At 41.7% G+C, this 130145-nt stretch overlaps 11 protein-coding genes across 11 annotated transcripts; 7 read left to right on the plus strand and 4 right to left on the minus strand.

The window, feature by feature from the left end:
- The first annotated feature begins 1226 nt into the window (after positions 1-1226).
- On the plus strand, positions 1227-5773 carry coq10a (coenzyme Q10A). Its single transcript, XM_069660893.1, has 5 exons — positions 1227-1815; positions 3264-3416; positions 3508-3700; positions 3841-3942; positions 4459-5773. The coding sequence occupies exons 1-5, from the start codon at positions 1679-1681 to the stop codon at positions 4624-4626; spliced, it is 753 nt and encodes a 250-aa protein (XP_069516994.1). The 5' UTR covers positions 1227-1678; the 3' UTR covers positions 4627-5773.
- A 2481-nt stretch (positions 5774-8254) lies between these two features.
- cs (citrate synthase) lies at positions 8255-19618 on the minus strand. The gene is made up of 11 exons (XM_069660084.1): positions 19466-19618; positions 15736-15786; positions 15346-15453; positions 14620-14685; positions 14154-14285; positions 13123-13311; positions 12765-12964; positions 12271-12400; positions 11250-11351; positions 10735-10944; positions 8255-10309 (listed from the first exon to the last, which is right to left on the minus strand). Exons 1-11 carry the CDS (start codon positions 19514-19516, stop codon positions 10139-10141), a joined length of 1410 nt encoding a protein of 469 aa, XP_069516185.1. The 5' UTR covers positions 19517-19618; the 3' UTR covers positions 8255-10138.
- Positions 19619-20376: 758 nt separating this feature from the next.
- On the minus strand, positions 20377-46495 carry LOC138589480 (inactive dipeptidyl peptidase 10). The gene is made up of 25 exons (XM_069659781.1): positions 46425-46495; positions 40875-40989; positions 39461-39556; positions 39202-39296; positions 36996-37067; positions 31902-31954; positions 31226-31307; positions 30613-30733; positions 30329-30483; positions 28515-28612; positions 28210-28333; positions 27794-27835; positions 27601-27705; positions 26819-26910; positions 25972-26019; positions 24260-24378; positions 24110-24157; positions 23725-23823; positions 23279-23345; positions 22956-23150; positions 22797-22851; positions 22609-22708; positions 22455-22513; positions 21837-21909; positions 20377-21748 (listed from the first exon to the last, which is right to left on the minus strand). The coding sequence occupies exons 1-25, from the start codon at positions 46461-46463 to the stop codon at positions 21531-21533; spliced, it is 2370 nt and encodes a 789-aa protein (XP_069515882.1). The 5' UTR covers positions 46464-46495; the 3' UTR covers positions 20377-21530.
- A 1378-nt stretch (positions 46496-47873) lies between these two features.
- On the plus strand, positions 47874-57042 carry racgap1 (Rac GTPase activating protein 1). The gene is made up of 17 exons (XM_069660396.1): positions 47874-47964; positions 48348-48453; positions 48570-48772; positions 48894-49036; positions 49507-49576; positions 49687-49740; positions 49840-49917; positions 50079-50196; positions 50688-50830; positions 51122-51286; positions 51376-51471; positions 52669-52867; positions 53227-53332; positions 54371-54503; positions 55414-55540; positions 55647-55746; positions 56011-57042. The coding sequence occupies exons 2-17, from the start codon at positions 48369-48371 to the stop codon at positions 56084-56086; spliced, it is 1896 nt and encodes a 631-aa protein (XP_069516497.1). The 5' UTR covers positions 47874-47964; positions 48348-48368; the 3' UTR covers positions 56087-57042.
- A 696-nt stretch (positions 57043-57738) lies between these two features.
- Positions 57739-61091, minus strand: LOC138590314 (uncharacterized). The gene is made up of 5 exons (XM_069660927.1): positions 60874-61091; positions 59465-59570; positions 59136-59242; positions 58771-58943; positions 57739-58056 (listed from the first exon to the last, which is right to left on the minus strand). The coding sequence occupies exons 1-5, from the start codon at positions 61028-61030 to the stop codon at positions 57778-57780; spliced, it is 822 nt and encodes a 273-aa protein (XP_069517028.1). The 5' UTR covers positions 61031-61091; the 3' UTR covers positions 57739-57777.
- A 1341-nt stretch (positions 61092-62432) lies between these two features.
- Positions 62433-66249, plus strand: bin2a (bridging integrator 2a). The gene is made up of 11 exons (XM_069661029.1): positions 62433-62510; positions 62597-62677; positions 62868-62922; positions 63007-63101; positions 63254-63349; positions 63500-63607; positions 63706-63791; positions 63870-63945; positions 64031-64113; positions 65515-66112; positions 66196-66249. The coding sequence occupies exons 1-11, from the start codon at positions 62433-62435 to the stop codon at positions 66247-66249; spliced, it is 1410 nt and encodes a 469-aa protein (XP_069517130.1).
- A 2018-nt stretch (positions 66250-68267) lies between these two features.
- Positions 68268-72086, plus strand: LOC138590047 (small cell adhesion glycoprotein-like). The gene is made up of 6 exons (XM_069660577.1): positions 68268-68473; positions 68836-68870; positions 70675-70716; positions 70828-70887; positions 71054-71101; positions 71203-72086. Exons 2-6 carry the CDS (start codon positions 68864-68866, stop codon positions 71373-71375), a joined length of 330 nt encoding a protein of 109 aa, XP_069516678.1. The 5' UTR covers positions 68268-68473; positions 68836-68863; the 3' UTR covers positions 71376-72086.
- Positions 72087-76399: 4313 nt separating this feature from the next.
- Positions 76400-79036, minus strand: dazap2 (DAZ associated protein 2). Its single transcript, XM_069660411.1, has 4 exons — positions 78906-79036; positions 77504-77622; positions 77164-77412; positions 76400-76623 (listed from the first exon to the last, which is right to left on the minus strand). The coding sequence occupies exons 1-4, from the start codon at positions 78916-78918 to the stop codon at positions 76495-76497; spliced, it is 510 nt and encodes a 169-aa protein (XP_069516512.1). The 5' UTR covers positions 78919-79036; the 3' UTR covers positions 76400-76494.
- Positions 79037-81017: 1981 nt separating this feature from the next.
- pou6f1 (POU class 6 homeobox 1) lies at positions 81018-92742 on the plus strand. Its single transcript, XM_069660526.1, has 12 exons — positions 81018-81067; positions 82812-82904; positions 83381-83425; positions 84815-84986; positions 85128-85264; positions 86196-86421; positions 86805-87064; positions 87153-87281; positions 88793-89098; positions 89210-89342; positions 89426-89594; positions 90660-92742. The coding sequence occupies exons 2-12, from the start codon at positions 82851-82853 to the stop codon at positions 91003-91005; spliced, it is 1977 nt and encodes a 658-aa protein (XP_069516627.1). The 5' UTR covers positions 81018-81067; positions 82812-82850; the 3' UTR covers positions 91006-92742.
- A 383-nt stretch (positions 92743-93125) lies between these two features.
- tfcp2 (transcription factor CP2) lies at positions 93126-103166 on the plus strand. Its single transcript, XM_069659824.1, has 16 exons — positions 93126-93288; positions 93593-93785; positions 95449-95600; positions 95995-96071; positions 96176-96281; positions 96475-96581; positions 96797-96949; positions 97026-97136; positions 97488-97576; positions 97764-97812; positions 99478-99571; positions 100078-100168; positions 100264-100370; positions 102168-102310; positions 102392-102443; positions 102559-103166. The coding sequence occupies exons 2-16, from the start codon at positions 93664-93666 to the stop codon at positions 102594-102596; spliced, it is 1491 nt and encodes a 496-aa protein (XP_069515925.1). The 5' UTR covers positions 93126-93288; positions 93593-93663; the 3' UTR covers positions 102597-103166.
- Positions 103167-105306: 2140 nt separating this feature from the next.
- csrnp2 (cysteine-serine-rich nuclear protein 2) lies at positions 105307-113628 on the plus strand. Its single transcript, XM_069661072.1, has 5 exons — positions 105307-105708; positions 107247-107419; positions 107536-107798; positions 109117-109413; positions 109755-113628. Exons 2-5 carry the CDS (start codon positions 107260-107262, stop codon positions 110697-110699), a joined length of 1665 nt encoding a protein of 554 aa, XP_069517173.1. The 5' UTR covers positions 105307-105708; positions 107247-107259; the 3' UTR covers positions 110700-113628.
- The last annotated feature ends 16517 nt before the right edge of the window (positions 113629-130145 follow it).

Genomic DNA, 130145 nt, shown 5'->3' on the forward strand with positions numbered 1-130145 from the left:
TGGCTGAAACTGCGGGCAGGGGGTAGGTGTCAGAAGAAGTAATTAACTGCACGCTGCCTTTGTTTACATTTTCCAGGGGAAAAATTTAAAGTGAGTGATACATATGACTGTTAAAGAAAGCAGGATGAGATTTTTTGTTAATAAAAACACCACTTAAGCATTTACGGAGTCAGGACAAAATCAGAGATGAGAGGTACGGCTTTGTCCACAGGGGTCACCAAAACAATACAAACCAAAAGTTCCTCACAGTAGCTTTAAGTATTGGTTTTTAACAAAAATCTCATCCTGCTTTCTTTAACAGTCAAATGTTTCACTCACACTCACTTTAAATATTTGCCCTGGGAAAAGGCAACGCGCAGTTAATTGCTTTGTCTGACACCTACCACCCACCAGAAGTTTCAGGCATTAAAAATAACTAAATAATCAATCTTGTTGCTGAAGGTCTGGTTTGCTTTTTTAGGTCATATAGGATTAATTTCAGTCTCTTTCATAACCATAATCCCATAATATTAAGTGAAACCTTAAAAAAAAAGATTGATGAATGGTATGTAAATTAACTTTAGCAGTTATTAAGCAGAGCTTTTAACGTTTACATTAAAGACCAATTGAGCAACTATCAATTGACATTCTATTTTATAATGTATGCTTCTGGTTGAGTCTCTGTATGATACCTAACATCTTTTCTATCATAGTATTATGGTAGATGTTATTTTTGTAATTTTTTAGTTGGAGAATACCATCTTGATTTAATAAGATCTACTTATTAGCTGTCTTTGGCAGGACTTCAAACTGCATCCCATGGCTTTGTTGTCATGGAGATGGGACTGCATTAATGACGTGTATCTATGTGAAATTGTGTAGCACACAATTCAATTAAACAGTGCCAGTTTTGTAATTAATTAACTTTTTTTTTATTAATAATGCATGAAATACTGTATATATACGGTGAGTTTAACAACCATGTCCTTTGTTATTTAGGTCTTAGTAAAATTCTACTTAAATGAAAAAATAAAATGATGCATGTGATAGTTAATATGATTAAAATACAAAATGCTAAAATAGCAAATAAATACATGGAAATTTGACCACCGTTTCCCTCCAACCCAGTAGAGGGCAGCATTTCACCACAGAGCCGTTTGGTCGAACCGAAGACCAGTGGAGAGAAGAAAGGAACAGTTTGTCCCACCGGCGTTTTATTTAGCAGCAGAAGGTCGTCCGCAGCCTGGTTCTCGTTGACAACACCTGTAAGCCATAACTAGCCAAAATAATTTTATTTTGTTCAAGATTGGCGCAAGAAACACGAAGTGATGTGAGTATTGCTTGAAAAATTGAGGAACGCGGCCGTACGTCGCGTCTTGGTCGTGCTCGTTATGAAACCTTTCTAGCTAACGTAAGCTAACGTTAGCAGTGGACTGTCGTATCAAACGTTAGTTACGTTGACAGCACTAAACGCGTAGGGAGACGCTAAGCTAGTAAAGCGTAGGTAGACAATTAGCCAGCAAATGCTATTTATTCTGGGAAGTCAGAACTGGTTAACGCTACGTGTGAATTAACATCACCGCACTGAAGTAGGGTGTTTGGACAGGACATTGAATCCAACAGCCCGGTCTTTGAGCAGACCCTGGGCTCAGCCTCTCAGACCCAGGACCTCCTCTCTTTGAATTGAGTGGCTGGTTTGATGGCAGCCACGGCCGGTGCCCGAAGGTTACCCATGGGTGTGCGGACATTCAGTGACTTTCTCCAGATTGCCACTGTGGGCTCCCCTCGCTCGTGTCGTACAGCGGTTCCTAGAGGATGCCTGCGACAAAACATCAGGTGAGCCTGTCACGGACGCACTGGCAGCTATTATTAAAACGACACACAGCTAGTCCTTCAATACTGACCGACTGACACTATGCCTCCTTTGGATCGAACGGTATGGAGTGATAAGGTTACAAGCTAACTTTATCAGTGTGGTCATATTTCTGTGACGATTGTCTGTGAGGGTGTTTGTGACGTTCATAGCCGGTTGGCTAGGGAGAGTATGGGTTTGATATTTTCATAACATAGCACCTACCCCTCAGTTAAAGGAAGAAATCTTTTGTTGTACCAATGTCAATTACCAATACCCAGTAATGTCTCACTATTATTAACCTATTTTGATAATGCATTTTAGAGTAATACAGATTATTTTAAGAAAAGGCTGATACAAAGAAGAATACAATGCACAACAGTTTTAAATGCTTCATCTGTTCATAATCGGCTAGTAATAATAATAATTAAACGGGATAACTACTTAGATGACTAATGTTAGACCAATACTGTCTTGTTCATAGGTTTCAGCTAATATAGACAGTATATTGATATATTGGTTTCATTTTCGATTTTTATTTGATGACATTGAACACTAAAAGTCACTACACTAAATAGCAACAACGATTTAGTGCTCCTAACTATGGGGATATTCTGTATTGCTACGCTGCCACATCAACACTTGAGCTGTTATTATCATAGTGCTTTATCAGAATCGCCAAATATCACACTCAACATTACACTCTGAATCATACAGTTAGACTTCATTACTCCCAGGAAGAAATATCTGTATTATGTTACTCACTTACAGCCTTACTGTTGAAGCTTGCAAAATTTCCAATCTCTCTTGGAAAGGAACAATGTATTAAACAAAATTAGCCTCCCTGATTTTAATATAGATAAACTAGAAGGTTATTAAATTGAGAACTGGAAGTCTCCAAAAAAAGTGACAAGAGTTTTTGTTAAGCAAAGTAAGGTGACCATGGTAACATGTAAGCATTGTAAGAAGGTCATGATATTGAAAGGGGGCAGCAAAAGAACATTAACAATATTGTTTATCACACCCTCCTAAAAATGTATATCGCAACACTACTTGGCAATATTGTTAATATTATTCAAAGGCAAAATCTGCCATCACTGTTCCAACAAGTAATGATGCAGTGTTCTAGTCACATGTTGCATTTGTCCTGATCCTACAGGTTACCTACCAGAAAACACATTGCTAAGTGTTGCACCAAGCCTGAGTGGGTGTCATTACATTGCTTTTTTTCTGGTCCAGCTCAGAAAATACCAGCACACTGAAAACACAGAGACCTTCCATTAGCTCCTGATCCACTGTTCTCTGTGTGCTCATTGAGTTTCCTAGCTGTAAACTGGAATGTAGTGGGCCTTTTTTTGTTGAGGATTGTGCCTGTGGCAGTCGGTGCTCTTTCCAGAATGTGGCTTACATGACATTTTCTCTTAACTTTCAGACACTTGTCATCATGTGGCATTTTGATGACAAGAACTCCCAGAGTGCTTTGCCTTCAAGACTGGGACACAATGACAATGGCTGTTCCTCAAAGCAGAAACTTCATTAGTCTCACCAACAAAAGGAAGGAGTACTCCGAGCGTAGGATACTTGGGTAATATTCCAATATGAAATACTAACAATGTTACCGAATAAGTGTTTTATTATTGTTTTGTTCCCTAACCTTGCAATGTTTGCTGTCAAAGCTTTTCCATGCAGGAAATGTACGATGTAGTTGCCAATGTTGACGACTACAAGAGCTTTGTTCCGTGGTGTAAGAAGTCCCAGACCATCATGAAAAGAGCAGGCCACTCCAAGGCCCAACTTGAAGTAGGATTCCCTCCAGTGGTGGAGAGATACACATCTATGATCACGAATGTCCGGCCTCATCTTGTCAAAGTAAGTGCCAGAAGACAAAATATGTGATATTTTAATATCATATATTTTGTCTCATCCTGCCAATCATCTATGTCAATAAGAAACAACAGCTAAAAGTTCTCATTTCTAATCACAGAGTTTGTCTTCTTGGTCATTTTTAGGCCGTGTGTACTGATGGAAAGCTGTTCAACCACCTTGAGACGATATGGCGCTTTAGTCCTGGCATTCCTGGTTATCCTCGCACCTGCACAGTAGATTTTTCAGTAAGTATCCTGCAGCTTGGTTCCTTTGATTTAATGAGTGTCTATCAGACCCTCTGCTTCTTTTGATACAGTTTCTTTTTTTGCTACTCAATTTTGAACAGTAGAAATAAAGCTACACCTAGCAGAAAGTTAGCATGGCAGCTATCCTGGCTGTCTCGAAAGGTTAAAGAGTCAGTCAAAATTGACACGTTATATCTTCTTTATTTATCTATACAAAAACTAGTCACATTGTGGTTTAATGGGTGGTTATCTGTGGGACTATTTCTTTGTCAGAAGCAGTGACTTCCTGGACTCTTCTCTGTGACACTCCAGGAAGACTCGGAGATAATCTTTGTTAATTTGCAGAACAAAGCCAGACTAACTGTGTCCAACGTTTTTATGCTATTAAGCTAACTGTCAGCTAGCTTTACCTTTTATGTTTAGCGAATAGACATGACAGGTGATATGAATCTTCTATTAGCAACTTTTGCCATTGATCATGTACTGAAGCGATCATTATTTCTGTATCTTTAACAGATTTCCTTTGAGTTCCGCTCTTTGCTGCACTCCCAGTTAGCCACCATGTTCTTCGATGAGGTTGTAAAGCAGAATGTCGCTGCGTTTGAGCGGCGAGCCTGTAAGCTCTACGGCCCAGAGACTCGTATCCCCCGAGAGCTGATGTTTCACGAGGTGCATCAAACGTGATCTCAGCAGCTGTGTTCGATCATCTGGCCTTAAATCATACCAACCTTTTTTCTTTTTCCTTCATCCACTCGACCCTGCATGACGCTGCGTAGTCGGCCTAAACTTCAAGTCTCCACAGCTACATAGAAATCCAGCTCTTGTAAGCATTATGTTGGAGCTCAAGACTCAACATATTCTTACGTCTCTCCACCTCCGTGTGTTCAGTCTGTCCACTTTCTGTCTACCTCCATTTAAGGGGTCCTTGCTCAGCAGAAGGAACCCTCCATTGCTCTTGCTTCATGGCAGTCACAAGCTGTATTTATGTGAACACAACAGTAAATAATTCCAACAACATGTAACCAGTGGTAGAGAGTCGACTATTATTTTAAAGAAACAGCACATGGACTCGGAAAAATACACTTCTTTTTTTTAAATGTAAGGCACAGACATCTGCTCTTACAGCTCACTGAGATCTCAAGGTTTCCACGCTGACGAGTCAAAGCGTGTCTGTTTCAACTTCAACACTTGAATCAACTCATTATACTGTATTAGAAAAGCAAATTTGTTGCCTTTACTTTTACCATTTTTATTAAAAGTACAGATTTAATATATTGTACAAGTTATAGTGTGAACTTGGTGCAAAACAATACTTCACTTCATCCTTTTTAAAGCATCCATCAGTGGTTATATGCACATTTTAGCAGTTTTTTTGTTTCAAATTAAATGTGCCATGTTTGGGAGAGTATTGTACCTGTTAGTTGCGAGAGTGTAACTGAAGTGCAAATGGAAAATTTGCATTAGTAGGCTGTGCCCTTAATTGGCTGAGGTTTGGGAAATTAAGCTTTAACTTGCCTGTTGTGCTGTGAGAATTGTAATTTTGGACATTGAGACTTGGCCTGAAAATTTCAACAGTGACATTATTGTACAGCCCAGCACGAGTATGTAACACAACGATAACAGACGTGGGGGAAATCCGTAGTAACTTTGCACAAACTAAACACCTGAATGAATTCACCGACAGGCTGGAGAGTTCCTCGATACAATGTAAATAAGATTACAGCAAAAAAAGGAGAAAGAAAAGCGTAACAGTTTCCCCTCTGCTGTTTGTATTTTATAGTCGAAGTTGAAATCTACTGTTGGGCTGTCGAATAAATCATTAATCATTGAATGTGGGTTAAATGCTTCTTTTGATGTTTTAGCTTTTATTTATACACATTATGCTGCATGGAGGTAACAGTCAATGACGCAAATGTTTCAGTGTTGCATTGTTAGGGCATGACTACATACTTATATTTAATACATAAATAGCTCATGGCTTTATTCCAGGATTAAGGGCTCATCAAGTCCATCGATTGTATCTGGTATTTTTAAGAGGTGGCTGACATGTCGCTGAAGGTCGACGGAAAAAGTTATTGGTGTGACATTCTTCATAACAGGCAGTTCATTACGTCCACATGCCCCAAGTCTCATACTCCAAAAAAAACTGTGAATTTTAAAGCTGGATTTTTGGCTAAAAAAGCTGTTTGTCAGTTGGTAAGGGAAATGGAATTGAAGGGATAGTTAATCATTAATGCATGAAGAATGTTTGTGTATTTCATTAAATCACTGTTACATAAAAAAATAAAGAAATCACAGTTCTTAAGATTGTAAAAATGCAATTTTGGAGTGTTATATATATTTAATAAAATAGATTAAATCTATTTTATACCATATTCTATTGAGGCATGGTGTTCCCAATGTTAGTAATGTTGCATCATGTAAGAATGCACCGTTGCAAAATATTTTTTCTTCTGCTAGAGATGTTTTATTTTCAGTATGCTGTGTACAGGTTGAATTTCATGCCAACTTTTATTATTGTAGGTGCCAATACTCTGTAAATCAAAAATATGGCGATAGCATAAACTCCCACATTTTTAAGAAGTGTTATTAGATCACCTCAGCCCACCGTTCCCACAGTATTCTCCCTGTCCTACTCTGACCCTTGGCCTAGTAAATAGTGGTAGCTTAGTATGTATATAACAAGAGGTGCATTACAATCACTGACTGAAGAGTTGCTACAATAGAATATATTGCCAATATTTTGCAGTCGAATCACATTTTTTGTTGCAAGCTAAAATGTATCTTTGTAAATATTGTGGGTGTATCTCAGAGCTTTGTTATTTAAATAAAAAAGCAGGTGGAATTTATGTGTGTGTGCAGTTTTTAAATGATTTGCATACTGCTCAGAAGAAGCAGGTTCCTGTCTGTGCGTGTCTGCAGCAGAAACCTTTAATGTAACAGTTAAATACACTAGGATGAAGCTTTGTCGCTGTAAATGCACAGGCAGAGGGGACATGGGTACAGTGACAGAGGGGGGGGACAGGCAGCTGACCGGCAAGAAACCAGAGTGGGGTGTTGGTATGTGGGGCAGTTATTAATAACGGCACGTAGTCAGACCTTTGATCTTCTTTCTTGATGTCAATTGTTTTTAATTTGTAAATCTCAGTACTTACCAGACTTAAATTGTAAAAAAGGAAGATGAAGACCTGAATAATTTTTTTAAAAGGAGGCAATACAAGGCAAACCAGAGAAGTGCATGTCTAAGTAAATGGTAAATGGACTGTACTTGTATAGTGCTTTTCTAGTCTTTGCGACCACTCAAAGCTGCTTTTACACTACGTCACATGCTACATGCTACGTAAAGTGCCCAACTGTCAATCAGATATCACATTCATACCCTTTGGCTATGCCACCGGGAGCAATTTGGGGTTCAGCGTCTTGCCCAAGGACACTTCGACATGTAGCCAGAGGGAGCTGGGGATCAAACCTCCGACCTTCCAATTGAAAGACGACCGACTCTACCACTGAGCCACAGCCGCCCCTGAAGAAGATACCATACATCTCAACTAAAGAAACTCAACGTTCACAGAGTGAGAGCTGGCTGGGTTATTTAAGGTTGTAATGTCAACCTCGCTTTGCAGAGGTGACAGGTATTTTTGCGCCAGACAAAAGATTCCCAAAACTGAAAATCACTCATAATTTTCCCGATACTACGCACTTACAAGCCAGATTTTAAAGTAAAATGTGACATGGAATAAGTTTTAACGGTGTCCTTTGTACAGGCTTTACAATGTAGTTTTCTGTAACATTCAAAGACGCTGGGAAACAAAAATGTCACCTTGTTTTTTGTTCAGGTTCTTCTGGTTCTTTGTGTGTTCGATCATTTGTTTTTGATGCTGATGGATTTGTCGAACTTTTTACCCCCCAGTCAAACAACCTAATTAGCTTCGTCTTTGTCTCTAAAACAGATGTCTTTGTGCATGCACTTAAACGCACCAACACATTTGCACAGTTGTCTTGTTTTAGTTTCAACTGTGTCTGTAGTATTCAAATATCACCAGTGCATCAAATTAAAAATAATTCTATGCTAGCAGTCAGTCCCTTTTTTCTAAATGTTAAAGGTTTAACCACTGAAGGAAACAAAATTTAAATTATTGATGGCCAAATTTCCAAAATGGCCACTAAAAGCAACCTGGCTTCCTAATAGAGGAAGCAATCATCCATGTGACACTCGCTCCTCCCTTGTTGTGTACTCCGCTGCTGATTTCATCATTTGGAAAAAGTGACCTGCTGTGTTTGACAGTCGCACAGACAAAACGACACCAGAAAGTGTTAATAAAAACCTTTATTATTTTCCATTTTTTGTAAGGTTTTCCAATATTCGCTCTTCCAAGCTTTTCTTGTCCTTTTGACCCATCCAGCCCCATCCCCCATATGTTTCTCTGATGAATCCATCTGCACTGAATTCTCCCAGTTATAATATACAACCTTTATGCTCCTCTACGATCAAAATAACCACATCTCTCCAACAACCCGCCACATGGAAGAACACTACACACACACTTACACACGCCTGACACGGCCAGAAGGAAGGAAGATGGTAGCAGAGATTCAAACGTCTGAGTGAACTACGGACGAACACGGCAAGAGAAGTTTGAAAAGAAGATGCAAGAGCTTTAACTACACATAAATGGAGTGTTGACAAACCCAGAACTTAAGAGCAAGCTTGAAACATTAAAGTGAAAAAAAAAAACACTGGCTAGGCCCACAGAGCTAGGCTAGTAATCGTGTATATACAAGATAGCTGCAGTTTTTTCTTTTTGTTCTTTGTCTGAATTTCGCAGCGACCAGTGAGACCGGACACTACGGCAATGTTGGTAAACTGTGGTAATCATTGTGGTTATTACAAGCAAGTGATCGCACAGAGCTCATACATTCAAGCTATACATATATATACCTATGTACACAAAGTATAAATAAAACCACAAAATGAGAACCCAAAGATTATCGTTTTATACATATTCAACACCAAAAAAAAAAACTGTAAAAGGGGACACAATCAACCTGGGAGGGTTTCTACCGCTACAAATTAGGAAATCCAATCAAGCAAGTGCTCATTTTGGAGTAGTTGATGTTTAAAGCGCTCTCCTGTGGGGATAAACAAACAAACACTCAAATAAGACAGGACTTTAGCCCCTCTATCCACCTTTTCATTCAAGCTTGCTCTTAAGGACTCACTACAGGCTGCCAATTACAACACCCTTTGCTCAAATCTTCATTATTACTGTTACTGTACATTATTATAGATTCTCTACCATTCAGAAGACCCTTTTGAGAAGAAAGACCCATTAAAACTAGGAGAGCATGTTAAAGAAAAAAAAGAGCACAGAAAAATAATTATAAAGACAAGACAGTTATTTTGATCATAGAGGTGATTCAGGTCATTAACGAGAAAAACAAATCTACGAGTTTGAGAAAAAAAAAAAAGGGGGAGAACGAAGATTTAAAGGGGCAGTATCTTTTAACTGATATTGTTTTTCTGATGTGTGTTCTTAAATTTACTGGTGAGGACCATTTTGCTTAACTGGAGTGTTCATAAATGGGAGTGAGATGCACGGATAGACTGGTTGGGATCTGGGAACGTTGCATAGAAGAAACTAAGTAGAGAGTATTAATCTAGGGGGGGACAAAAGGTCTTTTGCTTTGGGATATCCTAAAACAAATCACTGCATTAGTCGAAAGCTGTGAAGGGTCTAGCTTTAGATCTTTAAACAAATACAGGGGAATTAAATTCACTCCCGCAATTCCCTTTCAATGCCACTGCCTACTTATAGTTCAGATCTAGTGCCCATTGACTAGCACGCAGGCACAGCACAGGGGAAATCTTAGCGATGCTAGCAGACTTTAAATGGTTCATACTTTGAGCCTACTGTGGGTTACATGTATGTGTGTCTGAAGTTTTCACCTCTCGAGGAGACTTGATGGGAAAACGTATCAGTGGTTAACTAAACACACTTTAAACACTAATGGTGTGACGATTTTAAAAGGCCCTTCTTTTGTGAAATGACATTAAAAGCGTACTGTCTCTTTGAATCCCATTGTAGCGCTGGGGTTGGAAATGACAGGGGGTCAACTTTTGTCTGCCTTTTTTTTTTGATAATTCCACCTTCTCCCACCCTTGACACTAACCCCCAAACTCCTTTCAGGTGCTTCTTCAACCTGACTTGACTCCCACCAGTGTCATCAGTCCGTCTGTGCTCATGGACTTGGGGCGCTCCAAGGGGAAGCCCAGGGCTCTACTCCACACCAGCTGAGCCAGCACGCCGAGGGCTCGGGACACACCGAACAGCACCGTGTAGTAGTTCATCTCAGTCATTCCGTAGTACTGCAAGAAGACAGGACAGAGAGACAGGCATGTTAGGATATTTATGATACAATAGCTTGACAAATTGGCTGATCAGATATATCATAATCAGCATAAACAACATAATGAAGAAGACAATGCTTAGGGGATTCAGAAAAGGTCTTGTCTAGTAGTTTGTCCAGTAGAGGGCACTTAGAATCCATAGTTTACAATCCTCTCAGCACAGTCTGCAGCACATGTAGCAGAGGATAACAGCTAAGCAGACAGTGGTCTTTACAGACTGGTTCACTATGTAAACAAGCTATTTGTTATATGAAAGCAGATCTCTAAATCATGTCAGTGCACAAGCCACAAAAAAAGATCTATTTTCATTCCAGCTCAAATCTGTATTGACCTCTAAACATTTTCAAATTGTTGGTGCTCTATATATCTATCACAAGTGTTACCTGCAGCAGCACTCCACTGTGGGCGTCCACGTTGGGCCAGGGGTTCTTGGCCTTGCCCTGCTCCAGGAGCACGTTGGGTACAATCTTGTAAAGCTGGGCGACCAGCTTGAACATGGGGTCGTTGGGCAGGTGCTTCAGGGCGAACTCGCGCTGGCAGGTGTAACGTGGGTCAGTCTTCCTCAGGACAGCGTGGCCGTACCCTGGAACAACCTAGGAAAACAGAAAAATCATACTTAACTTTTGAACCATGCCAATCATACCATTTTGAAATCTTTGAAAAGCATTTTTTAGAAAAGAGAGAAGATTCTAAAATGTGTTTTGGGTAAAAAATAGTGCACCCTCAGGCTGCCAAGAGCGCTTGTTACTGAGGCCCAATCGCCTCTGAAAAATTGTTAATTTAAGAGTAAGGCCATCCATATAAATCTCAGTCTTCCTACCAGGTTTATCTTGAAATTAATAAATAAAAATGAGTAGAAAGAGCAGAACTCGTGTGCATGAAAGTGGTGTGTCTTTACCCTTCCAGATTTAAGTGTGTTCCAGATGTAATCCCTCATCCTCTCATCAGACACCTCTCCACCCATCTCCTTCTGCAGGGCAGTCAGCCACACCAGCACCTCCTGTGAGATTCAGAAAAATACACATTTGTTAAAACTGCACATATTAAAACAGTAAAACAGTACACAAGTTTCCTCCATTCTAGATGAAATAAAATACACAATTATGATCATTTTCCTTGATATTCTCTGATCTGTTGCTGCTTCCCAGTAAACCTACTAAAGCAGGAGAAATTAGCAGAACTGGTTCACACATCTCCTGTGTGTTACGTAATTTCCAAATGTCTGTTTAGATATAAAAAAAGAAGCCGCAAGTCATATTGCCATCGCCAGTTCTGCCAAGTGGCTCGGTTTCTGTCTAAATGTAAAAGAAGGCAGCCAAACAAATTAGCTGATAATAAAATTAGCTTAATTTATAAAGCTGGAACTTTGACAACTAGTGAACTTTCCTTGAGCACTGACAGACAAGCTGTGGAGATGAACCGTCATTTAATTACAAAATATGTTTTTACAATTCAACACGGAGGCAGCCTGTCTGAGGACTGAAAACTCTTCTTTCTTTGTGTAACCATTGTTCACCTGACACGCTGATGTGCTAGCGCAGTGAGAAGAAAAAGAACCAGCCGAACTAATCTGTCATGATAAATGTGAAAAGAGCCAACAAGGACGAGTTCAAATAGGCTTTTATTCTCAGTTGAGATTGTGAATTGTCATAGTTATAAAGATTGCAACATTAAGAAGCCCAAGTGAGCCATGAGTGTGTACCAGCATGCACAATGCCAGGACCCTGAAGACGTGAAGTGGAATCTATTAAATGCATACTTCTGCTTTCAAACTGTAACATATTAAAAGGCCTTCCTGGAGGAAAGCAGTACCTGAAGCCCACTTGAGAGGAGCTTATAAGTACTGCCCGACACAAACCTTGGAACGCAGCAAAAGTTCTTCTACCGCATGTGAGAATAATGATTTACTCTGTTCATACCTGATTGGCCAATCCGTGCAGAGGACCAGCCAGACCATTCATGGCTGCGCTGAAGGACAGGTAGGGGTCAGACAGGGCACTACCCACCAAGTGGCTGGTGTGGGCACTGACATTGCCTCCTTCATGGTCACTGTAAAATTACAAAAACACCATTTAAAAATAAATATTGCAAATCAAAACATGCTAGCACATCAATTTTCACAACAACAAAAAAGCCTGAAATGAAACCGAGAGAATGCTGCCACTTGCAAAATTTCACCAGGTGACAAACAATATTTTTAGGCTGCTTTACAATGACGAGGGGAAGAGAGGCTGGAGGGTCTATTTAAGCAATACTCAGTATTATATATACAGTATTATATTTAGCAGAGAATGAGGATGCATTGTGAACCTTCATACATATTCATCACCAACACTGGACATTTCATTTGCATTAAGCTTGCATGTCTTTTGTGCAAGTGTGAATAGAAACAGAAATGTGAGAAAAAGTTCACCTGTGGATGGTGAGGTAGAGCCTCATGAGCTCAGTGAACTGGGCATCGCTGTAGCCCAGCATGTTGGAGAAGTTGTGGGACCAGTCCAGGTTGGAGTCGATGGCTCCGATGCTGCTGCCTTCACGGTACAGGTTGCGGTAGATCTTGGCGGCAATGCAGGGCAGCTTGGCGATCAAGTCCATGGAGTCTTCATACACAAACTGATCGGACCAAATTAAAAGAACAGACCAGAAGTTTAGAGCCATGCTTGTTGCCATGTGAGGCTGTAATGCTCTTTACATAGGAGAAACAACATTGCTGGAAGGATGGAAATTTTCAATCCACCTGGTGTAGATTTAAAATGCAGATATATTCTCACCTCCCAGTACTTGGTCTTGTGGACACCCTCAGAGTAGGCTCTCGCAAAGCTGCTCTCGCTGTTCAGAGCTGTGATGGCGGCGCTGAACTGAGACATAGGGTGCAGGTTTGTGGGGAAGTTATCCAGCATGGTGACAACGTGAGAAGGAAGTGCGGCTCTCTTCGCCCACTCTTTGGACACCCAGTTCACCTGTAGGAACAGTAACGCACAGTGTCAGTGGGTGATTTGAAATGACCTGAAATATTTGCTTTTCTGCTCTCTCTAGATCAGGTTCATAAAAGTGTGTGCTACTTACACACATACTCAGATCAAGTTGTGATTTTACTTTATCAAATACTGAGTATGGTACCAAGAAATGCCCTGAGCAAATAGAGGACATTTTGTTGTATGGGAAGAAAAAGATCCAACTGATCGCCCTAAGCTGGCTTATTTGGGTCAATAGCATTTACAGTCATTCATTCAAAGGACAAACAGTAAGCCTGTTGTCAAAGCTTTTCCTTCTGGTGAAAGTTGTAGTCAGCAAAAAGGAGAAGGCTTATCAGTCAGGTTGTCCTCATAAACCCTCTGGAGAGGCTGGAGATAGCTGCAGCATAAAAACGCCTTTTTAAATGGAGTGAAACTGAGTCTTGTTTTGCAATTATAGAACAGTCTAGAGTTCATATAAGACTGTGTTCTGGAGTCATAGAAAATGGACAATTAGATTTAAACCTTCAGCTGCAAAATATCTTCTGATCCACGTGCTCATGTTTATGACGAGCCAAAAGTTAACATTGTATCCTATACCTATTATCGAGCTCCTTTTCGCATTGTTCAGCAGATATGTCACCTTCATTAAAACCTATTATTCTGCAGGAATAATTCATTTGGAAAATGCTTAAACAGCGTGCGGACATTTTGTACAAATCTGACAAACCGTGTCAGAGACACCAGCTCTGACAGATGGATGAGAGAGCGAACAGCTGTGCAGCGCTCCCCTAATTATAACTATTGTACAATAATAATAGCAGCTACAGGGCTCTGCTCTCACTCACCTGCTCCTCGGTGGGCACCTGTCCCGTGACCAGCAGCCAGAAGAGACCCTCAGGCAGCGGCTCCTGGCCTCCTGGAGCTTTGGGCAGCAGCTCCTGACACTCTGGGATGCTGTAGCCGCGGAAACGGATGCCCTGTGAATGAATGAAGAGGAGGGGAAAAGAAGCAAACAAATCCATATTCAAGTTATCCTGAAATGCACCATCAAATCTGTTTTGGCAACCTGCCGACATGAGCTCTTCAGCTACTAATGAATTTGGATAATCCAATATGTCATGCCATGCTGTGGCCTGCATACACGATATATGGTGACATTGCCACTCTGCCCCTAAAAGCTCTCAGCTTCAGTAAAAAAGCGTGAAGAGAATTTTTGAAGAGGCGGTCGAATCTCTAAAAGGCTAACGGTGTGCACATTACAAGCTGCTGTTGGAATAATTACGCTAAGTGCTGCTTTTGAGATATACTGACCTCATCGGGATCCAACACGGAGGTCTCATACACCAGACCCTTCATGCCCCTCATACCTCCATAGACCTGTGGATGAAAGCACAAGCATAAAGACACATTACATGCCTTGTTTATAATAGATATTCAATTTTGTGGTTCGGTAACAACTATTAAATAACCAAGGACATTCAAATTGATAACTAGATGTTAAATAATTGACTGGTAACTTGTGTTTCTCTCGGACATGGTTTGAGGTATGTAACAAGCATGTTACTCGTCGTACTGAAAGTGAAACAGACCAAAGTCAGGACACAAAAAGATAAAATCCACATGGAAAACAACCAGAGGTCAAAGATGTACTGATTGATAAGAGGATGGCACAGTTATTCCACTGGTGTGTGTGTGTGTTGGGGAGCAGTTCAATGTTTGCGGTGTACAGTAGAGGGTTGAGTGACTCAGCTTAAATGTCTCTGTTGGTATAAAGCAGTGCATACTGTGAGGGTGACCCAACAGTGATACCTGACAGTAAAAAAAGGGCTGAGCAGGCCTAAAACAATCAGTGAGACTTACAAGCTACATCGAATATACATTGTGGTTGATAACCTACATGTGCCGTCTTATATTATTAAAGAAGATCAGAAGAATTTAGCTTTGTTTGTCATTGGTTTGTGTTTTTCACTGTGTTCTGACTCCTTGTTTAAACATGCAGCAATCCTGTGAATTTTGCCTTCATCACGAGTCACTCACCATGTCAACAGTAACCTGTCCTATGTTGGTTTTGCCATACTGTTGTTTAAAGTTCTTGATCCTGGTCTGTTCTTTGGGGATGAGGTCTGCCAGGACATCCTTCAGATTCTGTAAACACAACATTTAATCACTCTTAACCTTGGCTTGATCAAACCTCTACCCTTTGAATAAGCACATTACTCTGATGTGAACTCTGGTTTATCACACACGCTTTATTTAAGGAGAGAGAAAAAAAACAGCCTGTAGCTACACAAAAGGTCATCATGTTTTAATAACACTCAAGGGAGGACAGAAGAAAAAACAGTGCCTTTTCCAAAAGCTGCACACTGATTAATAATGTGGGAAATCTGAAGGGAGCAGACGACCTTGGAGTGAACGCAGTGTACTTACTGTTGTTGATGCGCTGGCATGTCTGGCAGCCACAAGGAAGGAAGTGGCACTCTGTAGAAGAGAAAGAAATAATCAGATTTTAAACTTAAGTGACACAACCAAGAACCCTTTAAATGAATTTCAAATGCCTTTGCAGTATTTCCAGGCTAATAAAGCTCTTAGCAAATGAACAGACAAACAGAGACAAACTCAGCAGCTCAGAATATTCTCGACAATACCAGACTTCTTTTTAGCTCGTTAGTGAATTGACAGGGACGCGTGGTTACAGACCACACCATACGCACAACTGCAGTGTGCACATTTTACTGTGACCACTTACCCTGCAATGAATGATTCATGTTAACAACAGTAATTAATGATAGGTTTGAATTATTAATCCTTCGTTCTTTATATTGACGAGCACTTGATTTCTTCTCTCTGCACAGCCTCAATCCCCCTGGGCATCCTCTTATAATGCATCAAATGTTCAACTTGTCTTGCCTCCAATTTTTATTCCTTTGGTTGGTTGGTTGGTGTTTATTTATATGTTGATTTATATGATTGGAGTTGCAACAAGGAACCACTAGTGATGACTATTCCTAGACATTCCTCAGCTGACACATGAAGAATCGCCACACCCAAGTTATCAAATCACAACCTGAAGGCTTGGAACTGATTGACAATGATGTAAAGATGTGACTCATGCAAATATTGCTCAACTTTTAACAAACAGACTGCTTTAAAAATCACACACACACACACACACTCTACACAATCACCAGTCTAAAATGCCATGTTGTTGGTGTTGAACAATCTGGAAGAGATTTCTTGAACCAGTGAATGTACTACTTTTTATACACTTTACTCAAAAGGTACCTCGGATGATTTTTGCTACAATGTCAAAAATTACCATTGCAAACACAGCTAGAAAAACACTAAACCTTTTTCTTTAAATCTTTAAGATTAGCACCATGCAGGAACCCAGTGTATGAATCCGGGGTGAGTCAGCCTTCCTGTCTAGTCACAACTTATTATGACATGCTAGGTGACTAAACAGGTGAGGTCCTGATGCTCTCGCAATAAGCTTACAAGCCTAGTATCCACATGCTGCAATATGAATCACAAGGAATGAGACTAAAGTAAAGTTGTGCTGAAATTTTCTGATACCATTTTTTTCTCCACATTATCAGAAATATGCATTATTATCATTATTATATTCGATTTGCTTTATACAACTAACACAGCATGGACGTGATTTGATTGCTATCAGAGTCGTATGGCCCGTCTCAAAGTAATCCTTTTATGAAACACAAACAAATAGAAAGAATGATTTCCGTACTATTTTGTCATTTAACATTCAGATTATTTTTCCGCTATGACTTGTGTCCGTCGAAGACCTTCGGTGAGACACCGGAATTTAATGTGCAACTACTTTAGTCAGTGTTTTTACTTATTTAAATTCATGACATTTTCCAGCTCTAAATAACTTAAAACTTTAGGTATTTTGTGTGTTATTGAGGAATTTCCGATACTGGTATGGGTAACTACAAAAGTGCATAGTTAATTTTAGAAAGTCTCAAAATACACAGGTCATTTTTAATGTTCCCTATTCAGCTTGGCAATTTGGAAAACTTGGCATGTATTTGCCTCTATCAGTTATGCCAGAGAAAAAGAAAAAAGGTCAGCCCAAGAAACTAAGACATTTCTTGTAGTTTGGGTTCTTAAGCTTAAAACTATTGCTGGAACTGGGACAAGACAAGAGGATGTAGGAGAGATTAAAAAAATACTGGCACTGATCTGCTTGGACGCTCAGTGCCAGTAGTTGGAAGTCAAGCCTGCTACTAGTTACTACTGAAGGAGGAATCATTTTGAAAGCTTATTAAAATGATCAATGGGAGAGGGAGGAGTCTGGGAAACAGAGGACAGCTGGCCATGCTTCCAATAGGATCCCCTCCCTGTAACCCAAACTGGTGGTGAGAGTGAAGAAAGGAGTGACAGGACTTGTTGAAACAAAAAGGTAGGATCTCGCGTCACCACACACACACACTGCACAGCTGACAGATTATGTAACAGCTCAGGCCAGGGTCTTAAATATAGAGCGCCAGTTTCACTCAGTCACTCCCAGCTTCCTGCTGAGGAGAAAGGTTATAGCAACAACACCGCACAGAGGGGTATAGGAGAGGCTGGGATAAAAGAAACACAAGAAAATAAATGTGACTAAACTTTATCTTAGGTCAAAAAACAAACAAACACACAGCCTCTCTTTTGCAAGAAACTTTGTGATAGCACACACGTACTGTGTCTACTGGGACACTGTAGATACTACATGTTAGAATATATAAATTTATTCTAAAATAAATTGCTAAAGCGTCAGAAAACATACTGAGTTACTTTTAAGAAGCTCAATTTCACCCCAGTAATAACAAGAAGTACATGAAAGCCAAGTTTCTCCTGAACAATGAAATTCTCTGAAGCAATAAAACTATCATGAGACTGCCACTTGTATTTTGTCCTTGATCCCAGCCCTGTGAATCACATGATTTTAGTCATATTTCAGAGACAAATGACTTTATAGTACAAGCATGATATGCAGAAACAAAAATATAGCTAACTAATGCTTGTCCTGAGCAAAGATTACAACTGATAAGAGAGAAAGGGTGAGTGTGGCACAGGTTATCTTTACATATTCCTAATTTACAAGCCTGATAACAGGGACATGATGTATCCCCCCTAATCTGTACAGAGTTCAAGTAAGGAAACGACTTACTGATTACTTGCTTTACAGGGGGAAAATCTAGTAGCCTATATGATTAGGAATTCTTCAGTAGTGGATGACAAAAGTTGATATGAGGGTCATTTAAGTGCAAGTTGTCTAGGCTGAAAGGTCAGTGGAGTAAGACACTAGGTTACAGTCACTGGAAGGTTACAGTAAGCATGAAAAGCAACTTGCTTCATAACTGGCACTGTTTCAACAGGCTGGCCTAAACAAGCCTTCAGGTGATAAATGTGACACGTTCAGTTAAATAATAAAGCAATACCTATTTATCCAATAACACGTTAAAATTGCTATATCTGGCGGTTCAGATCATATATTTTACACTATTAGCAGTTGTCTGGATTTACACTAAGACTCATCGTTTCTTTAGTGTTATGCAAGGATCAGATCTAGGAGAACAAATAGCATTTTTTGAGAACCTCATTAATAATAAATAGCTTCAATTTTAACTTGAAGGTCAACGGAGGTGGTACAGAAACACAAAGTTGAAGCTAAGTGTGAAAGCATTAACAGTGTGTGTATCCACTTAAAAATAAGTTTTCATTTAAATCTATAATACAGAAACGTGACAGGCGAAGTCGTGCAGTGACACCAAGTTAACACGGCGTAGTCCCTGGTTGTTAAAGAAACATGTCCTGGCGGTGACAATACCAGGCCAGCATAGATAGCTACGGTATGCTAACGTTAGCTAAGAAGACACAAGTTCACAAACAATTCTAATATAATATTTTAGCTTCTTGATATAAAACAGCAAGAACAAAAAGGCTGTTCTTAAAAAACTTCACATTGTCTAAGGAATTCAAGACAAACCCTTGCCCAACAGCATTTCACAATGTGGGTAGCAAGGCTAAGCTAGCGAACGTTAACTAGCTTGCCATTACGTCGTTAGCCGGGCTAACCGAACGTTAGCTTTCTAGGTAACGCTCACACCTTTGGCTGATTAAGTCACATCGAGGCCGTTGAAAGCCCTCTTACCTTTGAATTGAGGAGTTTGGGTGCTAGTCTGCTGACCGACAGAAAGGACATTGTGTCTGTGTTAAAGTGTTATTTCCTCTTAATCTTAACAACTAAGGAAGCCGCTGCCAGTGCACCGCGGAGTTGGTTGAAGGTGCCCCTACAGAAAGCAGAAGGTTGAAGAGGGATTCTGGCCCGCAAGTAGCAGCAACGTTGATTGGACGATGGGCTGGATCGGGACAACTGCGTAAAGGGATTTGATTGGCTAGAGGGATATTAAGTGTGCGCAGATTGGATAGAGGCACGCCGTCTGCCTGTGACGGCAGCTGAATATCAGGGTCTGTTCAAGAACAAGTTTTATAAAGTTACTGCCCTATTCAATTCAACTCACACTTTGATTACAGATGATAAATCGTTATTTATCATGGTCAAAGGGCATCTGCAATGTGTCCTAAATACATTGGACTGTGAGATTTGCCCCTGTAAATTTTAATGGCTCAACTATATCACAATGTGGCATCAAGATCAAATATAAGCAATAAAAAAAAGAAATGGTGACCTGTATACCTAAATAAATCTTCATCCCTGATAGAAAAATAATGTATTTTTTCTGCCAATTACCCTAGGCTTCACCTATATGTTATTTATATCTGTCGAGTGCTGTTTCTGGCCTTCAGTATTAGCATATGTTACTTTCAATCAATCAGCATTGGCTAATACTATAAATGGATCCCTTTCAGACCTGCCTTGTAAAACCATGATCTTTGCTGCCATTTAGAGCAGTATTAGAAGATAATGTTTGCTGTGAAGGCCCCAGTGGTACTTGATAGATCATGAAAGTTTGTTTTTCAACTATTATCCTTTAAACGGCTCTGATAAAAAACAACCATGAACATCAGTAAAGATACAAAACTAGATTTTTGCTGTAAAACAAGAGGTTCAAACTTTATTGTCAAGGACTGTTGAGGAAAAAAAAGGAGTCGCTGGTCGTTTAGAGTCAAGGGCATACGTTTTCAAACCACCTGCATGCAGTTAACCTTTTTAGTTTGGTTGATAGTTTAATGGTCAAGCCCATTGTCGACTACCTTCTTGGACTGGAATATAGTGGTTCCACAGTTTGTCCAAAGAGATAATTCAATTCTGCGATGAACAAGAAATTAATACGATGCCAAGATGTATCAAAATGGAAACATACTATCCCACACTTCTTACAGTTCAACGAGAAACCAACAAAGATGTTCTTGCAGTCATTCTTGAATGAGAGTTTATGGTGTATATAGTCTTGGTTGCATACCCATTCTAAGTCACATGATGCAAGTTATGCTAATAAAACCAGTGATCAAACTGCGCAAAATGTATTTGGCACATTTAGGATGATCCATATGCTTTATTTAACTTTATTGCAGCTGGAAACGCACTGAACTTAAGATCTTAAATAACACTATCCAAGACATCTTAGAGGCAGTGACCTTTGGGCCAGTTTGCAGGTTATCTAAGAGTTTATGAGTTGAATGTCTTTATCAGAGCTGTCCCCATTTATTCACTTGGATAACTGGAATCTGCATTATTTGGAATTTGATCCCGTAGTCTGAGCTGGATTTATTTAGAAAACCTTTGACATTAAATGAAGACTGAGTCTCTTTATAGCGTCAACAATGATCTTTTTTATTGTAGTGTGTTCCCAGCTGCTGGTAGATTCTGCACTTTAACCCTGATGGGTGATATTTGGACCTGCAAAACATATAAAATGCAATGTAAACTAATCCACGTCATGCAGCCATGATGACATGCATGTTTTAATTCTTTGTAAACTCTTGGCAGAATTAGTAGCCTTTAGTCCACATCATCTCAAGTGAATCTTGTAAACAAACAGAGCCTCAAACATACAGCATAACAGCAGAAATAAACATGTGCAACAAGGTATACAGTACATCAATCAATTTGTCCAGAAGTCAAAGGAGGTGATCTGATGTGCTTGGTCCCCACTCCTGTGCTCTTGTGTCCTGTAATCCGACCCAAGGTAATGCATAAGATGGCATAGAGTCCAAAGAGAGTCCTTCAAGAAGAAGGAAAGGTTGCTATGGGCTCAGTCATCCTCCTGCTCTTCATCCTCTACAGGATCTAGGAAGACGCTGTGCTTCAAGCAGGTCTGGAGGTAGTTCACCACAGTCCGCTGGAAGTGCTGGACGCTGCGCGGCTCCCTCAGGATGTGACCCTCATCTGGGTACAGCTGCAGCGAGTAGTTGGCTTCCACCTTCACCAGTCGGCTCAGGAGCTCAGCGCTGTGCTGGAAGTGGACCCTCGCTTTGGCGATACACAGACACACAAAGAAATATGAGGTTAAAAAAATACACAAAAGAGTCAAATCTGCATAAACGGAACAAAATCTCACCATCTGCTGTTCCATGTAGAATTAGGAAGTTCTCATCTTTCAGCTTGTTGACTTCCTCCAGCAAAGAGGCCGTCTGAAATGAAATACCACCACAATTTTAGTGCTTTTTTAATAGCTGGAATTAATGCAGTCTAACACTCCAGCACTGCAATAAATCCCACCAACATAAAAGTCTCAATGTTCAGCTTTTGTTGAAACTCTTTTGGAAGTTGTTTTTTTAAACTTTATGGTCATCTTGGAGGCTGCAGATGCTGTGGAGTTGACTTGTATTTCATTACAGTGACGTGTTTCTGTTACTCTGCCCTTATTGATTTAAATGGGGTTGAAAAAAATATAAGAAAAACACCTCCGAGTATAATGCAACACAATTCAACTGCAACACAAACTAAAAATGCCAACATGACCATAAAGTTGAATCAACACCTCTCTGAACCTGTCTGGACAAAAGCCTCACAGGGGCAGGATTTATTGGAGGACCCTTTGCATTAGAGTTGATTGGTTTTGTGGATATATACTTGCAGGTTTTTATTACCCAAGAGTGTATATCCACAGCCATTACCTGTGTTAACTTATTAAAACCATTTACACCTGAGCAGAGCTTCAGCTTCAAAGGCTCACCGAGTAAGCGTGCTCCTCTTTTGCTGGAAGGCCTAGATACCTCTCTGAGAATGCGGCACCTGAAAAAGAGAAGAATACACAAACTGTGTCTCAGTCTCATTAATATTCCAAAGACCTCAGTGTTTGAATAGTTAATGCCGTGATGTGAACTCACTATAAAGCCTGAAGTCAGTTATAGGTGCAACAGCGGCTGTGCATTGAAAGAGGTTATCTGTTGCAGCTAACATTTTGAGAGTTAAATATCCGCCAAATGCCTGTAAGGAGAAGCAGAAAAGAGCTATAAAAAACAAAGCATGACGAAGCTTGGATGGCTCAATAGGAGAACTGAAAAAATGCTGTAACCTTGCCATAAAGGGCCATCCGACGATCGTCAATGTAAGACAGTTGCATCAACAACCTGTGGAAATGTCATAAAATCCTGTTAGTTCAGCAATGTACAGGCTATATTCTCACATGTTAGTTATATAGCCTTGCAGTGTGTTGTTGCATAACTGTACTGACTCTACAACTCCTAGATAATCTTTGACTCTCAGCGAGCCAAGCTTGCGCGGATCCACGGCGGTGGTCTTCTGTCCACGGCCGACCCCGCTCCTGCCGTCCACCCAGGCCAAGGCCACATTGTGTGTGCTGGAGAGGACCTGAGGCCAGTCCAGGGCGAATTCCTCTGTCACCGACTGACTGCCAGGAACACCGTTCCTGAGGGACAAGAAGAACAGGATCAGCTAGAACGGTGACAGTTGTTAGGTGTGGAGGAAAAGAAGACAAGGCCAGGGATCAGAGGTTGCGAAACAGGTCACAGCTGTCTTTTAGGGGGGGGGGCTTACACAATGATGAGTAGAGGGTGCAGGTTGGCCTCGTAACCCTGAGGTAGAGATAGTTTCAGGTGGAGATCTGAGGAAGTCAAACAGGGGTTGGGGTCAACTGAGGTCAGGGCAACTGTCCACAGACATGTTAGGATTCTAGCTACATTCAAAGCTGCTGCCTGAAGTCAATCTGAAACTCTGCAGCACACAAAAACATGCACAAACACACTCTGAAAGAATATTTGCCGCTGGTCTTTGAGGCTTTGCAAGACTCTCACTGACTACCTAATCACTCAGTAGAAGAAATTACTGCTTTGGCTGCTACTTAACTATATTCATCCCCTCCAGGCTGAGATACATGCAGCCGTTGCTCCATTCACACTGCATAAAAATCACTGAATCTCATCTGTGGGTGCTTTGAGCAGCATATAACCTAAATGTCAAGCTATAAAACACTGGTTTCTTACCGTGGTTGTCTGCAGGGAGAGTCCTGAACAGGGTCTCAGGGAGCCTCTTGTCCTCCAGGGCTCTAGATAGAGGGCTGTTATCCTCCAAGACAACATATCCTACAAGAGATAAGACAACAGTGTGTTAGATTTTAATCCTATTCATAAAGACGGCACAGTAGTCCATCAGATTGCGGCTAAATCCTCATCATCTCCGAGGAAACTGCTGTAACTTAAAGGCTCAGACAGAGGGCAGTGTTCACAAGCATTGTACTAATGATTTTACATTCTGGTGTGCTTGAACACAACGCCCTCTGCAGGCTGCAGCTAGAAACTGCAGGCTGCCTATGTTTGTGTGTGTGAAAGTGATTATACCATTAGTCAGACAAGCAGATGTAACACTCACGGGAGGGGTCCTTTGTACTGTGAACTGTCACTTTAGGGATCCCTGGGCCTGGGGAGATTTTCAGAAGACAACATTATTAAACCGACTGTCTCTCAGCGTGAAGCCCTCATATTCCCTGTGAGTGTGTAAGAGTGAGTGTGTGCGTCTTACCTAAGCAGTAGAGGGTGAAGTAAGTCTGATTGGGGCTGAATTCAGCTCTAAAGAAGCGACATCCGTCTATGAGATCGCAGGAGATGCACCGGCGCTGAAACACTCCATCCAGGTCCACACTTTGAAATAAGAGAGAGGGGCTATTGACCGCACTTTAATAACAATAGGAGAGTCTGAATCGTTCCGTTATGCTCCAGGAGAGGGTCAATAGAATGCTAACATCTTAAGGAAAAGTGTCAGTGTCCTGAGACAAACTGTCCCGGCAGTTGACTGTTCTTAAACAAATGGGGTTCAATAAGAGTAGACATAAAAGTCATTATACAGATTGCTCTGTTAGGCGGTGTGGAGAGCCTCTCCACTCTGCTGCTTACAAATTTCATACAGGATTAATCACAGTTTAGTTCAAACAAGCCATCACCCTCCTCCATAATATTGTGCTATCTCTCTTTAGCCTACAGCGATGTAAGTTAATAAAAAGATATGAAACCAGGGAGGTTGATGAGGGAGCAGACAAGAGTGTTTATCACACGGAGGGACCATAAGTCTCAGCAACACAGAGGGCTCTCATCCACTGAGCGGGTTTCTTTCTAGGATAAATGTGTCATTTCAGGTCTTAGCCTCGAGCACCTTCAGCACACATTCTCATATCAACACGTTAATGTGCAGTTACTCTTCTGAATGCTTTTCTAGGCACGAGCAATGTGACTCCAGGAATGAGTATGTGTTACTCGGTCCAGAACTGTGGTCCTAACTTAAACATAGATCGGATTGATTGCAGTAAAATTCCCTACAGACATTCATGGTTACCCGAGGATGAATCCCGATGGCTTTGTTGACCTCCCTGACTTTTCCTGTAACAACACTGAGAAGTTCACATTTTTAGTTTTGAGTAAAATATCTCAACAACTTTTAATTGATTGCCACAAGGATGAATCTCCTCCATCTAGCGTAATTAATTTGTCTCATTCATTGAGTTACATCTGAAAATAAGCAGTATGTTGTTTTCTGCAAATAAGCAAATGTTGAATTGCTATTATGCAGATGTAAGATGATTAACCAGGTAAACTGCATACCAGCAAAACATCAGCATGTTAGCATGTGTTAACTTAAGAGGATATTGAGATTGCAAATAGAGGACTGTGGGAACATTGATATGCTACATGCTAGCATAGCTACATTCTAGAGATCCATCCATCCATCCATCCATTATCTATACCGCTTATTCGGTTCAGGGGGCTGCAGCAGTTATTGGACGAGAGACGGGGTACACCCTTGACTGATCGCCAGTCAATCACAGGGCTGACACGTAGAGATAGACAACCTTTCATGCTCACACCTACGGGCAATTTAGAGTCACTAATTAACCTAACAAGCATGTCTTTGGACTGTGGGAGGAAGCAGAGAGTACCCAAAGAGACCCCACACATGCACAGGGAGAACATGCAAACTCCACACAGAAAGGCCCACTCTGTCGGAACCAGGATTCGAACCAAGAACCTTCTGGCTGCGAGGCGACAGTGCTAACTCTGCCCATTTTATAGATGACACATTGGATTAAAGTTGGGTTAAATGAAAAAAGCAGCTCTCAAAAACTGACCAGTCCATAATATATTGTATATTAGGGATCATAACAGCATTATATGCTCTGTAGCTTTGTAGAGAACCTTTATTTGGTCAATATAAGGCTGTTTCTCACAGGGAGGTATGCTTACCTGTAAAGGTGTCTGCTCTGTCTGGATTCTTCTGTGCTCAGGAAATAGCTGATAATAAAAATAAAACCACAGACACAGAAAGTAACTCAACACTATTCAAGAACTCCAGATAACCTTTAGATAACTTAACGTGATCATAATTATTCTTACATCAATTATTTATGACAAGAACACACACATCTGCATACTTCAGCATGATAATTAAAAGTTTCTAAAATGTAATTCGTAAGGCACCGTCAGTGATGGTGCATTAAACATTCGAGCATTGGTTGGACGTCAAGGGATCACATTTGGACACTTCTATGTGATTTAAAGTAAACTATTGTGAGACAGAATGACTTGCTTGGAGGCAAGAAGCAGAATCAACCTGTGAGCTTTGGGACCACAAACGACTGACTGGATTTACAATTGACTTTCCTTAATTCTGTGTGATACTCACGCCTCACTGAATCAGTTCATCAGGGGTTTTTTGCTCCCCAGCAGGATAAAGACAGATTTAAGCAATAATCTGCTCTGGCCCAGTGTAAGTAATCCTTTTCCTTCTTTATGTCAACATGTTGCCACAACAAGCATTCAGGAGGTTAAAGCAATTTCCTTTTGCCTTTTAACGGACACACGTTAAAATAGACCTTCAGTTATTTCTTAATAGAAAGCCTTGGCTGGAACCAGAGTCAGAGCTAGTGAATGAATTCGCTCTCCGGTAGCTGACATGTCTATATCTCAGCTTACAGCGGGAGATGATCATTTTAATGAATGCCACTATTGTGCTCCACACTTGTACATTCACAGTCAGAAGATGCGAGCTGTTAAAGGCCCTGAAGGGTAATTTAACCCGTGTCTCACATACATTTTTCCAGCCTTTTCATCCAAGGCGCAAAGCAAGGTGACGTCCCAGCTCCCTGATGTCAAGAAGCGAGGAGGGACGGAGGGGGTGGCAGGCTGCGTTACACACAGAAAAACAGAGATAGAGAGGAATGTAGGAGCAGGCAGATGTACCGAGTAAAAATAGGTGCACCATAACTGCAAGTGTGTCTCAGAGGAAAAGGGTAAGAAATGAAGATAGGATCATTAAGTTAAATAGAATGAAGGCGCTAATGTCTACAGAGAGAGCTCAGGAAATGTGTTTTAATTAAGTTTATTTTGACATTGACAAGTGAGCCGAAAGGTATGGGACTTTTCAACCGAACAAATATGAAACAAAAGCTATTTTTGATGCCAAATTCGTTTAATTCTTTAATGAGAATTGAGGAAACACAATGTCATTCCCCTGTATAAATAAAATGTTTTGATGAGAAAACATGAAGCATTTGCTTAATTGCTCCGCTGAGGATGAATAAATTGTTACGGTATAATGTAATAAACTGAATTCCCTCAATGATGTTAAGGGCAAACCCCCGTTAAAGTATTAATGAGACGAATTACTGCTGCGATAAAAGTGGTGTTTTAGTAATCGGGATGAAAACAAATGCAAACAAATTGCTTCAGTAATGAGAGAGGAGGATTTTTGGGTTTGCACTGCTAATTTTGTAATCGTACCATTTTAATGCAACCCTCCGCGTTGAAATTTTAATAAGCAAGTTTAACAGAAATTATTCAAGGATGACAGGAGGGGAGTAAAAGTTAACCGACCTGGGCTGAGAGGCCGGCAATGTGGTGAAACTCCCCACGAGCGCCCTGTTTGGCTGGGAGGATTGTATAAAACACAGAGCTGTCTGCTGAAAACAACGGCACGTCCTGTTGGAGAAAAACCATAAAAAGTCAAACAAATGTCTGGAGTGAAAAAAGGCGTAAAAGTGCTTAATGAAACATGAGCCACACGTACCTGTCGTTGGTTTTGCATTATGTCCATGGCCATTTTGTGTTTCTAATGGAGACATGTATTAGTCACAGCATTTGCAATGTACTTACATCAACATCTAAAGCTGATTTGAGCAGCATTGAATAAATAAAGCTGAAGTTATTAATCATTAAACAGAAATAATTAAACACTGGAAAATGTACGTGAAACTAAGATTTTACCAGAAGGGAACAAGCTATAAAATACTGCAGCACATCACTAAAAATTCTACTCATGCGGCAAATGACCTTAAATATTAATCCAGCATGTAGACATCTGAGAGCTTAAGGAAATCAATCCGAACTCCCAACACAGTAAAAGAAGCAAAAATTCCATTAAAGCTGTATATTGCAGCGTGGGCCGTTTGAATTACTAATGTGGAACGAGTGATGACCACTCACCTCAGAGCATGCCCCTGTGGTGGCCTCGCACACGCAGAGCACTGATTGGTTCTGGGCGCGATTCAGCCAACGTACGGCGAGGCGGGTGCTGCTGATCCAAGTCGCCATGGAGATGTAGCTGTCTCTGAAGAGGCGATGCAGAAAATGATACATGAAGAAATGATTGGAAAGTGGTTCAAAGGGATGGGGAAAAAAAGAGCGGGTGAAGAGCAAGAGGAATTTTGACAGGTGTAATCATTTCTGACAAGTGGTGTCTCAAGTCTCTCAAGGTTTATTCTGATTTTACATTCACAAAGATGCACTACCTGGCCCTGAGGGAGTCAGGAGGAATCATTTCCAGAGTGTGAGCTGGACCATATAGATTCACCACAAACAGACTGACTGATGGGATACTTGAGCCGGCCTGTGGCACAAGAGGAAAGGATAAAAGAGAACATGTTAGGTGTAAGTTTGGGCAAATCTTTTTAGTCCAACTAGCAGCTGTGGAAAAATCTTTCTGTTGGTCCACCACTTTGGTCCAGAATATTCTTTCTCAACACTTTCAATCAGAAAACAACAGAATGGTGCAGAGAGAACGAATCCTAATGACTTCATAAATATGTATGAGCATCAGAAAGAGTCACCACAGTGATAGAAAAAACAAGAAGTGTGTCAAAAGTATCCACAATCCTCACAATGATATTTAAACGAGAAAGGGTGCGTTAGTAAAAGACCTTACAATTATATTAACACCAGAAGGTGTGTCTCGGTAAAAGTCCCCACAGTGTCGGTAAAGGTCCCCACAATAATATTACTAGAGAGTGTGTCTTTAAAAGTCCCCACAGTCCTCACAATGATATTAAACATAAAAGTGTGTGTCAGTAAAAGTCCCACCCGTGATGTTTGGACCAGAAAGCGTGTCAAAAAGTCCCCATGACCACGTTAGAAACAGAAAGTGTGTGACAATAGAAGTCCCTACTGTGACATTTAAACTAGAATGTGTGTGTCGATCAAAGTCCTCACAATTATATTTAAAGTCGAGGTGAAATGAAAAATGTTGTTTTAATCCTTTTAGATCACATCCCCGGTAATATTGTGCATCTATTCGACAATATAGGCCAAAAAAAATACAGAAAATCAATTTCTTCGTATTCTTACATCAAAATCCGATCATTTTGTCTTCCAGTAAAACTAAATTCCACGCGCGCTTACGTAAGTTAGCACCAAACAGCTAGCTACTGCGCTGTGGAGAACGTCTGCCACTTCTCAGCGATCAAATCAAAGCCCTCTAATGATATGTCCCGCCTGCACGTCATGTTTCACTCGGAAATACGTCACGATACGGAAGCTAGATACTCTCGAAATGCTGTTTCAGCTCGACTTTAAACCAGAAAAAGTGTGCGTCAGTAAAAGACCACACAAGTACATTAAAACCAGAAGTTGTCTCAGTAAGTCCCAGTCATGCCGTTAAACCAAGAAAGCGTGTCAGTAAACGCCTCCACAATTCAAAAAACAAAGTGCGTTACAATAAAAAGATCCCAAAGTGATAGGAAAACCAGAAAGCGAGTGCCAGTAAAGTCTAAAAGCCCTCAAAATGACACTTAAATCAGAAAGTGTGTCGGTAAAAGTCCCAACCATGACATTAAAACCAGAAAGCGTATTACATTAAAAGTCCTTACATTAATACTTAAACCAGAATGTGTGTGTCAGCAAAAGTCCCAACCATGACATTAAAACCAGAAAGCATATTATATTAACATTTTAAAAATGATGTTAAAACCAGAATGTGTGTGTCATTAACAGTTCCCAAAGTCCTCACAATGACATTTAAACCAGAAAGGGTGTGTCAGTAAAAAACACAATACATTTATATTAAAACCAGAAGTTGTGTCTCAGTTAAAGCACCATCCTGCAAAACTAACCACTTTTCCATCAGCCGAAGTTATTTTTGTCAAACAATATTTAAACAGTGTTACCATACTAACACGCTAAACTTATATAGTTAACGTGTTTAACATCAAACCTGTCAAAAAGCAGAACGTTTGCATTGTCACTGAGAAAATTTAAGCATTGAGAAGCTCTCAGTTGAAAGCACTACCTTAGCTAGCATGCCAATAAAGTTGTCCAAATCAATATCTACCTTTGGGTAGGGGAAGACAACATTTGAGGGGTAAAGACCGCCTAAGAAGTGGGGTATTTCCATCACAGGTGTGGCAGAATTGTTGATGGTAAGGTACGCCAGCCGAGCACCATCCATAGACCACCAGTGAGCAACATATGTCAAGAGCACCTCCTCTGTTTGAGAACATGATGGAAATTGTTACTCTTACATGTTAAGCATACACCTGTAAAGATTTAATGCTGTAAAATGTTGCAGATTGTAGCTTTGTGAAACATTTCAGATGAAGCTGCAATAGATCCTACCTTCATAGGTCCAGTCAGAAAGCCCGTTAACCACATTCTGCTCTGGGTCAGTAGTTGTGAGACGGAGGGGTTTGCTGGTCACGCTCGGCTGGTAGTAGATATCTCCGTCAAACACATAGGCCTGGAATGAGCAGCACACACAGACAATGCCAATTCATTATCAAACACTGTGCATTCGCAGGCGTCATCGCTGGCCGCCTGGATCGAGCGGCGGACGCCGTCCAAGAGCAAATTAATCATTGGCCAACATACACATACACACCAAGCGAGAGCCAATACATCTTTACTTTCCAGTTAATATGCTGCAGATGAGCACCGACATAGCAGCAGAAGCCAATTACATTACAGGGAAGGTAGATGAATTAAATCATGATTGTAAAACAACCCAATTATAGCAACACAGCCACTGCAATAACCTCTACGCTGGAGTTCATCTCGTAATGACAAGATGAAATACCGCTGATGTTATCGTTATGAGAGCGATGTGAAATGAAGGCTCCATTCATACAAGAACTGAGGTGGAGAAAATCCTCTTATCAGATTGAAGGTAATAGTTGATGGAGACGACGAAGACGACTCACTGATCAGATAAATTAGTTAAAGCCTGGCTTACCAGCTGGTTCCCTTGAGGCCCCCAGGAGGCGTATTGTAGCGCTGCCTTCTCCCTCTCCGGGGGGTTGAGCTCCAGCAGATCCCTGGAAGACACATAAACACTCAGACATAAGCCCCCCCATTAGGGATGAGAGTCCCATTTAAAGCCCTCTGAGGTCCATCCACGCCCCGGTCTTTAGTTTTGCTTGAGAGAGATACTGCACTCTGAGGACATGGAGCAAGATGCAGAGAGGGAAAACAAAACAGAGAACAAGTTTGGTTCATGCAAGAGTGCAACAGTTCTGATCCATATTTCTAGCCATGTTATTTTCTTCCTCAGGACAGGCAAACATTTCCCTCCAAGGCATACTCAGGCAATAATCAATACTGGAGGTCCTCTTGAATCCTTTTCATAACCATTCGTCTGAAGTTCCAGGACCTATCCACAGCTACCATAAGAGTCTCTCTACTGATATAATGCTGTATATGAATCTCAGGCAGTGAAAAAAGTACAGTACAAATCTGACGATTAGATATGGAACCTGGCGAGCACACTGACAGATGAATGCATGTCTGACAGAAACATGAGGCTCTGATTTGATGAGACACACTCTGGTTTTTCAATCCGCATGTCTGCTTGCATTGGTAACGCTCATGCCCACTGCAGCCCATGCATTAGCATTCACGATTCCACCTACCCATTAGCCACATCGTGGATAGCATAGGAGGCTGTGAAGGACTGAGAGAACACCTGAAAGAGGTAGAGGATATCATGCAACACAGGTGTGCCGCACTTAGATGACAACACACATATTTTAGTGCTTACACATGCTCATACACATGTATAAAGAAGGTTAAATGCAAATAAAACAAAAAAATATGAAGGACACTGCTCAGGTAGAGAGTATTATAAAGAAATAAGCAACAGGGAGTTGAATATTTTCTTAAAGTAGTGATGTTCTGAAAACATTTTCTCCTGTCAGATAGCGATTCCAATACCTAGACCCCAGTATTGGTAATATCAAGTACATGTCTGATACCAGTGCAACAAAGAAAATATACATGTCATTATTATATCCACTTATCACATCATATATTACCGACAACATTGACAATTATTGTGGGGCCTGGCTCAGTACACTGAAGGAATCCTGACTTAAAAACAAGCTGAGCACTTAGAAACAAGCTAAACTAACGTAAGCAACAGCTCAGCTAGCGACCTCTCCTGACGTCCTGTGTTCACTAAAGAGCGTCGGACACTTAGGGAAAAACACTGATTTGCTGACATTTTGCTAGCATTACACACTCTGCTAGCATAAAAAATTAACCTAAAATCTGTTCTCTAATGTGGCTCTGAACAGTAGTTGCTAGTGGCAGCCATAAAATATTTTTCCTGTATACGTGTTTGTTTCTGAGAAGAAGAGACAAGAAGATTTTTATCACATCATATATCACCTACGACATTGCCTGGATCAGTACACTGCAGGAATCCTAACTTAAAAACAAACTGACAAGCTAATGCAAGCAACAGCTCAGCTAGCGACCTCTCCTGGCGTCCTGTGTACACTATAGCATCAGACACTGATTTTTTATCATAATTTGCTTTATTTTGTGGTTTTACTATCTTTATAATGTTAACTTTAAATATAAAATAATACAGCCTTAAACTTATTGAGGGGAAAACACTGACTGCTGACATTTTGCTAGCATTACACACTCAGCTAGCATAACAAATTAACCTAAAATCTGTTCTCTAATGTGGCTCTGAACAGTAGTTGCTAGTGGTAGCCATAAAATATTATTCCTGTATACGCTATTATTTTTGAGAAGAACAGACAACTTGATTTTTATCCCATCATATATCACCTACAACAATGCCTGGATCAGTACACTGAAGGAACAGCTCAGCTAGCGACCTCTCCTGGCGTCCTGTGTTCACTAAAGAGTTTTGGACACAGAATTTTGTCATAATAATGCTTTATTTTGTGGTTTTACAATCTTTACAATGTTAACTTTAAATATAAAAAAATACAGCCTTACACTTATTGAGGGGAAAACACTGATTGCTGAGATTTTGCTAGCATTACACACTCTGCTAGCATAAAAATCAACCTAAAATCTGGTCTCTAATGTGGCTCTAAAACAGTACTTTCTAGTGGGTGGCTGCCTTAAAAGATATTGTTGCTGTCTACACTACTCTTTTCTTCTCAGAAAGAGTAGTGCATTAACTGGTGTACCAGCAACCACCAATTAGGCAGTATCAAAGGCATTTCCGATACTTCTATAATTATCATGATTATCATGTGTATCATGATTGTTCCTTATGTGGTTATATCAGTAGACAGTAATTTAATATTTCTTTAATTGCAGTGAGCACATCAGAGCTCATTATTACACTTTTAATTTGTTAAACCACTTGCAGCCATTTCATCCATATTACATCATTATTTTGATCATATCAGCAGAACAGAAATTATGATCCCTTAGGAGGCCTGGAGACTGAGAAAAAGAGACTAAATAAAAAACATGACATGTGAAAGTAAAGTGCAGAAACTATGACAGGCGTTCTTATTAAGTAGCATCATTAAAGTTAATAACCTTCCCAGTGGATCCTTTGTAGCTGGCAACTGTGTCGCAACCCCTGACACAAGCATCAGCAGCTCGATGATTAATTAAATTAACATGCTGAAGAAGACCAAGCGACTACAATCAATGAATGTGTGCATGTGTGTGCATGTGTGCATGAACTGTAATTGATCACAGCTTTACCTGATGAATTCCAGGTAATATATTGATTCCTTACATTCTTTTTTCACTCTCGAGAAAGGGTTGGAAGCAGGCTATTTTCCCACTGACCTCTGAAAGCCAGAGCCTCCTGGAAAACAAGTCCCTAAAGAAATTAAATGTCACATCCTCTATACAGCACACTTAGCAGTGAAATTGGATTTCTCCTCTGTGTTGTTTGTCTGTTGTCAGAAAACGCATGGATGGAGTGACGCAGGAGGTGAAGCTGCAGGGATAAAGGAGAGGAAATAAATCCTCAGGCCATCTAAATGAAATTGAAATCTGATTGCGGTGTAAAGTCTGAGTACGAGGGGCAATAGGGTGAATACAGGCAACGAGCTGTGTTACAACGGAAATAACTGCACGGAGAGAAAGAGGTAGGAATGCATTGGTCCAGTAAAGGGAGGGACTGACAGGAAGGGAGGAAAGCCTGCAGAAAGGGCAGAGGTTGACAGCCAGAGTTGACAGGTAGTCGACAAACAGCCGCTCTTGAATTAAAGGGAGTATCACTCTTCAAGACCAAAGGGGGCAGCACTGGGATGTGCGCCACTTTCAATCAGCTGTTTATGATTTGTTAAGGACCCCGTAGATTCTGCTCATGATTTAACATTATGAAGCTGGTGGCAGAGGCTGTACGTTATTGTGCGTCTGTATGATAAACAGACACAGCGAGTGAGGGCATCTGTCTTGGAGCGGCAGAGTGAATTCTAATGTGACTGCCAGTAACATATCATAAATCTTCCAGATCGCTCTGCTCCTCACCCCCCTCCTTTACTACCCGCCCCCTCCCCAATCCATGTCGCCAATAAAGGCGGGGGGGGCACATGCACGGATTAAACACTCAGAAGATGCACCAACAAAGGAAACGTAAAGAGATTACAACACCCTTATATGAGCACTGATATTGACGTCTAATGTGCAATGCAAGATAACACAAGAGAGAGATAATAGCATCCTTCCTTCTCCACATTCCTTAACAGCCCCACAATGCACTACCTTTAATACCAGCGCACAGCATCGGTATTTGCTGCAGAGTGCAGACACGACTCCCATGTCACTTTGTTTGTCCCTAAACTGCACTGTCTTGGCAGTTTTTAGTCCATTTGGCTCTGCTCATCAATCCCCAAAACCTCCATCTCCTCAAAAGTATCTCGCCATCACTCTTTTGAAAATATGTAGGTCTTCTTTTTCCACTTCTCCTCCTTTCACGCACAAACCTGTTTAATTCAAACAGGCTTTGAGGAAACACGTTCCCCCGTAGGAAATCTGCTTTCTCTTGTTCAGATGTGGCCAAATCCCTGACTCGATTCTGTGTATACCCTCTTATCAAAATCCATTTATTCTCACCCACCAGGCACAAAACCGTTCCCAAAGCCTGCAGAGCTAATACAAGATCCGGGGAAGCCTTTTAACTTTACTCACAGCCCTGCTCATCCCTTTCTTTCTACTGCAGCTTTCTCCCGCTAACATCTGTCATTCTTTGATCCCCATTCTGATTGATTTAAAACTGGGCATTGTATCTGAGGGCAAATGGTGCATAACCCATTTTTCTCTCCTTCCTTCCAATCACAAGTGGCTTTCCCCCCACTGCTCTCTCTGGTTTTCTCTCCAGTTCTCTCTGCCACTCTCAGCAGCGTGCCGCTCCTCTTCCAAACAGCAAAGCTGGTGCCTGGCGCAAACTGCTTCAGTCAGCACAATCCCCCCAGAGATAGACAGAAGAAAGTGAGTGAGAGTGAGGAAGATGAGGCGGGAGAGAGAAGGAGGGAGCTAGAAAGAAGGGGAGAACGGAGGAATGGCACCCATGCATGCAAAACCATAGCTCACACACATATCCATTACTAAACAAAGAAATGATTCCAGGTGGCATGCCCACTATCTCTGATTTCTTCGAGTGCGAGTACACACCGAGCATACAGATGAGATTAGACAATATCTGCTGACATCAAAGGAAGTATGCTAATGACATAGCAACAAGCAAACACAAAAACTGGGCAAAGATCTGAGCCACTTCTCTACGGAGATCTATGGAAACCGATTGGACGTATGTTAACTGCTCAATAATTCATTTACAAGGGATGCTCTGTTTGTGGCGAGCGCTGCAACACGGCAACAGGCTCATTCGTTCCCCTTTACACACACACACAGATTATGTGAGACGCAGTCATTACAGCAAAAGCAGATCTCTAAGGGAAAACCACAGAGATATAAGGGACTAAAATGTGTTTAATATTTTTAATAAAAATGTGGGGAGAATGCGCTGAGGGCTTTCATTTCCGCCTAATTCTGTTTTCTACCCTCGCAGATTACTTGCACATTACACAACTTGCCTGCCCTTTGAGGAACGACTCAACTATTTATTAACGGTGCGGGTATTTACAGAGTGCGACGGACGATGGAGGAGGGGGAGTTGGAGGCACTGAGCTATGTGGTGTTCAAGCAAAGGGAGCACAAGATCTGTGTTTTCAGTCTACCCCGCCGCTTATCTGAAAGCACCTGCGATTGTGATTCTCGTCAGCTTCTCATTAAAATTCCCGGCCGAACTAGCAGGGTGATTTCATTACTGCAGCTCCAACTTTACCCCTTCATCTCCTTGATATCTCCCCTTCCCCCCTGCCAGCCACTTCACACTGATCACTCACTCTAAGCTTTCCTCAACCCCCCGCACCTTCAGCCATCAGCCAGTTTAAATATTCAATTCCCCATATGTTAACCCGATCATTTGGCGGGAGGTGTTATGGAGCTAAAGCCTGCTGCAGTAGTGCAGAATCAGCACACCCCTTCTCCTCAACCTCCTCCGTGGTATTTCTACGAGGCTCTGATTAGGATGCATGTCACCTTTGTTTCGCAGCCACCAGTGGCCTGCCTGACATGTGGAGCTGTGTGAGCCGTAACAGCTTGTCTTTGATATTTGCTGATAATTTATGGCCCTGGGTGTTTCAGAAGGTAAAAGGCTTGACGGTGCTTTCTGGAATCAATTTCAGTCAACTTGGCATTAAGAGGAAACTTACCGGTCGAATGTTATACGCCAAGAGGACAAACCTCTTGTCTGCAGACACTTGGAATTTAGTAGTGGTCAGGTCCTGAAGAAAAAAGAAAGGAGAAGTTCGACAACATAAATTCATCAACTTCAATTTGTTCTATTGTTGAGAGGGTGGGCTGGGGAATAGCACTTGATGATTCTTCTTTGAGGAGTTCTTCAAGGGTCAACCTTGGGACCTGGCTTATTCCCCTTTATACTTTTATCTATAGCACATTGCCAATAAATTTGGCTGTGCCTCTTATGATTAATTTATGTTTTTTTGACCACTTAAGGTTGTTAGACCCATGACGTGAACAACATTGACAAGTCATCACCTTTAAAGAGCAGCTCCAGTCATGTTTTAAGACATATAAAATGCTCTGCTTGAAATAATAAATTGTGTCTGGCGTTTGTTTCTGCAAAATTCGTTTAATTACCTTGTAAGATTCCTCACAAGGCCTCTCCTCCTTCTCCCTCATTAAAAAATCCTGAATCTGCATAGTCCCCGCCCACTATGCAAATTTCCAACCGCCCCCTCTGTCGCGAAAACAAAACACGTCTCTGCCATTGTTTAGTGCCAACTTGTAGAAACTTAGCTAGCTTGAAATGTAGTAATTAGTAGTAGTAACGTTAACGTTAGTAGTCAGTAGTGAGTTTGCAAAAATTATGATCACGATTACAACTGGCTCGCGCTTCACGGAAGTGGTTGCCATTAGTTGCACATAATGCTATGCATAGCGTCACCCCGTCCATTAACGGGATTGGCTCCTTATGCCAATCTGAAAACGTGTTGTTCAGCCTGTCCTTGGTACACTGCAGTTTAAGATGACTGCTTATGTTGTCCCTGATATGTCTTGTAGCACATGAAAAACACCACATGGAGATGTTCACAAGGTTAAACACTTGATTTTCACTTTAACAAACAGTTGCCTCTTGCAAATCCAGTAAACACGGAGCAGCGTTTTTCGTATCGAGTTGTGTTTCTTGTCACCTTGGGAATGTAAATGAAGTATTCATCTCGTCCAACCCCTAAAGAAATATCTGCTGCCAGATGCTCCACAATGTCCACCAGCTAGTCAATAACTTCTACTGTCTGCTGTTTGATGCCGAACAGGTAGTGTAAAGTGCATTCTTAGGGATTTGCGGGGGTGGACAGCTTAACAATGTGCAGAAACTGTTAGGTAAGTTTTTATTTCTATAAAGAAAGTAACTGTGCCAGTTCTCTCCTCCAGCCGGAACAAATCGCCCATTCTACAATCTCATCATATCTTCACTATTGTATTGCATTATATTATCTCTTTAAGATGCTCTAGCACAATTACAATAGGTTAAAAATTACAATGCAGGTTACAAAATAAACCCCGCAGCAGTTCTTCTATCAACCCAACAATGGATTCATAAAACTTCCTCTAAAATGTGCATTGAATTCAATTCCCTGTTTACTTGTAAAACATTACAAGATTCAGCTCAGCCATAAATCAGTGAGGGGCCGATACCATAAAGATCCAACAGCCTCTCAGGTCATTACAACAAGGGCTCCCAAGCTAAAACATGTTATTTAAATCTGATCTTATAACGTACATTCTCAACTGTGTATATATATATATATAGATATATATATAACTGTAGTGCTACATAAAAATTGTTTTACTTCCTGTGAGTTTTGTTCTCAATGTTTGACACTATATTTAGCAAAACTTCTCTCAGCAAATCAATTATTCCGGAGAACCCCATGTGTGTCTTGGTATCCAAACAAGAAAATATAATTTTCTGGATTTAGGAACAGCAGCGGAGACAACAAACCATATCGTAACACCATGGAGAGGATCGTTTTCAACCTGACAACACAACCCTGCTTTAAGCTCGTCAGCGATGACCCATATAAGCCTGTCAGTGTCGTGCAGAGGCGGTGTTCAAATGATACCCTTGCTTGGGAAATTCTCTTTGAAGGCACATGCTGAGGGCTCACAGAGCAGCCAGATTGGGGCAAAATGAGCCAATACTGTCACTCTGCCAAATCTTTTTTTGTCTCAGCTGTGGGATGTGGAACCGTGAGACTCTACAGCGTCCCTCTCTCTCAATATGGAGGCATCCCTCTCTATTGGCCAGTCAATTTGTCCAGCTGTCTGTTGATATAAGCCAATCAATACTGAAATCTGTCCTCTGTCCCCACAAGCTGTGCTGCTGTAACTCACCAGGGAACTGTTGTCCAGAAGAGTCGCAGTGAGGTTGCTGTTGAGGCTGAACGACAGGATGTGTCCTTCTCTGGTGCGAAGAGCCACTTCATTTTCTGCAAAAGTTCAGACAGTTCGGGGAAGATGGTTTTGTGTTATAAGAGCGACTATTTAAAACCGGTTTGTTAGTCTGCAAACTAGGGGATCAATTCCCATTGAGATAATTAAATTGGTGTTTAACTGTCAGGAGTAATTTGTCTGTCGGAGGATAGATCCTTACCGTTAAGCCACGCCACAGAGGGGTCATGAACTTTGAACTCTTCACTCTCCAGATCCTCCATAGTGAGTTGAGAACGGAGCAACAAGTGAGTTTCATCTTCAGGAGGCAGAGAGACAGAATGAATTAGTTCATCAAGAAAAGTCAGTCTTGTTTAGTGATAGCAAAGCTTGAGTATGCTTGAACCTGGCCTATATTTCAGCTTTGGTCTTGCATTTTATGCTTTTTTTGTCACTGTAAATGTTAACATTTGAAATATTTGTTTCATGCTTTTCAACAGCAAACCTTCCTCGAAAGCAAAAGTCCAACATTTTGAGAAATAGGCTTAGACAAGATGGACACCACTCTTTATCTGTCCGTTATTAGAAGTCAAGAGGCGACGTCAAGGGCCAAAAATATGATGCCAACACAGAAATGCCACAAAAACCTGCAGATCCTGGAGAGGCCACTTGAGGCTGACTCCACAAGCAAGTCGATCCTCATTGACTTTCCTATTTAAATGCCCAACGTAACAGCATACATGAACGAATGAATGTTTCGAGCCTTGTACAAAAGTCATTTTTGGTTCAAGTCAATGAACTTGATATCTCCATCATGTTAGTGCCGTTTTTTTTCAAATATTGGACATATAAAATGGCTTGGTTGTGTGGTTAATTTTACTAACAGTACTTCCAGTTTTATTGGTATGTCGAATTATTTATTTTATATTTTCGTTAGCACAAATTAGCAGGTTAGCGTTTACAAACTGCCAACCTCAAGACTTCATAGCCAAAGTTCACAAACTAGTGGTTGATTTCACAAGGGCTACGTCCACTACTTTCCATAGGAAATACTAGGCTAGCCGCTTAGCTAAGTTTAGCAAACAGACTGTAAGGCGAGAACGCAGCTAGCCTCACTTTATCAAACAATGTCAACATCCACCAACCACACAAAAAAACAATGTGTAAGAACAACTATTTAACTTTTTACAAGAGGTTATAACCTCCCAGAACCTTCTAATGGGCGGGAGCAGTTACTTCCTGGAATCTCTCACGGTTGCCTGGCAACTGCTCAAAGCCTAGAAATTGTCAGTAAGAGATTACAACCCTGTATCAAATGGTTATGTGTACACTGCAGTTTGTACAGATAAAACAAATTAACTTGTTAATGAGAGCGCTTTAGAGGTTCTGGCAAAGGGATTTTGTTACTTTTGGACAGAGCCAGGCTTGCCGTTTTCCCCTGTTTACAGTCTTTATGCTAAGCTAAGCTAATTAGCTTCTGGCTGTAACTTCAGACAAACTCCACAGAGAGGAGAGTAGTCTTCCCACTAACTTACCAAAAAGGGAACATCTGTATCTCTCTTAAAGTTTAACTATTTATTTAAGTCTCTACATTGGAATATATTTCTTTTTTACTCCTCAAATCATCTTCTTCTTACCAGGCGTGAGGAGGACCACAGAGAGGATGACCAGGGACATAACAGCCAGGATCACCACCATGGCGATTCCTATGCCCTTCCAGTTCCGCGGGGGACCATCTGAACTTCCCAGGTCCTGACGTGACAAGAACACACAGACACAAACACGATGATGAATGTGAGCACAGGAGGAAGAGGAGGACATTAGTGCTGCATCATTTCCAGAGTTTTCTCCCCGACAGGCGTATTAGTACAGTGAGCCTCGGGGGGATTCGAGACCAGTCTTCAGCATCGCAGCCACCTCGCTGAATTACGCTAATCTTCCATATGAGAACTGCTTAAAATTGCTGCATATGAGGCTTCAATTGCAGCAGCGATTTTGGCCACAACATACATTTTCTTTAGCGCCGGCTCATTTCACCTGCTACACGTCTGATGGGCCATGTGGTTTACCAAAAGAGGGGGATGGAGGGGAAGTTACCACTAGATGTGTGGTGCCTGAAATTAGGCTTTTAAAGAGAAAGCTGTTACATCTGCTTTGGTGGATGAGGATGCATCAAACAAGCTTTGGAGTAAGTTGTTAACAAGGCAATAAAAATAAGGAGATGGGGCTGTAACACTGTACGATGAATCAAAACTTCAGTTATAAAAACAGAAAATGAAGGCTTAATTCTTTGTGTTTCCTCTCTATGCGAGAGGAGGAACTGATTGAATGAGCCCGGCGTCAGTATCAGTCACAATTAAACACTATCGCAGGCTCCCTCATAATGAGCGGCTGGCACTGCTGGAGCCACATGGCCGCTGGAGTGTGAGAGTTTAATCACAGAGCAGCTATAACACTGAGCCTTCATTATGGCCGTCCACCCGTCGGGCCAGAAACCTTACAAACCTCACCTGCCTGATCACATCCATCCAGGCCGCGGGGAACCGAGCAGCAGAAGTAGAGCATCTACGTGGCTCACAACAGATTGCAGCTCTTCCGTGCTCCCTATGTGACACCAGCTGCCCCCGAGTCTGTGCGATTGGCCTCGCTAGCTTTAATATTCTCGCCTAGCACCTTTTTCCACATTCATACACTTTTTTACCTCACTTGCCCCGGCATATGGTGTGTTATGGTACTGATAACGGACAATGTACTTATAAAACTGGAGTCAAAATGTCTTAAAAACCCATTTCCGAAAAGTAAATTCTGCAAGAAATGAAAAGCAAAAGGTCAATGCAGTTAAACACGAAGCAGCAGGGTTTCTCGATATGGTAAAAAAAAAATCCTTGATACACATTTTTCATCGCTTTAGAGAATTCGTTTCTCAACTCTTATTGCAAGGTTTCCTTTATACCCCAGATGAATGGAAAACACACAAAGTCTGCTCAATCTCGACCGGTTGCCAGCACACAACTCCTGCCAAGGTCTCATCTTTAATAGATCTCCTTGGCTGCAGCATCACAACACGCTCAAATTAAAACCCACTACCAGCAGTTTCACCTGCAGGGACGACTTCTAAGTGATGTTTGAACCCTCAGTGCAGACCAGAGCCAAGGGGATTGATGTCCAAGGTCTCGCTGGCCTTTCTTACTCTCTGTTTTATCTCATTCGGCTGCCCTTTTGGCACACGATATCTCTGTGAATCCCCATTATCCTTCCGTCAGATAAGAAAGCTAGAGCGGTCTATGAAGGCTTTGGTCAATACTGAATCATTCTGCATGTTCAGCACTTTGTTTGAATAGAAAACACTGAGCTATGAATCTCCTTTAAAAAACAAACTTAATATCCTTAAACAAATTATAACCTGATTTCAGGATCTCATAGCAGAAAGGGACACTTTAAATTAAAATCCTACACTTGACTGATTCCATCACACACTGTCTTCATTTCCAAGTCCTCTCGTTAACTACTGTGTGCGACATGAGAGCTGAAACCTCATCCTGATAGGACGCACCGCTCCTTTCATTCCCCCGAGCCCAGACATAAGACCACACTTCCAATTAAGGTCATTGTTAAGACAAACCGGGAGAATCCCACATGCGGGCGACTGAGGAGTTTTGTCATACTTGCAAATGAGGCACAGATGCACTGAGCTGAATCCCCAGAGTGATCATTGGCGAGGCTGAGAGTGCCAACTGGCTGCTGGTCACAATGCATGAGGGAATGTAATGCAGCACAAACTGCTGGCGCAGGTGAACAGATGACAAGCGGCGCTGTGTGATGCACCGGACTCATTTCAGTCCTGAATCTGATGGACAAGCAGATATATCTCAGCGGCGGTTTTCTGCTGAGCCAGATCAAAAATGAATCACACATAGAGCTGTGAAGTGGGCCATCCATTTTATTCAGCCCTGCTTAATCCCACCGGAGTTGGAGTGGAAGCCTCGATGAGGTGTCAGTCAAACACCAAAGGGTGCAAGAATGCAAATCAAAAGGTCTTTATGTTTATGGAAAACTCTTTCCGAAGGAATCCCTGTGAGAGGGTTTGTTTTGGCCAAGCAGAACTGCATTAGAGAAGAGAGGGCTCTTTTAGTTTGAGCAGAGGGTTTTCACTCAACCAAATGAGAGAATCGATAAGGTGTACAGTTGTACGAGGTCCAGAGGGAAACAATTAATAGAGGGAATACAGCCTTAAAAGCGACTTTAAGATAGGGTCTCTCTTTTCTTACAAAGTATGACACCTACATCCTGAACCTTTCTGCTACTCCACCTTAGAAGTCAAACTTATCAGGCGGAAGCGTTCATTTAACGGCACAGAAACAGTCCAACTGACTGGCTCCTTTTTCTCAACGCGCTACACACACACAAAATCAAACAGCTCCAACACTATTGATTGAGTTTGCGCGCTAAAAAAGCGAGCCACACCAAACACAATTACTCAATCTGCACAGCATGCAACACAACCAGGCTGCGCAGAATCCAGGCGGTGCTAAGAATTCATAAATTAGACTCTGGAGACCTCCTTAACTCCATCTTCTGTTTCTTTGAGGCATGGAGAATCTGACAATAAATTACATGCAGAGGAGCGAGGGAACCGGCGCAGGCAGTTTGGGGATCCTGCTGCTGGATTTGCATACCCCCGTAATACCCCCTCCTTTAACATCATGCAAAGATGTTTATTACAAAGATGACATTGGCAGAGGCATCAATGAAATAACCACCAGCATTAAAAGGAGGGATCTATTGGCAGACACATATTCAATTGAGCCTATATGCTGCTGATCTTAATGATTCACTGTAATTGCTCACAAGGGAAAGCCGTAGATTAGCAACTAACCCACGTATGTATTACCTTGTCAATATCTCTCACTGCCTCATTTCAGGTGAAGGTCGTCACCAGAGCAGATTGAAACTTAAGTGTGGTTGGGATAAATGGTAGCCCACATGCCGTAGTAATGAGATACTACTGCTCCATATTGATTCATATCTAGGCTCTCTTTCACCACATCCAAAGGAATTTCTTTGCTCGTACTCGCTGCGCCACCATTTCTGCCTTTGAGGTCCTTATCTTTAAAAAAGCAGTAGGTGGTATAGACACCATGTGGGACTCACTGGGCAGATTTCTTTTTGCCCTCGAGGCTTTTGTCAGACAATGCAGCAGCACGAGCCTTTGTGAAATGAAAGTCCTGCCGCTTTAGCCTCTACCGCTGCAAGGCTGCCCTACTGTCTTATTCCTTTCATGCTCCCCATCACGCATAAGGAAATCACTGTACAAAAAAAAAGGTCCTGTATGAGGGGAGCTTTTTGCTCAGCATGTCCAGCCACTCACAGTGACTGAGTTCCTGCCCGAGGAGACGAGCAGCATCAGTAAAACACGTGTGGGACGGCTGCGGGTGACATGATATATATACAGTAAAATATGAGACAGAGCATGCCATTTTTCACCAGCCGGAGACTCCACAGGAACACTCTCTCAGCAGCTTACAATGTGCTGAGGGCATACAAGAATTCACTGTGTCATATTGTCACATTATCAGTGTTGAGGATGCATGTTAAAACAATATTGCCTTTGAAGTAAACTAATTAAATCACTGCTATTTTCTTCCTCTATGCAAGGGATTAACTGAACCAGGACAAAAGCATTATGTTTTTCTGGCACGAAATTGCTTTCTTATGACAAAGAGCGGCTTCACAAGTCATTTATGTCGACTCTAATATTGTGACACGCAAACGTATAACACAATTAACCCCCTAAACTATTGCAACTTCTCTCCAACAGAGACACACATGACAATCTGAAAGCCAGCTCTGCCTCATTAAAGGCGTTACAGTGTAAAATGTATTGATTGGAGACTGTGGCATGAAATGTTGCGACATTTGCAAGTAATGGATGGTGTGTGAGCCCTGCAGCCTTGTGTGGCCCTCTCAAGGAGACAACGCTGCTGCAGGATAATCACACAAAATGCTTCAGTCAGGGTTAAATGAAATTCTATCACTTCAAAGTGGCAGTTAAAAGGCTAAAGGTTGGTGTGTCTGTTAATGTTAACATCACTGTGTACAAAATTAGACATCATCTATCTAATAATCAAACTGTTCCTGTAGTCTTTCAAACATTTTCTCCACCAGGGGACAGCTGTGTACTAATGATCTCATGATTGAAGCGCTTTCACAAGAACAGCGACAGCTTGATAAGACTGTTAATTAGTCGACTTGGCAAGGGATGAAATTGTTGCTCTGCACTGTAGAGAAACAGAAGCAGCAGAGTGAAATTTTCTGGACGACGACTGATGCAGCATGAGAAAGTTTTATTTAAAGCAGGGAGCCTGTGAGTGAAATTAATCCAATGAAATCAGAGGATTAAACAAGGATTGGGATTCATTTGATGCAAGCATGTATCACCATCATTATTATTGTTTTAAATAATCGATTACTACCAGAACTGTAGACACTCTAATCACTTATAAGCATTGGATAATCTTCCCATAAATCCACTTATGGTCATGTTATCTGCAAAGATAAATCACAAGTTGCTTCTGACACAAAAATGTAAATGAAGAAGAAAAAGTCACATTAGAGCTGATGTGCATGTTAGAATTAAATGGAAAGCTGTATTAACTTAAAGAGAAATACGGACATTTTACTAAATGCAGCACGTCATCATCAGTGTGTTAATAATGAGCAAAAAACACAGAGGATGTGGGTTCATAGTCTTTGTTCATTGACTACACACCTACACAACAGCAAGAGGGATAATCAATCATACAGTGCAAGCTGTAGGTCTGAGCCCCTGTGTCACATGAGGAAGAGGGGCAGGTTGCCTCTATCTTAAATATTAGCCTGCAGATATCATGCAATGGAAGTCTGCATGGGACAGAGAAACAATAAAAGTGTGAGAGAGCCACTGGACGTCGAGTTAGCACACCAGCTGCCCTGCACCGCAGTGCTCACACTCAAACCTGTGCAGGAGAGTAATATTGACCGAAAAAGTCTGAATGAGCGAAATGGCTGAAACGCAAATCGATAGTCATCGCATTGAGGGCATACATGAGGAATTCCCCCACTGCACATCAGAGGGCTCGCAGAATCTCCCCTCAGAGACTACACACACTCAACTAAAGTAGGGATAAAACAATAAAGAAGACACATACCAGCTCCGTGGTCATGTTTTGTTGAGTTGTGGCAATCATTGTAATCCTCGAGAAGCTGCTGCCTCCTCTGTAGCCTCAAACCCCGCCGAGCAGCTGCACTGTTGTTGTCTTCTTGCGGAGCTTTTTCTGCATGCTCTGCTTCTTGTAAGTTTGTCCTCCTCACCGTGCCGGTGGTCTCTCTCTCTCTCTCTCTCTCTCTCTCTCCTCTCTCTCTCTCTCACTCTCTCTCTCTCTTTCACGGGTGACTCTTGTTCGTTCACTCATCCGCCTATTTCCAATCTGTTATCGGATTATTGATTGGCTCAGAGATTAATCATGACAGGTGGTTGGTTGAATTTTTATACCAGGCTATTTCAGCTTTTTAAACATTCCCTGAAAGCCAAAATGGATTAATTATAAATAAACAACATATATAGATAAATTAACAACTAATTTCAGCCAAAATAATTATATTTTAGTGCTATAATTGAACATTGATTTGGCCTACAGTATATATATTCCATCAATACACAGCAACTAAACAATATAGAAGACCTAGTGTATTTAAGACAATTACTTTACTTCAGTATATAATGCTAGCACAAAGCTCACAGTGCCTTAGGCTATAGCCTACAGTGTTCTGAAGAACATCAAAGACAAACTGGAGATTTTAATACCATATATCTCCATGAACATGTAAAATTAATAGTGTTTTATACCCACAGATGGACACAGTGTTGTTCCAACTTGAATTTTTTCTTGTCAGCATGGAACCAATCCAGACTTGTTCAAAGTCGCATAGGTCTACACTACCATTCAATATTGTTGTCAATAGTATCAATTGTTTTTTTTTATAACTAACTTACTTATTTTCTGGAACTGTGCGTAAGTACATTAAGAGCATCTTAAAGCTGATGTGTTCAAACTCGTTGTATGAGTACAAATACTGTATTTGGTCAATGGAAAATACTATGATTCTGGGTTAATGTACTATTGATGCTCCTTTAGTGCTACAAATGGGTATTTTACCTCCCAGCAACATTACACAGACATTGGCAGTTAAACTGAAAATGTCCAGCTTTATGGAGTGTAAGATGACCTTAAAAATTCGTTATTTTTCCACTTACATATTTAGAAAAAAAAAACCTTTCAAGCTGGTAAGTGTTTTGTTTTGAAATTTTACCCGGAAGTCTACCGTTTCTCTTTTTTGCGATTGTAACTTTTAACTCTCTTTTTGTCTTTTCTTTTTATTGTTGAAAAATGTATAACATTCAATTTGAATATTATATTTAATACTTGCTTATTTTTCAAATTTCCGGCAGTTTGTGCCTTTGAGACAGCGCTGCAGTGGTTTTATTTTGAAAATATGGGCACGGAAGTCACCGGCTCAGTGCTCTTTGCTCATTGGCTAGCGGCGAAATTTGAAATACAACGCGGTCACTGTGGCTCTATCTGCGGAAGGATGTGGACAAAGATACAACAAGCTGGTCGCTAGAAAAGAAAAGGAAAAAGTAGCGTGATAAGAGGGGTTTGCTGTCTTCAATTCTTTATTAGCGAAACGGTAAGTAACTGCTGCTACTTTAAGCTAACACGAATAGATATAACACAAGTTCACGTGAGCCTCCGAAGTCAGACGTAACCGCCATGTTATTTTTCAATCACACATTTCAGCGCAGTGTTTTGCGAATTTCCCTGGAGATGTAACATAAACATAAAAGACAAAAGACACCTTTTTTAAAATATGAACCAAACGCGGTGGCAAATGAGAAATAACCAGATATTTAAGGTTACACTGGACTAAATTGGTATTTGTATGCATTGTTTTTGTTGCCAATACGTTAGAGGATGTGACGACTTCCTCTTAAGCTGTGCCCGATGACTAATTTTGCAAACAGCCATAGACCGGCCTAATCAATAAAAGACCTTTTTCTTCTTTTTTCTAAGGGTCTTCAAATACAGAACATCATGCAGACGGCTGTGCTGAGCCTCCAGGGCTTATATGATAAGCTGAGGACTCAAGTTGACCTTCTCAATGAGAACATTGAACCCAGTGAGTAATTAATGGTTCCTGGTTATATCTTTTACTATCCCTCAGTAGTGACAAATGCCTTAGCTTCCTGCACATATGCCTGCCACATTTTTATGAATATGCATCCTCTTTCTCAGACTTCATCCAGATGGCACAAAACTTTGAAGACTGCCGTCGCAGATGGCTGAGGGCAGAGCATGAGCTGGGGTCCTGCAAAGAGGTGCTCACCAAAGCAGAGACAGAGAGGGGATCCCTGGAGGTCAAACTGAAACATGCCCGCAATCAAGTGGATGTGGAGATCCGGCGCAGGCAAAAAGCTGAAGCTGACTGCGAGAAGTTGGTACGTAGGATCAAAATCAGACGCTTTTTCTTTTTTCATTTAAGGTATGTTAACTAACTTACTTTTTTACAAGGTTTAACTAGAATCTCATTTGTTCTCTGCTTGCATTTTTCTACCTCAGGACCGCCAGATTCAGTTGATCCGGGACCTCCTGACCAGTGAGGGATCCAGTAACAGCATCCAGCTGAGTGCAGAGCAGCGCTCTGCTCTGGCCTTCCTGAATACAAACTGCCAGCCAGCTGCCAACCTGAATACCAGCAGACGGTAATAAACTCTTGCGATGTATAGTGTTACATGTTTTATTGTTCCTGTCTATGGCAAAGCAGAGTCTTTATTTGAAACTTGCCTTATCAGTCCTGCATCTGCTACGTTAGCAGCATAAAAAAAAATGGTTCACAGTGTTCCCTGTGGTTTAGTGGCTTACCTGGTGGGGGTTCATTTGCATGTGGGAACATCTCACTCTGAGGCTCAGACGCATACAGAGTTGTTTTAACAAGCTAACATTAAACTCGGGAACTCAATTTGCACTTCCATTTGTTTCTCCATCTATTTCTCACATGAATGAACCATTCTAACACACATTTAAACCACTCTGAACTTTCAAGTGCATTCCCATTTAGATTTGAAAAGAAATAAATGTTAAATACAACAATCTGCAGAAATGTTTTGGTTGGAGGAAAATGTAAAATGACATAACATGTAAAATAACGAGAATATTCTATCTCTCATGATAGACTTAAAACAATAGATGAGTCCGCCTCCATCTTATCAGACATCAGCTATGACAAAACCGATGACTCTCTTGTAAGTACTACCATGTTCAGTATTATGTAGAGTTAAATTACCATACAGTTGAATAGTTGCTTTTATTTAATTGCTTTTATTTTGAAATCTCTTCTTGTGATGTGTGACAGGATTGGGACTCCTCCACTGTGAGGACAGTGAGACTCAAGAAGAGAGAAAAAAGGGTATGTTGAGTTCACCTTCCTGCACTGTTTCTATTGAAATATTTCCCTTGGAAGAGCAGCTTCATGTACATGGATGTCTTACGGCTGTTTCAATTTCAGCGCTCCTCAAGAAACCATGTCGACGGCCCTCCGATGGCCTCCAAACGTTCTCGATCAACAGGCAGAACTTCAGAGAGGGTAAGGCCTGCCCCAGTTTGGATATCTTAATTACATAGGAAGAAGATCTTGAACTCTCAATATTTTAAAATATGGCAGCTACAGTATGTTTCAAGCCTCTGGCCGTGATATGGTCCCGTTGTATGTTTGTTTTCTCACTGTTTTCCTTTTATGTGTAGCAGGGAAATGAGACCCTCGTGACAAAGACCACAGTGACTGTTCCTCCGAATGGAGGGCCTGTCGAGGCCGTTTCTACCATTGAGACGGTTCCTTACTGGACTCGCAGCAGGAGAAAGACGGGTAAGATTTTTTTATTATAATGCAATGTGTATCTACGATCAGAGCTGGCTTCGAGCTGGCATTATGGAAGGTAGTTCACTTCATCTTGTTAATTCTCATTCAGCTTCCTTGATTACAAAGTCTTAAGTTTAAAATTGAGCCAGAGCCACATAATGAATTTGTTTCAGCCTATTGTGGACAATTGTTCTGTCATTTCTATTGTTTGGGTAAAAAAAGCTTGCTTTTATTTTGAAGTACATAATACATTTAAGGCATTATAGAGGAACTGGCAAGTCTAGGCTTGTGTCAGATCAATCAACTGTGACTCTGTTGGCAATATTAGAACAGAGCCCTATTGAGACGCAGCTAAAATAAAATGAAAATATATATTTACAAATATATCCTCTTTATTTGAATGGATGTTTTGACTCAAATGCAGCAGTAGTGATTTGTCAGTATATTTTCCCCAAACTGCAGAGCGGTTATAGTACGAATTAATCTTTTATCTTCAGCTGCCATGGAGTGGGACTCTGAATCTGTCCAGTCTGAGGATGTGTTCAAGCAGCCTGTCAACCCTGACGGAGAGATAAAAGCACAGCCCAGCACTCCGCAGAGCCACGGGGGCGTCCGTCAGCACGAGTTTGTCTCAAAAACTGTAAGACTGTTGGATGTTTTTTCCTCCCTATATTTGCTTTTATGCCAATAACGTTGATCAAACTTGACACTGAGGTTTATTTATTTATCATGTATTCTGAGAATTAAATCAAGGCATGTTTTACTTTGACAGTTTTTAATACTGGTAATATGCTCCTGTACAGATACCAGAATAGATTGATGAAATTCATGCTCCTCATTTGTGCATTCGTAAATATGCAGCGCCTTTACTTTAGTTTGTTGGCTAAAACACTTTACCAGCCTCTTCAATCCTGCTGAATGTCTTTTACAGGTCATTAAGCCTGAGTCGTGCGTACCCTGCGGAAAGAGGATCAAGTTTGGGAAGCTTTCACTGAAGTGCAGAGACTGCCGGGTGGTCTCACACCTCGAGTGTCGGGATCGTTGCCCTCTGCCATGCATCCCAAACCTGGGCGCCACTCCGGTCAAAATCGGGGAGGTGAGTGAGAACTTTTTCGTTTGATATGCACAACATTTATGCCATGAAATGTTACCACAGGTTTGACCGTTTTCACCATTTGTTTCCAGGGTGTGTTGGCCGACTACGTCCCCGACACATCGCCCATGATTCCTCCGCTCGTGGTCCACTGCATCAGTGAGATCGAGCAAAGAGGCCTGCATGAGGTGAGTGCTCCCGTCTTCATAATATGCAGGATTGTGAGAGACAGCTTTGGGGGAAGACATTTAAGAAACCATCTGAGACAGAGAGCTGTAACTAAGATTCTACAATCTGTTCCCGGGAAGCTAAATTTGTAATTGGACTGCCAAAGGGCTCTTAATCTGTTGATTTTTTACGAGGCTATGCTTCTGTCTCTTCTGCTGTTTTTATGTTTTGCTCCTGTCTCACTTTCTCACTGGCCTTTTTTTAAAGATGGTATGAAATATTGACTTTTTTTCTTTTTTAAACCAATATGCCTTTTTGCCTTTGCTTTTGTAAATAGCGTCTACTGTTCCTGTGACCGTAAGCTGTTGACTGTAGCCTTTAACCGATTTTATTTTACACTTTTCTATTTTTCATTTTGAATAGTTTTTTTTACACTTTGTTTTATGAGATAGGATTGTCGTATGCAGTATTACTTTGATGTTGACTGTTACTATTTACTTACTATTGCATTTAGGTATTGTAATTGGGTGTAGACTTACAGCCACTCCATATTTAAGATGGCTCGCCATTGCCACAAGCCGTTTGTCTGAAGATCTACCATCAAAACATTACAAATGAATGCATGTTCGGGAGCCTTAATGCAGATTAAATATTAGATGTAGTATACGTTTTTTTGTTTTTGTTTTTGAAGTGGGAATGGTTGGATTTAAAGGATTTATTTGACATTAAAAGACACCAAAAAAAGCTGATTCAACTGTGTTTGTTAACCTTAATTCCCCTGGGATCAATAAAGTATCTATCTATCTATCCATCAATCTATCTATACCAGGGGTCTCCAACCCTGCTCCTGGAGAGCTACCTTCCTCCATGTTTTAGGTTTCTCCGTACTCTGACACACCTGATTTGAATAATGTGCTCGTTATCAACCAACTGAAGCTTCTCAGGGGATTGACAACGAGCAGATCAGGTGTGTCAGAGTACGGAGAAACCTAAAACATTCAGGAAGGTAGCTCTCCAGGAGCAGGGTTGGAGACCCCTGATCTATACGCTCCGGCTACGAAATGCATAGATGAGCTTTGCAAATTTGTACAAAAACAGACATTAATAAACCAAATTGTGGTTTTACAGGGAATTACATGAATAAGTGGCTGAGCACTTTTACGTCTTATGTTTACTAGAGAGATTTTTAAGAATTGGTTTTATTTCTCCCCTCTCAGGCTGGACTGTACCGTCTGTCCGGTGCTGATCGCACAGTCAAGGAGCTTAAGGAGAAGTTTCTCCGCAGCAAAAACGTTCCCGTGCTCAGCAAGGTGGACGATATCCACGCCATCACTGGCCTCCTCAAAGACTTCCTGAGGAACCTGAAGGAGCCTCTGCTCACCTTCCGCCTCAACCGACCTTTCATGGACGCAGCCGGTATGTTTGTGTGTCTGATTGTTAAAATAGTTTATATTACTGTTTGTAGCTTCGCACACTCAATGTTGAAACTTTCTGTAACTTCTTTATGGACATCACAAATGTACTCGGCAGAGCCATTCAATGCAAGTTTAATGAGTGCTTGTTCTACTTTGTTTCTGTGATTTGTTCTGAGCGGTGATCGAACCTCAGGTGGGAAGGAGAACAAAAAGAGACTAATCTTTTACTTTGTTTGCCTTTTCCAGTATTTATTTGTCACTGGAGTCGGATACATTTTCTTTCAAGTTGTTAATTAAATCCACGCAGCCTCCCGTTTCCTGGTCTCTGCTGATGAAATTGGTTTCTTTGTTTCCTCTCAGAGGTTTCAGACGACGACAACAGCATCGCTCTGATGTACCAAACTATCGGCGAACTGCCACTGGGCAACAGAGACACGCTGGCTTTCTTAGTGCTTCACCTTCAGAGGTAAGTACTCTCCTCTAAATATGATACTAATATAAAGCTATATGAGCTGTACGTATCCCAGTGCAGCTGATTTAAAAAGATCACTCTGCTTTGATTGTGTTGGGATTTGCTAAAATGCACAGAAGTCCTCCGTCTCTGTGACTGGCCTTTTTCTGTTTCCTCTAAATTCATTGGGTTATTTTCTTTAGGCAAAATGTGCTTTAATAAACACCTCAACCTCATCTCATTTCCTGGTTTTAGACGTGCAAGAAATACAATTTCTTTAACCTTAAAGTAATAATCTTAAAGATCTCGGTTTCGTTGTCTTTGGCGGCACCTTATGGCGATAAACGTTTATCGCGGGAGCACACTTCCCAGGTAACCAGACGTCTACGCTTGGCTCCCTTTGTTACGGTTGTAACTCTTGATTTTCCTCACTGACGGTCGCTTTCCTTTTTAGACTGTTTGCTTCATCTGAGCCTCGAATTTATTTTGTTTTCTTTCTTCTAACAGACATTTATTTACATGAAAATCTTTGAGATTATTACTTTAAACTGATATGCACTTTTAATTAGAGATAGACCGATATGGTTTTTTCAGGGCCGATACCGATACCGATTTATTAGTAGTCAAGGAGGCCGATAACCGATAATTGGAGCCGATATTCATTTGCAGTAAAAGTTAAAATATTGGCGTCAAAATTTGGAATAATACACACTTAACTAACACTTAACTTTGTTTAAATGCTTAAGCAAATGTTTATTAAACAAACAAACAAAAAGCGCAGGGAGTTCTCAGAGTCAGCAGCATCTCTTATAAAGTTAACTGAAAATTTAAATAAATAAATAAATAACTTCCTGAAGTTTCTAAAGTAAATAAAACAAAGTTGAATAAAATTTGCAAAGAAATGAACTCTTATCGGCCGTCGGACAAAAAAAAAAAAAAAAAAGGCTGATGCCGATATGCGTCAAAATGCCGAATATCAGCGCCAATCCCTACTTTTAATGCTGTATGTTTCAAAGTCACACAGACATGATTGAATGTAGTGAAATCTTACAGGGTTGCTGACAGTTTGGACACGAGGATGGACATCAGTAACTTGGCTCGAGTGTTCGGTCCAACTATTGTGGGTCATTCGGTTCCCAACCCTGATCCCATGACAATCCTGCAGGACACCAAAAGACAACCAAAGGTAAGCCTGGATAATATATTTGCTCCACTCATGATAACTGGTTCTAATAAGTTTGGTTCAGTACAACAGTTGTGAAGAGCTACTTTGTTAGAAAAGCAACAGAGAGGAGCACCAGTTTGGTTCAGCACTTAGGTCGCGTGTCCCATGTGTAGAGGCTACAGTCCTCGATGCGACCCCGGGTTCGACCCCTGCTGCGTGCCATCCCCAGTCTCTCTTGCCCTGTTTCCGACCCTCTCCAATCTCCTCTCTCTCATAAAAGCATAAACGGCCCAAAAAAAAAGAAGAAAGAGAGAGCAAACTTGTTAATCAGGTCACAGTGTAACCAAACAAACTGACTCTGTTTTGATGAAGAAGCCAGTGATGATCCTCCTCTGGCCTTTTCTATTATGACATGAGCAACTCTCATCTGATGTCACGCTGAGCACGCTGAAAGGAGTTAGTCACAGTTGCAGAGAAGTTTTAAGAGCTTGTCATGTGCAGCTCTCTGTGGCTGCTACGCGTTTTTCTGTTACAGTTTGCAGCATTGGAAACTGATCCAGGTTCATTAGGGGGAGAAAAGGACCATGTCTTGTTAGCTTGTAGACACATCGGTGATGGCTGACAGATGTAACCTCTGTGACAAATACATGTCGTTTCCCCTGGCTGCTTCACAACTGACAATTTGCTATTGATGATCATTGTCCTGCTTTTGAATTGTGCAGCCTGACCTACCACAACCTACAAAGTCACCAATAAGCTATTTACCACGCTTCAGATCATCATAATACTGTAGGTTTTTAATAATTCCCCTCTGTCTCGCCCCGGGCATCTACATAACCAGCTTGGCTCTGCTGGGAGAGGATGAGGCAACACGCTGAAACAGCCCTTATCTTTTGCATTTTTATTAATCCCATTTTTTTTTTATGTCCAGGTTGTGCAACGTCTGCTGGCTCTGCCGGCCGATTACTGGGGCCAGTTTGTGATGGCGGAAAGCGCGCAGCCGAACTTGGATCACCTGATCATCGAGAACGCAAACTGCTACGCCACCCCGGAGAGAAGTACGAGTTATAAACACTAAATAAACTCTTGTGTTTTGTTTTGCGGTGCTTTATGAGTCCAGGTGCAGGTGTTGGTTTCATTTTAATGTTTGTTCTGTTGTTGCAGTGAGCATGCTGGGACCTCTGACCACTCCAGAGCACCAGCTCAATAAAACCCCCTCGTCCAGCTCCTTGTCTCAGCGCATGAAGTCCACTCTGACACCCAGGTAAACACACGGGCACAATCATCTCCTGCCCTGCTTTAATACTGTTCTTACAATCAATGAAGTTATGATTAATCGCCTCTAAACTTCTGTACTGCTGATTCAAATGTTCCTTATGGTTTTTTTTACACAGTTAGAGAAATGCTGACTCCTTAAAACATCTTTCTCAGGAGTTAATCTACTGTACAATATCTCATTATCTCTCATTGACTCTTTTATTGACTCCTAATTCCATTGAATGTCATTATGTGCACTCTCTTGTTGCAGATTCGGGAGCAAGAGCAAATCGGCAGTCGGATTTGGTCGCCAAGGAAAATTCTTTGCGTCCCCACTCTTGAAGTAACCCAAAGCAGCTCCACTTAACCCTTATTCATACTGCAATAGCACCCTATATATGTATGCATAACACAATAACATGGTACTGCTTTGCTAATGGCTGCAAAACCCTCCATCTTAATCTGCTTACTTATAATCGTTTTAATATTTCAAAGTCGTACGGTCTGTATTTTACTGATTTTATGTGTTTGTAAAAGGATTTTTTAACCAAATCGTAGGTTTGCACACCTGTGTCTTCAGAGCTAATGCTTTTGCTAAATGTTTAACAAGACATTCTCATTTCACCCCTAACCACACGAGAATGTACCACATGGTCTTTTTGACGAATGTGTGCATAGGTGAAAATATGTACTTTATATGTACAGTTTAATTGTGACCTGCTTCTCAAATGTAATCATTTCTTTTGGCAGTTTTTCAGCTCATGTGTCACTCAGAAGTTGAAGAATTGATTCTAAGGCATTTCATTGTAGGTTGAATGTGTGACTGCGTGTAATCGTTTTAGTTTTGATGTTTGTATTTCTTTTCTATTGAGTTTAAGTCGTCTTTATCCCCCAGTGAATTGTGATGTAAATATTTAACATGGCTTCATACTACAACCAGAAGTTATACGACTTTAAAGCAGGCCTTTATCATCTTTAAGATGCTTGATGTTTTTAGTGATTGGCATTATTCAACTGAAAAAGGGGACGACATTTTGACCGCCCCACTGCCCTTGTGTTTCCAGTTTACCCTGCACTGCCCGTGATCATTACAAAGACAACTCACTGGTTTATTACAGTCTGTTATCTTTGGAGGAGCAAAAAAGTATGAGACGACGTTTATTGCTCTGTGTAATGTTTGTACTTTGGGAGGCTTCTTGTGAGCAATGCCGTCAACGGCAATTATATTGTTAGATTGGCCAGTTCAGTTACTGCGGCATTATTTGATAACAATTAGCATTTTTGTACACAAACACATGCTCTAAAATTCATGTAACTTATAAAATACATTTCCAACCTACAAGAGTGTCTGCTGTGCTTTCTGTTCAATGCTTAAAGGGCCAGTTCACCGATTTTCAACCTCAGTCCTGTCACGCTATCATGGGGAGCTAATGCCTTTGGAGGACGCTATCCGCTTCTCCGATGGGCCCTGGAAAACCTCCGCCAGACTACATAAAACGCGTCATCTGGTGGAGGCCAGGGAGCTTGCTAAACTACACTTCTTCGATCTAGGACGCCCGCCTCCGAGGTCATGTCTCGTTCAAAATCGTCAGGTTTGAAATGTAGACTGCAGACCTGAAGATTTTCAATCCACCTGTATATTCTTGGCACATTTCAGATTCTGTACCGCTCTGAGCCGTTGCCTGCAGTCGAACGGTATTTCACTCCAGCGTCTCTCGCTGGGCCGTTCCTTTCAGAGGGAGGAGTGCAATGCATGCTGGGTGTTGTAGGAATGTAGAATGGGCGAAACCACGAGCTGTTTGTACAACATTCTCCACAGCTATGGCGCCAATTTCAAATATTATTGCTTCTATCAATAACAGAGAACACCAGCTTTGACTGACGGAGGCTTTTTACAGGGTAGAATTGCTCCTTTAATGTTTCCTAGCTTCCTAACTCTTAATACTTATTCTTTAGGAACTGGAATTTACTTAACAGAATAAGAAATATTCTTTGTGTGAGGCATTTATTGGTACAAATGTTCAAAAACAAACAAACATCAAAATTTGGGCCATGGCCAGAGCAGGGGAGTGTTCTTGATGTAGTCCTGGAAGCCGGGGTCAGATCCCCACTTCTTCAGCGCCTGCTTCTCCAGGATGGGGATGCCGCTCACGTATCGTAGCAGGAACCAGACGAAGAGCGGCGACGCCACGCTCAGATACTGAGAACCCTGCATCACAGAGGAGGCCGAGAGCCAGAGACCCGACCACTGCAGGATCTCCCCAAAATAGTTTGGGTGTCTGCTGTAGGCCCACAGTCCGCTCTGGATGAACTTTCCCTGGAGGAGGAGGAGGAGTAAATTGGTTGTTACAGTCAGTGCATGAGGCATTAATGCAATTTAGAGGTTTTTTTTATTGTTATTATCTATGCAACTGCAAACTGCATCAATGTCCAAAGCACATAAAAACGTACTCCCTAACTGCATTCAGAGGTTGTTTGAAATTAGAGAGAGCCACTATGTAAGCAGGGGGGTATACTACGAAGCAGGATTTCACTTATCAAAGTAACTTCAGGGTTAACTCAGAGTTTTCAGCACTACGAAGGTAGTTCACTTCTTACCGGGGTAGATCACCATGGTAACTTATGCTGAACACCTCCGGAGCAGGTGATGTTTGAGATAAGACATCAACTTGCACAAAGCACCGCCTACTGACCAATCAGGTCTCTTGATTCAGGACCTCTGAGATTGTAAAGTGTGCCGATCAGCTGATCAGCCGTGTTTAGATTGGTCATTTGTTTCAAACATCTTCCCTTTTATGTGAACGCGCTCATAGACTTATCAAGCTCATAACTAGCGCCATGTAACTTAGCGCGATGTACTTTGTCAGGTTAAGTGAAGCCAGATCAGGAAAAAAGACCCTGGGTATGTTGAACTCACTTTGTTATCCCACAATGCATTGTATTTGTAATATCTATGTGGGTTATTTTTTGGGGGGCTGGGGGTGTCGTAATACCGACCAAAACAAACAACATCTACTACAATATGGCTTACAGCGTTATCTGGGTCACGTTTGAAAACCCATTTCTGCTGGTCGGCGATAGCCTCTGTAGCGAAGCCGAGTCCCCACATGGTCCAGCCAACGTAGTCCCTCGCCCCCAGAGGAACATCCCGCCTCTCACTGTTCAGCATGAGGGTGGGCAGGAGGGTCATAAATACCCACAATGCTGCGAGAAACAGGAAATGATAATTCATCATCTTCAATCATGTTTGCTTCAATACTGCTGCATTCACCAACATCTACCTGGAATAAATGCATAAATAAGGAGCAAATCTTGACAGTGATTTATACAAGGCTGCCCTGCTGAGTTGGTCAAGGACTGCAGCATAAAGGGAGGGTGTTTACATCCTCCAAGTACCTTGAATGGTCCAGTACACAAAGAAAGTCCCTGGGCTGTCTCTGACATTGTTGAACCTGCGATCATGACCGTCCTTCAAGATCCGCATGAAGAGGAATGTCCCCAGCCTGCAGAGAGAACATGGTTAACGTCTGTTCATATTAACCAAGGCATTATTCATTAACCTGTCGTTAAAGTTTCACATTTATTAGTTCCTCCTTTGACCTCGCCAAGGACCCTCCATAACTTACACCAAACTCCAAGCAAGAGGATATCATCTGCATTCCTCTAGAGTTTTATTGCATGGGTTTCACTTGGTGTTTATCAATAGGAGATCAATGTTGCTTTACCTGAGTCCCCATGCCGTCACACACCCAGTCTGCACCTTCTGTCGGACGTGCGTGGCTCCTCCCCAGATACGACTCAGGTGGGCGAGCAGTATAAATGTGCCAGATCCTGTTGAATAAAAGAGAGAGAGAGAGAGAGAGAGAGAGAGAGTGAGAGACAAGCTGCAGACTCAGGGAGGTTGGGACACGGGCATGTCGAATGGCCCTGTGGAGTAAGTAAGGCGTGTTCAATAAATCTTTACCCAGGATACTGCAGACAATTGGTTCCAAAGTTCAAGGGTAAAATCTCCAGGAGCACAGCGCACAGGGCAGAACCAGAAGAAGAGGACGAGTGCAGGAGAAGTGTCAAGGTGATTCATTGGAGGAATTATAAAGAAATCAGTCACTGGGGTCGACAGGTAAGCTGCACTGTTCCACACGCAACAAACTATTTTCTGATTTTAGGCCGAAAAGCACCTTGAAGGAATCTCTAACTCTGTAACTGGCTGTACGCCTAACTTTTAATGAAGAACTTTCCACAGGTGTAAACGACGTTAGGAAAGCACAAATATTAATGGTTGAAAACTGAGGAGCCAAGGGCTGTAATTAGTGGTTATACTAATGATTGTCTTCATTATTGGTTAACCTGCCAATCTGCTAAATGAATGGTGACACACGTTCATAAAAATGAATGCCTGAAGCCTAGGGTAACACCTCTGCATTAATAGTTTTGCTCGACCAATAGTCCAAAAGTCAAATAAATTCAGTTTCAGGACCACATTAGACAAAAAAGTTAAAAGTTGCACCTACGTAATGTTGTTAGAAAAATGACATAACAGATGCAAAATTATCAAATTATTTGGTTAATCACGTCAGCAAGCAATGTCTTAATAACCTTAAACTGCGGTTGTAAATGTTGTTCAGGCCGTTTAAACTCAAGTTAAATGATTTTTAGAAATGCAAAAGTGAGTCCAAGTTGCACAAATCGAAGAGGATTTTTTAATTCAAGTCTGGGGCCCACAAAAAGCCCCCTTTCTGGTTTATAAGGAGGATCCAGGGTTTCCTCTGTGCGCCCCTGCTGACACCGGATCATTAAGTTAAGCTGATTGGATCAATGAGCCGCTGCTTAAGATGAAGGAGGGGCTTTCTGGCTGTTTCACAACAAAGCTGTTTTAGATAACAGGTTTTATAACTTAAAAGGTGACAGTTCAACATCTGAATGCAGCTAAAACACGCATTTTTAAAATTAAGTTACGCAACAGATGATTTAAAGTTTAGTAGCATCTGTAAAATGTTTTCAATCGAGGCAACTTTACACGGATTAATTTAGCTGACTAACAACTCAGGCTGCAAACAACAGTCAACACATGGCTGCAAAACAACACTCACGACAGGAAATGTTAGCCTATGTCCGCCTGTTTAGTCCTCCTTACCTGCCAGGTCATAAAACTTCTCGGTTTTGAAGGCAGCAGCCAGAGCCCAGCCGGCCCACTGGATGCCCAGGTCAGTGGCGGCACATTTGACCAGCGTGCTCCCCATGATCATGTCCTGCAGGTCGGCGAGCAGAGCAGGGATGTGGTAGTTTGTCATGGGGCCACTCCTCCGACACCAACAGAAATATAAACACTCTGGTTAAAGTTCAGCGCCGCTGCCATTCTACTTCTGGGCGTGGCTTCACCGCGGGGAACTCTGGGTATTGTAGTTATCAGAGGATCAGAGCAGTTGCTTTCTCTCGATGAGGTGCAGGCAGCCTACACAAGGGTCAAGCACATGTAGTCAAGTGTTTATTCTTTACTTCTGCTACTTCATGTGATATTATTACATTTAAATTAAAATAAATAAATAAAACGTAAAATGTTTAACAGCACAAAGAAAGGCAGAGAGGTATCTGAATAAAATAAATAAGAATTAAATAAAAAATTAGGAAAAGTGGTTAAGAAAAAATGGAATTTAACAATGCTACAATATACAGCCGACATTCTAGACAAAATATTAATGTCTAAATATTTGTGCAGAAGAAATACAGAGTAATACAAAACATATAGGCCTAACATTTATCTGAATAGTGTTACACATGAGAGCACAAAGAATAGCATGATTTGGCATACATATTAAAGTAGGAAAACGTTAAAAGTAGTTGTATAGTGTTCTCATGTTGTGATATAAGTAATTATTCCCCATAATGATGTTAAACTCAAATATAATCATGGAAAAAGTGCCGGTGTGTTGTTTGACGTCCTTGGTTTAACGTGAAAAATAGTGTTGTGACGTTCACAAACAGTCCGATTGTATTGAACGGCTCTTTGGTGCGAACGATGGGAACCGAGTCGTAGGTGAGAGCCGTTCTTTTTATAGTTGTGCCCATATTTCACCGCCCACCCGAGATCCACTCCCCTTTATGCCAAATTACTACAGGCAGCTTTTTTCAACTGCAACTCCGCTATACAAGGTCATGTGCAGCGGAATCATGTCACCACAACATAGTGCCGATGGTGAGCAACATTATAACCCTCCGCCAAGTTTGTAGTTTTTTTGTTGACATCTCTGTAGTCATACAGAGTTGTTTCATAGATTATTGGCAAATCAATGACATTGATGAATTGTTCCTACATTACTCTGCTGTTTCGTGTGCGTTGACACGGGAGAATATAGCGCAGGCACGTTCACGAGTCTCATCACTCTCTACCTTGTGACAGTCGAGAACGGTGAGCCGTGCTTTTGAGCACTCTCGGAAAGGAACGGAGCCATAAGATCCGGTTCCCTTCAGAGAGCCATAATTCCCAACAGTAGTGCAAAGCATACAAAAGTCACTGCCAAAGGTTAAATAAGAACCTTGGTTTTATTAAAAACAATTTAATACCAAATATTGCAATTTCTGACATGGGAAATGTATTTGGTCTGTTAACACCTCTTGTTTCAAAGTGGTGTTATAATGATTTCTTTCTTCTCTGTTTCCCTTCATCCTCAGGAATAAACACAATCAAGACAAAATATGGCCGAGAACAAGAGTCAAAAAGGCGGTGAGTTTGGAAAAAAAGTCCAAAGGCGGCTGAGCAGAGGCAAAGAAAAGGTAACAGTCTGCAGAGTGTTTCCAAAATATCAGAGAGAAAACCTTATTGCCCTTTAGCTTTGAGAAATGTGTTTATTTTTCTTCAGGTGCTGCAAAGACTGGGAAAGTCAGTGGAGACCAGAGACGACCGATTTGAACACTCTTTGCAAGAGTTTAACGACCAGCAGGTAATCTCTCACCTGCTCGATGAGAAGGATGTACAGAGCTGCCTTTTCGTGTGTTATTTGGACAGTACAGTAGATCCCACTGTTCTCGCAACATGTAGGATGATTTATTGGCTGTATGCTCAGTGAATCAAACTGTAAAAAAGTCATAAATCTAGAGACTGACAAGCATGCAAACATCTTCTATCTGCAGACTGATGGGAACCGCATACACAAGGACCTGAGGCACTACATCAATGCAGTCAGAGGTGAAAAGTTTGCTTCTTGACGATGCAGAACTGCTTCTTTTTGTCCACCTCATGTCCCATATGAACAATTCTGTTTTTTTACAGACATGCGTGAAGCTTCAAGACGCCTTTCCCAGTCTCTGTTTGATGCTTATGAACACAACTGGGCTGCAGTGGAGGATTTAGGAGCCATTGTAGAGGTCTGTGCGATCATCAGTGATAACATAAAACCCAGAACGGCTATAGCTCTACAGTTGCACATATTTCCTCATCGCCAGGGGACCAAAACCCTTTCTTCCTTCTTCTCTTTATACATAATTAATGCAATATTTATGCTGCGTCTCTTAATCAGGGGGAGGACCTCCTGTGGAATGACTACGAGGTGAAGTTAATAGACCAGGCCATCCGCACCATGGAGTCCTATGTGAGCCAATTCCCTGATGTGAAGGTAAGACGAGAGGGAGCGAGTACGCAAGCAAACAGAAGAGAATACACACACAGACAAAAGGCCTGAGAGCAAACGCAGGAAAACCAACACAGACACACACAGCTTTCACATGCACACACACACATTATGTCTGTCTTTTTCAATCTGTAGGAGAAAGTAGCAAAGAGGGGGAGAAAACTGGTCGACTACGACTCTTCCCTGCACCACCTGGAGGCGCTGCAGACTGCAAAGAAGAGGGATGATGTCAAGATAAACAAGGTCGTGAAATATGACATGCATATTCATTTTTAATGAGTATTTCAACCTGTAAGTGTTCAAAAGAATACTTTGAGACTAATTCAGGTTTCACTCTGCAGGCGGAAGAGGAGATGAATGCAGCCAAAAGTGTCTATGAGGGCATCAACAATGAGCTCAAAGAAGAGCTGCCTCTGCTCTATGAAAGGTCTGATACAATATTTAATAATAATCATGTCACATGTGACGGCGTATGAATACTTTATAACACTATTTTCCCTTTCAGTCGTATCGGATGCTACGTTTCAGTCGTCTCAGCTGTATCAAACCTACGAGACATCTTCTATAAGGAAATGAGCACAGTATGTTCAGCTGTACTTTACCTTCAGTTTGCATACATTATGAATTATTAGGACGTTTGTATTGACCAGCCCTCTCCTCTCTTAGCTCAACCAGGATCTTCAGAGTGTGATAAAGGAGCTGCAGGCTCAGCACCCGGACAAAGTGTTCGCTGTGAGGGGGATTCAACAGTGAGTTCTTTGAGAAAAATCTTCAGAGAAAAAAAGTTAACTTCAAGTTTAACTTTATTTTAAAATGAATGAGGTTCCTAAGTCCGAAGCGCGGTCTCAGACAAGTGGGCCTTTCTGTGTGGAGTTTGCATGCGTGGGTTCCCTCCAGGTACTCCGGCTTCCTCCCACAGTCCAAAGACATGCCTGTTAGGTTCATCGGTGATTCTAAGTGGCCCGTAGGTGTGTCTGTTAGACTGAGAGACAGTGGTGGAGGCCAAGGTCGCCTGAACCTGACTGGCGGTGGCTTGTGCATTGGTCACCTGCGTGGGCTGAGTCGTCACCTGCTGCACAGCCGCCGTCACTGGCTGCATGGATGCTGCTTGATGTTGGAACATTGTCTGAGCATGTGTGTGCAGTTGGGGCTGCACCGAGTTCAGGATTGTTGCAGCTGAATAAAAGTTAAAGAGTATGCAACTTGTTACTGTGATTCATTAAGAGATGACGGCCTAAAGACATTTGAACAAGAGTCTAAAGCCATGCTAGCTGTTCTGCGAGGCTGTACTTTGGCACAGTGGTGTTTCAAGCTAATTGCTACCGTCAGCAGTGCTAACACACACTCATTGGCAATGTTAATACATTTATGTTGATGTTTAGATGGTATGTTTACAGTGTTCTTATTTCTGATGGGATTGTGATTAGTTTTTTAGGTATGAAGACATAAATAGTGTATAGCGCTGTCGCCTCACAGCTAGAAGGTTCCTAATTTGAACCCCGGTTTGGACAATGCGTGACATGCTGTGCATTCTTTGGTTCCCTCCGGGTAGCCCGGCTTCCTCCCACAGTCCAAAGACATGCTCGCTAGGCTCATTCGTGACTATAAATTACCCTAGGTGTGAGCGTGAAAGGTCGTCTGTCTCTATGTGTCAGCCCTGTGATTGATCCCGCCTCTCGCCCAATGACAGCTGGGCTCGGCTCCAGCCCCCCCGTGACCCTGAACAGGATAAGCAGCAGCATAGATAATGGATGGATGGATTGAAACAATCATGAAAAGATAATATCTCTATATTGGGATAAAAGCAAAATATTTACACTATTTCAGGGCTCAAAACAAAGTTTGAAAAGCTAGGAATCAGCTTTCGGACAACCCTAAAAAATGTACCCAACTCATTTGTGGCTTGAAATGTGTTAATCTTACCTTTTTTATATTTATAATGTAACAAATATTAAAATGTCTTTCATTTGAGATACAGTTTTTGCTGTTTTCTGCCTTCTCATATGTTCTCAAGTTGTTGCTACTGTACAAACCTAAGGCCAAGAACTGTTGCTCAATTTCTCAAAATGTTCGCCAGTGTTTACCTGGCAACGGTTACGGACAAGCCCTGCCTAACTGCATGTCTGATATAACTCTTAAAAACATTCTAGGTACGGCTCCCTGAAGAGACGGACTCTGATGTCCCCTAAAGCCTGGAAAGCCAGCTTCTCTGAGTTCCACAAGAACTACAGTCCTAAACCGGGCCAGAGGTTCAGCTTCAAGTCCCCGGACAAACCTCGCCATGGCACCCTGACCAGAGAGAGCAGCACCCTCACAGTCACCCCAGGGTCCTCTATTTCGGAGAGCTCCGATTCCCAGGACCTGGATGCAGAGTCGAGCCACAGTGAGACCCCCAGTTCTCCCACACAGGAGGACGCCGCAGAGGGGACCTCTGAGAAGGAGCTGAAGACGGGAGAGGACGGCAGTGAGGTGGAGGAGGAGAAGGATGTTAAAGAAGAGGAGTCTGAGCCTCCGGCTGAGTCTGATAATAAGGGAGACGGTGAGAAAGCTCCACCAAGTGACAGCAGCTCTGAACTGAACAACTCCTGCGATTCAGAGAGTCTGGATCTGCAGCTGTCTGCAGCAGAGGTCGGCCCGCTGCACATCGAGGAGAGAGAGGACAGCCCCGTGCACCTGGGAGCTCCTAAACCAAACGGACTGGAGAACGGGGGCGTTTCTGAGTTGGACTCCCTGAGCGGTCCTCACAAGGTTTGTCATTGAGCTGAGGAATGATACTTCAGTCCTCTATATGTATTGTCTTTTTCATGTCTCTCCTGCTTCCTGTTTTCTAGGATGCTCCTGCAGGAAAACAGGCCCCTCCGGATATAAAAAACACAGTAGTTTAAAGCATTCAGATTTTAGGTTTGTACGTTTTTCATGCACAAAATGTGTCACTTATTATAAATACTCTGGTTCCACTGCATCTTGTTTCTGAGCTTTTAATAACTCTGTTTCTGCCCTGTGTTTTAGCAGAGAAGCACAGAAGAGAGTGAAGTCAACAGCTGCACGAAGGAAAAAATGTGGAGACAGCCGCTCTGAAGGGTCCAACTGTGGCGTCAAGAAAGATGTACTGTTAGTTAGTTCTTATTTAAGTTTTATTGAAATCAGCTGTACATATAAAACACAGTCTGTGTGTCATCTTTCTGCAACATCGGATAGATTTTTCACCGAACCGAACTATTTCCATCAGGATATAGTTATTTTACATGTCTAATGTTATCAATCATCATTTCATTATAGGTTTTCTTTGTTTTAAAACATTCTAGGTGACTACAGTATGGTCACTGTGTGCAGATCACCACTGACCAAAAGACGCAAACTAAACACAAATTTCAGCTTCTTTTTTTTTATCCAGTTGTGTTGTTTTACAGGGATTAACTTTTTGAACTTCATTTTCCAATTTAGTTTAAATCTAATGTAAATATGTTTGATTTTCAAGAAGGAATCTTTTGATTAGATGTACACTGCGAAGATAAATCTATGTATAATTCTGAACAATAATCTTTGTGTCACATTTATACTAATTTGTTTACTTGTAATTGTTTGATGAATATGCACACCCTGAAGGGAAAAGCTAATGCACGGATGTATGTGTAGAATGAATGATAAAATAAATGCTTTTAATTTAAAATACTGTGTACACAGCTGTTCTTCTGTGCCAGTGGAGCAGAGAAAATGATAGGGAAACAAACAAGAGCTCTCACTCAGCACACATTTCCCAGCACACTTTATCATGAAACCAACATACCTTAGGATTCTGAGGGAAAGCTAAGCCCCTCTGCTTTAAGAATCACTCATTAAAACGTCTACACACTTTATTATGAAAGAATTGAAGAATGTAATATGAACTCAAATGTGGCACGGTGAGTGAGACAAAGGTAAAGATCAAAAGGAGCCGGAGAGAGTGACTGTGTTAAGAGAGATAAAGTTCTCATGTAACAGAGTGACTGGAAAATATTTTGTTGACATTTTTGCTTGAAAAAGAACTGAAATAACTGATTAAAACACTTGGCAGTTAGCTTTCAATCAAGGTAATTGTACTTTGTTATGATAATTTATAAGTTCATTGGCATGTTTAGATCAATAATACAAAACACAATTACAAAAAATAAATTTAGATTATACTGTAGAACTAAATTTTATTGATCCAATGGGGAAAAGCTACCCTGCAGATAATAACGGCAAAATTATTGCAACCAATCAACAATATATATTGTCTATTGGGCCTTTCTGCATAATACGTAGGCCTACTTCTACTTTTGGTACTTAAAGTACATTACAAAGCTTATCCTTTATACTTATTACTTACTTACACTTTTATTCTTCGAATGTGTAGCATAATAATGTTAGCTAATGTTAGCCTAATTGCTATTACATTCGATTCGGTTATATCGAATAAAAATGACATAATGTGACTAACTGTACCGTAAAGAAAACATTAGAACATTAACTCATCTTTGAACATAGTTTCTGCCTGAGTCAGGTCAGTTAAATTTCAATCAGCAATGGTAATGCTTTTGAAGGAAAACAACAACTCCCATGATCCCACTCTACTTCTTGACATCATCAAACACATCTTTATAACATATTGTAAATTTAACTACGAATGTACATAAAATCGTTATTGTAGAAAGGACAGTCAAAAAATTAAATGCAACAAAATGAATTACACGTTTAAAAAATTAAAAAATCACAGCCAAAGAGTGAGAAACTAGCACGTCCTCCATCTTCTCTGCCCTGCCTCAAATTTTAAACTCAGGAGTGATACATTCTGCCAAAGAGAAGATCTTTGACGTGGAGAGCGACAGAAAAGGGGGAGGAAAGGGAGGGGCGGAAATCGAGAGCGTGTGCGCTGCATGACTCACGAGTGCTGTGAGAAAAAGTATATCTACTTACTGTATTTCACAGACGCAGTTTTTCAGACGCTTTTAACAGCCTCCCAAACGGCTTATATTTCAAACTGAAGTGAGCAGCGTGCGTTAGTTTTCTCCACCTTGAGAGTTAGCTCGGGAGGAAAAGTTTATTAGCACCAACCGTTTCTGTGACTCCGCTCCGCTCTGCTGCGCCCAGGTAAGCTCCCAGGACCAGCTGTGATGAACAATGTATTGATTGAGAAGTGAATGAGAACCACGAGGACTCTTTTAAAAAGGAAAATTAGCTTACTTTAAAAGATTTTCCACGGGGTGACTTTGAGTCAAGCTAGCTCAGTGGTCATGGAGAAGTTTTCCTTAAAAGGTTAGGCTGTCCAGTTTACTGAGAGGACAAAGAAACTCCGCCGAGTAATGAAGTGACAATGGTGGAGAAGGTGTCGCCCGATTCATATGAGCCATTTAATCATGTCATACATGAAGGCCCGCCAGTTAGAAACTAGTTTGCGGAAATGTAAGTGAAAGAAGTGGTTGTTTATATTTGTGTGTGTGTGTTTCTAACAGGAAACGACGGCGTTAACCAGCGCTAACCATGAATCGTAAGTTCACCTTAAATCAGTTTTATGAATGCTTTTTTGAAAGACTTTATATGCAATTACATTTTTTTCCCACGTATTTTTGTCTTCACATTAGATCTTTTCTAGATCTCTGAGCTTGACCGATATTTGGGCTCACATCCTATCAAACATATCAGTATCATCATGTTTTCATCTAGGCTATTTGCTGATTATGAAATCGTCTTTTGGTTTCCTTAGTTTGTCTACGTGTACTCCGACTCTATTGTTTACAATACTGAGCATTGTCTGCAGAACATGTATAGAGCGTCAGAGCTGAGCAAATGGGTGTCATGCATTAGAATTGATATACAGTGTCTACATTTTATTTTTTATATATATATATATATATATGTTCTAAATATTTGTTTTGACAAAGTTATTTGTGTAACAAAGCAGCCATCTGTACATTTTTTCCTCTAAATGTGGAGTCTATCAGTCGGGCTCTAGTGTCTTTACTCTACTGGCAACTATTTTGATGATTGGTTAATTGTTTAAGTCTTTTTTAAGGCAAATCGTGCCTGATATTTAAAGGAGAAGTTCGGTGTTCTTAAACCTGGGCCCGATTTTTACTAATTTGTGTGTCGAAATTTCTCACAGGACAAAAACTTTTGGAATCGGTCCTGTAGATGTCCTCCGTCGTAGCTGCAATACAGCCGCTATATTGGGGCAATTGCGCCCGATCAAAGTACGTCCACTAAAAGTTCTTGTTTTTGCCACTGACAGTCTCAGATTGTTACTCCAGGTGTCCGACAACGTTACGGAAATGATCCCTACAAAGATCGTCCTCTTTTTATTGAGTAAGATCATTTTTGTGTAACGAGAAACAGAAGTCTCGCTCGAGGAGAAGTCTCACTCTGAAATCTCGCGGGTGGTGAGATTGATTGCATGACATTTGAGCCGGAGTATACAGACGAAGAGCTCATGGAAATTGAAGCGAGAACGAGGAGAGGGAGAGAGGCGCAACAGGCAGAGGAGGATAAAACAAATACACTGACCTACACCTTCTGTAAACCGACACAACAATCACTACCAAATCCTCTCTCCAACTCTTACTGTCGTTTCCACTGTCCTGTTCAGGTAACATCTCACCAGCCGTGAGATTTCAGAGCGAGACTTCTGTTTCTGTTTACACAAAAAGGATCTTACCCTTTTAAAAAGAGGACTATCTTTGTAGGGATAATTTCCGTAATGTTGTCGGACACCTGGAGTAACACTCTGAGCCTGTCAGCGGCAGAAACGAGCACAAATGTGTAAAAATAGGTCCCAGGTTTAAAAATACCGAACTTCTCCTTTAACTGAATATCTTTGGGATTTTGGCTGTTGGTTAAACGAAACTGCTTATTTCACAATCCTAAATCCGGAGGTGATGTCATCAAAAGTATTTTATTACGCAACCAACATTTAAAAAAAAAAACCCAAATATTAACTTTACAGTAATGTGACCATGCGAAAAAAGTTACTCGATTGCATAAATAATTTTCAATGCAGGAGTTTCAGTTGTAATGCGGTGTTTTAATAACTTGGTGTTTGACTGAAGTTACAGATCTCTGTTCTTCTACCCACGGCTTTGTTCTCTGATTAAGTCCTTGCATCACAGGATTCAGAAATAAATAAGTTTGGCAGGAATGCTTTGTTTTCCCCTCTTAATAATCAGATTAGTGTCACAACAGCTATTATTCCCTCCTCGCTCAGCTGTTACCAAAGTACACGAATCACTTCTAGCAGACTGTGAGCTGAAGACAGAGCTGCCTGTGTGACATTTCTAACATCCTTTCCTATGTTCCAGCGTCAGACATCATGTCTTCGTCAAACTCAACTGTTACAGAAGGTGAGTCTTTACTTTACTTTACTTTAACTTCACAGCCAACAAGTGTCCTGATATCAGAGCCTTCAAAGACTGCTGTTTTATTGACATGTCCCGCTTGTTTTCTTTGTTCAGCTCCAGATTTGGGGCTTTTAACGTCACATCCCACTCCAGCAGACACAACCATGATTCAGGGTAACTCCTACACTTTTTGGTTTTAATGTTTTCTTTTACTGGCACACACAACCGGTCTCCTGCCAGACCCACACAGTTGTGAGACAGTTCACTTCCTCTCTGAACAATCTCTATGTCACCGGTAGTTTAATAACCAATCTTTCTTGTTTAAATGTTTGCCCTTCAGTGCTAACAACAGCAGCTCCGACAGGTTCAGACTCTGCAGTTATTGCAGGTAACGTCTCACACTTTATCCTGAATGATTTCTTGTTTAAAGTGAGGTCATAATGTCTCAAAAAGGCATTAAGAAGTTTACATTTTGCCCTATTTCCTCAGTGGTTATTGCCCTCATCCTGCTGACGGTAGCTGCTTTGGCCTTCCTGCTTTACCGGTATCTCTGCCACAACAAAGGAGACTACAGGACGACGGGGGAGCTGGCTCCAGGAGAGGACCCCGACGAGGAGTACAGCAACCAGGCTGTGAGCGAAAAGAAGGAATACTTCATTTGAACCTGGTGAAAACTTACAAAAGAAAAGAGGTCTGTGGAGGACTGAGAAGAACTAGGAATATGTTGTTTTTTCTGTATCTGTGTTTTGAGGGAAGGCCGATACTTGCTGCACAGAGAAAAAAAAAACCTTGCTAAAGATTTTTGCTCTGACAAACGCAGAGGCACACAAGAAGCAATACCAAAGATTGTAGAAGTAAAGAGGGAATATTGATGGATGAGGAGCAGGCGGCAGACGAACAGGTGTGTTCAGATTAGCAGAGCGAGGCGTGAAACAGGTGCTGGGGTTTGAAAATGTCACTGTGACATGATTAGAAACAATCAAAATGCAAGTTTAGCTCGTCTGCTACGCTATTTATCAGCCATGTGTCTGTTTTTTTTTCTTAGAAGTATGTTGTTTTCATCCAGACTTACTGTATTTTACCCCAAACAAACTATAAAAGACGTGTTCTGGGGCTGCGGTCACTTTTATATTGATGTATTCTTTTAAAATTGAAGTTTTTCTATGCAGTTCTTTTATAAGCTAGTCAGAAAACATTGTCATCCTTTTTAAATGGAAGCCAGTTAAACGTTAATTGTTGTATTGTTTTGTTGTACCCGTTTGTTTTGTATAATTCCTCAGACACTGTTACTGATGACTTCCCTGTTTGAGATAAATAAGGAAGGCAATAAAAGTTTTGGACTAGTGTCACTAAACCGTGCGACTGTTTACTGTGATGTTTAATCTGTAGTCAGTTTCCAAACAAAGAATTTGCTCTTGAATGTCAGGATTTGCTAGGTTTATTTATTTTTCAGGGTATGTAAAGAGTCGTTGGGTTTCAGAGCGGTGCTGGAACAAAAAAAAAAGCCATTTGAAGACGTCACTTTGGGCTCTAAGAAACTTTGAGAAGCATTTTTCACAATTTTTGTAAATTTTGTAGTTGAAGCTTTAAGTTCATAAATCGAGAACATATGCAGAAGCACCTTTAGTAGCAGACCTTATTTAATTGAGGATAAAATGGGCAAGATTGTAATTCACGATCAGATTTTGAATTGATGAACAGAGTTCTCGCTGCACATTGAACTGAGTTTGTTTAATACCACTAGCTACTTCTAATATAACAGCACCAAATCTAACTACTATATAGAGCTGCAACTAACAGTTATTTGCCATTGTTGACTCATTTCTCTTAGTAAATTTTGTTTTGTTTTAATTTGATCTGTAAAATGTCAGACATTAGCAAATGTCTGTTTCCTTAAAGTAATAATCTCAAAGATTTCATTTAAATAAATGTCTGTTAAGTCTCTATCTATCACCGACTGAGGTAACACAATGGTGATTGAGCCTATGGCCCACTGATGAAAGCCTTTGCATTTGCAGTATTACAGACTGGGTGTCTGTGGCGACTTTCACGCAAAAAAACACAAGCTGCGCCCAGTTAGTGACGCGTTTTCCATCAGCCAGCAGTGGTCGGTCTGCCAGAGAGGGTAGGCGGAGCTAAGCGGCTGCTTTTCCGCTCTCTGCAAGTGTTAAGAGTAAACCGTAATCTACTATGGCTGAACAAACAAAGAAAAGATGGATGACTACAGATACAACTTCAATAAGTGAGAATCCAAAGAAAAAGAAACAAACTCGACGCTCAGATGAAGCAAACAGTCTGAAAAGGAAAGCGACCGTCAGCCAGGAAAATCAAGAGTTACAACCGAGCCAACCGTGGACGTCACACATGCAACACTGTCTGGATATCTGGGAAGTGTGCTCTCGCAATTACCGTTTACTGCATGTGTGCTGCCAAAGAGAACGAAACTGAAATCTTTGAGGTTAGCACTTGAAATGACTTGTTCTAACTACAACGATGTAGTTGACCGTCACAGAGGAGCAAAGACACCAGAAACATTCACATTTAAGATGCTGGAATCAAAATGTTTTATCCATTATCAAAGTAACTGGAGATCCATTACATAGTTATCTACTCAATCGCTTTAGCTCTTCTATTATAAGACTAATGTTTGTCAGTTTAGACTTAGTTTAGAGTTTTAGTTGACAGAATATTAACTTCCAGTTTGGTTAATTTTATTACAAGACAACCAATCACAGCTTCCAATGACTGGCAAAGATGTGATAGTGAGCTTCCTGACACAGTGACTTAAAACACTGGTTTCACCAGCTTCATTAAGGTTTAAGTGATTGCATTGTGGGCTGTTGGACTGAAATGCAGCTCGGCTGATGGAATAAATTGGCGGCTGTGTGAAATGGTGGGTGATTTTTGACAAAAATACAGATCCACATTTGACTCAATAACGTTTATATCAAAGTAGCTATTGGTTCTTTCTTACAGTACGTGTACTAAACTAAGGTGGGGGATGATTTCTGACAAAAAAAAAAGAGGTTGTTAGAGATGTTGGTATGACGGCCAAGCAGGTAGAAACATCCACTCAAACAATCCAGCAAATGTCCGTCACCTGTGATGCAGTCTGGCCAGGAAAAGACAACATGAAAGCTATAATCACAACATAACAATAACCAAAATACATGTTCTAATACAGAGTTATGTGAATCAAATTAAACAAACATGCAGCGTTTCAAATTTCCAAAATAACCTTTATTCTAAACTTACATTTTAAATTTTAAGTTTAGTATAAAAAAGTTAAGTGCACCTAAGTTCTTTTTTCAAAGTATTCCATCTTTGACACTCGGCTCCTTTAGTAATCTTAAAAGATAGAATGTGTACCAAAGCCTATCACATCACTTTAGTACATACATCTATTTTTTACAAAATATTGTAAAGAGAATCCCTGAACTATAAATGTCCATTATCCTTCAACAAAGAGTGATCCATTAGCTGGCTGTGGTTGGCATAGCATCTACTGGTCAGCTGTAGCTTTACAGTACTTCATATTGCTGGGACAAAGCCACCATTATGCTGCTTTACAAACAATCAGAGCAGAGATGGAAAAAAAAAAAGAGAACATGTTTGAGTCATATTTTATAAGCTTTGAGAGCTGTGGCCCTTTCTTCAGCACGAAACGACAGCGTGAGTGAGAGTAAATGAACATTGAGCCATTTTTAAAAACACTTGAGCGACGTTTCAGTCACATATTTTTCGTATGGAGGTTAAATAAATGAATGAAGCTTTTTCATCACAGCTGTTCTTTTAAATTACACTTATATCGCTCAGCGTCTGCTGGCTGCAACACCATTTGTTTTCAGGCGGCCACAGCTGTTAAAACTTGATACGGTGTGTCGGATACCCAGTGAAACAATGACGCTACCAGACGCCAAAATGAAGAATATCCACAAATATACGTTTAATGGTATCTATACTGACTTTCCAAGATTCAGATGCCACCTTTAAGTTTGCAACATAACGTATAAAGTAATATTCAAGAGAAGTTTTTTTGCCTTAGAAATAAACAAGTATGCTGACAGCGATATTAGCCTCAATGCAAATGTTTGCAAACACTCCAGGCTACAAAACAACACGACACATCTCGACTTGATGAATTTATGATTCTAAAAATGTTTAAAAAATCTCACAGCTTTCTTTAAAAAGTGTTGAACAAAAAAAAAAGGTAGCCCCTTGTGTGCAACCACTCACATTTGCTTAGCAGTGCATCTCAGATAAAAAGTAATTAATCAAACTTGTACAAAGCAAAAAGGTGCAAAAGTATGCAACAACCTAAAGATGCAGTTAACCCACATAAAGTGACATCAACACATTAACAAGTGCAGTCGTGTGAGACTGACGGTTTGGGTACCGACAGTCTCAAAACTACTTATTTGATATGTTTGCTTTTAAATTGTGACGTTTTTAAATTTCAAGTCACAACCAAACGTAAGTGCATCGCAGACCAAATCTTTGGTACAACCAGCTCATTGGTTATACTAACAACTTGAAACTACACTACTGTAGATCGCTTAAATGTGGAAAGTAACGAAGGAATGAAAGAAACATCGAAATATTTAATAACATATTCTCAAGCTTTGAAAAAATGTAACTAAAACTATCACAAGTTCCCTCTTTTTTAAGTCGGTTTGATGAAACCAAATGATCCTGTGTGAAAAGACGAGGAGAAACAATGGAAGGTAGTTTTGTACAGTAACACATTTAGTGTATAAACTCTGGGTATCCGACTGTGAAAGAGAAACAGGAAATGAAAAAAAGCTAAAATGTTACACCAACCACCCCTTCCCGTTCAACTTACTATTTGGATTTACTTTAAATTTCTTTCCTTTAAGTTTACTGAAGTTAATTTGCTTTAAATTAGGGCTATCCCCAGTGCTCTTTGGCACTTGACTATGTTCATCTACAAGTTGCCCAACAAGGTACAGTAAACCACTTTGGATATTGCATGAAATCTTTTCTTGAATTATTTGCTTTAATTTACTTAATTTACAAGTGATTTAAATGTAACGATCCGTCAGGTCAGACAGATCACTGTGCAAGTAATTTGCTGTGGTCTTTTGGATACTGTGCAAAGGACAAGACAGTTCTAGCTAAACGCATCCAAGATGCTAATTCTTTTTTTTTGTATAGTTGAGATGTAATTTCTCATACTTGTATTTACATGGAACTATTACACATCTATTAATTTTACTACACTAAAAGTTTCCAAAAAAAGACAAGTGGAGATTTTTTTTTTTTCTGCGCTTTCACTGCAACTTTGTAACTGCATTTCACTTTCACCATAAAGCAGCTAAACTATAGTATGCGGGTCTGATATTTGAACATTTCATTTACGTAGCTTTACAGGTTAACAAGAACATCTCAATGGAATTTGTGATCCGGTCGATTAAACGAGACCGGGTCTCTGGACAAATACAGATGCCTGGAAGAGGTCAAATCTGGAATGACCAAAGAGGTTAGACCCAATGAAGAAATTTGGAATGAATTCTACGACATTTAATAATTTGCACTTATCCTCTCCAGGCAGTGGCATTCATCGTTTGATCTCTAGGTCAGAAGTGGAGTACTGTACCTTTCACAAGGGCGCTAAAATATTACATTCCGTTAGGTGAAATCAGTATTGTGGCATGGCCAAGCAGCCTGAAGAGGGAGGCGTATGGGAGGGGGGGAGGAACGGGGGCGTCATTTGGGACAGGGACACGGTTGAGGCATGAGGGAGGAGTCGAAGACTTGCTGTTACCAGATGGTATAACCTCCACTGGATCCACCCAGGAAGAAGTTGTTCTTGCGCTGTGTCATTACAACATTTGCATTCTGCATGGCAGCCAGCTGAGCTGCATTGGGGGGATGTCCAGGAGGAGGGGGCTAGAGAAAGAGACAAACAATCAGAAATTCAATCAACAACAATGTACTGTACATAATAAATAAAACACAATGACAATAGCAAGTAGCCATAATAACGGGCAAGCTCATAGGTCCTGTGGTTATGTCGGGGGGATATGCATAACCAAGATTGATTAACACCTTGAGTGCAACATTTATTAATCATTTCCATGGATAGATAAACTCTAAAATGTCATTAAGAATGGCTGCAGAAACACTTCCTGTCTTTGTTGGGCCTGATACTGGTACATATGTGACAATCTGGAACTCAAACAAAGCTCAAAAATTGTTATGTTTCAGAAATTTTACAAAACAATATTTTCAATAGGCCTAGAGATGTGTTACCGGGAGAATATTTGTCTTATAAATATGGATTAGTTGTTGAGTAGCAGACAAGGGGTAGGACTTCATGTGTATACTCCATCCATGTGTACTGTTTGTAAACAGTACATGTTCAAATAACTAAAACATCTACTTTGATTTCATGGGAAGTTTAAATCTCTGAACCAGGTGGATACTCACTGGGATGGAAACACTGCTGCCTGCTGTGAAGCGAGCGCCAGTATCAAAGCCGCCCTCCACCATCACTGTTGAACCAGGGGGGTACATGGCTCCCATGGGGTAGTAAGCCATGGGGACATTCTGGCCCACTGGCCCAACAGGCATATGTGGCTGCATGGGCATGAACACCTGAGCACCAGGGTAGTGAGAGGACATCTGAGGCAACTGACCAGGCACCTGAGGTGGAAGCACATATCTGGGCTGGTATATCTGCACACACAGAGATGAGAAGAGACAGGTTTAAAACTGTTCACTATGTGTATTAATTGTTTGAATACATGACTTGTAAATGTAATATTACCTCAGAATACGCAGGTGGTGTGTCTGTGTAAGGAGGTGCCTGAGGAGACATTTGCATAGCAGGAGGGTATACAGGTGCAGTGCTCTGCTGAGGGTACACAGCCTGCTGTGGATAGGAACCTGCAAAACAACATTTTACGTTTGAGTATTTACACTGACTGACACAGAAAACCCCAGGTTGAGTGAGTGACAGGGTTTTTGTGGCAAACTGTCGTGGTTTGTTGTCAGCAGTAAACACTAACAATTTAAGAGGTCAAGTATTTCACAGTACAAATACAACAATAAAATGTGACAAAGAACAAGACAGAAATTTGGGCAGCATTATAAAATAATTTAATACGGAATTGGACAGAAGAGAAGTTTAGAAAATGCAGCGCTGCTTGTGTGGTCAAAGATTTCAGGGTGATGGGGAAAGCCTTGTAGTTAATGTACACTTATTTTTATCTTCAACTTCAAGTTAAAGATGTACCTTTCAACGATAAAAATAAACTTGAAATGACTGCTTTATCTGGACCAGGTTTTAAATTCTGAAAAATAATCCAAAACACATCATCAAAGACCCTAAACAATTAACCAATTATTTAATAATCAATTGACAATAAATTCTTTTTTTAATTAATTAATAATTTAAGTAATTTTAAAGCAAAATGGCAAAAGTTACTTCGTTTCAGCCTCCCATATTTGCATATTTTCTGGTTTTCTTAGTGTTCCTGTCGGACAAAACAACACTTATATACATCGCCTCGGGCCGTGGGACCTTGTGATGAGCTATTTGTGCTATTTGTTGACATTCGCTAGAGAAAGTAATTACTCCAAAAATATAATTGGTATATTAATCGAGAATGGAAATAATCGTTAGTTGCAGTCCTACATCTTACGTGTATGGCTGCATCAACACCTAGCAGCAACAAAAGATCTGAGTATCTCCAAATAATGTGCATATGGCAGCGTAAAGACATAGAGTATGATGATATTTACTAGCTTTTACATACACTACGTGCGCCAGGTGACAATAAAAATGGACTAATGGTGAAATTATCGAGATAGATATAGATTCCGATGCTTGTAAACGAAAACAGTAAAACCACGCCAGCTTTGCCTTTAAAATGTGTCAGTTCCGAGTGATGCTAGCGAACTATAAATATGTGACCTGGCCAGTAATGGTCGGTGATATAAGGTGACAGTGAATTTAGGCGTTCAAAATGAACGGTTACAGTATTTAAACATAACCTAAATGCCAGGGCTCAACGTGTATGCTACACAGACAAAGTCCGTTTATTGTCATGTACGTAGCTGAAGTCCGCTTCAGATGGCCATAACGACAGCTCTTCATCTCATGTTATAACGTCAGCGTCGTGTAGCTAACAGCTGACTTATTACCTAAAAATGTTCTGGAGAAATACCTTTGTTGTTCATTGTTCTGGATGATCTGGAGACAGAGGAATTTCAGATTAAACGGAGCTCTGCGTATCTTGTCACGGCCTTATAACAGGTTACGGCTTCACAATCATTCACTTCCTTGTTTTTCAGCTTCTTGTTGTTGTGGAAGTGGTGACGTCAGTCGTTCTCTATCTGTGGTTCGACGCAATCTGTGTTTTACCTGCGAGCGCCCCCTACAGCTGAACAACGGAAAGGACGTTCAAGAGTGAATGAAGGTGAACTGTTTAGTCCTTAAAAAGAAAAATAATTTGATTTGACTTTGAGATCAATTATATGGAATACGAAATAACAGTTAAATATACATGGGACGACACAAAGATGCTTATATTATCAGAGTACAAGCTGAAATTTAAAGGTCCTGTGAGCAGTTTTTCGCTGGTTATGAAACAGACTGAAATTAATTCTGATTACTCTATATGACCTACAAAATCAAACCAGACCATCAGCGACAAGATTGATGCTTTCTATGTAGTCATTTTTAATGCCTGAAACTGCTGGCGATGGGTCAGACGAAGCAATTAATTGCATGCTGCCTTTGTTAACATTTTCCAGGGCAAAAATGTAAAGTGAGTGATACATATGACTATTAAAGAAAGTAGGATGACCTTTTTTGTTAAAGACCACCACTCAAGCATGTACAGGACAAAATCCGTAAAGAGATAAGAGGTACGGCTTTGTCCACAGGGGGCGCAAGAATCAACACAAACCGAAAGTTCCACACAGCTTTAAAAAGAATAATAATTTGATTTGGCTTTGAGCTAAATCATATTTAAGATGAATAACAGTTGAATATGCATAGAACGACACAAAGATGTGTTTACTATCAGAGTGCAAGCTGAATTAAAAAAAAGAAATATGACTTGCTCGTTAGCTAGCTAGCTAGCTGGCTTGAGCAACAGACATGGAGGCAGGCAGGCAAAATAACAATTTTGTTTCAAAGTACTTCATTAAACCCAATGGAAAACTGCAGGGTTATGGCAGCCAGGAGAAACATGGATAATAAAAAACAACACAATGGGAAGTACCCATAGGAATAAAAAAAACCAAGAATAGTTAAATAACAAAAAAATAAATAAAAAATGATAACTTACAATACTAATACTAACTAAACAATAATATACTGTAAGTGTAAATTGTTTGTATTGAATTGATATACTGGAAATGCAATAATTTTTTCTGTTTTTTTTTTGACTAAAATTTTCAGTTTACAAATATTTATAATACTTTGGTCATCTTTTACAAAAGTAGCTGAAAGACATATCTTACATATACACAATTATCAGTATAATAATTTTCTTCCATATTTTGTTCAAAGTTCTGGATAGGAAATATTTTACCACCCTGTCAGACAGAACACAGACGCTGTAACACAACTTCTCAGTCAAATTGTTGGTTAAGGATAGAGCAAAGACGATAGGACTCTTTTATTTTTCTTTGAATAAACACAAACATAAAAAGCAGGCCACTTCCTTCTTCCTCTTCGTACTCATATACTGTATATATACAGTAGTTCTGCAGACATATCCGGAGCATTTTGTTTTGGGGAATACCCCCGGATTATTTTCGAAAATATTGTACTTATTCGACGAGCTAAACCGCTCATTTGTCCTTCAGAAGTACCATCAGCGAGCAAAGAGCAGTATTCGCTAATTGTTCATGTAGCCGCACAGTGTTTTGTCCAGTATTTCACCATGTCAGTGCTTCTCTCTGCTCTGCCTTTATGTGTGGTACGTCCCCTTTAAGAGCACCATGGCACCTCTCAAGTCGAGGCAGACATTTTTCAATGCAAGATTTTTTCTTGCATAAATTATGTTCATGACGTAGTGCCAAAGGCCAATTTTATGGCAAATTTGTCCGACTTTACAGCTCAAACAGGATTTTGTGAGTCACCTCAAGGATTTTTGATTGTCTGAACTGTTGCAGAAAGGGCATCGTCATTAAATATTAAGAGAGAGGAGATCCTAACATTGCAACCCTCCTTATCAATGCAAATACCTCTTTTGTGTGCAGTCACAGCGCCTGTCTGGGAGCTGAGATGAATTTTTAATTATGTGTGACTGAAACAAACTGTGACAAGGACCTTTATAAGAGCGGGGGATTACAGAAAATAAGCTGCATTTACGCGGTAAGTTGCATATAATAACCGGAGTCTGTTCGTGCCTGGTCCTCGCGCAGAGCGACGAAATGGCGAGAGGAAATGAGTTTTGGTTAATATGCAATGTTCGTAATTAGCATAATTTATATATTTATGATAAAGAGAAGGAAATACATAATATTCGGTCTCTAGGCACGGGTCGAGATGATTTCTGTCGCCTGTAGTTGGTGGGTAGCGCTTGTCTCCAAAAGTGGCCGACGCGACGAGACTTTTATTGGGCAGGATGGGGGTGGGGAGCCCATCAACACCCGCCGAAGTTTTGACATATCCTCGTTTCTAACGGGGCATTGCAGTAGGAAATGCACCAGCTGCAATCTTTTTTTGATCTGGGATGTTTTTGTGGCCACTTCAGGTCCACCATCAGCGTGTTTCACCACGTTTTCTGCATCCAAAGTGCAACACAGTATGGCCTGTTTATATAGGCCCCTCCAAATAGTCTGGTCCTGCAATGACAGAAATAGCCATGAATAAAAAAAAACAAACAGTCCTCATGCATGTGGCACTGTAACCAGCAGTTAGACCCTGAAGTGCAGATACTACAGGCTAACAAGCATGAAACTTAATTCGTGATTTTATTTGTAGACTGCCTGCCAAACTAAAAGAGTCAGACATTAAATCAAATAAATGCAATTCAATTCAACATGCTTCATTGGCATCAATGTAATAGATGATATTGACAAAGCTTCAAGTAAAACCACATTAAAAGTAAAAGAAAGACCAAAAGAAAAAAAGTATAATTCATGTTCTGCTTTGTTAATGAAAGACTGAATTTAAGCTTTTGGAGTCTGTGTTTGTTTTTGCTTTGAGTTTGTGTGTGAAAGACTGTTAAAGGCCCTAGTGTGTGTGTGTGTGTGTGTGTGTGTGTGTGTGTGTGTGTGTGTGTGTTAAAATGGTGTTTGTTTGTGCCCGCATTTGTTTATAGTAGTTTTGTTTTTGTGTATGAGTGCCAGTGTGTGTTTTATTGTATACATGTGTGTGTTTCCAGGTTCTACTGGATGTAAATAATGGAGTTTCTCTGTGTCTGTTTTGTACGGAAGCCCTTAGCGGACATGCATCCATACATTTTGTTTACTCTGAGTGTGTGTATGTATTTATGCCTGAGTTTGTGTGTGAAAGACTGTTAAAGGCCCTACTATGTGTGTGTTTGTGCATCTTTGTGCCCGCATTACTAGTTTTGTTGAGTTGGAGTTTCTCTGTGTCTGTTTTGTACGGAAGCCCTTAGCGGACATTCATCCATACATTTCAGTTTTCCCATAATAACGAGTTATTTCTGGTCGTTTTCTCGAGATCTCGACTTATTTTTCTTGTTATCTCGGTAAAAACGAAGCTCAGAAATCCGGTGATCTAGAAAACCAAAACCGGCTGGTCACTGTGATATTACAGAGCAGGGCACGCCATGCTGCCATTGCCCACACCAGTGAGGTAAGTTAAGCCTGTTTCTATGTTTGTTTTGTGCCTTAGCAACTCAGGGGATACGAGTTATGATCATCTGACCCTAGATAACGTGATGAAAAAGTGGAGATCTTGAGAAAGCGACCAGAAATTACTTGTTTTCCCGGGAAAATGGAGTAAATACAATGTGTGTATGTCCGCTAAGGGCTTCCGTAGTTTTGGTTTCAAATTCAGGGTGTTTTTTTTTCTATTCGGGAAATATTAACTTCAAAGAGTATTTGACATCATTCAGTTTGTTTTCAATGAATGTTTGTTTACCCAGAATGCCTGGAAGACAGTGACTGTGGTGCTGCAGCGAGCCATGAACTCCCAGGATCTCCCTGCCAAAGATGCCCCACTTACTGTCAATGAGCAGGTACCACCCACCTGTCTGTTAAAGCAAAGCGAAGGGCTTCCTCTCCCCAATACAACTCAACCAAACCGTCCATTTGCCAACATACCATGTCATAATGGAATGATTAACATCAGGACCCACTTTTGTGTTTTATCGCCTAATAATACCTGCTGCGCTATGCTTGTGAGGTTTATGATCTTTAAAGTGTCATGCTTAATATTAATGGTGTTTTTTCTCTCTTTAGTAACACTCTGTGTAGACATAGTCGGCAAACAAAAGCAATGCTCTTCACAGGTGTTGGAAGGGAGCTTGATGAAAGCATTGCTTGAGCTGCTTGTTGGCTGATGCTCTTGTCATTGTTTTGGTGTAGTCGTGCTCTTTTCATTTTTGTCTTTCTTTTTGGTGTTTTGTTCTTTTGGTCATTGTGTCCTAACATGTGCTCGGCTTCTCTGTTCTCCTTAGCCATTCACTGTCTGACTGCAGAAGTCTTTTTTCAGCCATTTAAATCCTGCACTTTGAAATTCCCTGCCAAAGACAACCAGGTATGCATCCTCCTCTCTCTTCCTGCATTGTCTCTAGAGCCCGACTGATATGGTGGTTTTGTTGGACCGATATCGTTGCTGATTTTAAAGGGGGGAAAAAATCACTGTTGTGGTGGCTCATGTCATGAATCATGAATTTTTGAGCTAAATGACTTTTGACCTTACTTACAAGGATATTTCCGCGATTTCTCAACGATATGACCACCCAACTTTACACTTATATAGAGCTTTTCTAGTGACTTTTGCACTACACGTCGCATTCACCCTTTCACACACTGATGGCAGAGGCTGCTGTGCAAGTGCCCAACTGTCACTCATCACTAATCCCATTCACAACGTTGGTTATGCCACCGGGACCATGTAGGCTGTAGCGTTCAGGGATTGAACCGCCAACCCTCAGATTGAGAGACGACCAACCTACCACTGAGCCACAGCTGCCCTGAGTAACATTTATTACATTGTCATCCAATTCAAGTGTGGACCACTGTCTCCTCAGCTGTTAACGTGATAATCTCGAGGTTTTTCATGTAAATAAATGTCTGTCGCCGAATGAGGTAACACAATGGTGATTGAGCCTATGGCCCACTGATGAAAGCCTTTGCTTTTGCAGTATTACAGACTGGGTGTCTGTGGCGACTTTCACGGAAAAAAATCAAGCGGCGCCCAGTTAGTGACGCGTTTTCCATCAGCCAGCAGTGGTTGGTCTGCCAGAGAGGGTAGGCGGAGCTAAGCGGCTGCTTTTCCGGTCTCGTGTTGCGAGTAAACAGTAATCTAGTATGGCTGAGCAAACAAAGAAAAGATGGATGACTACAGATACAACTTCAACAACAAGTGAAAATCCAAAGAAAAAGAAACAAACTCGACGCTCAGATGAAAGCAAACCGTGGACGTCACACATGCAACACTGTCTGGATATCTGGGAAGTGGGCTCCTGCAATAACCATTAATCGCCATAGGTGCGGCCAACATATATGCTGATACTCATATATCCGTGAAAGGCTGATATCAGCCGATAATTTTGGCCATCCTATATATCGGTCGGGCTCTAATGTCTATCTGCACCTTGTCCTCGGGCCCAGGTTGTCTCGCTGCCTCTCCTCTAGGTCTTTCATTATTGCACACCATAAATCATTGTTTAAGCCTAAATCAGATTTATTACATGTGTTAAAGAGGGAATTTATAAAATGCTGAAATACTGTATTTACTGTTGTTGTGACCCTTTATGTGCTAGATCAAGTGAGACTCAGAGCATACTCAAGTGTTTCACAAACTAATAACACAATTTGAACTAATATATCTACTGCGTAAGCCCTGAGCATAAGTAGATTAAAGTAGGCAGCTTGTTTTCCATTTAAATAATCCCAGCTTTTACTCCTCATTGCTGTTCAGGTCATTGTGATGTCTGGCCATGAGACTATTCGTGTGCTAGAGGTTGAAGTGGATGCGTCTCAGCCTTCATCACTACCTGATGGGAAAGGTGAATGCAAAGCTGAGGAGGGAGCGGCTCGACCTGCAGAGCAACATGACGGCTCTATTGTGCCCCTGAGCGCTGGTGGACAAGGTAAATCATACAAGACAAATGATGGACAGCGGATGAGTCATTATTCATGTTTAACACACAGTTGGACTGAAATGTTGATAGCAGCTGTAAAAAAGACAACTTAAATGTCAGTAAGGACTAACCCTGGCGGTGCTCCTGCAGCGCTGGGGGAGCAGCAGGTGGTGTCTGTAGAGGCTCCAGTCCCTGCTGTCCAAACGCTGACTCCTGCTGTTCCGGTCAGTGTTTCCCTGGCACAGCCACAGGCCGCCATGCCCATCGCTGTACAAGGCTGCCCACAGGTACGACTGAGAACATCTACTGTTTTCATTTTGTTTTCAAACGTCTATATTCATGTGTCGATGGTATTATTGTAACTATTGTCACCCACGGGCTACTGTACGTGATTGACTGATGTCACAGACTGAGGCAAAAAACATTTGACACCTGAATACTGAGCTTAAAGGGCCAGTTTGCTGATTTCCAACCTCAGTCCTATCATGCTATTATGGGGAGCAAATCCCATTGTGGAAGGTAAAAAAATGCAATTTCGCTCTGTGTCTTCAATGGGCCCTGGAAAACCAGGGAGCTTGCTAAACTACACTTCCTGAATCTAGGACGCCCGCCTCCGATGTCATGTCTCGTTCAAAATCGTCAGGTTTGAAATGTAGACCGCAGACCTGAAGATTTGTTTGACGATCCACCGGTATATTCTCGTCGTATTTCAGATTCTGTCCCGCTCTGAGCCGTTGCCTGCAGCGAAACAGTAGTATTTCACTACAGCGTCTCTCGCTGGGCCGTTCCTTTCAGAGGGAGGGCCGCAATGCATGCTGGGTGTTGTAGGAATGTAGAATGGGCGAAACCATGAGCTGTTTGTACAACTTTCTCCACAGCTATGACACCAATTTCAAATATTATTGCCTCTATCGATTACAGAGAACACCAGCTTTGACTGACAGTGGCTTTTTCCAGGGGCGAATTGCTCCTTTAAGACTGTAAAAATTGTTAGCGAAACATTTGCAGCAGTTTGAGAAAACTATCACCACTCCACTGTGATCACACTGCAACACGAAATGTAGAACACCCAATACTGAAAATGAAATGCTATCAACCTTTATTTCTACTGCTCAGTATAATCACCCCTGTAAAATCCTCAAATGCCAGTAAAAGTAGATAACTGGGATGTTAATATAATCTGGAAAAAAATTACACACCTTTATTATGCTGCATTAGGTGCTGACCCAGGAGAGTCTGGCCACTCTGATGACCGGTATGATGGCCCAGACCGGATCCCTCGGGCAGCCCCTGCTCATCCCTTTCAGTGTGGCGGGCTCCATCGGGGGCCAGGGTGGTCTCGCTGTTCTCACCTTGCCTACCACAAGTGTAGCGACTCTCCCGGGACTCACTGCAGCTAACCCTGCAGGCAACCTCCTCAAACTGCCCTTTGCTGGCCTCCAAGGTAATAAAACTCTTCATGTGGTTTCCCTTTAGCGTCCCTAGATTGGGTCTGAATTGATTTTAACTACATCGGAGTAGACGCGCTACTTTTCAGATTGCTGTAACATCTGACTATAACCAACATATTTTTAATAGCAACACCAGCAGCTTAAGGCCTTTCAATGTCAGTTGGTTGGTTAGTTCACAACTTTATCCTCACTGAAATATCTCAACAACTACAGGGTGCATATTGAAGACTTATTGTATAGCTACATGGTTCCTAGAGGATGGATTGTAATTACCGAAGTTAGCCCATGACTTTTCCCTTTGTGCTACCTGTGTCTGTTTCATTAGATGTAATAACAGAACAGTAACAAGTTGTGCACTCTTTCCTTTTTTAATCAGCTGCGACAGTCCTGAACTCGGTCCAGCCCCAACTGCACACAAACGCGCAGACAATGTTCCAACATCAAGCAGCATCCCTACAGCCAGTGCAGGCGGCAGTGCAACAGGTGACGACTCAGCCAACGCAGGTGACCAACGCACAAGTCACCGCCGCTCAGGTGGCAGCGGCCCAGGCGACCTCGGCCTCCACCACTGTCTCTCAGTCCAACATATCTGTGGCAGCTCTCCAGACTGCAGGACTCTCCATCAATCCTGCCATTGTAAGGATGCTGCCTTTTTGTAATATCTGTACTGTGTATGCGATTTAATACAATATGCTGTTAACACATGTTGTGATTTTCTGCTCAGATCAACGCTGCTTCTTTAGGAGCTCAGCCTCAGTTCCTCAGCTCGCTCACCTCCACTCCAATCCTCACCAGTGCCATGTCCAACATGGCCGGCATCACCAGTCAGATCATCACAAACGCACAGGGACAGGTGGGTGAAAATACTGCTACTAAGTTTAGGATATTGTATTGTATGTAATTGCTTTATACTGTATTGAACTGGGTTGTTTTTAATATATTACATTTGTGAGTTGGGATTTTACAGTTTCTTAAACATGAGTATCCATCCATCCGTATTTTATACCGCTTATCCTCCTCAGGCTCTCTGGAGGGCCTATCCTAGCAGCCATTGGGCGAGAGACGGGGTACACCCTGGACTGCTCCCCAGTCAATAACACATGAGCCCCTTAGACACTGCCAGTTCAAGATTATTGCACCTCTATGTTCCATTTTCTATGTAAAATGCAAAAAAAAAGCCCCGGCACGCTCTGTAAAAACACACACTGGTGGCATTGCGCTGCCGTTGCTTGGTCAAATGTAAAATGGCAAAGGCTGTGTGACTGCAGAGCTTCGTTACAGCGCTGAGGCGGAACGCAGTGTAAGAAGACTAGGTCAAAACCTCGTATGTGGCTGACCGCATCAGGTCTACGTGCGCGTTTGTGGGTAATGTGTTACAAGGACCGTCCTTATGAGGCCGATGACGCGTGTTTGAAAGCAGGTGCGCGCTGCGGACGTAGGTGAGGACAGCGGACGAGCAGCGGAGGAGCAGCCCCGCCTACTCCCCGAACAAAGTATCCAGAGCCGTATAGACAGAGAGTCGCGTCAGTGAAGGTCCAATATGCTCCATGATCCGCCATTGCGATGTCGCAACTCTCTCTCTCTACGGCTCAAAGTACCGTCGCTCACTCACTCAGTCAGTCAGTCAGTCAGTCAGTCACATTCAGACCCGTGTGTAGGGCTGACCCTGTCAGTCATCCAAAAAGGGCTATAGAGACAAGACAACCTTTTAGCTCACACTCACACCTACGGACAATTTAGAGTCACCAGTGAACCTAACGAGCATGTCTTTGGACTCTGGGAGGGAACCCACGCATGCACAGGGAGAACATGCAAACTTCACACAGAAAGGCCCACTTCCTCCGATTCTAACCAGGGACCTTCTAGCTGTGAGGCAACAGCGCTAACCACTGCACCACCGCGCAGCCCCTACACATGAGAATCTGTTATCCAAATTTCCTTTTAGTAGCGCATCATTAGCTGATAAAAGTACTTTGATCGTGAATACATAACAGATTTAAAAACAAGATGAGAAAGGTATAACAACTCAACTTGATGTTAAACCACGCTCACTCCAAGGGCCATCAAAATGTTATTATGCCGTGTTCTGTATTGGGAATAAAAGCCCAGAGCCTCCAGTTAGCATCAATCAGCAGTGCTGTTTCAAGTCAGTGGAGCGTGTGGAAACTGATTTGTCCTCTCAAATAGTTTCATTACTCAATCTTATGATTATTGCAGCTCATTACAGTTAGTCTGCAACAACAGCGACTCTTGAGAAACATGATTTTATTCCCTGTCAACGTCTTTCCCAGCAGCAAAACACCGCCGTGACAGCTAGATGAATGTGTCTAATTTATTTCTCTTTAATTCAAACAATACTTGCAGGTCATAGGAACCCTTCCTTTGCTGGTGAACCCAGCGTCTCTGGCTGGAGGGGCTGCAACACCCCTCCAGGGACTCCAGGGACTCCAGGGTCTGCAGAGTCTGCAGGGTCTGCAGGGTCTTCAGGGTCTGCAGGGTCTGCAGGGTCTCCAGGGTCTCCAGGTCCAGACCGTCACCCCACAGCTGCTTCTGAACACCCAGGGCCAGATCATCGCCACCGTGGGGAATGGACATGCGGCGGTTGCAACTTCTGCTGCAGTTCTGCCCAAAGCGGCTGCTCCTCCAACACTTTCCAAACCGAACACACAGGTAGACGACAAACATCTGTCTTTGTTGTTTTGAGGTCAAAAAGGACGTTGTATACTTTGCTATTTGTATCATTGCAGTTACATCTAACAATATTAATTTGTTCCATCACAGGCATGTGTAACAACTGTTACTCAGTCACCAGTTGTCATTGCCCCACAGCCGTCTGTACTGAAGACCGGCACCACGCTCTCCTCCGCTGTACCCATCACCGCAGACATAGCAAAAGTGGGCCAGCTTGTCGGCAGTACGTACACCTGCTTCTCCTGTCCAAACATAGACCCGCTTTAAGTAGGTAGGTATTTTTAACCAGATTCTCCCCTTTTGTAGAACCCCAGCAGGTAGTGAGCAGCGAGGAAGGCATTAATCTGGAGGAGATTCGAGAGTTCGCCAAGAATTTCAAGATCCGTCGGCTGTCCTTGGGGCTTACTCAGACACAAGTAGGGCAGGCTCTGACTGCAACTGAGGGTCCGGCCTACAGCCAGTCTGCCATTTGCAGGTAAGTCGCTCCCCTCTGTCCAGTAATTTATTGTAATAATAAGTGTTTTGATAGCATGCACACATTGTATCAAACATAAATTTACTTTATACACCAATACAAGCATCTCATTTCATTATGTTAGAGGAATGCTCAGTGTTACGAGTGTGACGTTTGTAAAAACAAAGATAACATTCGACAACAGTATAATTACTTTAGCTACAGTGTTCATAGACAAAGCTAGTCAGGGAGTAGAAGTTAATTCAGTGGTTCCCAACCTTTTTGACCGCAGAGTCAGCCCTACACACGGGTCTGCATGTGACCGACTGAGTGACTGACGGTACTTTCAGAGCCGTAGAGAGAGAGAGAGAGAACTGGACCCCAGGCTGGGAACCACTGAATTAATAAATAAATATCCATCCATCCGTTATCTATACCGCTTATCCTGTTTAGGGTAGTGGGGGGGCTGTCATTGGGTGAGAGTACACCATGGACTGTACGTCAATTAATCACAGGCTGACCCATAGAGACGAACAACCTGTCATGCTCACATTCACACCTACGGGCAATTTAGAGTCACCAGTGAACCTAACGAGCATGTTTTTAGACTGTGAGAGGAAACCGGAGTACCCCAAGGGAACCCGCACATGCACGGGGAGAACTTGCAAACACCACACAGAAAGGCCCACTTCCTATGAACCGGGATTCAAAACAGGAACTTACTAGCCGTGAGGTGACAGTGGAAACCACTGCACCTCCATGCAGCCCATAAATGTATATATAATCTATTAATATATTGTATAAATATATATAAATAAATACACATAAATTGTATACATTTAATTCCCATTAATCAAGCTGACTTTAAAGGAGTTGAATGAGGGATTTACATATAAATATAAATGGCTCATCTTTACATAGAGGTAAGTAAAAAAATGAGACATTAGATAATACATAGGTTAAAGCATGTTGGTCTTACTCTGCAAATTGTGTTTGTGTGAATTCATAAGAGTAACATTTAGATACAGCACATACAGTATATGTGATCTCATGAAGTAGTTCCACTAAACATCTTTTTTATCGCAGGTTTGAAAAGCTGGATATCACCCCAAAGAGCGCGCAGAAGCTGAAGCCCGTGTTGGAAAAGTGGCTCGCAGAAGCCGAGCACTGGAACCAGAAAGGCCAGCAGAATCTGATGGAGTTTGTCGGCGGTGAACCGTCCAAAAAGAGAAAGCGGCGTACTAGTTTCACGCCGCAGGCAATCGAAGTCCTGAACTCGTACTTTGAGAAGAACGCACTGCCAACGGGCCAGGAGATTACAGAAATTGCAAGAGAGTTGAACTATGACCGAGAGGTTGTACGAGTTTGGTTCTGCAACCGGCGACAGACGCTAAAAAACACGAGCAAGATCAACGTCTTCCAGGTTCAGTAGCGACCTCGTTCTGAGAGGGTTCGCCACTGATTGTTTTTGAAAGTGAACATTTAATACAGCAGCACAGATTCAGAGTGTGTTGTAAATAAAAGCCTAACTATTAACTATATTAACTTTTTAAGAAAATGAAGGAAAATAATTTATGACTAAAATGAGTTTAAGGATGTATATGTGTACAAAACTCATGTATTGTGGTTACTGAGTAAAACTGCATGGTCCTCTTATCAAATACAGAGATATTAAAACAGTGAAAACATGTCATATTTAAAAACAATTTTTATACAAGTGGTTTTATAGGGTGTCTCCCTGAATGATGTGGAAGTGCATTGAGTCACATTGATTTCAGTCACATTGTTGTCACTTTGGCACACTGGCTGAAATAACGCACATGTTTAAAAACATGCTTTTAGAACCATGTGTGCTTTAACAGATGTAGGATTTGTACTCACAGCAGCTTTGCAAACATAAAGGAGACTGATCAGAATTAGTTGTCTATGAAACATCAAAAACTATGTTGCTTTTCTGGACAATCATCATTTTGATGTTTCTGAATGATAATCACAAAGATGAGCTTAAGATCTGTCGTCATTTCCTCTTGTTTAGACCTTTTATTCAGCGCTGCTGGATGTCCACAGAGGGTCACTTCTGATGTTCTATGGACAACAAGTTATTTTCAAAATAAAGTTGTAGCTTCTTCTGTTGCCAATAATGCCACAACTGCAAACTTATTTTTGTGTTTTTACGACGTTTGATTCATTTGTAGGATGCATGTACTGTATGTGGGGATGAAACATTAATGTGCTTACTCTGAGAGTATTGTGTGTTTTATTTATTCACTGTTGTGACTGTTCCCTTAATGGCCTCACAATGCTTCTGCTGCGTTTTTTTTTATTATCTCAATTTATATCTGCAGGCTTAATTGGCCTGTTTTGAAGTCAATTTAAATTGTCTCCTGTTGCCTATAAACATTACCCACAGACTCTTTCGATACTTTCACTGAGCCTAATATCAATCAAATTGATTTGCTGAATTTAAAAAACCAAATTAAGTGTGCATCGTGAAAGAGGTTTTATATTTTATGATTTATTATGATGAGTTATGGTTTTAAATCTGAACGAATTAGAAGAGTTCTTGCATGTGCAGTATGAAGTTAATTTCTGTAAGAACATTACTATGATGCTTTTTTTTTTTTTTAAATCACTGCCAATACTTTAAGTCTTCTTTGCACTTTACTGACAGAAAAGGGTTACTGTACAGTGGATGTTTTTTTATTTATGTATGTGAGAGAATGAATTTTTTGTATTTTAATAATCTTTGCAAATGGAAGCAGTACTGGCAAAATTTCAATCATCAACTTGGAAAAGCAACACCTATTAATAATATTAACGTAGTTTTTATGAAATGTACTGCAGATCAAATACTCTTATTTACATTGATCCCAATTATGGTCCACTTCATACCTGCATTTTCAACAACAATAGCCCTATTTTCCAGTAGACATACAGTATACCTAACTTTAAAAATAGTTAATTTTGTAAAGGTCTTTTTTTAACATGTGGGAAGACAATATATCATATTAGTTAATATACTAAGTTTTCAATAGAGAAATGAAGAGCTAAAGTATGAAAAGATATCCTATGTCAGCAAAGTATGTGAAAGGTTATGGTCTTTGTGAGAAAAGGGAAAAACAAAAGTTGATTGCTTTTTGTAACCTTCTGTCAGATAAATCAAATAAACCCTGTCTTTATTAATCACGTCCTATTGTTGTGTGTTTATATATTTACGACATAATTTTTTTTTTTCATAGTTATTTTTACAAGAGAAATATCACCCCTAAAAGCAGCACACTCCCTTTCTTTAGCACATGTAATAAAGGCCATAAGCGGAAGGTGGCGGAAATGAGCTCCAACGTTTTTTGTTTTTTTAATACTACTTTTACACAACCCGAAGAAGAAGACGAAACGGAAATGACGGCATCTGCTTTTCCTGACGAAGCTAGATAAACAAACAAAAGCAAGACATTATTTTACATTTATTTAGCAGTCTGAGGCATTTTTATGTGTCTATATCTCAAGATATGTCTACGAGGATTAATTTCTTCCACTGAATCCACAAAAACTGTGTCAGAGAAAGGCTAGCATCCTACTTGCTTAGCTAGCTGGCATGCTATGTAGCTTGTGGTGGTTAGCTCGACATGTTTATTCTAGTGCTGGGGTGAAGGAGCGCGACATGATGGCATGAAACTGTCGCAGTGCTAGCGAGAAGCTACACTTTTATCTAAAGGTATGTAGCTTTAATTAAAATTTATAGCAGTATTTTGCTATATTAAATTATAAAGACTAAAAAAATATTGCTTCAAACAAGTTATTTTGCATCAGTGCACGGTTGAATAAAACGTGAGAAGCTCTGTCAGACAGATGGAACAAATCTGGTCAGACATAACCCGTTATTAACCCTTACCAAAACTTCTAATTTAATATTTTTGTGTAGATCTTGTGGGTGTTGAACTCCTACATGTTGCTTTATTTTAAATCTTGTAACCACATTCGATGATAATAAACTATTGTTTTCACTTTGTCCCCTGCAGATTGTGGGAAACAGGTGAAACTTGGCTTAAGTTATAACCGCTGCACTCCGAAACATCTCCTCATCGTCACCATGGCGTGGGCTCTGAAGTTGCCTCTCACGGATGAGGTGATCGAGTCCGGACTGGTCCAGGACTTCGATGCCAGTCTGTCAGGCATTGGCCAGGAGCTTGGTGCGGGGGCATACAGCATGAGGTACTGTACGAGTTTTTGAGGGATTCCTTTACACATAATGCAAGACTGGGTGCTGCTGCTACACACTGACAGTCACCATATTTTGCCATCTGATTTATGACATTTTTTAAAGCTCCTGTGAGGAGTTTTATGCTGGTTATGAAACACTGACATTTATTCTGAATGCTCTTTATGACGTACAAAAACGAACCAGACCATCAGCGACAAGATTGATTATTTCTATATAGTTATTTTTAATGCCTGAAACAGCTGGCGGGAGGTAGGTGTCAGACGAAGTGATTAACTGCACGCTGCCTTTGTTTACATTTTCTCAGGCCAAAATTTAAAGTGAGTGATACATATGACTGTTAAAGAAAGCAGGATGAGACTTTTTGTTAAAAACACCACTTAAGCATGAACAGGACAAAATCAGCAAAGAAATAAGAGGTACGACTTTGTCCACAGGGGCGCCAAAATCAACACAAACAGAAAGTTCCTCACAGTAGCTTTAAATACAGCCTTAACATGTTACAAATTGATGAGAATATCTGTTTGTGTTACTTGTGGGATTAATTGTTGAAGTAAACAGTGACACTAATCCTCAAAGTCATGCCACCTTCAGTTGTCACTTTTTAAAGTTAGGGAAACTGTATCACCTGCTTAAATTTAAATGTCAGACGTGTGTGTACTGGAAATAGATGTTGTAAAAAGGGCAGCTGTAACTGTTAAAATTGAAAGTTGTTTTTTAAAAAGTCCCTTAAAAATAATTAGCAGAACATGTTTTTGTAAAGTGAGCTCTTTCACCTTGTACGCCTTAGATATTCTTTTTTAAAAGATTTCGGCATCAGTCATCACTTTATTTTGTCGAGTCAGATCCGCTTTATTAATGTTCAGTGTGCACAGTGTTACATTTTCTCTTAGCTAGGCTTTGTGTCCACGTCAGTGTGAAGCTTGAGCGGAGAAATCTCTTCACACTCTGAATTTTGGCATGAATATGTTGGGTCCTGCGCTGAGAGACAGCAGAAGGGCAAATTAATCACCAGTGGAAATGCGAAGCTGTTCACCACTTGGTTACTATCAGATCAAGAATACTCTTTGATGAAATTTTAATTTCGGGATTTTGGGGCTATCACTATGCAGCATATTCCTGACAGATTAATTCACTTTCTTATTCAAGAGTATAAAGTCCAATTAAATATTTAGGATGCTTAAACTCAGTTTTTATGCTGCAAATGATGTGAAATCTATGAAGGATTTGCTGACTCAAAATCTTTGCTTTGCTGGAGAAAGATGACTCTCTTTTTTGCCATTTTCTCGCTGGTTAAGTGCCCTGTTAAATGATACTGTGCAGGCTGCTGCAAAGCACCCACTTGTTCCTGAAATTCCTCTGTTGAGAGGAGCATTGAGACCAGAGCTGGATACCTTGGTATTTAGAAAGGTTGCCCTAGTTGCCTCCATTGTAATAAATGAACTGCAAAGCTGACTAACAAAACAGCCCACCTTTCAGCCTTGAGTGTTGTCTGGTGATTGCAGGGAATGTTAAACTCTCACTTTTAATTTCACATGTTTAAAGTAATCAGTTCTACCCTGTCGCGTCTTTTATGAAAAGGAAATGATGCATGTGCGTCACAGTGAAGGTGATCAGCTCGCTAACAGTGTTATTGTTCTTATCTCTGTTCTCCAGCGATGTTCTCGCCCTCCCCATCTTCAAGCAGGAGGAGTCCAACCTGCCTCCAGACTCTGACAACAAGATCCTTCCCTTTCAGTACGTTCTGTGTGCAGCTACCTCGCCAGCCGTTAAACTGCATGATGAAACACTCACCTACCTCAACCAAGGTTAGCACCGGGATCCCTACTTGAACTGATTTTTTTTTACCCTGCCCATTTTATTCATTGGATGACTGTTCATCTGCATAGACATATTATACTTCAATCATATTGACACATGCTCTGTAGGCATATGGTTTTGGTACACTGCCATCTATATAGAGATACTGGCCGTTCAGCCTGTTCTACATTATGAAATAAAATGTGAGAGACATGTAGGAGCAACAAACGGTATTAAGATAAATCATAAAGAATCATATTGTGGCTCCTGTCATGGAAATAAACAAGGATGTAGAAATGATGCATTGCTATGATTCGTATGAGTACAAAAGGGAGATATTGCCTGTGATTGTTTGGTGTCTCTGACAGTCTATTCATCCACTACATGGACTTGTCTTTGCAGGCCAGTCCTATGAAATTAGAATGCTTGACAATCGGAAAATTGGGGAACTTCCAGAAATCACTGGTAAAATGGTGAAGGTAAGACGGACATTCCAGTTCACACATGTTTTACATGATAATTGCACAGGTCGTGACAAACCAGTATAAACGTGTTAGCTTGATTGTATTTCTCTGGATGTCAGAGCATCATCCGTGTGGTGTTTCACGACCGACGACTCCAGTACACAGAGCATCAACAGCTGGAAGGCTGGCGCTGGAACAGGCCCGGGGATCGCATCCTCGACCTGGGTGAGCTCTGATTTAAACATGGCTGGTCTACTCTTGCTTGCTGTGCAACCTGTGTGTGTATATTAACCAGGAAAGTGAATGTTAACCTGAACTATAAGTACCAGATCTAGCTGACAGTGGTGATGTTGTGCAGAACATTGTGTGGATTGAGAGCTCTTCTGTTAACAGCCTGTTTCACATTGATCCATTGCAGATATCCCCATGTCCGTCGGCATAATCGACCCCAGGGCTAACCCTACTCAGCTTAACACTGTGGAGTTCCTTTGGGACCCATCAAAAAGAACCTCAGTTTTTATCCAGGTAGCATGATGGACAACACTGTTGTTACTCTACATTCATCAAAAGCAGTGGCAGTAATCTGGGGACATTTGGGCATTTTGGCATCATGGAGCTAAGCTTGTTAACATGTAGTGTACTCATCTATCCTATTATGTTAAATGACAATAAAACTGCCGTTAGTACTAATACAAAAGATGACATCATTCTTGTGTAGAATAAATGTTTCTTTCATCCAGGTACACTGCATCAGCACAGAATTCACGATGCGGAAGCACGGAGGAGAAAAGGGCGTGCCGTTCCGCATCCAGATCGACACGTTTAAAGAGAACGAGAATGAAGAGTACACAGAACACCTCCACTCTGCCTCCTGCCAGGTCAAAGTCTTCAAGGTGAGGGGGAAATGAGATGCAAACCTTTGTGTTTTTATGATCAGCACCTGAGTGACGACTATGTGGCCGGTTTCAGCCTAAAGGTGCGGACAGAAAACAGAAGACGGACAGGGAGAAGATGGAGAAGAGGACGCCACAGGAGAAGGAGAAGTACCAGCCCTCCTATGAAACCACAATACTGACAGAGGTTTGCATATTTTAAAGGGACTCGTGATTAGATGAAGAGTAGGGTCTTTTTTAAACAACAGTCACTGAAGTGAAGAACTCGTACTCTTATTTCCAAAAGTGGCCCTTTAAACAAAAACGACTGTGTAATGATCTGAGGGTCGACTTTAAAGTGTTAACACCCATTCCAACTGGATTGTTTCCGTTATAGATTGATCTTTAAAATCCGCTCATAGCTATAACCAGAATTTATTTTACAGAACATCAAACAATAAATATTGCCGAAAGATTTTCTGCACATCATCTACTGAACTAATTCACGTTTTAAAGGTTGTCTAGAAGCCACAATAACATCAGTGTTGGTCTTTTGCAGTGCTGCCCCTGGCCCGAGGTCACATACGTCAGCAACTCTCCGTCTCCTGGCTTCAACAGCACACACAACAGCTTCCCCGTTGCAGAAGGGTACGAGTGTTTCGTGATTTCTGCAAATGCTTCATGATGAATTCTGCTTGCTGCTGCTTGAATGTAATTAACCATGAAATCAATTCAGCGGCTGTTGTGGTTAAGTTGCATGAAGAACACGCATGTTCTTTTGACTCCTCTTAATGTGGATTTCAGTCTTACATTATCGATTTCACCTTCTTCTTAGAAATGGATCACCGACTCACCAGCCTGAGCCCGTCGTTCAGGTAGCAGATGTAAGTACAGGGGCGTTTTTTCACTTTCTGTATTTACCTCCCAGCTCACAGAACCTCAGCAGGCTGATATTCACAAATGCAAGGCGAGTTTCTGGGTGTTAGGACTCTGCCTCTCGAGTGATTCTCTAATACCCCTTTCCCACCTAAATTTAGCATGTTGACGCAGGTTTTTTAGACCCGGGAAGACCCGCTGATAAATGCAGATTGACTCTGTTTCCATTGCCAGTGGAGTATTCCTATTTCAGTCTCTTTTCTGCTGCGTCACCATCTGATGTCACAAACACACCGGAGACAGGGTTAGTAAACAACGAAGATGTTACGTGCTTAGGTCTTTATTGTATCTATTACTCATTCAGTCTGTTTATCAAACTCGGCGCCGACAAATTTGGAACGATGTTCGAGCGCTGCTCGGACACAGACAGGTGGAATTTGTAGCTGAGATGACGAGGAGTCGCAGAAGTCGGAGCACAGCATCGCGCCGGAGAGGGGGTGGAGATTAGCGTGTCGACCGGGTTTTGTGTTCCCATCAATGCCGATTGGAGCCAAGGCGACAATTACCCGGGTCTGAATGCCGATTGTAACTTTTCCCCTTAAGCAAAAAAGCTGTGTTAGCGGGTTTTTTGACCAGTGGGAGAGGGGCTTAAGGCACTTTGAAAACATGAAGTAACCTGAAATGAGCTGAACATGCTTCAAGAAGCGAAGCATGAAGCGAGCAACACAATAACTAAATGGAAATACAAGGTCAACTCAGTGAAGACATAACAACAGACGCTCTCTATACTTGACGGGGAAGCTTAAATGACATAACCTTGAAACACCTTGACTTATCAGAACATGTCATGCTGTACACGCTTTATATTTTGGAAGATTTTGGAACACAATAAAATTGTTGCAGTATTCTTGCCCACATTAAACATTACATCTACATCAAGCTGTGGTAGATTTTGCTAGTTTTCTTTATGTGTTAACAGTATTTCTGTCAGATTTAAATGATTCCTCGGAGTATATAGAAGGGGTCTCCAACAGGTAGCTCGCCAGCAGCTTGGATTTGAGTAGCTTTCAAAGAGGTTCAGAGACTCTGTACAAACAATCAGACGACAATAAATGCACCTTGAAAGCCTCTTCCCACTTCAATCAAATACACAGATGTCCCACCCCCTCCAATACAAAATATTAGGATAGGCCGATCAGCTGCCCTGCAAGTTTGTCAGTGTCTGAACCTAACAGCAACCTCCATCGACAGGTCGGCTCAGATATGCTGTACGCTAGTCAAGCTAAAGTGAGGAGTTTGGTGCTATTACCCTGTTTAGCCAGGTTTATGATGGACAATGAAGGTGGCCATGCAAAGAAAAAGCAAAAAACTTTCCACGCGGAGTGGGAAAGCAGTTTTTTATTCACAAATGTGACGGACAAGTGTGTGTGCCTCATCTGTGATGTTTCAGTTGACAAAAAGAATCAACATGGTGCGCCACCAGCAGTTACAGTGCAGTGCGATGTGATGTGATGCAAGCAGCTCTTAGCCCTTAGCCACTTTCGTTTTTTCAAAGTAGCTCTCAGAAGAAAAAAGGCTGGAGACCCCTATAAAGCTTTATAGTATATTGTATATTGTCTGAGATTTTTGCATATAATTGTTTTATCCCGGGTTTTGTTTTGTTTTCTTCTCAGAATTTGTTGCCGACAACAAATCCAACGGATGCACAACAGTGGCTTTTAAGAAATCGCTTCTCGCCCTTCTGTCGGCTATTCACCAACTTTTCAGGTAAAACGTCTCTTGAATACAGAATTTCCTAAATTAATGACCCACAGCACACTGTCACTTGTTTATACCTCTGGTCATGTGTTTCATTTAAAGGAGTAAAGAGCCATGAATGACTTGGAATGATTATCTTTCTTTACATTCAAACAATGACGATTTTACAGAGCTCATAAGTCACTTTCACTTGAATGTTACAACAGAAATCAGATCTATAAAAATGTTACTTTCAACATAGTACAGACTGATTTCAGTGCTGTAAAAACATAAAGGCCACAGCAGCACGACGTAAAATGTGCATAGAGGAAATGAAATGTCATTTGCCTTTTACAGAGCAATCAATATGTTCTGTATTGACTCCCTCATGTTACAGAGGTTTTATAAAAAAGGGAGAATCAGTTGTGCACTTGCTCTGATAATCACACCTGCACTCCTGTCCTATAGTTTAGATTTCTGTTGCATTTATACCGAGTTGTGTGCTCTTGTAAAACAAGCTCTTGTTTGTGTATCAGGGGCGGATCTCTTGAAGCTGACCAGGGAGGATGTCATTCAGATCTGTGGGCCGGCCGATGGTATAAGACTCTTCAATGCACTGAAGGGCCGGTGAGTCTTCTTTAAAATAATCATCTTTCAAAATGTAATTTAGCCTAAAAAAAGCTTCTTACATTCACTGACATGTTTGTGGATTCTGTTGACAGGGTGGTACGCCCGAGGCTGACCATCTATGTTTGCCAGGAGTCTCAGCAGGCGCGAGAGCAGCAACCCAAACATGAAAACGGAGATGCTGCCGCCAACACTTTCTTTGGTGAGTGTGTGATCACAGATCATGCATTTATGTATTTGTGACAATCTAAAGATAAATGAAAACTAACTAACTTCCACTGAGGGCAGTTTTTAGGCTGGCAGCAGGTATTTTCTAAACGTAACCAGTGCAGCTCAGCGCCAAAACGCCCTCAACGTCAGCAGTTTTTTGTCGCTGCCCTCACAGCACTCTCAGTTGTAAATAGACTTTTGGAACACCGCCACGCTCGTCAATGTCACTTCTCCCTCACTGATCAATCAAAATCAGGAAGGGGCAACAATGGCGGAGGAGAAGCTAATCCTTTTGTTTATTTTAGGGTACAATTTCCAGGTGTAGAGCTGCCACTAATGTCAGGACACGACTCCTTTCTTTGTAAAAAAATCCTTAAATAAAAGCAGATATTAAGCAGACTTAACGATCACAACCAAGGGAAGAGGAAGTGCCACCAGACAACTTTTGTAACCTAGCAACAGAAAGCGCCTGTGAGAAGCGCTTTGAAATTGAGCTTGTCGGCGCTGCCAGCGCAAGAAACGCTGTTAATGGACACAGGCCCTTAATGAGAAGAATGACACCATTCCATACTGTAGTCCAGGTCATGGAGTCAGTTAAGAGCGGTGACTCCAGAAAGACGACGGACCACAGGCTTCTAATTACGAGCCTGTTAGGCGTCAAAAAGGCGGAGAAGGAGTCCTCACAGACAGCACTAACATGTCCACTCATGGCCAAACTGAAGCTAACAGAGTGTAACATAAACATTAAGGCAAACTAACTTACATATTCATGGACGCACACACGATAAAAAGTCCGTCTGCGATCACTGATGTCTCCGTAGTAGGTGCAGTAAACAAGTCCGGGCATGCCTCCCTCACTGCCTTGTTTCGGGGGGATGCGCTGTGTAGTGCTGCCTTCAGGTGCGCTCAGAAATGGGAGTGCTCATCACATGACCTTTTTTCACAGTATATGTGGTGTGTTGTGTTATACTGGAATCCACTGAATGTGTTATAGGTTACACGAAAGTCAAATCTGTGGCAGTGTTTTGTTTGTGTGTTCAGTAAAACAAAGTGTTAAAACATCAGCAACAGTTGCATCATTATGTCGATTTACTTTGTTACAGTCAGAAAGTGAGGAACATCTGATGAAAAAGAAACATGCTTTTAAAATCATTATGAGCACTGTAATGATATTATTAAGTACTCATATTGATACTCAGCAAGTACTAGTACTTGGTATGAAAGTGGTATCGGTGTATCCCTTAAATTAACCATCATAAGAACTGGTGAAATGCAGAGTTAGACTACCGAAATAATATCTACACAAGACGACACGACAGCTCGGACTAACTGTCAGATACTTCTGCATGTTGAGCTAAAGCAGTCGGACATCGCGAGTCCCTCTTGTGACGTAATATGACGCGATGTTGAAAAAACTGCAGCTTACTTAAAACGGCCACTTATTCCTCTAAATTTGTGCCCTTATGTCTTGTAAATAACACGAAATCAAGGATGAAGCTTTTCCACAGCCACTTTCAGACAAGACTGAGTATTAATGTGGTAAAACATTTAACCTACAAGTTGCTCTTTAAGTCTCCTAGTATCTCTTGTTTTATTTTCTTTGCTGTGGTAACTGCTGCCGTATCGGCCTACAACGCTATTCTTGAATTGATATAAAACAAGATGCTGTTACTTTAGCAATGAGTTGAGTTAAATACAACACATGATGAGCAGAAGAGAAGTATAGATTTGACTGCATAGAATTGGCAGAAGGAAAGTGAACCTTTGTGTGTCTGCGTTTTGCCTGCAGTATATCACGCCATTTACCTGGAGGACCTCACATCTGCCGAGCTGACAGAGAAGATCGCTCAGCTCTTCAACATCTCGCCCAGACAGATAAATCAGATCTTTAAACAGGGACCCACGGGCATCCATGTGCTGGTCAGTGATGAGGTAAGATCATTCTTTTAAATCATTAGTTATCACATAAAGTTTACAGCTTTCTGCATTAAACATGTTCTCTCTTCTAAACAGATGATTCAGAACTTCCAGGATGAAGTATGTTTCGTATTGGACACGATGAAAGGTATCTGATTGTGATGATGATTTATCTGTTTCTATATTTAACATGGAGCCTTGATGAACTTTTATCAGTTTATTTATAACGCCCTCTCCCTGCCATGTTTTCCTTTTCTCTCCAGATGACACAAATGACGGCTACCACATCATCTTGAAGTGAACACTGGGCAGGAGAACAGCGTTGCTCTCTTCTTTAGACCCGATCCAGTCAGCCCCTCTCGAGCTTCATACTCCTCGATGTTCCTGGAATATGTGGAGACGCCCCAAGATTCCTCCTGAGGCTGCTAGGAGGATTATACGACTGACTCACCCGGTCCTCTCCTCACTAAACCTTACTGTCTTACTTTTAAGGGAGTGACTGTTACTATAGTGAAGTAACGATCTCCCTCTCGCCCTGCCTGTCTCCCTTTAATGGCTGCATTCTCCTCTGTCGCTTCTGTCTCTTGAAGGAGGTTTGTGGCCCTGCAGCTGCTATCTCTGTTTATTTGTTAGCCGAGCGTCTGGTGTGCCAAGACTCTGCTTCAGAAACAGTTTGTTGTCTTTCTACCAAGAACCTAAAAAAAGGAGAAAAAAAAGTTGAGAGACTCTTGACAGTTCTCAGCTTTCAGTCCAGTCAGCGATGCAGCATGATTTCTGGTCTTCATGTTTCCTTACCTGGACCCACCTGTGCCGGTCTGCAACAACATGGTGAAGCCGACACAACCACACAGGTGATGGAAAGAACCGTAAGGCAGCACACTGCTCTCGGGACATTAAGGGAAACTGTTGGAGTCCAGAACATCTGGATTCCTGTGAAAGGCGAACAATGTCTTGAGCTGGTTTGAGCTGTTACTTTTGAGAAAGACTTTTTTTATTTTTTTTTACCCTGACTCCCAAACACTGTTTGGTCGCTGTAGTTGGTGTAGATCCTTACACTGTATGAAAGAGGTGGACGTAGCATCTGTGACGCTACCCGTTGGTTTATGGGTTTCTGAAGTTTGATCTTGTGGCTGTCGCACGTTCTTTTAAAGTGGTAATTCTCTTTGGCGGCACCTATGGCGATAAACGGTAATTGCAGGAGCACACTTCCCAGATATCCAGGCTGTGTCGCATGTGTGACGTCCTCGGTTGTAACTCTTGATTTTCCTGGCTGACGGTCGCTTTCCTTTTCAGACTGTTTGCTTCATCTGAGCGTCGAATTTGTTTCTTTTTCTTTGGATTTTCACTTCTTGTTGAAGTTGTATCTGTAGTCATCCATCTTTTCTTTGTTTGTTCAGCCATAGTAGATTACTGTTTACTCGCAACACTTGCAGAGAGCGGGAAAGCAGCCGCTTAGCTCCGCCTACCCTCTCTGGCGAACCAACCACTGCTGGGTGATGGAAAACGCGTCACTAACTGGGCACCGATTTTTTTTGTATTTTAAGCCAGAAGTGACCAATTTGGATAAGAGGGTGGACACACATTGCTGCATCACTATCCTTAGATATCCTTCTTTATTGTCAGTTGTACTCTAAATGACACCATAATTAACAAAATGAACATCATGCTGTTGTGAAGAAGACTTCAAACTAGCTGAAAAGTGGTAAACTGAGGTAATACATCAAGTGAGAAGTTCATTCATCTGGTTTTACACGATCCGTCTTCTTGTAACCATTACAGTCGCCCCCTGCTAGTCATTGAATAGAAACGCAGGTTAAAGAAATTTCTGCACGAGCTTAACTTTTGAAACCAAGAGGCTACGCCCACTTCTTTTATCCAGTCTAAGTGTAGTGTGAAAACTAGCCCTCCTGGTTGTTACCTACGAATCTTAAATGAAGATAAAACACTGTCTATGTTAGCGATAAATGTGGCAACACCAGCAAACTGTACCCGGTCCATGAGCTTCCTGTCCCTCTAAGCCTATTCATTATGTTTTGCCATTTTCCAACTTTCTGTCTTTATTTTTACACACTTTCACAAGGAATGGTGCGTTACTTTGGAAGTTGTTTTTAACAATAATCCGCCTGTCTCCTCGTCATTGTTTTTGGATGCTACCACTTCAAAGTACTAATACATGTAATGTGCTGCTGGGCGCACTAGAGCTGCATGTGAAGAGATGTGGTTAGTCTGTGTTGAGTCCCTTGTACTGCTTACATGGAATCGATAGCTTGACATTTTAGGTATCCATCTTTGCCCCGTCTGATCAGAGTTATTAAAATTCTTATCCATGTACTTTCCGCCATCAGCTGTCTGCCTGCCTGTCTCCTTTTTAATGTTTGCGAAAATAAAAGAGATGTGTTTTTAACAACATGAGAAATGTTCTCGGACTCCTCTGAGAATTATGTTATTCATTTTATTCCGCCTGTAGCTTTCCTTTCCTTTGCTGGACTGACGTGGAGGCTTACATAAAACATGCACAGTCATTTAGTTGCAGTGCAAACTGGCTTTGATAAGACAGTCATGATCATGTCATATACTGTAGTCAAAAGTCAGTCAATGTGCAGGTGTTTGTTAAAGGCCATATGTGTCGTGATAATATGCGTTTTGCACGTCTTATTTCTGCACAATATGAACAAAGGAGCCTAAAAGGAGAAAAACTTCATTTCCCAGCATGCTCAGGCGCAAGGCATGCCTGTGATGTCACAATAAGTATATATACGGCTACAGGGAAGAATTTCTTCCTCCATTGTTACATTGTAACAAACGGGGCCGGGGCGAAACGGGGAGAAAAGGCGTCTTCTCGTTTGGACATTTGCAACATCTCGACTAAAATCACTAAAATAAAAGCCTGCCCGCGTTAAAGCGAGAAGACAGCGAAGTAAGCTCCGCCGACTGAAGCCGCCCCGGTAGGAAAAAGGATAAACCAACACAGATGTCAGCGGATTTCTCCATCGCAAGCATTTCAAGATAAGACAATTCATTCGGCTGTTAACATTATTCAAGCTGCGCCGAAAATGTGTGTAAATACATCGCAGATAATCGCATGACGCCCCTCTTCTTTCTCTTTAAACAGAGGGGCATGCAACATTTACAAAATAAAAGCCGCAGGTCTAACAGGCAGTGTGCAGAACAATGAACATGGAGCCTAAGTAGCCTTATTATAGTCAGATGTAAGTGTGAGTGCAAATTGACAGTCACGCAAGAATTCAGCCAGTTCTCCACTGTTGCAGTCTGGATCATCGGTTCAGGGTTTGTTAAAGGTTCTGGCACAAAGGAGCATCTCACAGGGCGTTGAAAGATTGATGTGCGGCTCACATTGGAAAAGAAAACGACCTACGAGCTGGTTGGAATAAGGGTCCCTGTTTCTGCCCCAGGTAAGAGGGTTTAGTATTTCATTAACCGGGCGGTTTGCCATTGTGTGAGTGTGTCTTTTATGTGTGTGTGTAGAAAAAGGCCGGTCACACACTGATAATACCAAACCTCCCCCAACACACAGTCTGGTCAGTTGCTGCATGTACACATTTAAAGCAAATACCTCACCAACACTGCATGTCCCTCAAGGTAAATATACAGAGGAGTCACAATAGTCTGTAAGAGAACTGTTTGCTGCAACTGTTTGATTAAATCCTGAAAAGAACAGGACGGGAGATTAGGAGGTTTTCTCAAGGGAAATGAGCCCACTATCAAACCCAGCCTCTGCTCTATTTGCCCTATTTATATTGGCGTCCCAGGTGGTTCACATTGATGCTATAACCACGCTAGCATCTTCTGGAGGAGTTAAACTGGGTTAAACCTTCTTCCAAATAGGAACATAAACTGAATTACTTTGCTGTTTCAATGCCTTTGCACAGTAGCGTCTCCTTGAATGTAAAAACATTAATAAATAGGTTACACACACACACTGGGCTTTTAATTTGTAATTGATGTAATAGGTCTTTTTGACAGGAAGTCACTCATATTGCAGTAAAATCAGTATGGCTGCAGCAGTCGTTTCATTATTCACTGTCCACAGAGCAGCTTCAATATCAGCCTTTAAATGACATCATCACTACATTAACTCTCCTTTCATCTCAACACCTGAATACACTTTATAATAATGTAGAAATGTTGCATGTTCAGGCTGGATTGTCCCTTTTAGAGCTGTAAATATGAATGGATAGAGGCTCAAATTGGAGCTGTGTCATTTGGTAATGAAGGTACAGCAGGCTGCTGTCAGTAGCATGTTGCATGCTAACCAAAGCCCTGTTAAAAAACAGCCGTTTATACATGTAGAGTGCCCTCATACACTATTTATTACCTTTGGAGGGAGATTATACTTTTATAATAAGCCTTACTTACAAGTTTGTACAGGGACTCACAAATACATACATTTTGATTGTGTTTTAAAACTTTATGAGATGCAGTTTGACCACCTTTACGGCCAAAAATATCTTAATGTAAGACATTAATTCAGCTGCTCTCATTCACCTTGTTTGACCTCTCCTGCTGATGTGATCGATCAGCTCTAACTTTACGATTAACTGCAGCAGAATTAAGAGGAAAGCATATGAGAGCTTCAAGCCGTACAGATCATCTGATTTACACCGTGCTTGCCTAGTTTCCATGGTGACGTTTTCAGACTTGATGATTTCAAAGTGGGATTTCATGTGAGACGGGGGGGGGGGGGCCGAGAGAGGAAACGATGGAGCTGGAATACAGATGAAAAGAGACAGGAGCAAACAGCTGATGTCACCTGTTTGTTTCAGTGCTCAGAAGTGGCACGACAGGAACTGTTTGAACAGGAACATTTTGTCAATATGACACAATGACACACACACACACTAATGGATGTTGTGTTGCAGATTTCCACCACTTTTTCCCCCCATCTTTTGTGTTGCCTGTGGCTCGACGTGTGTCCCCTCTGTGCCCTCAGACACCGAGTTTCCATGGAGGCAGGTTCGTCCCTCAGCCTCAAACGACGATATGAAGAGGTGGACAACGGCTCTCCATTCTCTACACCTAAAGACTCTGACGATGACATCTCCAGCAGTGACAGCGCTGACAGCTGCGACAGCCTCAACCCCCCCTCGAGCACTGCATTTACCCGTAAGGAACAACAGAAGGCACAAGGCAATACACTTTAAAACCCGTTAAAACTGATAATTACCTAATCATCTTAATTACTCATGTGTAACATCTCCCCCCTCTTTCCTCCACCTCAGCCACCTCCATCCTCAGGCAGCACAAGCCGTCACCGGGTGGAAAGCGGGTGCGTTTCGACGTGGTGACGGTGTACTACTTCCCCCGGCGGCAGGGCTTCACCAGCGTGCCCAGCCAGGGGGGCAGCTCCCTGGGTATGGCCCGTCACCACTCCTCCATCAGACACTACACGCTGGGAGAGTTCGCCCGAGAGCAGGAGACGAGCCACCGACACACTTTGCGGCAGCACCTGCGCCAAGAGAAGCTCAATGCCCGCAAGATGAAGGTACGGGTCACATTTTATCTTAGATTAGGATACATTGCTTTTTTCTTCTCTCTTGAAAAGCAGAAGTTTTACTCAAGCACTTCACTTTATACCACTTTGCTCTTCCCCTCCACCACGTCCAGAGGAGAAGTGTTGCACTTTTTACAGCTGAAGTTCTGTTGCTTTTCAGATTTTAGGTTTTACATAATCCAACTCCATTTAGCTCTCGACCCAGAAAACACACAGCACATGGTTCAAGGACTCCTTGTCACATTTCAGGTGTTTATGGGTTGTTAGCACGGCCACTTAAGAGGGATTTCCTCGATAAGCTTCTCAAATGGTTTCTTTTGGAGAACCGTTTGAGGTAAAAAAGGCAAAAGATACTTAACATAACTCCACCACGACCAGCGACGGCAGTGAAATGCTGCTTATGACATCAGTTGTTACTATCTAACAATGTATTAGGTTATAACATAATATAACCATCGATTACAGGAGGGCAAACAATCTAAACAACGACATTCTGGTGTTCATGGCTTCTATATTGATGAGATTTACCTAATATGTCCATTTCTTTTTTGAGTCATACACAAACTATAACGCATAGCAAGACTGTGTTTGGTGAAAAACAATATATAACCTGATGATGGTCGGTACGACCACAACGTCGATGTGAAATAAATATTATCAGCAACAAGCGAGACACGAGATGGTTTCAAGGCTGCACCTCCTTCCGACGCACCTGTCACAACTCAGGTGTGCAGAGGTTTTCTTAAGAACAATAAAATATAAAAAAACAGGAAGAAAATGAATTAAATAAGTAGATGAATAAATAAAATATAGATAAATGAACAAGTGAGACAGATTCATTCGTTGCCTATTTGCGTCCCCTTGAACCCACCCCCATGCTAATTCAGCCGCGCAGGGCAGACATTGTGCAAACACTGTGATTAAGGTGCGTTTAAGGCCCATTTACAGAAGAGTAAACAACACAAAGCACAGCAGTGAATAAATGACACAAATAAAAATAAAATAAAATACAAAGTCAAAAAATAAAGGTAGATAAGGGTTGTTGCAAAGCTTTTCAGAAGTCAACATTGTATTTACTCCCACCCCTATAACACGAACCACGGCCATCAATCTAAAACACCAGCTGTTACAACTCCAAGATATGTCAAGCCAGACCTTACTCTGTGTTGGTCGCCCTGGGATGTGTCAGGAAAGGTTCCAATCTGTCGATTTCTAATATCTAGTCTGAAAAGCTCCAGATAACGCTCTTATTAAGGATCAGTCTTTCATTGTCTCCAGCTCACACTCCTACACTGTCTGTCGTCCACAGCTGACGAGGAACGGCACCGTGGAGTGCGCTCAGGCTGACCTGCTGACTCTGGAGGACGTCTCAGACGAGGACCTGGACGTGGACGGCGTGGAGGTGGACGACTGTTTCTTCCTCCAGCCGCTGCCCACGAAGCGCCGCCGAGCGCTCCTGCGAGCCTCCGGCATCGCCCGCATAGACGCGCGGGAGAAAGCCGAGCTCAGAGCCATCAGGGTGTCGAGGGAGGAGTGCGGCTGCGACTGCCGCCTGTACTGCGACCCTCGACACTGCGGCTGCAGCCAGGCCGGTATCAAGTGCCAGGTAAGGCCTGAAGAGGATCACAGACGTTTGAATGAGTCATTATTTACTGCTGAATTTAAAATGTCATGTTCACCATAATTTGAAGTTGTATGAGCGATTTATTTTCCCACAGGCCTCTTAGAAAACATCTCTCCTCATAAAATTCATGATGGCTGAATTCTATTAGGCCGGATCAGTTTCAGGGTCCTTTGTTTAGTGGATGATGGCTCACTGCCATGGATTACTGGGACAGTCGAATCATTGTTGGCACGATGAGAAGTCAAAATGTCTGCTGGAAATTGTTTTAATAATACTTACAGCCATGACATCTCTTTCTCAAAATGTGTTGTTTTCATCCTCAGGTGGATCGAATGTCTTTCCCGTGCGGCTGCTCTCGGGACGGCTGCGGTAACGTAGCGGGCCGCATCGAGTTCAACCCTCTCCGCGTCAGGACTCACTACCTGCACACCATCATGAAGCTGGACCTGGAGAAGAGGAGGATGCTGATACAAGGGAATGGGGACCAGTATGCTGAATCTGACCCGCTGTCCTCCCCCTCCTCCACCTGCCCCACCTCCCCGGACCTCTCCTCGGTCACCGGCCTGGACTCAGAGCTGGAGGAGAGCGAGGTGCAGACTGTGGTGGAGGTGCAGGATCTCCTGGCAGAGCAGGACATCCTGGAGCGGGAGAACGAGACAGCGGTGCTGCACCTGCAGAGCGCGGAGGAGCAGGAGAGGAGGGAGAGGGAGGAGGCGGAAGGGGAAGCAGTGCAGGACCTAGATGCTGGTAGTCTCGCAGAGCAGCCTCTCTGCCTCCTGCCTGCTGCCTTGGGAGGAGAGCAGGGGGAGGTGCCGGGTGTGGAGCAGGTCCTCCTGCAGGGGCCGTTCCCCTCGGGGGCCACGGTGCTGTGCATCACTGACAACCAGGAGGAGAGCCCCTCTGACCTCCTCAAAGACTCCTCTTCTCTACTCTACTATCAGCTCAGCCCCATCGAGCCTGGAGCATTTGAGACCCTGCCCAGAGCTGAGGAGGCCGAGCAGGAGGAGCGCTTAGTGAGAGAACAGGAGTCAGGAGGAGGCGAGTGTGAGGAGAGGAAACAAGTAGGAGGAGAGGAGCTGAAGCCTGAAGAGATCACCTGCAAGCAGAGTTTGGGGAAGTCTTTGACAGATGTTATCCTGTGCGCAGAGCAGCGTGTGGAGGTGCTGCAGGAGCGTCCCTCCAATCCCCATCAGAGCCTCCCAGATGACCAGTGCCAACGGGGCTCCTGCATGGAGGGCGGAGTAGCTCCACCTCCTCCTGAAGTTTAGCTCTTGCTTCTCCGCAGATATTTTGCACAATAGCTTCATCTAAGATGAAAAAAATTACACATTTATTACTGCTATCACAAAGAATGGTCACAGGTTGCAATCTCTAGTAGTGACAGTGAATATGTGAGGAAGGGGGGAAGCTGAAAGCACATACAGATCGCTCCCCAGTTGTAAAATGGATGCAGTAACAAGGCAACATTGTACGTGGTTCTGCTGGAGGTGATGAATGCGGCCTTAATGGAAAAACATAAAAACACTTGTGTGTAGTTTGTCGGTGAGGAAGTACAGCGAGTAGTGCTTTGTTAATTTCCAACCCAGCAAACTGAAAACACAAAGTGTGAACGCTGACATTAGCCTTTTGTTTGGTGAGTTATTAAGCTATCAACGCTAAACTCAAATTGTTTTGCAGCGAACAGGAAGTCGGCGTGTTCGGATACTTAGCCGGCTCCCTTTCCATTACAGCAGACTCGTGCTGCAGAAAAGCCAAACGAAGGCCTCTGATAGAATCCTCCGCTGAGCATAGACCTAATAATCCTGGAAATACTTGTTTTTGTGTACTGTATATGCATTTGTGCAAGACAGAGCCGAGGTGGCTGCTTTTTAGCTGAATGCACGTTATGAACTGAGCATAGACTGCATACAAGAAGTGGATGACATCGCCCATTGGTTTATGAACCGCCCTTTTAAGCCTTGAGTTTTGAAGTGACCAAATTTGGACGTGAGGGAAGATAGATATTTTTTCTGGATGACAGGCCACTGTTAACCCAAGCATACCCTGCTTTATTGTCTTTTTTACTCTAAATGGTACCATAATTCAACTTCATGCTCTATTGAAGAAGACTTTAAGTTTTGAGAACCTACAGTCATTAGTAAATAACTTACTGAGGTAATGAATCAACAAAGAAGTAGCATAATTTCCCTTCTGGCTTTATACAAGCTAGTGCAGACGCCCACTGCTGGCCATGACAAAGAATGCAGGTTTAAGGCACTGCAACACCGGCCTTACAATTTCAAGGAGCAATTTGCCCCTGGAAAGTCAAAGCTGGTGTTCTCTGTGATCAATAGAAGCAATAATATTTGAAATTGGCGCCATAGCTGTGGAGTAAGTCGTACAAACAGCTCGTGGTTTCGCCCATTCTACATTCCTACAACACCCAGCATGCATTGCGCCCCTCCCTCTGAAAGTGAGATGCAACCGTTTTCCAGTCAAGGACGTTGATCGCTGCAGGCAATGGCTCAGAGCGGTACAGAAGCCAAAACACGACGAGAATATACTGGTGGATCGTCTAAAAAATCTTCAGGTCTGCAGTCTACATTTCAAACCTGACGAGGCATCAGAGGCGGGCATCCTAGATTGAGGAAGTGAAGTTTAGTGAGCTCCCTGACTCCGGGAAAAACCTCCGCCAGACTACGTAAAACGCGTCATCTGGTGGAGGTTTTCCAGGAGTCACTGGAGAAGCGGATAGCGTCCTCCAAAGACACAGAGCTAAATAGCATTTTCTACCATAACGGCATTAGCTCCCCGTAATAGCATGATAGGACTGAGGTTTAAAATTGGTGAACTGGCCCTTTAAACCAAGAGGCTACGTCCACTTCTTACATACAGTCTATGAAACGTCGTGCGGCGAGCGGTGCTGCTCTGCTGTTATGAAGGTAAAACCAACACTGAGCAGCAGACGAGCTCCGGCCTGCTCGTGCAAATGCGGAAGATTTGTCAACAAAAAAACCTAGTTTACCTGTAGTTACGATGCCTATGATATTACTTATATTTCTTTGTCTTTTGTGGATTAGATGCTGTCGGTTGAAAGTCCTTGCAGTTTTTCTTTGAATGAAAGGAAATGTTATTTCTTCAAACTGCTACACTGAAACGTCATGTAGTCAGTGTAGTTATGATAAAAGGTCAGAAGTCTTCTCCTTTAATGTAAAGAAGAGATGATTCTGACTGAAGAAAATAGCATTTAAAGAGTCAAAGAAAACAAAAGTAGTTATACAAAATGATGTGATGTTACTAATTTATGAACAGATTGAACCACAACCTGAAGTTGTATATTTTATGTTCGATCTGTGCAGTATGTTTGTGGGTCAACGTGGGAGAGAAAGCTGTGTATGCATCTGTTCATGTACTGTATAATGGTGTGTTTAAGTGAGGATACATATTTTATTCCTGAAAGGTGCTGATGTTACTATTCACTGAGTTTTCTCCCTGCCATCATGAGAAATATGATTTTCACTATGATGTGTCTCGATGACTGAGAAGTGTTGGAGAGCCTCTTGTAGGAACGCAATAGCAACTGCACTGCAAATCACTAATGTGGAGATTCTTGAATGACCTGATTTGTTTTGAGTATGTAAATGCAATCGTATATTTCTGGTCCTAAATGTCTTTTTAAAGCTTCTTACACTAAATCAGGCCGTTGTTTCGTTGCCTCTCTGTATGAGACGTCTGATGTATTTCTTTTTGCCTTTTTTTTTAACCGTCTTTATATAAATCTGCTCAAGAGTTGCACCAAAGCAGTGGTTTCAAACCTAATTAAATGATGCTTTCATCCATCAGATGTGGACAAAGCAGGCTCCTGTAGTGATTGTGAGGCTGTAGATTTATTGTGCCCGCGTGACTTGCTTTGCTTTAGAGCCATCTTTGAAGTGATGATGATTACACGCTGCCTATTGTCGAGCTTTTGTCCTTTGCTTTCTATAACGGACTTTAGGTTTGGGACCACTGCAATCGTATCGACTCCATGCCACACTATTTGATTGTGTGTTTGTCTGTGTGAAAGGCCTGTATGTATGTGTGTGTGTGGTTGTTAAAAAGACTGATAAGTTTAGACGTCACCTAAAAGCTGTGAGGACAACTCTCACGCTAACTGTTGCCTAAAGTGGACGAAAAGGTTTTTATACAAAAATAGAAACAATAAAACACTCATTTTAAAAAGGATCAAGTTTTATGTGTGCTGTGTTGATTTTAGCTGGTTAAAATAATGTTATTTATGTCATCGACGGATTTAAAGATCAACAGTTATTCTGTTTCTGATGACCTTTTGCCATGACCTTGAATAAGAGTAATAATAAGAAGAGGTTACTAATATTCTAAATAATCAGAATATCATTTATTGTTTATTCACCAAAGAAAAACTCCCATAATGAGGATTCAATTTTTGATAGTTCCAATGATATATATCTTTTTACATATTTCCATTTTTATAATAAAAAAAAAAAGGATTTGGTAATTGTTCTACATATTTTGTATGCTCTTGTTCTTGTTAATGACAGTGTTCAATCTGTAGATAGTGTGCCGTCACTCTAAAGGGTAAAAATCTGAATCCTTTGTCCTCTTTCAGACACTGGAGGTCATGACAATGACTGTGTGCTGGGTGCAGTACAACCTTTGACCACTAGATGGCAGCACAAACCCAGTGCATTCCTTTGAAACACGGCATGCCGATGTCAGGGATCGTTGTCTGCCGTTGTCACTGTGAAATAGGAGGCTCTACATCTTATCCGTGCCACATAAATATAGTTTCTTTTTATTTAAAAATAGGTGACTGCACTCCGTCTTTACAGTGTTTTTTTCCCCTTTTATATACATGGTGCAAACTAGGTCGAATTACCTTTTTCACAAACAACACTTCCCTTTCTTACCGACCTGGCTCTCAATGATCAGTGGAAGCAGCAACTTTTTCAGACGTTATCTTCCAGCTTCTAAGGGGCCTCTCGCTTTTCTCTCAGTACAACAACCGATTATAGAAGCCAAAATATTTGCTCTCTCTTCTCTTCAATAGCAGGAAGTTGCTGGCGGAATAAAGTGACACAATGGCTCCCTCTATTCCCCATTGAGCTGAGCCAGAAGTGCGTTCTTATTAGCAACAATTTGTGCCAGCGTATCCAGCACAGTACGAAGGTCTTATGCAACGGCATGCAGGATGCAGGCTCACTTTTCTGACATTTACTTCCCTTCAACTAGCTGTGCAAATCAAATACTGATAATAACAGAGGAACAACAGTCACAGCATGGATCATGACCCTTCGTTTAAGATTGTAACTGTGTTAAAAAGGGTGATCATATTGTTATAAGGGCACTCTTCTTTTTACACATGAATTTCAGTTTACAAGTTTATTATCTGAACAGGAACAGAGCATGTACAGGTCAGTCGTACTGTTGGCCTGTTGGCCTGTAGATGTCAGTAGCACACTTGGGCATGTCTCGCGTTAACTGGTAATGTTTAGCTGCTAAGCTGCCTATAGGTCAAAATATAAATTAATATACATGAATAAAGTTTACCTGAATAGGGACAGAATATGTCCTGATCAGTCAATCTTGTTACAGGTAGCTAACATCCAGCATGCTACAAAAGGACAGCAAGCCATTTTAGCACAGAAGCTAGCTAGCAAGCTAGATAATGTATTGTGCTGTTATTGGGACTTATTAGCACTTATAATTTACAATTATAATTTACTGTGACAGCAACCCACTCTCCTACCAACATTTCCATTATTTAAAGTGCACATGAATCCATAAGGTTTAGAAACAGACATTAATACACACAATTTAGAAACAGTGCTGTGACTGTCGTTAACTGGCAATGTTTTTTATCTGTTGATAGAATAAATATATTTTTTTTTAAAAATGTAACCGAACAGGAAGAGAATATGAAACAGACAGTCATACAGTTGGCTCATTACAGGGAGCTCAAGTCCGACAAACTACAGAGGCCAGTAAATCATTTTAGCACAAAGGCCAGTTAGCTCGCTAGCTAGCTAGCTAGCTAGGGAATGCATTATGCTGTTAATGGAAGATATTAGAACTTATAATTTTAATCCCCCGCTTATAAGTTATTTCATCAATATTTCTATGATATATAGTACACATGAGTCCAAAAGGTTTAGATACAGACATTTATACACAATATTGTACAAAGTGTTACATCTATTATTAAATGCCGTCGTTTTAAAGCTGCTTATCGAGTGTATGTACTACTACAAAAGGGGGGCGCCCTTGAGCCATAAATCCAAATAAATGTGGGTATGAAATTATGGAAAGTCCAGTAACATGCTATCTAAACTCTTTTTACATCAGCTTGAAAAGTCTTCCAAAAGATACTGTTGAGGTGCATTATGGGAAGTGTAGGATCCAACGTTTTTAGACTCTGCTGCATCGACGTTGAATGGTTTGTTTTTGTCTTTTGCAACTTCTCCAACATTGTCGGAGTTCAATACTAAATCACTAGTGTACCTCTTTTCTCTTTACTTGAAGTTACCTGATTTAAGTTCCCCCTCTCTTCTGTGCCAATCACCATGTGTTTGTATGTTTGCCATTACTCACTCAGCCAGCAGCCTAAGAGCAGGCCCACACGCACACAAACAAACACCACAAACATGCAGGAACAAATTAGTTCTGGAACCTCTGGAACAATTGTGGCAGCCGTCCACAGCTCTGAGAACCATGCATCATCTGTTCAACCTTTCCGGCCTCTTGCTTTCTATTGTTCTACCTCTCCAATCGCCGGAAGAACTCGGCCGGGCCTGATAGTTTCAGGGCTGAGGATAGAGCCCATCACGAGCCTGTGGAAATATTTTTAAAGGACATTAGAAAAACATCGTAATCAGAGGAGAGAATGGCTCCCACAGTGATCTCAGAGTGCGCTGACAGACGTGCAAAATCACCACTTTTATCTGGGTTTCAGTTTAATGTTGTGACTGGACAGAGCCGGCAAGAGCAACTGGGCATTAGGAGTGACGTATGTGAAATGGAAAGTGGCCACACCACCTCGCCCCAGTCTACCAGTCTGAAAGTGCTGCTCCAGCGCCTGGAAAGAATGCTCCCTCTTTCCCGTTCTCCCTGTGACGCCAGCGCTATGGCATCATTAGGCCCTCACCGAAACCAAACCCTTTTAAATGGAACTATTCATAAAAGCGGCTCGTGTGTTTTTACTGGGCTGCCCTGCTCTTCACGTGCTGGCTGAACTGAGGAGGGAAATCCAGACCATCTAGTGCAAAGTTCAGCTTGTGTGCTCAGGAGAGGATCCAAATTTCATCCTGAAAGCAGGAAGAAGGAAACAGAAACTACAATTGCTGAAATGTTCTTTTTATAGAGCAATGTACAGTTTCTCTTTTAGCTTGTCTGCATATTTTCTGCCATGAATAAAGAGGAAAATTAAATTGGCTGGATAGATTTGTAAAAATCCATCCATCCATTATCTATACCGCTTATCCTGTTGAGGGTTGTGGGGCGGGGCTGGAGCCAATCCCAGCTATTACAGGGTCGACTTCCTCAGCAGAAAAGTAGTTCCTATGAAAACTAAAATAAATTGGATTGAATCTGCTAAATAATAATAATAATCAATACTTCCCCTCAAATACATGAAAGCTACAATAACAATCCTGTTTTGAAGACTAAGTCAACACCTAGTATGTGGCTGACTGCATCAGGTCAATGTACGCTTTTGTGGGCAATGTGTTACAAGGACTGTCCTCATGAGGCCGATGACATCATGTTTGAAAGCAGGTGCGCGCTGCCGCCGTAGGTGAGGACAGCGGAGTAGCAGACCGGCCTACTCCCCGAACAAAGTATCCAGAGCCGTATAGACAGAGAGTCGCGTCAGTGGAGGTCCAATATGCTCCATGATCCGCCATTGTGATGTTGCAACTCTCTCTCTCTACGGCTCTGAAAGTACCGTCACTCACTCTCAAACAATGACTCAGTCAGTCAGTCAGTCACATACAGACCCATGTGCAGGGCAGACCACGGCGGTCAGCCAAAAATGCTGGGTGTAAAAGAAAAAAGTTGCCAGAAAAATAAATAATTAAGTAAAGAAACAAAGTATTTGTACGTTTGTACCTCCCACTTGTGTGAATCACCATTGCTAGAATCTTGTTTTGCGTGTACACAACGGAACAAAGAGTTGCATCATTCATTTTTGTCTGTTGACTCTGCAGTCCAGGTTTAAAATAAGTTTGAGTGGCAAGAAAACATAGCAGCCAAAAGTAGAAGTTTTCTATTATGTCATCATGCAGTGGGTTTATGATGGCACTGCCAGAACAAGCAAAAAGCAAACTGAATGAAAGCAAAGCATGGCAGCTCGGCCGTGTGACTCCCAGCAGAACCAGAAAAACAGCTGTGTGTCCACAGCTGTGTGAAATATGATGTGTCTCGCTCTGCCTGCTGCTCCCCAAGGACACGTCCGTCATCCCCGCATCCACGTTCCCCGACAACAAATCTATGGAAGTCACTGAAAAGAAAAACATGTAGTTCTGTTCATGTGCGTGCCTCCTTGTGGTTTTGTATGTTACATGTTTTGTTTCCTCCCAGCTCTGTAATAAAACCCATCCCATTAGCTAAGCAGCTGGCCGTGTGCCCAGCATTCCTCGAGGTGGAGGTTTAAATATCTATAAGCTTACATCGTCTCTGAACAATAACCAGTGGGAAACCTCATGTGAATGTTTTCTGTCTTACCCCGTGGAGAGAAAAAAAGTGACTTCATATCAGAGGTATCTGGAGGAAGAGGAATCTGTATCTCATGCCTGACCCCTGTAGCTTTAGGATACTTTCCATTTGTGCAAACAAGAGGACAGGCTTTACAAATTGGCTGTTGTAATTCGGTGAAAGTTGGTTGTTGTTTTTCTTTACTTTGTTTGAGGTTTCTGTCTTTTTAACATCTTAAAATTTGTCTGAATGGTTACAGCGGGTGACGTTAGCCGGAAAAAGGCGGCAATGTTGATTGACGGGTGGATTAGTGACGACATCCCCCTAGTGTGGTAATAAAATGTCAATGTCCCCAAACCACATTTTATCCACACTATCAGCGAGGCTATAAGGATGTTAAAATATTTTCATTTTCCAGAAATATATCTCCCAAATGTCACATGGATTGCTACTAATGCCACTCATTGGTGTTTCCTCTGGGTCCACCATGAGACATTTATGTCTTTAACAGAAATGTCTCAACAACTATTGCATGGGCTGGCATGAAATCTGGCGCAGACATTTAATTCTTTCTCAGGATTATTTTAATCATCACAACGTCTGCCTATGTTCATTTTATTTGACTAAATCTGCCCCTCTGTTCCTGCATCAGCCACATCCCCACTTCCTGCATTGCCAGACTCTCCCTCCAGCCCCAGTCACCTGACTTCTACATGCGCCTTCTCACCTGTACCTCATTCACCAATTAGCTGCCAGTATATATACCAGCAGCTTTCTACTTTCAGTTGCCAGTGCTCAATGTTTCCTTTGCTTGCACCTACCTCTACATGTTTTTTTCTTACCTCCTCTAGTTTGCAACCTGCTCACACCAGCCTCGGATGTAGTTTTAATGGACAGTTGCTAGCTAACGGTTGCTAACACATCCAGCAGTTATGGAGCAACATCATGATTGATTTGGAGTCATGTTTGTGGACACCTGATGAAGGTAAGTCCAATATTTACTCTACTTGCATCTCTGTTTTTGGTCTGCACCTACTGCTGGGAGAATTATCAGGGTGTTTGGCTGCTAAATGTTCTGCTTTGTTTATCAGCTAGGCGCTAACTGTGTCTGTATGCTGTTTGCTGGTGAGTATCTAGCTTCCCTCTTTTTAAGACGTTATGATGGTTGTGAGAGTGAACCAAGATAATTTTCTGCAGGTTTATTTTCAATGCTATGAGCCACCTTTTCACATTGTTACACAGTTTTCACATTGTCAATCGGTTTCATCAAAAAAACTAGCAACTAAAGCTGCTTTAAGATCTAATAAGCAAATGTTAGCATGCTAACATACTGAACTAAGATGATACATGTGGGGGCAATTTCTGATGGCGAGACCACTAAAGTTCTAAACATAGTTGTCTTTTGATGTCTTTAATTGAAGAATAATAGAAGTTGAGTAGCTGACTGACACATAATCAAGGCTCACAGTGTATATTATACATTACAGAAAGAGCTCCTTCTTATAAAGCTAGGTGTTATTGTTTTGACTTTAGCTGAGGCGCCTGACGATCTAGAGTTTACCCCTTGCCACAGAGCCCTTCGCCCCAGACAAGGCAACTAACCATCTCTCTCTAAGACAGAAGGAGCAACAGTAAATCATGCACAAGACCCTGGAGAGGAACAAACACTATGTCTAAAATAGCATGCATCATTAAATTAACCTTAGCTGATTACACCATGATTATTGACTATATAATATTAAAGAAGAAGTTCAAACAGGTTAAAAATTTCCTTCACAATAAACATGGTAAACACCCCCTCCTTAGCATTTTAGCCTTGTCACTATGTGTTAGCATGCTAACATCACCATGAGATGAGCTGCTAGCATAACTGTAAGTCTGAGAGTGGAAAAAAGAAGGTTGTAAATTATGATCTGTTTTTATTACGCTGATGCTGCTGTCGCCTCGGGCTCACATGATCAATAGCGTGGTTGTCGGGGTCAGACTGTGTGTCGGACAAGTGGTGGGAATAAGACGGGTGTGTTTCGCAAATTTGGGAAAGGATGCAGAATCACTTCCTGTCCATGAGCCCTATTCCCTAATGGACAGTTAAGTGAATCATGTAAAAGCCCCTGCTTGTGGTAAACGTCTAACTAACCCCGATCACGGCAGGGAATTCACTCCTTAACCTTAATTAAAACCATATTCCTACAGTACTTTTTTGTGCTTTTCTCTCACATGCATCAAACTGGCATTGATACTTTTTTTTTCTCCCAGCAGGAGCCAGGCTGCGCTGACATTTATAGTCGTTCAGTTTTCAGTAGCGGCCTTGTATTTTGATTGTTTTATCCAAATGAGCTCATTTCCTGTTACAAAGAGGTTCACTGGTCTACCTGTGACAACAATGCTTTGCCCTGTCGTCTCTGCGGGTAAGACTTTCCATAGTGTGTGCGCGCTGGGCTTGTGCTTTGGTGTCATGGAAACATGTATGTAGAAGTGTGTGCGTGTGTTTAGAGAAGTGATATTGGAGGGTGGAGGGCACTTTCCATTTGCGAAATAATTGGACACAGGAAACATGCTGCTTAAAGTTACAGGTGCAGTTTATTTAAGATGTCTTGTATTTTGGTTTACTATGTTTCACTTCTTGTAAAAGCACTGATTGGAGTGATTTAAGTAACAGAAAATAAGACTTTATCACACATTTGTTAACCCTGCAGTATTTCTTTATAGTGTGTTACCACATGAAGTTCTAGAAATAAAATATTAGATCGTCATGAAAGGTTATTTTTCGAGTCCTAAACATAAGTGGACGCAGCTACTGTAACGCTGCTCATTGGTTTGTGGACTACATTTTTTAAGGGCTTTGAGTTCAGCATTTTGTCTGTCGCCATCTTGTTTTTTGGAGCCAGAAGTGACCATATTTGGACCATATTTATCATCAATATTACTTTAATTGGGGTCATAATTTGTACACTGGACATCTTGCTGTATTGAATAAGACTTAAACTAGCCATTGACACCATAAAGTCATTAGGAAAATGTTTACTGAGGTAATAAATCAAATGAGAAGTAGGGTAGGTTTCTGGTAGACTTCTTTTTGCGACCTCTGGAGTGACCCCCTGCTGGCCAGTTAGAAAAAGTGCAGGTTAAGGGCTCAATCAGACAGAACACGTTTTAGCAGCTTGGGGCATCTTTTTGTCATGTTTTAAATGAGAGGGATGCTTTTTGTGCGCTGCTTTTGCGTTGCAGAGCGCCTCGCGTTTTTGAGGAAAGCTCATTGTCCAATCGGATGAAAGGAGAGGCGGACCTTCTGTCAGTTGACAATATAACGGTTAGGTTAATGACAGCTAATGATTCGGTGGTTGCCTTAACAACAGTAGAAAAACAAGGCGCAGCGAGCTGCTCTTTTTTTAACCGTAGGCTTCAACAAAAAAGGCGGAGTGGCGCGCCTCACGTTTTACTGCCTGCAAAACGTGCTCTGTCTGATCGGGCCCTAAGGCACTTTCTCCTCGTCTTCACTTTTGAGACAGTATTCACTTTTTATACACGGTCTGTGGTCTTAAATGTAAGGGAATCTTGTCCTTCCCAAACTATTTTTTACCTGCTGCCTCATTGGTCGCAGTGTGCGCTGGGAATCAGGGTCCTGCTCTCGGGTTACTGCTGGGAAAACAGGCGTAGCGAGAGTCCAACAGGTGATGGGCTTGATGGAGCGGCTTGTCATAACACTGCAGCGCTCCATCACAGGAGAACTACTGCTGAAAATTAATTACACATCAGGGATGACACCAGAAGGTTATTTATAGCCTTTCTCTGGGGTTTCAGATCCCCTCAGAGAGACGGGAAGCATCTCCAAGAATACTCAGAGCAACATCCCGTTTGACTTGTGTGCTACACGCAGTAATGTGAGGTCATTCAGAAGGCTTTGGCTTTTTAAAGATCTGCTCTGCATCTGTGAGCTGATGTCAAGTTTTCAGTGTTGGCAATCAGCAACAGATAACGGATCAGTTCAGCCAAACGAAGACGAGGTTAAGCTCTCTAATACTCTGGAATGCCGAGTTTACTCTGTTCCTTCCACTTTCTGGCTCGTTCTTTATGTTAACGCTACAAATAAATCAAAAACCAGGTGCAAAATAAATACAACAAAACAGAAGGAGACACATTTCTCTGTTCATACATTGTAGGCTGAGTCACCTGAGTTGTTTAAACTAGTAAAGATGGGAGATTATGGCAAAGTAAGAAGGTCAAATCACTGCTGATGGTTGATTTGATCTCCGTCTCCTTCCTTGAATGACCAGACACCCCCAGCTGTGTCATGGTCCAGCTCTTCCGATGGCTTTCCCACCAGCTCCTCAAAGGGAACTCAAAAGAAATCTGGTCATTGGAGATCATCATTCGTCTGGGTTTTAAGAGTTAACGGAGACTGTGATCCTTGTACCGATTTACTCCACTCCCGTGTCAGACAGCATCCTGGGAGCTGATAAAATATTTCAGTAGAAACCCAAAACGCCCTCCCCAGAGATTAAGCTCCAGGAGAGAGAGATTTGAGATGAGGAGTTCAAACTGCCATAAATTCTTGGTGGAGTAACGTGAACTGGAGAGCAGCTAGATGGTTAATGATTAGAGAATGTCCTGATCCGCCTCATTTCACCCTATGGGGCTGTTTCCCACAGGCGACCGCTTTTTCCATGAGGTTGTTGCACTGAAAAGTCGTTGTTTGTGTGTGGGCACAAAGGCTAAATTAGATGCAGTTCTCTTCCTGGTATGATTAAACATTGAAATTAAATCTTTGTTGGCACTGAAGGGTTCGGGGATGTACCTTTCAGAGGTGGGTACTGACTTTCTCAGGGATGTTTTGGATGTGTGAGTGGAGACTTTTCCGAGCAGAAGCCATGGCTTACATCCCAGTGAGTGCAGGGTAATCCCCATATTTCATTTCCTTGGCTGAAAGTTTTTTTTTTCCTGTTGCTGTTTCACTTTAAAGCTTTTTTTTTCTCTTTAAAAGGTTGGTTTGACTCGTGATTCAGCCAAAGAGCCCTTTAAACGGCTGGTTCACCCTTGCTGTTTACGCACGCACCTCCTCTGCTGTACGCCCGCACACCAGTGACTGATGATGGAGATCATGCGATGTGATCAAAAGCTCGACCTTGAGGTGAGATAGTTTTGCCAGAGATAGTTTAATTTGTGCAGGTTGAAGCTATCCGCATGTAAGATGCTTCCACCCCAACACAACATGGGTGATTACAATTGAACAGTTAGGTCTGACCAAGTGATATAGAGAACAACATCACTGGGAATTTTCACTGTGTGTATCACTCCGCCTCAGCCAGGTGTTGCTGAATACTGTTAGTTAACATCACAGCAGAGCGTGTATGTCGACATGTATCAATCTGATGCCTCTGAATCACACAGCAGACTCTTATTCCACTGGTTGATGAGAAATTAAAACAAACAGATAAATGTCGAGATAAGAAAATAGCTGATGTGTTGTAACCTGTAGACACAGAGTGCAGGAGAATGTTTGGGTTGCTCGGCAACAACAATCCAGTTTCAGTTAAGTTGTGGAGCTAGTTGAGATGGTGGAGCAGAAAGTAAACTGTTGTTGATGGTTACTTACAACGATTTGCAGCTTGTGTATAAAAGCGATATCACACTTGAGGTTGTGATGTTGGGCTGAATATCATCACGGCTGTGATGATCTGCAGCACTCAGACTGCGGCATATTCAGTACAACATCGCTCCCTCTCATGTGATATTGCTTAAATAAATATCCGTTGATCATATCACAGAAAACCTCTAACTATGGTCTACCAAGGAAATGGTGCTCTGAGAAGCGTTGAACAAACAGGGAATCAGGGGCCATGACGAGAATAAAATAAGTTTAATACCTTTCAGTATCATGGTTGTGAATCCACTGCCAGTGGGGATCAGTTCAGCATTACCAAATCGTTTATGGAAATTATTCTGAGACAATAAATATTAAATTTTCAAGGGGTGTTGGAATGCCAAAATCCCTCTGGACGTTACAACCAATCACAGCGGAAAAAAACACCCTGATGTAGCTGTAAGCTGCCAGGCGATGTAGCTAGTTTCAACATCCAATTCAAATGGCTTCGAGGTCAACCTATTACATGGGCGTTGGCACATGATTTCGTAACCAACACTAACCCTTTTGTGCGTAATGTGTACTATTCACCAGATCATTTCATACTGATGAGTTAGCCGATTCAGAACTTTAGCGGCAGCCATCTTGGTTCTTTATGAAAATGCATCAACAGCCGTGATTGGTCTGACCTGAATCAGGATTTAAATCTCTCTCAACAGGAAGAGGACCTTCTGCATCAACCAGAGCAAATGAAACAATAGCTTGCAGATTTGTGCGGTCCCAGGGCTAGCAGGCGATTAGCACGATTAGCTTAGCAAAAGGGAGTTTACCAGCACTTTACACGTCTCCGTGCCTGGCCAAGAGATACTTGGTGCGTGACGCGTGTTTACTTTTTCATTACAGTCAAAATATTTAGAGATGCTGTAGGGGGAGTTTATTTAACTTTAGAGTTGGCAGGGCTTTCTGTTTACCCCTTGCTTCAAGTCATTATGTATAAATCTAAATAACCCCCTGCCATCAAATTGTTAACAAAACTTCTGTCTCTGAAACGTTTTGATGTACTGGGTTGTCAGCAACAATCTGAGACAGAAAACCTGGAGCTTTACACCAAAACTATCTGCATGGTTAGATAGCTATGACGGGAAGTGAGTGAGAGCACTTTCACGAAGTCATACACAAACACACACGTGCTCTGTTCTCTGTTCTCTGTGTTGGGTGTGAGTAGATTAGAGGGCTCTGTAGTTTCTCACTCACATTATGCTCTGACCCTGCAGGCCTCTCTTTGCGTCCGGGCCCCTTCATTAGGCTCCTGCAGAGTGTGGCCACTCACCCAGGGAGGGGAGGTCATCTCCCAGCCTTCTACTAATCACAGCCCCACCCCCCCCGAGCGGCCAGACCGCCTCACCCACAGCTGGCAGGTGAATCAACGCACTCTTTGTCGGATCACCTGAAGGCCTGTTTTCGCCCCCTGAATCTTTTTTTTGTGTGTGTTGTTGCTGATTACAGGGCGGAAAGTCGGTGAGTCAGAGAAGTACCTTTGTTTGTTTGATCTAACAGCTGCTCGTCATTCATTACCTTAATGTTTTCCTCTTTATTTGTCATCACGGAGGACTGTTGTAAAGCACGGTCTGGTATTTATGTGCTGATGATGAATACTTGCGTGATGAAGTTAACAAAAAGACGGAGCAATCCTTCAATTTCTGTCTGCCTGTGTAATCTGAATTTATGCTTCGACAATTTATGTGTGGAACAAACGTTTGGAAAATAATGGATCAGATCATGTAATAAAAAAGGGATCTAGAAAGAATGAAGGAAGAAGAAGCACGAGAAAGGATTGTGACAGGTGATATATGTGGAAGGTTTGCTTTAAAGCACTGTCCGTGCAGGGCGTGTCCCTATTAGAGCCTAAGGGATATTAAAGCCCCATGCTGTGGTAATGAGGGTGCCGGTGCCTTAACCCAGCATGGGTGCTCCTTCATGCGGAGAAGGCTGCGGGAAAATTGAGCTGCAGGGAGAGGAAGCCGACAGGATTTGGGTAGAAAATTGTGCTTTCACTAGAAGCTGTCAGAAATGTTCCACAGTCAAAGTTGGCATGAGGACGTTATGAGTTGGATCCGAGGGAAGTGATGAAATATCTGTTTATTTAACATGGACAGTTGAGTCATCAGGGAGTGAACATGTGAATTATAAATGTTTTTAAAAGGATAAACATTTTGGAAAATACCGTGCTGGTCACAGGTATGACGTCACCTGTAGCAGTGTGCCTGGACTGTAAACAGAAGGAAACAATTCGCCTGTCTTATCTTGTTTGTTTGATCCGTAAAAAAAGGAAGAGCAATGTTCTGTTCAGACCAAAGCCGAAGTTTAAAACTTAAAAAGTCAGTGCAGAGATATAAACAGATGTTTACCCTGTGACGCAATTTGACTCTTAATACACATGCTCGAGGTTACATTTTTCATGATGTTACGAAACGCTATCAGTTGTATTTCACTATGAAGGTTCTTTCTGGAAGAAGTTCTCTCTTTGGCTTTTAAGTGTGAATGTTTACATGTTGCAAAACACTAAGAATTTAGAAGTAGTAGTAGGCAAACTTCTTTCTCTAATGCTGGGCTATGCTAGCTAGCTTGTTCCCATTCATAACGCTAAGCTAAGCTAAGCTAACTGGCTTCTGCTAGCTTCACTTTTGGCGAACAAACATGAGATGGTATCAATCTATGAATGTAACTGATGCAAGAACGTGCATTTAAGTGTTTTGTCAAACTGTTCCTTAATGTGTTTGTTTAGTCAGATGCCTTGACTCTTCATTTCTTAAGCTAAAGCTAACGTTTATCAAAAGACCTGTGAAAAGTGTCATCATATATAACTCTTTGTTATTACAATAGAACTTAAGGTCCTTTCCTTCCCTTACAGTTAGTGTCTGTCGTTAAGTTTGAGCTAGAGCCAGGAGACAGTTAGCTTAGCTCGGAGGAAGCAAAGGGAAAAGCTAGCATGGCTCTGTCCAAAGATTAAACAACAAACATCCGCCAGCACCACAAACGCTCAATAAATAACATGTTGTATCTCGTAGCTAACTGTGTTTCTTTGTCTTTCCTTTGCTGAGCCGAGTTGACAAGCTGTTAGTGTTTAACTCCATACCATACAGGATGAGGCGCGAGAGTGGTATCTATCTTCACATCGTGTCTACGCAAGCAGTATGCATATATGTTGAAGTAGTCCTTTACGTAGTCCATGAGCAGTTCTTATGATAACTTGCTTGCTCTAATCTCACTCTGGTTACTGATATTCAACACACACTACTTCCACATTTTTCAGTGTGCTTTCAAATTCTGTAATTTCCTCTGTCAAGTATGTTCCAAAGGCAACCACAGAGAGAGTCAGCAACCTCACACTGATGATAAGTCTCCAGGAAGCCACTGTGCCCGACAATATCAAGATACTCTTGCAGCATGTAACTCCCTGTTAAACCACAGCTTGTTTGTGTTGCATCACTCATGTGTGCGACTCAGCACAGAGTCTCCCCGACGAACAGACGTCTGTTGAATGCACAGGGGGGTGAGTAGGAGCGGAGTCACAGGCTTAAGACAGACGAACATTTCCTCATCTGTGAGGTCGGCTTTGTGACCAAATCCCATTCAACAAAGCGTTCAATTGTTTTATTAAAAGAGTGTGAAACTTATCATGTGGTAATTATCAGCACAGACAGAGCAGGCCACCCTCAGATCAGCTGTAATGTGGTGAATAAAGACACTTCAGATCCCAGGAGGGGGAACAATTGGCCGTTGTTCTCCTGAAGATACAGATCCAGCTTGTCTCGATTTAGCTTCTCTATGATGTGGGGAGAGCTCGGTATGAGTTTATCATTTCAGCTGTCAATGCATTTTCTGTTTGCTCCGAAAGAAAGTCGCACATGTTTGTCCTGGTATCACCTCGGATCTGCACTTGTCAAAAAAGGGGGTCTTCAGAGAGGGGAACACCTGGTAGATCGACGTGGGAGGAACCAGATGGCATCATCCAAGCACCTGGAGAGAGTCTGGTCACTGAGTTCATTCAGTTTGCCTAAAAATATGTGGCTTTGCCTGTCTCTCTGGGGGTTATCAGACTGACATGTGTTGAAAAGTGAAAAAAAAATCACATCTTGCAGATTTTCAGCAGAGTCACGGATCAAAAAGATCTCTCCAACTGAAGGAATTATAAATCTTTCAGTGTGTTTCATATAAATATATCTCCAATTCACATCTTTCTCAGTTCAAAAAGAGGTCTACATGCACTGAATTTACCTCATTCCCTTTCTTCTTAGCATGTGGTGGCTTTTAATTGGCTCTAGGAGGTTGTGGTTCAAGACGTAAGGACGCCCGACATGCCTGCCATGGAAATAGCACGTTATGAGAGAAAGGAAAGCCTTACTCACACAGCGCACGCAGAGAGGGCTCCATAGCTGTGTCATCAACGTGCAGCTAACGCTCAGCTGAGAGAATGGTTCCTATAAGTGACCCCACCCAGCTGGTCCCCGCTGTCTCCACCTCTCACTAACATCATCAGCAAGGCCGCACCACAACTGAGAGGCATGGAAGCAATTATAGCAGCAGGAACGGGAACATGAAGTCAAATCTGAGCAAGCTGAGGAAATCAAAGCTCTGCGTTAGCATGCGAGGGGACTGATCGTCGGTTCAGGAGGCTGGAAGGAAGGAAGACTTTCTATGAATGTCTTGTGCAAGAAAATTACAGCATTTGAGCATTCGTCGGTCAAAGTAACCATCAGTTTACTTCCTGTGAAAAGAGCTGTTTAAAGTCCTGTGAGGCTGTGCAGAAGCTTTGTAAAGACTGACAACGATAATAACAACCCGGATGATGTTATTCATCGGTGTAAGCAGCTTATGAGCTTGAGTGGCTGTCGTGATTAAGACTGGAGCAAAGCAGGAAGTCAACTGCCGTGGGATAAAGAGAAAGGAAGTCCATGTGGAGTCAAACATACGGACTTTCACTCATGGGGGTTTGTGTCCCATGTGTAGCTAGTCCCAGTAACAGTCACGTTTTATTAACATACTTAGTTCTTTCACTAACCCTGAGACGATTTCCTTGGCCTTTGCCCTCATTGGATAGGACGGAGGTTTGGGAAGAGAGAGTGGGGATGACATGCAGCAAAGGGCCAAGGGTTTGGGTCCAACCCAGGTCCACTGTTTTGAGGACTTTTTACATGGTGGGCGCCCCTTAGCCGCTGAGCTAAACCAGCACCCCTAAGCAAGCATGCCTAAAGATAACCCAACTGCAAGTGTTTCACTACATTACCCATCAGTTCCACGTGTTTTCCATCACCCTTGTCGCTGGTGCTCTCCAATGCTCATATATGTGGAAAGCTGCCAACAAACAAATGTACACCAATTATGGCATGACTTGAAAGTTGTCAGCAGTAATGTAAAATATACGCAGTTTGTAGTTAATGAGCTAAAAAAATTCAAGGCTGACCAATTGATCCTCGAAAAGTCTGGATCCACACCAGCGGCCCTGATTCTCACAAGATACATATAATTATTCTGATTCATGATTATTTTTCTCACTGCTTTTTCTCACAGACTCGTACAACATTTTCTCTGATCCTCCCATCTTTCCAGAACTTTCCTCTTTTTTTTTTAGCCTCTGGCTTTTCATCCAGGGAGAGGTCACTATCGTTCACATCACATGGGGTATTACAACACAACAAGGTATTTCTTCCAAGAGCGACCCAATTCCTCTGTGGCGGTGCTTCGGCCAGATCCTGATGAGCTGCGGAGGGTCCGTCCAAAAGCGCCGGACGCGCCCATGACAGCAAGCTCCTCGGGGACTCCAAACTTCTGTGTTATTCATGGAAACCGATTTACTAACACACAAACGTTTACTCAGATTTTCCGGTTGTCACTGTCCCCTGGTTGCAGGAGTGGGACAGTAGGTGGGCATCATACATAAAAGACCCTGTATTTCAATAACTGAGAGAGACAGACTGAGAGACGGGGGCTGTGTTGTAAAAGGGGGAAATTTCTGCCTTAACAGCTGCCGTACCTAAGCAGAACGCACGCACGGCCTGCTCCAAAATCACTAATAGAAACCAGACACACGGAGCATGAGGAGCGAGGCTTTCGCTGCTCAGCTACAGAGGGAACCACTGCAGGAGTGACGTGACGGAGCAGGGGAGGTGGGGTTGTGAGATGGAAATGAAGTGAGGATATAGATGGATGGATAACTAAAAAACTTTAGAGATCCAAAAAGGCCAACGACCGGAAGCAGTGGGAATGAGCTGTTGGCAATCTCAGAACCAATTGGCTATCGTCTGATGAATGATGAACGCCTCTGCTAGACACATTTTTGGGACTCTGGTGTATCCAGCAGTTATTCACATAAGTGATAAAGGATTTCCAGACCAAATCTTCCTTCTACATGTGCTTGTCATTGTTAACTGTCCGACTTGCAACT

The sequence above is a fragment of the Semicossyphus pulcher genome, unplaced genomic scaffold (genome assembly GCF_022749685.1).
Source record: "Semicossyphus pulcher isolate SPU_LCO1_2020_fin unplaced genomic scaffold, fSemPul1.0.p SCAF_13, whole genome shotgun sequence".
Taxonomy (NCBI): domain Eukaryota; kingdom Metazoa; phylum Chordata; class Actinopteri; order Labriformes; family Labridae; genus Semicossyphus; species Semicossyphus pulcher.

Bases quoted from the DNA above. Each gene is read 5' to 3' on its own strand.
- csrnp2 (XM_069661072.1), top strand. From the start codon at position 107,260: ATGGAGGCAGGTTCGTCCCTCAGCCTCAAACGACGATATGAAGAGGTG. The intron at 107,420-107,535 runs GTAAGGAACAAC...CCTCCACCTCAG, and splicing joins CTCGAGCACTGCATTTACCC to CCACCTCCATCCTCAGGCAG. The intron at 109,414-109,754 runs GTAAGGCCTGAA...TTTCATCCTCAG, and splicing joins AGGCCGGTATCAAGTGCCAG to GTGGATCGAATGTCTTTCCC.
- coq10a (XM_069660893.1), top strand. From the start codon at position 1,679: ATGGCAGCCACGGCCGGTGCCCGAAGGTTACCCATGGGTGTGCGGACA. The intron at 1,816-3,263 runs GTGAGCCTGTCA...CTTAACTTTCAG, and splicing joins TGCCTGCGACAAAACATCAG to ACACTTGTCATCATGTGGCA. The intron at 3,943-4,458 runs GTAAGTATCCTG...TATCTTTAACAG, and splicing joins CCTGCACAGTAGATTTTTCA to ATTTCCTTTGAGTTCCGCTC.
- LOC138589480 (XM_069659781.1), bottom strand. From the start codon at position 46,463: ATGATTGCCACAACTCAACAAAACATGACCACGGAGCTG. The intron at 26,020-26,818 runs GTATGTGAGACA...TTTTATTATCAG, and splicing joins GATGAAAAGGCTGGAAAAAT to CTATTTCCTGAGCACAGAAG. The intron at 21,749-21,836 runs GTGAGATTTTGT...GTATCGCCAAAG, and splicing joins TCTACATGGAACAGCAGATG to CGAGGGTCCACTTCCAGCAC.
- cs (XM_069660084.1), bottom strand. From the start codon at position 19,516: ATGTCCTTTCTGTCGGTCAGCAGACTAGCACCCAAACTCCTCAATTCA. The intron at 15,787-19,465 runs GTAAGAGGGCTT...TCTCTTCTACAG, and splicing joins CCAAACTCCTCAATTCAAAG to AGTGCCACTTCCTTCCTTGT. The intron at 14,686-15,345 runs GTGAGTGACTCG...TTTCATCCACAG, and splicing joins GACAGGTTACTGTTGACATG to GTCTATGGAGGTATGAGGGG.
- LOC138590047 (XM_069660577.1), top strand. The intron at 70,888-71,053 runs GTAACTCCTACA...TTTGCCCTTCAG, and splicing joins AGACACAACCATGATTCAGG to TGCTAACAACAGCAGCTCCG. The intron at 71,102-71,202 runs GTAACGTCTCAC...CTATTTCCTCAG, and splicing joins AGACTCTGCAGTTATTGCAG to TGGTTATTGCCCTCATCCTG.
- bin2a (XM_069661029.1), top strand. From the start codon at position 62,433: ATGGCCGAGAACAAGAGTCAAAAAGGCGGTGAGTTTGGAAAAAAAGTC. The intron at 63,946-64,030 runs GTATGTTCAGCT...CTCCTCTCTTAG, and splicing joins TCTATAAGGAAATGAGCACA to CTCAACCAGGATCTTCAGAG. The intron at 64,114-65,514 runs GTGAGTTCTTTG...AAAACATTCTAG, and splicing joins GCTGTGAGGGGGATTCAACA to GTACGGCTCCCTGAAGAGAC.
- racgap1 (XM_069660396.1), top strand. From the start codon at position 48,369: ATGCAGACGGCTGTGCTGAGCCTCCAGGGCTTATATGATAAGCTGAGG. The intron at 48,454-48,569 runs GTGAGTAATTAA...CCTCTTTCTCAG, and splicing joins CAATGAGAACATTGAACCCA to ACTTCATCCAGATGGCACAA. The intron at 49,741-49,839 runs GTATGTTGAGTT...TTTCAATTTCAG, and splicing joins TCAAGAAGAGAGAAAAAAGG to CGCTCCTCAAGAAACCATGT.
- pou6f1 (XM_069660526.1), top strand. From the start codon at position 82,851: ATGAACTCCCAGGATCTCCCTGCCAAAGATGCCCCACTTACTGTCAAT. The intron at 85,265-86,195 runs GTACGACTGAGA...ATGCTGCATTAG, and splicing joins CTGTACAAGGCTGCCCACAG to GTGCTGACCCAGGAGAGTCT. The intron at 87,282-88,792 runs GTGGGTGAAAAT...CAATACTTGCAG, and splicing joins TCACAAACGCACAGGGACAG to GTCATAGGAACCCTTCCTTT.
- dazap2 (XM_069660411.1), bottom strand. The intron at 77,413-77,503 runs GTAATATTACAT...CTGTGTGTGCAG, and splicing joins CACCACCTGCGTATTCTGAG to ATATACCAGCCCAGATATGT. The intron at 76,624-77,163 runs GTGAGTATCCAC...CTCTTTCTCTAG, and splicing joins GCAGCAGTGTTTCCATCCCA to CCCCCTCCTCCTGGACATCC.
- LOC138590314 (XM_069660927.1), bottom strand. From the start codon at position 61,030: ATGACAAACTACCACATCCCTGCTCTGCTCGCCGACCTGCAGGACATG. The intron at 59,571-60,873 runs GTAAGGAGGACT...TTTATTCAACAG, and splicing joins GAAGTTTTATGACCTGGCAG to GATCTGGCACATTTATACTG. The intron at 58,944-59,135 runs GTACTTGGAGGA...TGTTTCTCGCAG, and splicing joins TGTGTACTGGACCATTCAAG to CATTGTGGGTATTTATGACC.
- tfcp2 (XM_069659824.1), top strand. From the start codon at position 93,664: ATGGCGTGGGCTCTGAAGTTGCCTCTCACGGATGAGGTGATCGAGTCC. The intron at 96,072-96,175 runs GTAAGACGGACA...TCTGGATGTCAG, and splicing joins TCACTGGTAAAATGGTGAAG to AGCATCATCCGTGTGGTGTT. The intron at 99,572-100,077 runs GTAAAACGTCTC...TTTGTGTATCAG, and splicing joins GCTATTCACCAACTTTTCAG to GGGCGGATCTCTTGAAGCTG.